At 39.8% G+C, this 144,179-nt stretch overlaps 1 protein-coding gene and 1 pseudogene across 2 annotated transcripts; one reads left to right on the top strand and one right to left on the bottom strand.

Moving 5' to 3' along the window:
- The first annotated feature begins 46,314 nt into the window (after window positions 1-46,314).
- RYK (receptor like tyrosine kinase) lies at window positions 46,315-140,358 on the top strand. Of its 2 annotated transcripts, none has more exons than XM_054482083.2 (15): window positions 46,315-46,777; window positions 74,915-75,036; window positions 85,792-85,891; window positions 87,561-87,695; window positions 89,862-89,915; window positions 95,501-95,645; window positions 103,218-103,318; window positions 106,441-106,566; window positions 108,476-108,562; window positions 114,376-114,445; window positions 119,487-119,619; window positions 121,512-121,621; window positions 121,782-121,941; window positions 138,133-138,269; window positions 139,231-140,358. In XM_054482083.2, the coding sequence occupies exons 1-15, from the start codon at window positions 46,540-46,542 to the stop codon at window positions 139,340-139,342; spliced, it is 1,830 nt and encodes a 609-aa protein (XP_054338058.1). In that variant the 5' UTR covers window positions 46,315-46,539; the 3' UTR covers window positions 139,343-140,358. The 2 variants fall into 2 exon arrangements, with proteins under 2 accessions (XP_054338058.1, XP_054338057.1); XM_054482082.2 differs by having other exon boundaries at window positions 103,218-103,319; window positions 106,433-106,566.
- LOC134739216 (high mobility group protein B3-like) lies at window positions 126,463-127,084 on the bottom strand (annotated as a pseudogene).
- Window positions 140,359-144,179: the final 3,821 nt, after the last annotated feature.

Here is a 144,179-nt window from a genome sequence, read left to right as displayed (position 1 = left end):
GTCCCCATATGTGTATAATCTAATTGGTCTACCCAGTCCTCTAGTGATAGACACTTGGGCTTTCTGTTTTTGTTTTCATTTTTTTAAAATTGCATCGGCTGGGCACGGTGGCTCACGCCTGTAATCCCAGCACTTTGGGAGGCCAAGGCGGGCGGATCACAAGGTCAGAAGTTCGAGACCCATGTGGTGAAATGCCGTTTTTACTACAAATACAAAAAATTAGCCGGGTGGGGTGGCCCATGCCTGTAATCCCAGGTACTCGGAAGGCTGAGACAGGAGAATAGCTTGAACCTAGGAGGCGGAGACTGCAGTGAGCCGAGATCACGCCACTGCACTCCAGCCTAGGCTACAGAGCAAGACTCCGTCTCAAAAAAATAAATAAATAAAATAAAATAAAATTGCATATTAGCAAAGTCATTTTTTCTATTTTCATTTGGTTATGATTTTTTTGAGAGACAGATATATATATATATATAACTTTTTCTTTATCCATTCATCTGTTGATGGACACTTAGGTTGCTTCCAAATTTTGCCTGTTGTGAATAGTGCTGCAATAAACATGGGAGTCCAGATATCTCTCCAGCATACTGATTTCATTTCCTTTGGATATATACCCAGTAGTGGGATTGCTGGATCAGATAGTAGTTATATTTTTAAGTTTTGAGGAAACTCCATACTGTTTTCCATAATGGCGACATTAATTTACATTCCCACCATTTGTGAGCAAGTGTTCCCTTTACCCCACATCCTCCCCAACCCTTGTTATCTTTTGTCCTTTTGATAATAGCCAGTTTAACTGGTGTGAAGTGATATCTCATTGTGGTGGTTTTAATTTACATTTCTCTGATGATTAGTGATGTTGAGCATTTTTTCATATACATATTGGTCATTTGTATGTCTTCTTTTGAGAAATGTCTATTCAAATCCCTTGCTCTTTGTTTTCTTACTAAGTTATTTGAGTTCCTTACACGTTTTGGACATTAACCTCTTATTAGATGTATGGTTTGCAAATATTGTCTCCCATTCTGTAGATTGTTTCTTCACTCTGCTGGTTGTTTCCTTGGCTGTACAGAAGTTTTTCAGTTTGATGTGATCCCATGTGTATATTCTTGCTGTTGTTGCCTATGCTTTGGAGTTATATCCAAAAAATCATCACCCAGACCAATGTCATGAAGCTCCTCCTGTATGTTTTCTTCAGTAGTTTTGCTGTTTCAGGTCTTATATTTAAGTCTTTAATCCATTTTGAGTTGATTTTTGCATATGGTGTGAGATTCTTCTCTTTGTAGATACGCAGTTGCCCTAACACTATTTACTAAAGAGACTGTCCTTTCCCCATTGTTTGATCTTTGTCAAAAATCAATTAATCACAAATGTGTAGATTTGTTTTCAGGTTCTCTAATCTGTTCCATTGGTCTATGTGTCTGTGTGTATGCCAATACCATGCTGTTTTGATTACTATAGCTTTGTAGTATATTTTGAAGTCAGGTAGTGTAATGCTTCCAGCCTTGTTCTTTTAGCTCAAGATTACTTTGGCTATTTGGGGTCTTTTGTGATTCTATACAAATTTTAGAAATTTTTTTCTATTTCTGTGAAAAATGTCATTGGAATTTTTGTAGGGATTGCATTGAATCTATAGATCATTTTGGACATTTTAACAATATTAATTCTTCCAATCCAGGAACACAAGATATCTTTACATTTATTTGTGTCTTCAATTTCTTTCATTGTTTTATAGCTTTTGGTGTACAAGTGTTTTATCTCCTTTGTTAAATTGATTCCTAAATATTTTTTGTACCTATTGTAAATGAGATTGTTTTCTTGATATCTCTTTTTTTTGGATAGTTTATTGTTAGTGTATTAAAATAATACTGATTTTCGTATGTTGCTTTTATATCCTGCAACTTTACTGAATTTAGTTATTAGTTCTAACAGTTTTTTTGGTGGAATCGTTAGGGTTTTCTATATAAGATATTTGGATTTTATCTTTTCAAAATGTATATCTGGTCCTGTCATAGTCTTACTTAAAGTATTTCCACAGCATCCCCTTGCACTTGGGATGAAAATTAAAATCCTTAATATGACCTGCCAGACACTCTCACATAGCTTTCTGGCATCTGCATGTCTCCCTTCTGTTCTCTATTCATCCCCTGGTATCATCTACCCTCCCTCCTGCCACAGGACATTTGCACAAGCTTTCCTTCTGGAACATCTTCCTCATCCCTCATCCTTAACCTGGTTACCTCTTTCTTCCAACCTCGACTTTACAGTCCATCTTTTGCTCACCAGTGTATCCTTGGCCTAGTCTAGAACCTGCTATATAAAAGGTGCTCAATACATTTTTGCTAAACAATTGAATGAATGAGGCAGGAGGCATACAGAGAGGGAAGTCAGCTGGTAAGGATTATGTTTTTGTGGGTCTCTTTTGACCAAACACTTGGTTTTAAACTCTTCATAGAATAAAAACTGTACAGCTGTCTTATCTTCTCCTTTCAGGTTCTCAGGTCTTTAGCACTCAAGGAATGTTTGTGTGACTTAGACAAGTGATAATGATGGGAAATCAAACAAGTTCTCCAAAGTAACCCTGAGAAGGTTGCCAGAACTTTCTGCACCAACCTCTCATCCTTGAAAAAGGGGTGATAATGTCTAAATCTGGCTTGTGAGCAACACACCTGCTGGCACTTAGCACATTCCTACAGGAGCTCCTATCTCTCTTCAATTCCAGCAACCTATAAGATGTTGATTCTGCCCTCTAAGAATTTTCGGCACATTGGCTCAGAACAAAAGATCTAAATGCAAAGGTCAAGTCACAAGTCAACATGCCCTCAACAGGCTCTCTCCTGCTCTTCCTCCATCCAGGAGATGTCTGCTGGCATCCAGCTAAAGGGGAAGACACCAAAAAGAAAGTGTCACAGTCAAAGTTTTTACTGCTACATCCCAGAGTCTGATCCCCATGTCCCCGAGTGAGTAGAAGAGGAGCTCTGTCTGCACTGTCACCTGACCTTGGGCTTTTTTCTACCTTTGAGTGACTAATTCTATTCTCAAGTATTCTCTAACACGATGTGAAACTTGTGGTGTAACCCACATCCTTCTCATATGCCAGAAAGCCTACACCCACATCCTCCCCATTGACCACCACCCCTTTCCTCTATTTTTGGTGGTAAAATGAATCAAACTGGCTCACACAAAAGGCTTGAGAGAGAGAGAGAGGGATTACACACTTGATCTCATATATCCAAAATTCAACCATTTCTTGCCACCTTCCGTCTACCTCCCTGGTCTGAACTGTCTTCATCTCTCACCTGGTTTATTGCAATATCCCCAGCTGATCTTCCTGCTTTCACCTTTATTCCCTCAATCTTTCTCCAGGTACAGATTGCCAATAAAATACAGAACACTCAGTTAAATTTGCATTTTAGATAAACAATGAATATTTTTTAGTATAAATATGTCACAAACATTGCATGGGCTATACTTATACCAAAAAAAAGTATGCATTTATCTGAAATTCAAATTTCACTCAACACCATGTAGTTTTATTTGCTGGCTCTGGCAACCCTATTCTTCAGCAACCAGAGTTATTCTTTTAAAATACAAATTAGGTCAGGCGTGGTGGCTCACGTCTGTAATCCCAGCACTTTGGGAGGCCAAGGTGGGTGGATCATCTGAGGTCAGGAGTTCGAGACCAGCCTGGCCAACATGTTGAAACCCCATCTCTACTAAAAATACAAAAATTAGCCGGGCATGGTGGTGGGTGCCTGTAATCCCAGCTACTTGAGAGGCTGAGGCAGGAGAATTGCTTGAACCCAGGAGGCAGAGATTGTAGTGAGCCGAGATTGCGCCACTGCACTCCAGCCTGGGCAATAGAGCGAAACTCAGTCTCAATAAATAAATAAATAAAATACAAATTAGCTCATATCACTCCTCTGCTCAAAATCTGCCAATAGCTTCCCATCTTTGCTCAAAGTGCTGATAAAGTCAAAGTCGTTCCAGAGATCTGCCTTCCTCAGTGCCTCTAGGCTCTCATCTCCTACTATGCTCTCCCTTGTCCACTCAATCCAGCAACCCTGGCTTCCTGTCACTCCTGGCACTGTTCCCAGAGAACCACATTACTAGGTCCTTCTCCTTCTGCAGGTCTTGCTCAGACAATATTACTTTCTCAGGAAGGCCTTCTCTGAAAGCTTTTTAAAAACTGCAGTTACCCTATCTTCTATCTTCTATCCCCTCTCCCTGCTTTTACTCCATAACATGTGTGCCACCTTCTAGCATAACACATTATACATACAGATTGGTTTGCTCTCTGTCTCTCCACTAAAAAGTATGGTCCATGAGGGCAGGTATTATGTTTTGTTCAAGCCAAATCTCCAGCATCAGACCCTGCTTGGCACATAGCAGATGCTCAATAGATATTTGTTGAGGCCAGGTGCAGTGGCTCATGCCTGTAATCCCAGCACTTTGGGAGGCCAAGGCAGGTGGATCATGAGGTCAGGAGTTCAAGACCAGCCTGACTAACATAGTGAAACCCCATCTCTACTAAAAATACAAAAATTAGCCAGGTGTGGTGGCACATGCCTGTAGTCCCAGCTACTTGGGAGGCTGAGGCAGGATAATCACTTGTACCTGGGAGGCGGAGGTTGCAGTGAGCTGAGACCATGCCATTGCACTCCATCCTGGGTAGCAGAGTGAGACTCCATCTCAAATATATATATTATATATATTATATATATAAAATATATATATTATATATTATATATATTATATATATAAAATATATATATTATATATTATATATATTATACATATAAAATATATATATTATATAATATATATATAAAATATATATTACTCTTTTATTTAAAAAAGTTAAAACACTAGTAGAAAAAGATAGGGAGAGAGGGAGGAAGAGAAAAAAGGTGGAGAGAGATACATATATATTATATATGTATATATACACTATATATACACGTATATATACATACATATATATACATATATACACACATATATATACACACACATATATATACACACACATATATATATATACACATATACATATTTGTTGAAATATTTTTTGAACCAATGATGAAACCCAGGACAGGAAGGACAGCCAGGGAAGTTCAGAAACAAGGGCGTGTTTTGCTTTTGTTTTTCTTCCTTGGCAGCCTTGCTCTGATCTTTCTCCACTTACTCTTCTTGCTCAAGGCCCCATTTGGCCACCATCCCAGGCCTCACTAGGGCTTTTCAGAGGTGCTTTCAAAGACAGTGGTAATCTGATTGGCTCAGCTCCACCTCTTTCCCATCTCTCCCTACCTTTTTTCTCTTCCTTCCTCTCTCCCCATCTCTTTTTCTACTGGTGTTTTAAATTTTTTAAATAAAAGAGTAATATTTCTAAAAATATAACTTTATTTTCTGAATAGGCCAAGACTGAAGGAGGGGTAATTTGGGAGGACTCTGACAGCCGAGAGCAAATGCCACAAAACGTCTCCCTTCTGTCCGTTTACAGGCTCATGTTCCCTGCAGAGAATCACCAGTTCAATAGCGTGTATTAGCCAGGAGAAGAGAGGATAGGCTTTGCTTTGGTAGCAGACAGCCCCCAAATCTGTCACATAAAACAGAACTTTACTTCTTGCTCATGCCACATTTCCAAAATGAATTGGGAGGGGCTCTGCAATTCAGTGTCTCAGAGATCCAGGCTGATGGAGGCTTTTCTGAAGTGTGATTGCATCATCTGGTCACCCCTTCAGAGCAGGAAAAGAGAAAGATGAAGGGACATACTGGTTCTTAAAGGCATCAGGCCAGAAGTGAAGGCCATCACTTTCACTCACAGTTCATTGACCAGAATCAGTCACATGGCTTCACACAGTTTCCAGAGGCCTAGGAGAGGTGGAGGGCATACAGTTATTCTGTAAAAACTTAATGTCTCTTCCCAGGCACAATTTTGGGGAAGGAGTGAGGAGACATATCTTCCCCAAAGGTGAGGGATCTGTGCAGAGATAGATGATTATCTACTCACCCGTTCCACCTGCCAGAGCTTGCAGAACTCAAATGAGGCCTGGCTTACACAAGACGAAGAGATCAAATATAAGCCAGCTCCAAGCACCTGAACAAGGCCAAATGGCAGGATGATTTCTTGGGGAAGGCAAGCACCAATTTTGCCTCCCTCTCCACTCCCTGATCCCAGACCTGCTAGAAGCATTGCGGACCTACAGCCAGACTATTAAGAACCCTCTGAGATATCAGTAACACTCAATGACATCACCAAGAAGAATTTCTTCCTTCTTTTAGATTATTTCCCTAGGATAAATTCCCAGATGTGGAATAACTGGCTCAAAGTACAACAATATTTGTGTGGCTGTTAAGTCAATTGACAAAGTGCTTTCCAAGATTTGCATGGTGAATAAGCACTGTCTATTATTATCTGTCCCTTGCATTGTCACCAAGATTAGGAGTGATTATTTTAGATTTTGCCATTCTGATGAGCAAAAATCATATTTTTTCTTTGTTTTAATTTGTATTTATATGATTATAGCAGGCCTTAATCTTTTGCCACATTTGTTTATAACAATGTTTCCACTTGTGTAATTTGTGAGCACATATGCTGGCTTACTTACTTACTCAAGCCTTCATTTCTTAAACCAATTTTTATAAATTCTTTATGTAACAAAGATGTTAGTTTTCTATCTGTGGTAACAGCAGCCTTGTGTCTCCACCTCACCATCATCATTCTGGTCTCTTTGCTTTTTCATTTTGGTTATTTTATTTCCATCGTTTTTGTTGTAGTGAAGAATTTTTAAATTTGTATTTACTCAAATTCATTGGTCTTTTGTGGTTTCTTCCTTTTTTCTTTTGTTTTTCTTTCTTTTCGGTTTTCACTTCAAAGCTTACAAATATATTTCCTGTCCTGAAATTCGATTAATATTTGCTTCTATTTTCTTCCCTTTGTCTTCCGTAGTTTGTTTTTTTGACACTTAAATCTGCAATCCAAATAAAACTTAGTTTAGAATTATGGCATTTATTTTTCCAAAAAGTAGGAAGTATAAGACTTCCTGCAATTCCTTAAGCCTAATAAATAAACAAATAAAAGTGAAGTTTGTCCAAAAGTATCTTGGGGCATGTGAGGACTGGGGTGGGCCTGAAATAGAATTTTTGTTTAGTTCTCTTGAACCCTTAGTGTTTCTAAAGTATAGACAGGGTTGGAAATGGCCCATCTGAATAACCTCTTTTCCATCAGGTCCTCTTCAGAGGACACAGAATGAAGTCCAACTGCTAAAATCCTTATTTTATTTTTGAGACAGGGTCTCATGCTGTTATCCGGGCTGGAGTGCAGTGGCACAATCTCAGCTCACTGCAACCTCTGCTTCCTGGGTTCAAGGAATTCTTGTACCTCAGCCTCCCAAGTAGCTGGGAGTACAGGCGTGCATCACCACGCCTGGCTAATTTTTATATTTTTAGTAGAGACAGGGTTTTGCCATGTTGCCCAGGCCGGTCTTGAACTCCTGACCTCATGATCCACCAGCCTAGGCCTCCCAAAATGATGGGATTATAGGCGTGAGCCACCACACTGGCCCTTCTTTTTTTGTTTGTTTTTTTGAGTGTGACATCTACAGGGTTGACAGCTGTTGGAGGGTATGGGGGTGGTTAGGGCAGGGGCCTTTGTTTCTGGATTCATGAGGTTTTCTTTTTCTTGAGCTGTCTATAACAGTGAATGGCAGTTTATGTTACAGACTAATACTGTGATTTGCATCATCAGGTACATTCAGTTTTCTGCATTGAGAACGCTATATAGCTGCAGTCCACAGGAAATCCTTTTAAAATGAAGATTGAGTAGGGAATGGACCCAAGAGGTGTATAGGCCAGATAGTTCATTACAAAGAACAAACACTCACTTTGATTTTTTTTTTTTTTTTTTTTTTGTCTGTTTGGGTTTTTTTGTTTGTTTGGTTTTTGGTTTTTTTTTTTTTTTTTTTTTTTGAGGCAGAGTCTCGCACTGTCACCCAGGCTAGAGTGCGGTGGCATGGTCTCAGCTCACTGCAACCTCCACCTCCCAGTTTCAAGCTATTCTCTTGCCTCAGCCTCCCAAGTATCTGGAATTACAGGTATGTGCCACCATGTCCAGCTAATTTTTGTATTTTTAGTAGAGACGGGGTTTCACCATGTTGGCCAGGCTGGTCTCAAACTCCTGACCTCGTGATCCACCTGCCTCAGCCTCTCAAAGTTCTGGGACTACAGGTGTGAGCCACTGCACCTGGTCTGTCTGTTTAAGTGAAGGTGGAGAGATGGCTTACTGCTAACATATAAAGAATGCTAATACATATTTTTAGTCACCAATACAAATTTTACTCTAAAAGTAGTCATGAGATATAGGGATAAATAAAATCTAGTAAATCTCAGAGAATTCAATCGTGGTGGCACAAGCCTATAGTCCCAGTTACTTGGGAGGCTGAGGTGGGAGAAAAAGGAAAATGAATTAAAAGTAAAATGATATTCAGGAATTATACTGATTTCATTAGATGTAATAATGGAATTGTGGTTGCTTTTTTGTTGTTCTTATCTGTAGAGATATATACTGAAGAATGTATGAATAAAATAAAACCAAGTGATCTTAGAATTTGGTTTGCTCATCAGGAAGTTTTTTGCACTTTGACTTTTTAGTATATTGTATTAAAATATTGCTTATCTTGATTACTGAGTATTTTTGGAGCCCCCTTAAGTTTTACATCTGAGATAAGTGCCATTCTCAACTCACCCTAGTCCTGGCCTTTGGGAGAGGGAACGTCAACAAGTCAGTCAAGAGGTAGATAATGCAATTACAGAATGGTATGAATGCTATAAAGGCGATGTGGTGGAGAATCATGAGGGAGTGAGGAGAGAGACTGGGAGAAGGTGTGTGCATGACTGTATATGTCTGTGCATGTTGTTAGGTGGTGTGCAGTGGGAGTCAGGGGCAAGCACTCCACAGAGAGGATGGAGTTGGAGAAGTGGGGGAGTGGGAGGGATTAAGGATATGTTTTCTGGATAGAAAAGATGGGACTTGCTAATGGATTAGAAAAAGAAGGAGAGCAAAAGGGAAGAGACTGAATGTGGCTATAGTAATGGCAAACAGTACATTTATCAAAGTGAGGAATAGTAAGGAGAAACGGGATTCAAGGGAAACCAAGTTTGACTTTGAACCATATTAAGCTTGAGCTACTTATTGAGGACACAAGTAGAGTTGTCATAAAGGCATTCCTGAAGGCAAATCTGGAGCTTGGTTAGAAGGAGTTGAGCAACAGATACAAATTTGGATGAGGTCACTTATGGAGACAATATAGACAGAAAAATGGAGAGGGCACAGAGCTGAGCTCTGGGGCTAATCAATACTTATAGGTCAGGAAAGAAGGAGAAAGCAGCAAATGAGGCTGAGGAGCAGCCATCATTGAGGTAGGAGGAACACCAGAAGAATTCTAGAAGAACTGTATGGAATGCTGCTGAGAAGTGAGGTAAGCCGAAAAAAGAGAAGTAACCATTAGATATGGTAGCAGGCAGGTTCTTGGTGACTGAGACATGGTCAGTGCTATGATTGGAACCTGTCCCCCAAAGGCCATGTGTTGGAAACTTGATCCCCAATGGAGCAGTGTTGAGAGGTGGGATTTTTAAGAGGTGATAAAGGTATGAGAGCAAAGTTCTCATGAATGAATGAATTAATGTCATTATCCCAGGAGTGGGCTTGTTATAAAAGCAGGTTTGGTTCTCTCTTGCCTCTCTCTTGTTCTTGTTCTCACCCTCTGTTCACCCTTTACCTTCCACCGTGGGATGTGCGGCAAGAAGGCCCAGATGCAGGCCCCTGAACCCTGGACTTCCCAGCCTCCAGAACTGTAAAAATAAATCTCTCTTCTTTATAAATTACCCAGTTCATGTATTCTGTTATAGCAACACAAAACAAACTAAGACAGGCAGTGCAATGAGCAGGGGGATGGAAGCCAGATTGGAATGGATTAGCAAATGAATATGAGAGGCAAGGAAATGAAAACAGTGAATTTGATAATGCATTTGAGAAATTATTCGAGGATGTAGAATAAAGAGATGGCTGGGAAGAATCCACACCCCTCATCTCCCCTATCTACGTACAATATTTTTAATTGAGTCTAGCTGTGGTTCAGTAAGCTGTGAAAATTTGTGAAAATTGAGTTCATGAGCACAGGTTACTTTGTGTGAAGACTACAAAGAAGGAAGTAATTTGTCTTACATTTTTCATATTTTAAAACTGTATTACCTTTTAACCAGCTAAACAATGGCAGAGGAGAGCATTAGCTAAAAATGTTAAGTCTAAATTAGGGGTTGAGTTTTTTTTGTTTGTTGGCTTTTTTATAATTTTTTTTTTTTTTTTTTAGATGGAGTCTCGCTCTGTCGCCCAGGCTGGAGTGCAGTGGCGCTATCTCCGCTCACTGCAAGCTCCGCCTCCCAGGTTGACGCCATTGTCCTGCCTCAGCCTCCCGAGTAGCTGGTACTATAGGCGCCCGCCACCACGCCCGGCTAATTTTTTGTATTTTTAGTAGAGACGGGGTTTCACCGTGTTAGCCAGGATAGTGTCGGTCTCCTGACCTCGTGATCCAACCGCCTTGACCTCCCAAAGTGCTGGGATTACAGGCATTGAGCCACCACGCCTGGCCTATTTTTAATTTTTGTGGGTACAAAATAGGCATATATATTTATTGGGTACATGAAATATTTTGATACAGGATGGAAATATTTTGATATAGGATGGATGGATATTACTCATACAATGAGTTATAATAACACCAGAGTAAATGGGGTATCCATCACCTCAAGCATTTGTCATTTCTTTATGTTACAAACATTCCAATTATACTCTTTTAGTTATTTTAAAATGTACAATAAATTATTGTTGACTGTAGTCACTCTTTTGTGCTATCAAATACTAGATCTTATTCATTCTATCTAACTATATTTTTGTACTCATTAATCATTTCCACTTAGACCAACTTCCCCTCCCCCCGCCTCCCACTGCCAAAACTGCCCTCCCTGGCCTCTGGTATCCATCATTCTGTTTTCTATCTCCATGAGTTCAATTGTTTTAATTATTAGATCCCACAAATGACTGAGAACAGACAAAGTTCTTCTTTCTGTGTCTAGCTTATTTCACTTAACATAATGTCTTCCAGTTCCATCTGTGTTGTTGTAAATGACAGGATCTCATTCTGTTTATGACTGAATAGTACTTCATTGTATATATGCACAACATTTTCTTTATCCATTTGTTTGCCAATGGGCACTTAGGTTGCTTCCAAATCTAGGCTATTGTGAATAGTGCTACAATAAACATGAGAGTACAGATATCTCTCTGACATACTGATTTCATTTCCTCTGGGCAAATACCCAGTAGTGGAATTGCTGTATCATGTAGCAGTTTTGCCTTTAGTTTTTTGAGGAACCCCCATTCTGTTCTCCATGGTGGCTGTACTAATTTACATCCCCACCAACAGTGTACAAGGGTTCCCTTCTCTCCACATCCTCACTAGCATTTGTTATTGCCTATCTTTTGGATAAAAGCCATTTTTACTGGGGTGAGATGATATCTCACTGTAGTTTTGATTTGCATTTCTCTGATAATCAATGATATTAAGCACCTCTTCATATACATGTTTCCCATTTGTATGTTTTCTTTTGAGCAATAATGTCTATTCAGATCTTTTGCCCATTTTCAAACTAGATTATTAGATTTTTTTTATTGAGTTGTTTGAGCTCCTTATATATTCTGGTTTTTAATCTCTTGTCAGATGGATAATTTGCAAATATTTTCTCCCATTTTGTGGGTTGTCTCTTCATTTTGCCAATTGTTTCCTTGGCTGTGTAGAAGCTTTTCAGCTTCATGGGATCCTATTTGTCCATATTTTGCTTTGGTTGCCTGTGCTTTTGGGGTGTTACTTAATAAATCTTTCCCCAGACCAATGACCTGGAGAGTTTCCCAATGTTTTCTTTCAGTAGTTTCATAGTTTGAAGTCTTAGGTTTAAGTCTTTAATTTATTTTGATTTGATTTAATTTACAGTGGCTCACGCCTGTAATTTCTGATTTTTGTATATGGCGAGAGAGAGGGGTCTTGTTTCATTCTTCTGCATGTGGATATCCAGTTTTCCCAGTATCATTTATTGAAGACTGTCTTTTCCCCAGTGTATGTTCTTGACATCTTTGTGGAAAATTCTTTCACTGTAGATGTATGGATTTATTTCTGGGTTCTCTATTCTGTTCCACTGGTCTGTTTTTATACCAGTATCATGCTGTTTTGGTTACAATAGCGCTGTAATATAATGTGAAGTCAGGTAATGTGTTTCCTCTAGTTTTGTTCTTTTTGCTCAGGATAGCTTTGGCTATTCTGGGGCTTTCGTGGTTCTATATAACTTTTAGGATTGTTTTGAGCTTTTTAAAAGTAATAATCATCTCTAAACGCAGGGGACGCTAAGCATAGAAAAATGAGGGGTGATGGAAATCGAGCTCCATCTCATGCAGAGCATCTGACATCTGAGACTGAGGGTCTGCCTACCACCTAACTGAGTGGACAAGCCCTTGAAGCAGGCTGCCCTGAGATGGAGCAGCCTCGGGAACACTTGCCACCTCAGCATTTTGTGAGCAGTGCCTTGTTTTCCCCTCATCAAGAACAAAGCCAGAACTGTCCCCAGTAGCTGCAATCCTCCATTCTGGGTGAGGGTGATCTTCTGTCACTAACAGTGGGGAAACTGAGAAGCAGAAACAGCATCACTTCTCCCCTGCCCCACCCCCGCTCCACCCTGTGTTCTTCAGTAAAGACAGGTAAAGAGCAGAGGGAATAATAAACATTCATTTTAAAAGCCACCAACTTGGGCCAGGCTCACATCTGTAATCCTGGCATTTTGGGAGGCTGAGGCAGGAGGATCACTTGAGACCAGGAGTTCAAGACCAGCCTGGGCAACATAGCAAGATCCCAGTCTCTGCAAAAAAAAAAATTTCTGTTTTTGAGATGGAGTCTCACTCTGTCACCCAGGCTGAAGTGCAGTGGCTCGGCCTCAGCTCATTGCAACCTCTGCCTTTCAGGTTAAAGTGATTCTCCTGCCTCAGTCTCCTGAGTAGCTGGGCATGTGCCACTATGCTTGGCTAATTTGTTGTAGTTTTACTAGAGGCAGGCTTTCACCATGTTGGCCAGGCTGGTCTCAAAGTCTTGACCTCAGGTGATCCACCCGCCTCGGCCTCCCAAAGTGCTGAGATTAGAGGTGTGAGCCACCATGCCTGGTCTTACAAAAAAAAAAAATATATATATATATATACATATATATTTTAATAGCCAGGCATGGTGGCATGCACCTATAGTCCTAGCTACTCGGGAGGCTGAGGGAGGAAGATCGCTTAAGCCGAGGGGTTTGAGGCTGTAGTGAGCTGTGATTGCACCGCTGCACTCCAGCCTGAGTGACAGGGAGAGACCCTGTCTAAAAAAAAAAAAAAGCCACCAACATCATCTTTTTAATCAGCCTTGGTAGGGGAAACCGTTCTGAGAGGCAAAGAAACTTATTTTGGGTTTTGAATTCTAAACCCAAGGCACCAAGTATTAAGTTCTTGGAAATTGTTGGTTTGAGGAATGAGGGATAACTCCGCTCCTTATTTCAAGCAAACTGAACTGTGCAGCATGACCACTTCTCTGATTCCTCTTTACCCACCTGCTTGCTCTGTCCCTCTGGCTTTCTAAATTTCCTGCTTAGACTTTGGGCAGGGACTGCTCAGACAGGCCTTAGCAGCTATTCTTTTTTTTTTTTTTTTTTTTTTGGAGACAGAGTTTCACTTTTGTTGCCCAGGCTGGAGTGCAATGGCGCAATCTTGGCTCACTGCAAGCTCCGCCTCCTAGGTTCAAGCGGTTCTCCTGCCTCAGCCTCCTGAGTAGCTGGGACTACAGGTGCCCGCCACCATGCCTGGCTGATTTTTTATATTTTTAGAAGAGACAGGGTTTCACCATGTTGGCCCGGCTGGTTTCGAACTCTTGAGCTCAGGTGACTTACCCGCCTCAGCCTCCCAAAGTGCTGGGATTACAGGCGTGAGCCACTGCACCTGCCCTAATATCTATTCTTTAGTCAAGGAAATGAGACATTTATTAAATCAGCTACTTTGGCAGCTCTGAGGCCATACTTGGCCCAGCAGACCATTCAGAACAAACAAATCCATCTCCAAAAGTTTGTAGAGTTAAGGCAGCTTTCACTGGATGTTTTACTAAAAGGTGCAATAAAGAAAAATTTATGCCACCCAACATAGCAGTTTCTCCCAGCCCCGCCTCTTGTGGAGAGGGGAAGTCTTCTGCTTCATAAAACACACTCAATTCCCTCCTCTGGCCACTGGCGGTCTCTCTCCACATTCCTCTCCTCTCTTCTGTGCTTTCCTAGGCAGAACAGCCTGGCCTGCTGTCAGCTTCTGCTCCTCTGCCTTTCATTCCAGCCATCCTGACTGGTACTGACAACATATTTCCTGCACTTGAAAGTTATCTGTCAAAACAGATCTGAGGGGCCTGGCACGGTGGCTCACGCATGTAATCCCAGCACTTTGGGAGGCCAAGGCGGGTGGATCACATGACCTAGGAGTTTAAGACCATCCTGGGCAACACAGTGAAACCCCATTTCTACAGAAAACACAAAAAATTAGCCAGGCATGGTGGTACATGCCTGTAGTCCCAGCTACTACAGTCCCAGGCTGAGGTGGAAGGGTTGCTTGAGCCCAGGAGGCAGAGGCTGCAATGAGTCATGAAACTGTGATTGTGATCATGACACTGCACTCCAGCCTGGGAGAGAGAAAAACAAAAGCAAAACAAACAAACAAAAAAAGATGTGAGGGCCCACTCTCCCCAGTGATGGGACTCCCATTTTATTTACTGAAGTCCTTTGGGTTTGTATTAGTTTCCTATTGCTCCTGTAACAAATTATTACAAATTGAGCAACTTAAAATAATATAAATGTAGTATCTTACAGATCTGTAGTTCAGAAGTTCAAAATAGGTCTCATTGGGCTGAAATCAAGGTGTGGGGAAGTCTGCATTCCTTTCTGGAGGCTCAAGAGGAAAATCTGTTTTCTTGCAGTTTTTCCAGTTTCTAGAACTGCATTCTTTGGTTCATGACCCCCTGCCATCTTCAAAGGCTAGCAATTGCATCACTGCAGCCCTGCTTTCATAGTCAATCTTTTTATCTGACTCTGGCTCTTCTTCTACTTTTCTCTCTCACATTTAAGGAACCTTTTGATTATATCAGCTTGCCCTGAAAATCCAGAATAGTCTCCCTATTTTAAAGTTGGCTTGTTAGTGACCTTAATGCCATCTGCAAAATTAATTCCTATTTGCCATGTAACAACATAGTCACAGTTTCTGCAGATTAATACATAGACACCTTGTGGGGGGCATTATCCAGTCTACCACAGGGTTCAAAGGCCAATGTGGCTAGCAGTAGCTTGTAGAAGAATGGTCTCCTCTTCCTGTAGTCACAGACAACACAGGAGAGAGGTCATTCTGGGTCCTAAGCCTGACTCCAATAGGTGGCAAAGTGGCTAAGGAAAATCTTTCTCCAAGTTTAGCATGATGCCGTCCTTTCTCAATTTTAGCTCTGCTCCAATTCTTGACCTTAACCTCCACATTCGGTGGGCAAAGATGGGTGGTGAGTGATTGTCAGAAGAAACAAAGATAAGCAGACACCTTTATCCCCAGTTAAGAGATATTTGCTTTCCATGACCTCTTTCATCCTCTCCTGGTCCTCTTGGCTCACAAACATTGAGTCATTCAGATTTTGGTGGACATCTTGGCATGTGATGTCTCTCCCATCCCCAGAATAACACTGACGTGTTCTCACTGACACAGGGAGGAGGAAAAGCATCATCTCCCTGGATCTCTGATTTGTAGATGAAGAAATGCAAGATGGTCACCTACTTTGATTTGGGACCAATCATAACTCCAGATCCTCATGCTTATGTGGTATAGTGAGATAGTCTCCAAAGATGGCTGTTGCCAATTCCTTTTTTTTTTTTTTTTTTTTTTTGAGACGGAGTCTCGCTGTGTAGCCCAGGCTGGAGTGCAGTAGCATGATCTCGGCTCACTGCAACCTCCACCTCCCAGGTCCCCGGTTCAAGCAATTCTTCTGCCTCAGCCTCCCAAGTAACTGGGATTACAGGCACACTCCACCGTGCTCAGCTAATTTTTTTGTATTTCTAGTAGAGACGGGGTTTCACCATGTTGGCCAGGCTGGTCTTGAACTCGTGAACTCGTGATCCGCCCGCCTCAGCCTCAGCCTCCCAAAGTGCTGGGATTACAGGTGTGAGCCACCGCGCCTGGCAGGCTGTTGCCAATCCCTTATGTCCCTGAATCCACTGCTGCTCCTCACATTGAGATGTAGCGTCTAATTCCTCTCCCTGGGCTAACCTTAGTAACTTGTTTAACCACTAAATGTAATGGAAGTGAGGTTCTAGGTCTTTTGAGGTGAAGTCACAAAGTTTTGCAGGGTCCTCTTGGGCATTCATTCTTGGAATCCAGCCATAACTCTGTGAGAAGCCCGAGCCACATGGGGAGGCCAACCATAGGCCTTCTTCTCATCTGGTTGATAAGACCAGATGAGCTCCCAGCCAACAGCAGTATCCACTGCTAGCCATATGAGTGGGCCATCTTGAATAGTTAGCCCAGTCAAGCCTTCAGACAGAAACTAGGAATGAGAGAGTTTGTATCTGAAAGAAGTAACATGGACAAAAATGGCAAACCAAAACAATAATGAGTAGATGAGAAATATGAATAGAGCTAATTGAGAACACTCATCTTTCAAGATTCAGTTCAAGTACCCTCTGCCAGGCAGCTACCTCCTCTTCCATTTTCCTAACTTCTGCCTTGCTTAAACTGTTTTTTTTTTCACTTTAATTGTAGCACCAGGAATATTTTGGGATGCTATTTTTTAAGTTAAATATTCCTGTTATGGTTAGGGTAAAGGTAAGTGTCTACTTTCTCAAAATGCAATTGCTTAAATTATGTAGATGTTCCTTTTTCTCTCCCATAAAAAAAGTCAGGAGGTGAGACCTGTTCCTCATGGTCATTCAGGGACCCTGATCCTTCCAAGTCATTGTTCCACTATCCTCCTTGGTAAATTCATCAACTGCTTTATAGAAACTTGGTCACCACCAGATCTGGGTTCCAGCCAGTTTGGAAGAGGGAAGACAGGCGGAGGAGGCAGGCCTGATGCCCTAGGCCTAGAAGTGGCCATATCACCTCCTTCACAGGTTTTTGTCAAGAACTTGGTTACATCACTGCACTGAAGCCAAGGGAGACTTGCTGGTCCTTAAGAATGAGCCTGTCTCCTGACCCAGAGTGGAGCTTAATCTGAACCTGCTGAAGGTATGAGTCTGTTGCAGCTAGCTAGGCTGGAAGTGATAAAGGTGAAAGCCGATGCGGGGATCTGGGAAAGAAGAGAGGGAAGACAGATGTGGAAGAATTTAACAGGGAAAATGAACAGGGCTTGATGAATCTTGCCAGAACAGAGAGCTTTGAATGTTATGATCCTTTGTGATCTAAGTTGACAGATCTTTGGCACAAGTTTAAAGAACTTGAGCTGAATACTTCACTTAACAGAAATTTGTTAAACACATTCCAAAGTTAGAAAATTCCTCAACTGTTTCAAAATCACATGAAAAAGCATGCCTTGAGCTTGAAGGCTTTCAGGGTTCTCTGGTTTAATACTGCTACTGTTAACAGATTTGAGCACCAAATTGCACATAAGGGCTTCCACCTGGCTGCCATTCCATAGCACTGACCATACCTTCCTGGCTTCAACAGCATCATTCTGGATTGCTAACAAATGCTCCAGAAAGCAAATGTGTGTACTCATTCCCTGATGTCCAGACACTTGCTGTTTTCTAGGGAACCAGGCTCTGTGGCTAAGCAGTGTTTGGACACATCATTCTTTATAGTCAGCACAGGTTTTAGAATCAGTGCAGACTGAGTCTGAATTCTGGCTTGGCTACTTACTACCTACTTTAGCCACGTTGTTTCACCTAAGCTTCTGTTAGTCTGTTAACTTACATGCTTAAGCTCTAGTTCCTTCACCTATAAAATGGAGACTGTATTGCACCTACCTCACTGGGTGTATGAGAAGCGTATTAGTCCATTTTCACACTGCTGTAAAGGCATACCCAAAACTGGGTAGTTTATAAAGAAAAGAGGTTTAATTGACTCACTCATATGCATGGCTGGAGAGGCCTCAGGAAACTTACAATCGTGGCAGAAGGCAAATGGGAAGCAACGACCTTCTTCACGTGGCGGCAGGAGAGAGAGAGCGAGTGTGAAGGAGGAACTGTCAAACACTTATAAAACCATCAGATCTCCTGAGAACTCACTCACTACCACAAGACCATCATAGGGGAAACTGCCCCCATGATCCAATCATGAATCAGGTCCCTTCCTCGACGTGTGAGGATTACAATTCAGATTACAATTTGAGATGAGATTTGGGTGGGGACACAGCCAAACCATATTATGAAGTAAATGAGGTTCTGGGTATGAAGTACTTAGCCCTTAGTAAATGACAGTGAACAATAACCAATAGCTCTTAAACTATTACAACAACTAGGTTTTCAGGCCTCTGTGACCTCTCAAGTCAAAAGGTATTACAAGTATAAAATAAATAATAGCCAGTTACAGCCATTTACGAAACTCAAGTGTGCAAAATGGAACCTTATTAATTTGTTCAGCTTGTCTTAATTTCCAACTCGGTGACTTCAGCGTGGCCCCTGGAAGATAACCTGACTCTGGTGCATGCAGTCCCATGTCTTGACTTCTCAGCAAAATTTGGGATGACAAATTGGACTTGGAACTCCGTCTTCACTTCCTCTTGCTCTCTCTTGTTTGGTATAATCTGAGAATTTTGCTCATTGCATAGTCACCTCAAGGAGAGACAAGTGGGTCCCTTTTTAGGTCTCCTATGCTTTAGGGACCCAAGCTGTTGTTTGCTACTGATGTCCTGCAGCCCATGGTGCTCTCTCAGAGGTGACAGCTGTGACAGCTCTTGTCAGTGGCACATTCTGTTCCATCCTACAGTCTTCAGTCTTGTCCTCCCCTCACTTCTAGGGGTCAGGCTCGTTCCTCCCTTACTTCTGGGGACAGGCTAAGCTCATCCTCCCAGTGGGTAGGTGTCTCTCCCCTAACCTGGACCATGTTGGCTCTCACTACCAGCCAACCAGTGGCTCACTATGAGCTACGGAAGCCCTCTAAGCCACATTTGGACCTGTAAAAACTGGGACCTGTTCATATCTAAATGCACCATGCCACCATTCCTCTTGCTTCCCCTTACCAGAAGGTTATCCCAATAAAAGATATTTGCTCTCCCTGACCTCTTCCATCCTCTCCTGGACCTCTTGGCTCACAAACATTGAGTCATTCAGATTTTGGTGGACATCTTGGCATTTGATGTCTCTCCCATCCCCAGATGCAGGACCCATCTGAGCAACTACAGCGGGGAAACTGAGACTGCAAGTCTTCCTTTCTCTTAGGTACCCCTCATCTCCCTTGGGAAAGTTTCCTTTTTTCCTCCTTCCCTTTCTCTTCACATCAGAGCTCATGTTGTGGGGGGAGTGTTCCAATACTTGTCATTCTATTCTTCTTCTATAATTCTGTCTCCTCTTTCTCCTCCCCAGCACAAAGCTCTTTTTATGTAGGTGAAAGGGATATGTGTGCCTGTGCGCATGCGTGCACACATGAACACACACACACACACACACACACACACACACACAGGGTGAAAACCAGTTCTCCAAGTTTATGCATACTTTGCAGGCTATTTTGTCTCCCATCCACCAGAGAACAAAACTTCTTTGAATTGAGAAGCTAAGAAAGTGTGCCATTCTTGTTAGTAGCAGGCCATTTGTGAATGCTGAGAAGTTGAATGTGTTTTTTAGGTCTCAGCTATTAGTCTGCCATAAATGAATACTTCATGTTGCATCTGTCTTACAAGTTACGTGGGTGTTTACCAAGTTAGTGCATAGGAAAGAGGTCAGCCAGGCTGCTCAGTGCATGGAGTGGGCAGAGGCCCCTTCATGGTGCTCCAGTGGACCCTTCTATTTACCATTCCAATCTTTGCACGTCACTTTTATTTTTGTCAAAGTTATACATACACATATAGCTTAAGAAGTGAAATTACTATCTGAAATGCTAGAAAGACAGCAGTCTTCTGGTCTCCTCTCCTGCCCTCCCCTCCAATTCTCACTGTATTCCTTTAGTTGACTCTTTTGATCTTTTCATCTACGTTGCTGATTAATGGGATTATATTGCTGCTTGATTCTCCATTTTAGGCAATATCTATCGATAATGAGCATTTTACATCTTTTAGATTATTTTGGCAAATATCCATGACCTATAGCTATTAAAGTCTCTTCCCATACTTTGCTTGGCGATCAGTGTTAAATTCTGCCAAATGTTCACATGTTTATTAGCAAAAAGGCACAAAAAGAGTCATGGCAATTATTCTTGCAGCCGAGGGGTGTCCTCCCTTTCTATCTATGGGCATGTCCTCCAGTTGAAAGACTTCTGCTTTATCCTTTCCAGATCATAAACTTCATGTTTTATGCTTGGGCTGGGGAGAGAAGCTGGGCATCTGTATGCTTCTCAAAGAGACAATTATGTCTTCTATTCTTAGTCCTTCCTGCATTCCTCCTTTCAGAGATACCTGGTGTCTCTAACTCCTGACTTATGTTTTTGCTAAGTCAGTCAGTTGACACTGGTCTTCTGCTTTCAGCTTCCAAAATGTAGTTACTGTTGTCTCTGCTCCCATTCCCTTTGTCACTTGGCTTATGCCCTTTAAAAAATCCCTTTCCTGCCAATTGAGTAGAGTTTAGGGAAATTGCAGAGATAAGAGTTGTGTTTAATCGGCCATCTTTAAGCAAAAATGTCTCATTCTATTTTAGCCCCTTCTGGTTTCATTTGGGAACTATCCAGGCTAGATGCCGTAATGTGTCACTTTAAACATCCTCTACAAGCTTGTTCCTTTTTCCTTCCACTGCTCTGGATTTGCATGCAAATATGAATTATTCCACAGGCCATCTTCTTTACTTTTGCAAACAAACTGCTCAACACATAGGTTGGTGTTACCTCGGAGACTTCACTTATCAGTTTTGGCTTCACTCCCAACAACGCCCAGAACTTGAAGAGCCCTGGTCAATACCATCTTCTGTCCACCTCACCAACAATTACATATGTTCAACCCCGTTATCCAGTCTCCAACTCTACACTACTACTCTGTGCTTTCACCCAGAAATGACCTTTGTTGATATTTCAGAGAGAATAGAAGCAACAAAATGTGGATTTCCTTAACTTCTTTCTCCTCCTTCCCTACCCCATGTCTACATCTGAACCCATCCTGACTGCCCTCTTCAGCAATCTCTGGCCCCAGCACTGTAACAGACTCTGTTTCTGAAGCTGCCTGAGATGTTTCTCCCACATGCAGACCACACTGTGCTTTGCAGTCCCAGTCCTTCCTGCCTCTTTGGGACATTGCTCCATCAGCTATCCCTCTTATTTTTATAATCTTATATTATATTCTTTTTTTTTAACTTTTATTTTAGGTTCCGGGGTACATGTGCAGATTTGCTACATAGGTAAACTCATGTCATGGAGGTTTGTTGTACAGATTGTTTCATCACCAAGATACCAAACCTAGTACCCAAAATTATTTTTGCTGCTCCTTTCCTTTCTCCCGCCCTCCACTTCAAGGAGGCCCCAGTGTCTGTTGTTCCCTTCTTTGTGTTCATGAGTCCTCATGATTTAGCTCCCACTTATAAGTCAGAACATGTGGTATTTGGTTTCCTGTTGCTGTATTAGTTTGCTAAGGGTAATGGCCTCCAGTTCCACCCATGTTCCCACAAAAGACATGATCTCATTCTTTTTATGGCTGCATAGTATTCCGTGGTGTACATGTACCACATTTTCTTTATCAAATCTGTCTTTGATGGGCAGATAGGTTGACTCCATATCTTTACTATTGTGAATAGTGCTGCAATAAACATTTGCATGCATATGTCTTTACGGTAGAATGATTTATATTCCTCTGGGCATATGCCCAGTAATGGGATTACTGGGTTGAATGGTAGTTCTGCTTTGAACTCTTTGAGAAATTGCCATACCGCTTTCCACAATGGTTGAACTAATTTACACTCCCACCAACAGTGTATAAGTGTTCCCTTTTCTCTGCAACCTCACCAGCATCTGTTATTTTTTTTACTTTTTAGTAATAGCCATGACTAAATAGTGTGTGAGATGGTATCTTATTGTGGTTTTGATTTACGTATTTCTAATGATCAATGATATTGAGCTTTTTAAAATATTCTTCTTGGCTGCATGTATGTCTTCTTTAGAAAACTGTCCATATTCTTATATTCTATAAGAGCAGCCTCATTTTGGACCTGGCCACTTTGGCACATTCCTTTTGGCTTAGGAAGAGCTTAGATTTTTTTCATCTTAAAAGAATCCCTCTAAATCCCTATGGAGATATTGCTCCATCTCTCCCTACTCTTACATCAAGTTTCTTGAAAACATTGTATTTACTCCATTTTCATACTGCTGATAAAGACATACCCAAGACTGGGTAATTTATGAAGAAAAAGAGGTTTAATGGACTCACAGTTCCACGTGTCTGGGAAGACCTCATGATCATGGTGGAAGGCAAAAGGCATGTCTTACATGGCAGCAGACAAGAGAGAAAAAATGAGGGCCAAGCAAAAAGGGAAACCCCTTATAAAAACATCAGATCTCATGAGACGTATTCACTCCCAGGAGAACAGTATGGGGGAAACTGCCCCCGTGATTCAGTTATCTCCCACAAGATCCACCCCACAATATATGAGAGTCATGGGAGCTACAATTCAAGCTAAGATTTGAGTGGGGACACAGCCAAACTATATCAAACATCTTCTGAAGTCATGGTCTCCACTTCCTTGCCTCTCCTTCCTTCTGTGACCTTTGCAGTCAGCTTTCTGCTTCCCACGGAGTCTCCCTCACCAATGCCCATTTTGTCAGCAGAGGCATTGAGCATGCCTCCATTCATGGCTTACCTCATTCCATTTAGCACAATTGACCACCGCCTCCCTAATACACTTCTTTTTCTGGACACCATGACTACTCTCATGCTTCTCCTAACTCTCTGGTTACTCCTTCTCTGTAGTTTCTTATAGGATTACGTGACCTTATTAGATCTCATAATGCATGTTACTATGGTTTAAATGTGTCCCTGAAGTTCATATGTTGGGAACTTGATCCCCAATGCAGCAGTGATGGAAGATGGGGCCTAATGAGAAGTGTTTGGGTCATGGGGGCACCATTCTCATGAATCGATTAGTGCCATTATCTCAGTAGTGGGTTCCTTATAAAAGGACAAGTTTGGCCACATCTTGTCTCTTTCTTGCCCTCTCTTTGCCCTTCCATTATGGGATGACATAGCAAGAAGATCCTGCCAGATGTTAGCTCCTCAATCTTCAACTTCCCAGCCTCCAGACCATAAGCCAATACATTTTTGTTCATTATAACTTACACAGTCTATGGTATTCTGTTATAACAGCATAAAATGAACTAAGACATACGTCAAGCATGCATTAGAGTGTCTGACATCTGTCCATGTTCAAGAAATGTCCCCAATCATTAGTAGTCGCAGCAGGAGGAAGAGGAGGGGGAGGAAGGTTAGCATTAATATTGCTACTAATCTCTATCCATCAGAATGGCACCACTATCACCTATTTCCAGTCCAAATACTTGGGATTCATCCTTGGCCCTTGCCACTCACTTCCTACTTCCCCAAACTTTATTTAACGTATCGTCAAGCTATTGATCCTATTCCATAAATATCCCTCAGATCAGACCCTCTCTACCTGTTTCCCTGCCCTCATTTCCACCCTTACTGCCCTGCCCTGTTCAGTCCCCATTCTCTGTTACCCAGTCTATTTGAAAGTCAGAAAGCCATACTGCCTGGTGTCCCAGCCTCTGGCCTTACCATTTCCCCTCCAGTCCATTCCCTACATCTTCTCCAAAATGATCCTCTAACATGCTTGTCTGAGCAGATCACATTTCAGTAACAATTATAATTGGAACAGAGAGGAGAAAAACTAATATTTAAAATCATAACAGACTGCAGCTGCATCATCCCCAAAGGCTTGCATGCCTCCGAGCACAAAGCTCTTTGTTTCAAAACACCTGGGTGGGGCCGGCCTTGGTGGCTCATGCCTGTAATCCCAGCACTTTGGGAGGCCAAGGCGGGTGGATCACCTGAGGTCGGGAGTTCAAGACCAGCCTGCCAGCATGGCGAAACCCCATCTCTACTAAAAATACAAAAATTAACCAGATGTGGTGATGTGCGTAGTAACCCCAGCTACTTGGAAGGCTGAGACAGGAGAATCGCTTGAATCTGGGAGGCGGAGGCTGCAGTGAGCCGAGATCACGCCACTGTACTCCAGCCTGGGCAACAGAGCTAGACTCCATCTCAAAAAACAAACAAAGAAACAAAATAAACAAACAAAAAACACCTGGGTGGACACAGAAGGTGAACAGTTGGGAATTTAAAACAAAGAGATAGCTAAACTCCTCTGCTGGAAATAAATCGGGATTTGGGGGCTGGCAGGCATCTAGAGAGGGAAGAGAATTGAGGAAAGCCCTAGGAGGGATGCTACCTCACCATCTCAGTGGGAGGCTGGAGGCATGCCCTCAACCCCACTGCCCTTTGCCCTACATCTTTAATAAAGTTTAGTATATAAACACTGCCCCTCATGATCCTGTAAGTGGAGGAAAGGGGTGATGTTCTATGAGGATCTGCTAGGAACACAGAACTGAGAGCAGAGGTGGGAGCGCGTCCCTGTGACTCTGGAAATTCCAGGTAGGATGAAATTGGAGCCTGCAGACCCTAGGAACAAAGGGCTTGGACGGGGAGGACCTGATGTAAACAAAGGTGGGTGTTCAAGTCAATTATACCTAAATTTCAAAAAGTGTCACCAGGCTCTTTGGCATGATCTCATCACTATGGCAATAATGTGGCAGATGTTTTCTCTGGGTCAAGCAATGGGTTGGCTGCTTTGAATGCACAATCTCATGCCATCCTCTCCTAAGGCCTGCTACAGAGTTGACATTATTGGATCCATTTACAACTTAGGACCTACCACTTACAGCTCTGGAGTTACAGAGCTGGAAGGGGTCAGGGAATTGGGGTCTGAAACCAGATCTATGTATTCTTGCTGTTATTCAGAGCTGACTCCTTTCTCTTAGATAAACTCTCAGCATTTCCCCATTGGCTCCAATTTTCTAATTGTGGTCAAATAAAATGTCAGATCCAGTCACAGGTCTGAATGAAAACATCAGGTCTATTCACTCGTTTTGCAAATTGGAAGAGGTTGCTCCAAGGAAGGGCAGGGAACTGGGACATCAAGGGAGCCAAGTGAACAAGGACGTTTCTTTTCATTGTGAGTCTAATGTTCCTTCCACTGCACCCATTTCCCAAACTGGGCCTGCAGAACTGGTGATGCCAATAAGTGTGCCATGAGAAAAGCATCCTGCAGTTAAATAAATCTGGACATTATTGAGTTAAAGTTAAATAGAGCTTCTCAGAAACTTCAATATATTACTGTGCATTTGATTTTCCAAAAGCAGGTGTTGGTATGCTTGTTTCCCAAACTTATTGGACAAAGAGTTTGGTGGAACAATGATGAGCCTCTTATCAAGCTGGTGTATTGTGGAACAGAGTTTGGGAACTCTGGCTTCCTTTGCGGAAAAATCCTTGCTCTGAGGAAATACAGGCATTACATTCAGCAAGGGTTTCAAGTAATGCAAACTGACCACCCATAAAGATGATATTTCCTGCAGGAAGGATGAGGAAATCCTGAAGTCCTGCAGGAGCTCACGTTTTTCCTGGTAGATATGAGTAGAGACAGACTCCATGTAGAAGGGATATTCTGAGTAAAGGAAGGAACTCCACAGAACAGGCTTTGGGAGAAAGGACAAGATCTAGCTGAAGGATTCAGAGAATGAGGCCAGATATAAAAGAAAATGTAGTAAACAGATAAGATAAAGATAAGGCTGCTTTACAGTACTCAAAGCACAAGGATGATATACCTTTATTTTTCTCAAATAGATCTGGCTTTGAGGCCCACCCACTGTGATTGGCAAGAAGGCTTATACCAGACATTTTTTATTTTTGGTGACTCCTTTTTTTTTTCTTTTTTTTTTGAGACAAAGTCTCACTCTGTCACCCAGGCTGGAGTGCAATGGTGCAATCGTGTCTCACTGCAACCTCCATCTCCCAAGTGATTCTTATGCCTCAGCCTCCCAAGTAGCTAGGATTACCAGGGCACACCACCATGGCAGGCTAATTTTTTGTATTTTTAGTAGAGACAGGGTTTCACTGTGTTGGCCAGGCTGGTCTCAAACTCCTGACCTCAAGTGATCCGCCCACCTTGACCTCCCAAAGTGCTGGGATTACAGGCCTGAGCTACCCCGCCCGGCCATTTTCAGTGATTCTTACCCCTTCCTTCAGGTCCAGCATCTGGAGCTTGTCTAGGCCAGAACAACTGGGGAAGAGCCAACTCTGGTCATGGTGGATCCCCAAGAGAACCACTAGTGTAACTCCTGTGCAAATTTGGACTCCAGCTTGGACCAGCACTGCCATTCCAGGCAGGACGCCAAAATGGCCCTCCCAGGGGTTTCATCACAGACAAGCATCAGCTACAGAGACCCCTGTGGTAACCAGGGCCACTACTTGGTGTCCACAGACATCCAGCCTTCTTACAGTATCTGAGATACTCCTCTTCCCAGTCTCAGTGAAGTTTTCTTGGCAGCTGGATACATCCCTCCTTCCCTGGAAGCCCAAACTTCAGGCCCACTCCCACTCCCAATTCATCCAATTTAGCTTCTTTAACCAAGCTCTGAGAGCATGGGTCTGATAATGATCTTCTGGGATTTGGGGAGCCAGGTTGACCTTACACATTTAAGGAGAGCATGAGCTAAATATCCCCTTGAATCGGGAGGAAAAATGCCTCATCTTTCTTTGGCTAATGAATCCACAGCAGGCACTCCTAACAGTTCCATTAAAAAAAAAAAAAAAAAAAAAAAGCTGGGCACAGCAGCTCACACCTGTAATCCCAGCACTTTGGGAGGCTGAGGTGGGTGGATCACTGAAGTCAGCAGTTCCAGACCAGCCTGGCCAACCTGGTGAAACCCCATCTCTACTAAAAATACAAAAATTATCCAGGTGTGGCAGCGTGCACCTGTAGTCCCAGCTACTCAGGAGGCTGAGGCATGAGAATCGTTTGAACCTGGGAGACAGAGGTTGTGGTGAGCCGAGATCATGCCACTGGACTCCAGCTTGGGCAACAGAGTGAGACTTGGTCTCAAAAAAATAAATAAATAAATAAAAGATTTTTCTCAAGAATGTATCATGTTACAAATACACCAAATACACAAGCAAGGCCATTATATTTGCTATGATTATATTTGCAGTAAAAGATAGGAAAATGTTAGAGACAAATTTGGTAAAGCAATGAAGTCAGGGAAGGGAAACTCACTCCAATAAGACCCTTCTCCCTGTGGAGCTTCTCTCCACATGGAGTTGAAAAAACCTTGGAGTGATTCCGACACATGAGTAAGAATGACTCTAATGTGATCACTATTATAGCACAGGTGCCTGGGAAGTATTGTGTAGCTGAGCACAGGAGTCAACATGCTGTAAACTCACTTGACATCCACAACAATAAATAACATAAATAATCACGACCAGTAAAAAGGAAAAGAACAGAAAGACTGGCTGTGATGGTTAATTATTATTATTATTTAATTTTTATTTTTGAGACGGAGTCTCCTGCTGTCATCCAGGCTAGAGTACAGTGGCACAATCTCAGCTCACTGCAACCTCTGCCTCCTGGGTTCAAGTGATTCTCCTGCCTCAGCCTCCCTAGTAGCTGAGATTACAGGCACCCACCACCATGCCCTGCTAATTTTTATATTTTTAATAGAGATGGGGTTTCACCATGTTGGCCAGGCTGGTCTCAAACTCCTGACATCAAGTGATCTGCCCGCCTCTGCCTCCCAAAATGCTGGGATTACAGGCATGAGCTACTGCGCCTGGCCCATGTGATGGTTAATTATATGTGCTGACTTGGCGAGGCTAGGGTGCCCAATTGTTTTGTCAAACACCAGTCTAGATGTTGCTGTTGAAGTATTTTAAAGATGTGATTAACATTTAAATCTGCAGACTTTGAGTAAAGCAGATTACTTTTGATAATGTGGGTGGGCCTCAATCTAATCAACCGAAGACCTTAACAGCAAAAACTGGGGTTTCCAAAAGAAGAACGAATTCTGTCTCAAAACTGCAAGACAGAAACTCTGCCTGAACTTATAGCCTGCAGACTCAGACTCAAGACAGCAACATCAACTATTCTCTGAATTTCTAGCCTGCAAGCCTGCCCTACACATTTTGCCCTTGCCAGTTCCCACAACTGCATGAGCCAATTCCTTGAAATGAATCTCTATCTCCTATTGATCTGTTTCAGGGGAGAATCGTCACTAATGAAAAAGGCTTATGCTATTTTGAATATTATACTGTCCACTAGAGATTAAGAATTAAAGACATGAGAATGGAACCAGGTAGCAAACTAGGTGCCCATATCTACTTTTCCTCCCCTCAGCACCAAATTCTACAAAGTGGACAACATTTAAAAGAAAGGGGAGAATGGAGAAGAGGTATAGAAGGAAAAGAAGGAGGAGGAGGAAGAGGCAGTGCATTTCTTCATACAGCACAGTGCTTTGACTGTGACAAGAATTGCAAAGATTTTTCTCTCAGTTTGCCTCTTGTTTTTTGACTTTGTTTACGGTCGTTTTGTCATGCAGGAGTATTTTATTTCCTATAAATGAATTAGAAAAATGAAGACATCCTCTAAAAGACAGAAAACAGATGGTATCAAATTAATAGAGAAGCAAGATTAGAGAAAACCACAGCCTAAAATACTCTCAGTCCTGCTTTTGGAATGGAAGTTGTTCTGGAACAGCTCCTAGTTGAGTCAATGGACCCAAAAAAAGGGATGGTACCCTGGGGCAACCACTGGGATATGCAATTTGGAGCAACAGGCCACGTGAAACCCTTTTCTCTCCTCCTCTTGTGCTGAGCAGGGGTTAGCAGCAGTGTTGTCTCCAGGGTAAAGCAGTGACTTGGATACTGAGGCCAGAGATGCAGAGTGATGTCCTGGCAACAAGTCACCCCCAGGATAGACAAGAAAAACCTCATGGCAAAAGATAAGCTAGCAGAGGTTCCCACACTCAGCAGAGGCACACTCTCACCATCATCCACAAAAACCAATATGGCGTTATAAAAACAAGGATGAGCAGATGATCAATAGTCAGGAAGTATCTGAGGAAAACCAATACCCTAAAAGAGAACAGCAGACTAACAAGCAGAAAGATTGATGTCTGAGGAAAGAAATAAGAGCAAAGAGAAGAGTTCAAATACCTCTAATCAATTGCTTCAGAATGGTTAAGAACATAGGCTCAGGAAACAAACTGCCTGAAATCAATTTTGATTTCTATCCTGCTCTAAGATGTATGGATAGCACTGGGGAAAGTTGTGCCTCAGTTTTCTAATCTGTAAAGTGGGAATTTGAATAACACCAATCTCATAGGGTTATTTTAAAACTTAAATGAGACAATCATGAAAAAACAAACCTCAGTAATGAGCCAATAATAAGTACTCAATACATGTTCGATACTGTATTATTGTTTTTAAAAAGCAAGAACTGGCTGCAGTAGAGAAGCAAAAATTTGAGAATATAGAAATGAAAATCAATGTATGGCAAATTTATAAATGAGAAAGATGAATGAACCATATAATAGATTAAAAAGTGGGCTGGGTGCAGTGGCTCATGCCTGTAATCCCAGCACTTTGGGAGGCTGAGGCATGTGGATCATTAAGTCAAGAGATCGAGACCATCCTGGCCAACATGGTGAAACCCTGTCTCTACTAAAAATACAAAAATTAGCTGGGCGTGGTGGCGCGCACCTGTAGTCCCAGCTACCCGGGAAGCTAAGGCAGGAGAATTGCTTGAACTGGGAAGGTGGAGGTTGTGGTAAGCCAAGATCTCACCATCGCACTCTAGCCTGGGCGACAAGAGTGAAACACCGTCTCAAAAAAAAAAGTGAATTAGCCACTGAGATTTTAGCTAATGTGCCCAGGAGGTGGGGGTTGGTGTATGAGGGGCCAAGTTTCTAACTGGCCTTTCCTTCTTTCCTTTTTCCCTTCATGGAGGCAGAGCTTTTGACTGACATGACTGCAGGTGAAAGTGGGGGTAGAGATTGGTGTGCCTGGGGCTGAACTTTCAGTAGGTAGGGCCAGAAGTTTGTTTACCTATGGAAGGATCAAGCAAATAAGCCGATCCATTGAGGATAATGGGAGCCAGGTTTTTGAGTTACAAATAGGAAATGATGAAGGAATTGTGTGGCACTGGAATCAGAAGTACTGACGTGAACTCATGGATGTTACAGATGTATGTATGTATATGTGTACATACATACGCAGACATATACATACATAAATACATTTGTTTCCCTGTTTTGTCTCCTGAAAGGACCTGCAAACAATATACAATGAGCACACCTAGTTCCCAAATCTTGGTTTCTAAAGACCATTCTCTATGAAAAGGAACTAGGGCTGCTAAGAAAAAATGACTCCAGGGCTGGGGCAGAAAAGTGCAAGAGGAGATAAAAATATTTTGTTTTTCTAGAAAGTAAGAAAATGCTCAGTGAATGCTAGAGACATATCAAAAGGACCCAGGAATCAGCTGCAAGGGGACCCACTGGCCAAATCTGAGACAATTCAAACATAAAAATATATATAATGATAGTAATGGATTACAATCCACCAAATAAAATAATCCATGAATTCAGTTGATATAAATATATCAATCAATAAATGGAAGAAAAGGGAAAGTTCTCCCTTATGGTTAAATGCCAACTAAATATGGAAGAAATTAGAAAGTTAAAAAATCATCAGTAGGTAATCAAACTAGTAGATAAAAGTTTGATGAGGAACAGGAGATTTATATAATCTCAAAGTATCTCCCCCCAAATTTCTTGTTAATTACAAGGGAAAATAACTTTACAGTGAGGAAATGTATCGGAGAACACCTTAAACAAGTATTTAAAGTTAACATCACAGTAATGGACCAAGCCAATAACGCATGATTCACTGAGAAGAAAATAGCAATTCTACAATATTCCTGCCAAAATGTATAACCTGAATCTAATCATAAGGAAACATGAGGTAACACGGATTGAGCAACATTCTATACAATAACTGGTCAAGGGCAAGAAATTCAAGTAAAAGAAAGGCTAAGAAACTCTTTCAGATTAAAGGCAACTAAAAAGATATGACAAATAAATGCAATTTATGATCCTGGATTGGATCCTGGACCAGGAAAAAAACAGCTATAAAAACTTTCTTGGGACAATTAATGAAATCTGAATGTGAACCGTGGATTAGAAAATAGTATTATATCAATGTTAACTGTCTTAATTTTGATAATGGCACTAGGGTTATAAAAGAGAATGTCCTTGTTCTTATGAAATACACAATGAAGTATTTAGGCTTGATGTATGCAACCTATTCTCAAATAGTTCAGAATAATGTCTTCCTTCCTCCCTTCCTTCCTCCCTTCCTTCCTTCCTTCCTTCCCTCCCTTCTTCTCTCTTTCTTTCTCGCTCTCTCTTTCTTTCTTTCTCTCTTTCTTTCTTCCTTTCTTTCTCTCCTTGATTTTACAAATGAAACTGAGAATTTCCTGGAATTTTTGAAAGACACCAGTTCCGGGAATCTCAATAACTCCACTTTCATACATGCCAGAGAAACTGTAGACATCAGTTTAAAAAACCTTTTAAAAACCCATAAGGAAGCCAGGCATGGTGTGTCACGCCTGTAATCCCAGCACTTTGGGAGGCTGAGGTGGGCGGATCACTTGAGGTCACAAGTTTGAGACCAGGCTGGCCAACATGGAGAAACCCCGTCTCTACTTAAAATATAAAAAATTAGTTGGGCATGGTGGTGGGTGCCTGTAATCCCAGCTACTAGGGAGGCTGAGCCAGGAGAATCAGTTGAACCCAGGAGGTGGAGGCTGCAGTGAGCTGAGATCATGCCACTGCACTCCAGCCTGGTGACAGAGCAAGACTCTGTCTCAAAAAAAGAAAAACAAAAAACAAAAAACAAGAGGCAGATAATGTATCAAGGTGATCAAAGTGGCAGTTAGAGTTACAATTAATTTTTCAAAAGGAATAATGGAAACCAGAAGACAGTGAAATATCATCAATGTTCTAACAACCCTGAATCCTGTAATGAGCAAAACTATTTTTTCTTTAGAATAAGATGAGGCATTTCTACTCAAATAAAAGCGGAGAGATTTTACCACAAAAGATCACCATAAAGGAAAATTTAAAAGATGAACTTCAGGCAAAAGGTAAATGATTCCAGATGGAAGGTCTGAGATACGAAAAGGAATGGTTGTAAGTGTAACTAAGCAAGCACCGACAAAATCAAGTAATAATAATAGCATTAAACTTTTGTACATGTAGGTATAGGCTAGAACTAAAATTGTTGACAATAAGAGCAAATGAGTGGGGGTGGTGGTGATCATAAAGTGTTTTAATGTTCTCATGTTCTTCAGGAGGAGGGTAAATATATGGATTAAATTTAGACCTTGTTAAGTATGAGTTTAATATAACTAGAACAATCATTAAAAGAATAGCCATAAAGCATATGACTTCCAAAAAAAGTAGAGACAAAAAAGTAAAATGAGAAGGAAAATCAATCCAAAAAAAGGCAAAAATTGGTTGGGGGCATGGGAGGAGAATAGCATAAGAAAGAAAATAGAAAATTTGTAATGAAATAGTTGAAATAAATCCAAATATACCTGTAGCTCCAGTAATGTAGTGAACTAAATTCTCAAGTTAAAGACAAATATTGTCATATATAATAAAACAAAATCCACACTTAACATATTGGAACACAGAAATGTTGAAGCTGACAGGATGTAAAATGATATACAGGCAAATGCTAACAAGAAGAAAGCTGGCAAGCTGGTATGGCTTTATTAATTTTGGAGAAAATAGACTCTAGGCAAAAAGCATCAATGGAGATAAAATGAGTCATACATAAGAATAAACAGCTCAAATTTTCCAGAAGACATATCACTTTAAAATTTCCGTGTCACTAATAATATAGTTCCAAAATATATAAAGCTCAAACTGACAGAACTACAGGAAGAAATAGATAAATCTATTATCTTAAGGAGAAATTTGCATACAGTTCTCACAGTAAGAGCCAGGCAAAAACAGAAGAGTAAAAAGAAAGAACATTTGATCAACACAATAAAAAGGTTGATGGGTTGACGTAATGCACATTACACAGAACTTTGCTCGCAACTATTGTAGAGCATATATACTTTTCACATGAAACATTTATGAGAATTAAACGACATGCTACACCATTAATCAGCTTTAACAAATTTCTTTTTTTTTTTTTTTTTTTTCTGAGACGGAGTCTCGCTCTGTCGCCCAGGCTGGAGTGCAGTGGCGCGATCTCGGCTCACTGCAAGTTCTGCCTCCCGGGTTCACGCCATTCTCCTGCCTCAGCCTCCTGAGTAGCTGGGACTATAGGCGCCCACCACTACGCCCGGCTAATTTTTTTGTTTTGTTTTGTTTTGTTTTTGAGATGGAGTCTCGCACTGTTGCCCAGGCTGGAGTGCAGTGGGGGGATCTCGGCTCACTGCAAGCTCCGCCTCCTGGGTTCACGCCATTCTCCTGCCTCAGCCTCCCAAGAAGCTGGGACTACAGGCGCCCACCACCACACCCGGCTAATTTTTTTGTATTTTTAGTAGAGACGGGGTTTCACTGTGTTAGCCAGGATGGTCTTGATCTCCTGACCTCGTGATCTGCCTGCCTCGCCTCCCAAAGTGCTGGGATTACAGGTGTGAGCCACCATGCTGGGCTAACTTTCTAAAGATTAATATCTGAGCCCAAAGCTAATATCTGTGAAGCTTTTAGAATTTTTTTTTTTTTTTTTTTTTTTTTTAAGATGGAGTCTTGGTCTGTCGCCCAGGCTGGAGTGTACTGGCGTGATCTCGGCTCACTGCAAACTCTGCCTCCTGGGTTCAAGCGATTCTCCTGCCTCAGCCTCCCGAGTAGCTGGGATTACAGATGCCCACCATCACGCCTGGCTAATTTTTGTATTTTTAGTAAAGACGGGTTTTCACCATGTTGGCCAGGTTGGTTTCAAACTCCTGACCTCAGGTGATCCGCCCGCCTCGGCCTCCCAAAGTGCTGGGATTACAGGCATGAGCCACCATGCCCAGCCTTAGAATTTGACCTAGAGACAAAAACAGAACCACCATGTCTCAGAGCTGTGGAAAGTTCAGTAGTTTCAACTAAAGAATTCCTAGAAAGGTGTACTGATCTGTTCTAAAATGAATTGTGATGGTGGTTGCACAGCTCTATAAGTATACTAAAACTCATCGAATTGTTAACTTTAGGTGAATTGTGGCATGCAAATTATATATCAATAAAGTTTACGTATGTATCAACTTAAGAAGCTAGAAATCTATGGAAACCTGTCTGTTTCTATGAGGAATTTTAAAAACTTTCAGAAAGAAAATATGAGCTAATGAAGCTAAAGTATTTGGGGGAAAAAAAAGAAGTCTGACTTCCAATACCTCAAAGAAAACATTAGACTTAAGAGTACTGAACACTTACTATAGAAACCAGGAGACATGACAAAGTGACATACTGCACTCAGTGAATTAATCATGTAATAGCTGAAATCCTATAGGCTTAGAAGAAGAGAATGAAATTGAAATATGGACTAATTGTATTCCACAATTAGAAGAACTGGAGGATCCCCAGAGTAAAAAAAATTAACAACTCAAAGTTGATGGACAAACAAACAAACTCCATTAACTCTAACAGAAAGTGATTAGAAACCTTTTCCAATGCTAACTGAATAATGAGATGTCAGCTAGGTACAAGAGGAAGAACAAATTGAAAAGTTGCAATATGAACCTCTTTGCTATATTCACCAGAAAGTTATAATGGAAAGTGTAATGGACTGAATTATGTCCCTCCAAAATTCATTTGTTGAAGCTCTAACTCCCAATGTGACTATGTGCTTGGAGGCAGAGCTTTTTAGGGAAGTGATTAAGGTTAAATAAGATCAGAATAGTGGGGGCCCTAATCTAACTGAACTTCTATTCTTATAAGAAAAGGAAGTGGCACCAGAGATTTCTCTTTTTCTGTGGGGACACAGAGTAGAGGTCATGTGAGGGTAGAGCAAGAAGGTGGCTGTCTACAAGCCAGGAAGAGAGGCCTCACCAGAAACCCATCTTGGCAGCACCTTGATCTTGGACTTCTAGCCTCCAGAACTGTGAGAAAATAAATTTCTGTTGTTTAAGTCACCTAGTCTATAGTCTTCTGTTATGGCAGCCTGAGCTGACTAACACAGAAAGCAAATACGGAAGCTTCTGATTAAAGATAGTAGAGCAAGAACATGCATTAATCTACAATCCCTTCTAAAATCCCTTTAAAACCACCATTAAGAGATTTTTTAAAGGCATAAACAAACAAGGACAAAAAATATGGCAGAGGAGACAATAGCAGGAAGATGTTCAAAGCTGGAAAGCAGGACATGTAGTAACTTATTTCGCTGATCTGAGAAAGAGGAATTCTAAGGCAGAAATAGGGAAAGCAGAGAATCAATCCAAAAGACTCAGGAATTGGTGGAACCAGTCAACTTTGCAAGTGAGAATGAAGATGGTATTGAAAATAAAAGAGTTGTTTAAATAGATTAAAGAGCTAAAAGGCTGTTAAACCTCCAGATACCTTCCTGCTATAGTTTGGGTGTTTGTCCCCTACAAACCTCATGTTGAAATTTGACTCCTGATGTTGCAAGGTTGGGTAGTGGCACCTGGTGAGAGGCATTTGGGTCATGGGGGCAGATCCCTCATGAATAGATTGATGCCCTCCCTGGGGGTGAATTCTTTCTCTGTTAGTTCCTTCAAGTTCTGGTTGCTAAAAAGAGTCTGGCACCTACCCCCACTTGCTTCCTCTCTTGCCATGTGACCCTATTGCACTTGCTGGCTCCTCTTCTACTTTCCACTGTTGAAGCAACTTCAGGTCCTCACCAGATGCAGATGCCCAATCTTGAACTTTCCAGCCACCAGAATAATGAGCCAAATAAACCTCTTTTCTTTATAAACTATCCAGTGTCAGATATTCTGTTACAGCAACACTAAATGGACTAAGACACCTCCCCAACTCAGCACAGCAAGATGTCTCACACCACCTCCCCAAATCTGGCAAAGTACTGGAGTTTTAAATATTGGAGAGGATAAAACTAAGGGCTAAGTTGAAGGCAAGGACACCATATTAAAAATAGGAAGATTTTGAGACATTCTATCTACATATTGATTTTAGGATTATGGGTCCTTCTTTTCCCTTGGCTGCTGGAATGCTGTTAGTTGGGCCTCTACCCTTTGGTCAAGAGATGGGGAAAATATTCCGTGGGAAATTAGACCAGCCCAAAAGATATGTGGAAAGATATGGACATTGGGGATTCCTAAATAAGTGGCCAGATGAGCCACTGAGAACTTCATAGTCAACAGATTCCATCCATATCTATACAGTTTCCAATTCAATTTTTAGTGCTCCTCTCTTCAATGAGCAACCAGGCAAGGATGATTTCAGGAACTGGTCTAACAATAAAGACTAAGATTAAAAACAAAGAACTTAAAAGAAAACAGAAAATTAAAACTATACAGAGAAATAAAATTTTTTCAAAAGTTTTTAAAAAGTGTTTTAAAAATATATTATTACTATCAGAGCTGTAAGAGAAGATAATTATTATGAAGCAAGAATATACCATTAGGCCTGGCGCAGTGGCTTACGCGTGTAATCCCCGCACTTTGGGAGGCCGAGGTGAGTGGATCACGAGGTCAAGAGATCAAGACCATCCTGGCCAACATGGTGAAACCCCGTCTCTACTAATACAAAAATTAGCCGGGCATGGTGGCGGGCACCTGTTGTCCCAGCTACTCGGGAGGCTGAGGCAGGAGAATCAATTGAACCCGGAGGTGGAGGGTGCAGTGAGCTGAGATTGTGCCACTGCACTCCAGCCTGGTGACAGAGCAAGACTCCATCTCAAAAAAAAAAAAAAAAAATATATATATGTATACATATATACATACACACCATTAAAAAGGACATTTAAGAGAAGAAACAAGCTCTGGGAAATTAAAAATGAAAGCAGAAATGAAAAACTCGAGAAGAGTTATAAGATAAAATTAAAGAAATTAGTTAGAAAGATTAGCAAAGAGAGGCTTTAACAGCCGGAATATAGGAATTTTAGAAAGAAGATGGAAAACAGAGTGTGGATATCTTCAAGGATATAATTCAAGAAAACATCCTAGAACTGACACAAAATACTCTAGACAACTGATTAAAATAGAAACACATCAAGGTGCACATTAAAAACTTTCAGAATATCAGGAATAAAGTATTCCAAAATTTTCCAGAGGGCAGAGGGCAAGGGGAGGAAAAGGAGAGAGGGAGAGAAGGTTTTATACAAAGAGTCAAGAATCATAATGGCATCTGACTTTCCAAAAGTTAGACTGAAAGGCAGAAGACAGTGTAAAAATACCTTTGAAATTCTAAGGAAATGTTATTTTTAACATAGAATTCTATGCGTAGTCAGTATTATGAATAAAGTGTTCATAAAGATGTTTGGAATAAAGACTTTCAAATATGCAAACTCTCAAAATACTTATCTTCCATGTACACTTTCTTAGGGAAATGCTGGAAGAAGTGCCCACTATATAAAGAAGGCAAATCAAGAAAAAGGATGGTATCCAGGAAACAGGGAATCTAAAGAGTTACACAGGGAGGTCCCTGCATGATGGAACATTGCAAGATGATTACTTTGCAGCATCTAGGGAATAATTAATCCAAATGTCCAAGATGATGAAACTGACGGATCAGCTGATGTGTTTGAATACATTGAGAGAAGGTTTAAACAACCGAGGGATGAGTTGGGCATGAATTATTGATGAATACATAGAAACCTAAGCAAGTGAAGTACATGCTAACTTTAGTGGGGAAAAGGGCTGTGCAAGAAAGGAAAAATTATTGTCACATGGCTCAGCTATGAATAGCATTTACACAGTCATAACTATACAAACAGTGTTTATGGTATGACGGTAGTGAGAACAGGCAGTTACGTGTGTGGTATTTTGGAGGGTATAAAAGAGAGCAAAATATACATAGTTTTCTGCAGGAGCAAATCATTTTAATACATAATGCCCAAAATAGAAAAATCAACAGGTCGGTCATATAAACATATTATTTCAAGTGATAGAAGTGAATAAACAGCTAAAGGGGTTTAAAGCAGCTGCCAGGTGAGAATGGAGAACAAGTGGTAATGTTGTTTCTTGGTAATATGCCTTGTGGAACGGTGGCTCACACCTGTAATCCAAGCACTTTGGGAGGCCGAGGCAGGCATATCACTTGAGGTCAGGAGTTTGAGACCAGCCTGACCAACATACTGAAACCCTGTCTCTTCGGGGCCGGGCGCGGTGGCTCACGCCTGTAATCCCAGCACTTTGGGAGGCCGAGGCAGGCGGATCATGAAGTCAGGAGCTCGAAATCATCGTGGCTAAAACGGTGAAACCCCGCCTCTACTAAAAATACAAAAAAAAAAATGCAAAAAATTAGCCAAGCGTGTTGGCGGGCGCCTGTAGTCCCAGCTACTCCGGAGGCTGAGGCAGGAGAATGGCGTGAACCCGGGAGGCGGAGCTTGCAGTGAGCCGAGATCTCGCCACTGCACTCCAGCTTGGGCAACAGAGCAGGACTCCGTCTCAAAAAAAAAAAAAAAAAAGAAACCCCAACTCTTCTAAAAAAGCTGGGCATGGTGATACACGCCTGTAATCCCAGCTACTTGGGAGGTTGAGGCATGAGAATCGCTTGAACCGGAGAGGCAGAGATTGCAGTGAGCTGAGATCACACCATTGCACGCCAGCCTGGGCAACAAGAGCAAAACTCCATCTCAAAAAATAAATAAATAAATAAATAAACCAACAACAAAAAAACTATTTATTTGACTCTTTAAACTATATTTGTATATAATTTTGTTAAAAATAAAAATTAACGAGCCAGGCACGGTGGCTCACGCCTGTAATCCCAGCATTTTGGGAGGCTGAGGTGGGTGGACCACAAGGTCAGGAGTTCAAGACCAGCCTGGCCAAGATGGTAAAACCCTGTCTCTACTAAAAATACAAAAATTAATCGGGCTTGGGGGCAGGCACCTGTAAACCTAGCTACTCAGCAGGGTGAGGCAGATAACTGCTTGAACCCGGGAGGCAGAGGTTGCAGTGAGCTGAGATGGCGCCACTGCACTCCAGCCTGGGCGACAGAGTGAGGTGCTGCCTCAAAAACAAACAAACAAAAACACAAACAACAACAACAACAACAACAACAAAGCCCTCATTTTTTAAACAAAGAAAATGCCTGGGCCAGGTGCAGTGGCTCACGCCTGTAATCCCAGCACTTTGGGAGGCCCAGGCGGGCGGATCACGAGGTCAGGAGATGGAGACCATCCTGGCTAACACGGTGAAACCCCGTCTCTACTAAAAATACAGAAAATTAGCCAGGTGTGGTGGCAGGCACCTGTAGTCCCAGCTACTCAGGAGGCTGAGGCAGGAGAATGGCATGAATCCGGGAGGTGGAGCTTGCAGTGAGCCGAGATCACGCCACTGCACTCCAGCCTGGGTGACAGAGCGAGACCGTCTCAAAACAAAAAACAAAAAACAAAAACAAAAACAACAAAAAAGAAAATGCCTGAAACGTATTATAGCATAAAATAGAAACATTTAATGTTCTCTAAGCAGAAAGACATGACTCTGCAAATGTAGGTGACTTGAAACCAATATGAGAATGAAATGAAGAGAAATTATCAGTTGTGGAAGACCTAAAAGCTTCTGAGCAGAAATTGCAAAAGTAAATAGATAAATACACAAAATAAATTAGAGAAAAAAGAGAAATATGCTGTCACGATAAGAAGGTTGGCGAAATCTGGCTTACTGCTTGTGTTAGAATAAGCTCTTACTTATTACCATGAGGACTGTAGTAATTTGTTACAGCAGCAACAAAAAACCAATGATGGTGTCGCCCTCGATCAGTTGTACCTTTTCCTCAACTGTGGAGACCTCCTCACAATTTAAAAGAACATCACCTAGGTTTTCTCCGGGAATAAGGTCCTGTCTTCTGAGAGGCCAGACTAAATACATTAAATTAGGTTAAGACAAAGCCATTGTAACAAAGAGACCTCCCAATGGATTTAATAAGATAAAAGTTTATTTCTCTGTCACGTAAGAGTCTGGCCAGTCTCAGCTGACAGTAGGTTGTGCTCATGTGGCCCCGGAGGCTTCTGAGTTCGTCCACCATGTTGCTCTTCTCCCTCGAGGCACCTTGCTTACCTCCGCAATCACGGTGAACCATCACCACTCACACAGAAAGTGAGGAAGCAGAAGCTGCGCATATCACTTTTGCTCACATTCTACTCGAAAGAATTTAGTGAAGTACAGGGAAGGCTGTGAAACTAGCACAGCAAAAATTCTATGAGTATGGACAAAGGAGAGAACAGATTTCAGGGGACAATTTGTGTCCATCACCTGCATGACCCATTCTTTAGATTCTTAAGTCCCCTCAGCCCAAGGAAGTCTCTTCACTTTGGCCCCACTTTGTGCATCCCTGTTACAAGGTTCTGGTGGCCACCCACCTGATTCTTTTGTGAGATGCTCACTTTCTTCCAACTTAGCAAAGATCCCTGGCTCCCTTGTGGGATAATAAAGAGGCTTCTCCAGGCTTTCAGCCCAAAACACTGAACAAGGAATGTTTCTCATATTTCACATGCCAATATAAAATTTACTTTGATGATAGACATAATTTTTGCAAAATTTCTTTTTCACCTTGGGGAGAATGAAATTCTGCACATTTGAGCTAAACAATTCAACGTTGAGGTTTGTGGTTAAAAAAATGCTTATGACAAGTGAAGATCCCCTATAATACTGTGACTTTTCATATGATCACTTGCCTATTTTAGTTTCAGTTACTGCAGCTAATGCCATTTGTCAATTGTTTAAAGTGCTATGAAAAATGTAATTTTTAAAATGAAATGCTGAACAACCTGGAACTAATATCTAGATCAGCACTGCCCAATAGAAATGTCAGGCCATAAACATAATTTTCTAGTAGTTAAGTCAAAAAAGGTAAAAGAAACATACAAAATAAATTTTAATAATATATTTTAACACAATATATCTAAAATATTACCACTCTAACATTCAACCAATATAAAAATTATCAATGAAATATTTTCATTCTTTTTTTTTTAATACCAACTCTTCAATATCTGGTGTGTACTTTGCACTTACAGCACATCTCAATTCCTACCAGCCACATTTGAAGTACTTTATAGCCACATGTGGCTAGTGCCTGCTATACTGGCCAGTGTAGAACTAGATGATCTCAATGTGAAAGGTATGTGAAGAAAGAGGGAAGTGAAAGAAGGCTGAAATTCCTGTTTTGTTTAAAGTTAGATATGGCCACTAAGGAACATTCAGTAAATGTAATAACTAGTGTTTGGTACAAATGGTTAACCATATGGAAAAAATAAAATTGTATCATGTGCCATACATAAACATAAATTCCAGATAGATTAAGGAGCTATTTTTTTAAGAGAAAAAAGTACAAAATACAAAAAGTATTAATTGGGGGCCCTTTGTAAGACACAAAATGCGGAAGCCATAAAGGAAAAGATTGTCAGATTTATCTAAAATAGAAATCCAAAATTTAAGAAAAGTTAAATGACAAGGGATACAGTAAAAGAAAACATCCATAAATCAATAAGAAGACAAATAAGCTAACTAAAAAATAGAATAGGTGGGTAGATATTTCAAAGAGTAATTTGAATATGCAATAAGTATATGAGATGCTTAACCGCACTAGTGATGAGGGCAATGCAGATTAAACAACAATAAGCTATTTTTCCTTTGCTAGACTGTCAAAAGCAAAATGAAAAACAGTGGCCTATTACCTTGTGTCTCTCATTTATGCCAAATTTGAAAATGTATATTTGTAAAATCTTTTGGAAGGCAATTCAGCAGAATCTATCAAAATTAAAACATAACTCCTTTGGACTTAAAGATTCCATTTCAGAGACTCTGTTCTTCTAAATATTTATACATATGCACAAAGATGTATGTGCAAGGATTTGATGTGTATTACCAGAACTGGTAAAATCCATCAGTTCATCCCAACCAAAAGAACACCATAGGGGTGCCACTGTATGCCCTGTCATGAGAACATCCTCGAGATCTCAACTTACTTAGATCAGTCAAAAAAGCAAATCCTGTAGATTACAACTTTTTGTTGTGTTGTCCGTTTCTATAAGATTGAAAAAGAGCACACACATACAATTGTGTGTTTAAACCCATATATGTGTGAGTAACTGCCTAGAGAAAGGACTCTCAGAACATACACCAAACTGGGCAGTGGGTAAGAGAGATGAGTGTGTGTGTGGAGGGACATATTTATATTTTACTTCACATACTTCTGTGCTGCTTGACTCTTTTACAGTGCAAATGGTTTAATATATTACTTGTGGAAGGAGAAGGTTTACAGAGAGAGCCACATTCCCAACTGCTCCTGGCAAAAAAAGAGGCTGATTTCAGGACTTGGAGCTACTCCTTCTCCAACCACCCACCCCCACCCAGCTGAGTGATCGGGTCAGGTCCATGTTGCTAAGTTGTCTCTGGGTGTCTGTCCTTGCATGCACCAGGCATTCTCAGCCCACACCAGAGGTCAAACATGGAACACCTGTCATCTCTGTGTAGCCTTGAACCCACGCTCCCACCTAACCATCTACCCCATGGCATCTCAAGCCCAAGACTGGCTTTTTAAAGTACAAGTCCTGCTGATGGTATTTCCTGGCCATGCTGAAATCTGTCTCCTGGAGGAGGAGAATAAGGTCAACCACTGTGACAAACAAAACCAAGAGTGGAGGGCCAGTGTGTGGATTGTGTTGATGACTGTGGCTTTCATTTCCCCAAGGCAAAGAAACCTCAGGAGGCTGTGGTCAGGGTTTCTCATTTTCATGCTGAGGCTTTTTGGGAAATTTCAGAAGTTGCCACCCACACCTTGTTAGGGGAGGGAGAGGAAACTTCCTCTTCAGGATGGGTTGGGGATTGTGGGAAGACCTTTGTGTGAGACCAAGCGTCATGCAGAGACAGCAAGAGAGAGACTGGGAATCAATTCCTTCTCCAAGGGTTTAATTAAAGTGTGGGGAAGTTTGCAATCTTATTCAGAAGTTAACATCTGAGTATAGATTTGAAGGAGGTAAGAGATGAAGCCATGTGGGTGTCAGACAGAAGCATTCCAGAGACAAGGAACAGCAGTGCAAAGGCCCTGAGGTAGGATTGCGTCTGGTTTGTTGGAAGAACAGAAAGGAAGCCTTTGTGGTGTGGCAGGAACTAATGGAGTAGGCGGTGAGCAGAAGATAAGGTCAGAGGGAAGGGAGAAAGGTGGAGAGTGAGAACTACCTTGACATCTTGGAAAGACTTTGCCTTTTATTCTAGGTGAGTTGGGGAACCACTGGTGGTCTGAAAGCCAGAGAGTACATGATCAGGCTGACGTTTAGCAGAATGCCTCTGTCTGCTATGTTGGGAACAGACTGGGCGAGTAAGGGAGAAAGCAGGCAACTGCAGCTGACCAAAAGAGAGACAGGAGAGCTGGGAGATATTAATGGAGTTACCAGCAGCATCAGAAGCACCAGGAGGCTTGGGAAAACAGATTGTTGGGCCCCAGCCCTGGAGCTGCTACCTGTTAGTATGGGCGGTGTCCAAGGAATTTACAAGTTCCCAGGTGATGATACTGCTGGTCTGGGGGCCACACTTTGAGAACTTGTCTTTGTAGAATTGATGAAAACATTTGTTTATCAAAGTTCTCAAGGAAGCACATTGCTCGCTCCTGTGTCCCCAGTGTCTAGCGTGATGCCTGGCACGAGTCTTCATCGAGCTCAGGCTCTGGGCCAGGCATGGTGCTACTGAATGAGGTTCATGAGGGTCCCAGGTTTGAACTGTTTGGAGGTAACTGGTGATGAAACTTTCACAGGAAGTGGTCATTAAAGGGAAAGGATTCCTTGTAATTACAATAACAACAGGTGTGACGCCTACCCAGTGTCTGCCTAGATGTTTTACTTGTATCTCTCTCCAATTAAATCCTGTAAAAGCCCTGGGAGTCGGGCATTATCCCGGGATTTTTATGAATGAGAGAACCAAGGCTTGGAGAGTTTAATTTTCCCAAGACCACAGGATTAACAAGTACCAGAACCCAGCCAGGCCTGAGTGAGAGCTCTCTGCTGTTTACATCATAAGCCGCCTCGAGAAGTCACTGACAAGACCTAGTAATTAAAGAACCTCGAGAAGCTAGAAGTTTCTTTCTTTGCGGACTGTGAGCTTTTTTAAAAGTGCAAAGAATATGCCATCCTTTAAAAAAATGCTTCCCATCTGAATTGAGATTCCTGTTCACACAACATGTTTCGAGCCTCAAGCCCTTCCTGGCAGAACCCTGGTAGCAGTGGCTGTCCCAACAGAAGTATTTTTGCTGACTTTTGTGGCTTAAAAGCCTTCTCTGATGGAGCACTCCTCCTTCCCTCTCCCTCTTCTCAGCCTCCTCCGGTAGGATGAAGGGTGTAAGATTTTGTGCTGAGGCGCTGAAGCTTGACAAATTGAGGCCAGCCTATCTCTAAATGGAATCCGTGTATCTTGCTAGGGAGGGAGAAAATCAAGTTCCAGCACTTCCCTCGTTATCAGCCTCTCTTTTTCCCTACCCTTCCCTGAGGATAAAAATAGCCGCTTCCCAGGGCCTCACTGCGATGGAGCAACTGTGCGCCAAGGCCTAGCGTGAGAGCAGCTGCTTCCCGAGGCACGGCCCCGCCAGAGCCTTGGGGTCAGGACAGGGGCCTGTCCGCAGGGACGAGGTGTCCCCGGACAGGGCAGGGGCCCTTGGAGCCTCACCAAGAGAGGGGGCACTGGTGCAAGTTTGACCGCGATGGTGGGCGGCTCACAAAAATACATCAGGAGGCCCGGAAGTCCATGCACTGGCTGGCTCCACCGCCTTTAAGTACACGAGGTCTATCTGCAGTTCTTAACCTCTTTGAGGGGACAAGGACTCCCTAGAACAAATGATGACATACCACCTCTCTGTGCGCACTCAAGCATACACACAACACACAGAAACATGGACGTGGACACAAATACACATGGAGACACATACACTTTTGCACACAGTTTCATATTATTGGAAGGCTGTCGAAGCCTGGTATGGACCACAGATTAACAACCCCAAAGGCAGGTTGATTATAGTGATGCAGAACGATTATAAAAAACTAACAATTTGGCAGGGCGCGGTGGCTTACGCCTGTAATCCCAGCACTTTGGGAGGCCGAGGTCGGTGGATCACGTGAGGTCACAAGTTCGAGACCAGCCCAGCCAACATGGTGAAACCCCGTCTCTACTAAAAATACAAAAAATTAGTCGGGCATGGTTGCGGGCGCCTGTAATCCCAGCTACTCGGGAGGCTGAGGCAGGAGAATGGCTTGAACCTAGGAGGCAGAGGTTGCAGTGAGCCGAGATCGTGCCAGTGCACTCCAGCTTAGGTGACGTAGCAAGACTTCGTCTCAAAATAAATAAATAAAAATATAAAAATAAATACAATTTTGTAACGTAAAAATAGAGTTACTAAAGCGTGCTAAGATCTTTCTGGAAAACAAATATATGTAGTATAAATTCTAATAATAGATACGGAAATGCTAAAGTTGATCACTGATGGTAAGATAAAGGATGATTTCTATTTATTTGAGTTTTCCCACTAACAGGAAAGCATGCTGCTCTTTCGCAACCAGAACGGCCGCATCCAGGCGTTTCCGGGGACCTGGGGCGCCCACTGAGCTGCAGGCGCGGCTGGTGGCTCCAGCCTGGCCCGTCCGTCGGGAAAGGAGGGTTACAGACAATAGACAAGCAAACATTAGACGCAGTGACCGCGTGGAGCGGGGACCGGCTCTTGGGGAGAGGGTGACCCGAGCCCTTCGCCCGCCGAGGCATTTTAAAACCCCAGCGCGCTGCCCAGCCCGGCCCGCCCAGCCCAGAGCGAAAGGTGCGTGCGCGCTCCCGGGGAGGCGGCGGCGGCGCGCACGGGCGCGACTCCGCGGGCAGCCCCCTACTCCGGACGATGCCGCCGAGGAGGCGGCGGCGGCGGCGGCGCGCTCTGGAGGTCTGAAGCCACTGCTGGCTGCCACGGGCCGGCAGCGCGATGAGCTGGGCAGCCGCCCCCGGCTCGGGGCTGTGAGCGGCTCGGGGCCGGGGGTGGGCGGCGGTGCGGCGGCCGGCCGACGCTCCTCTTCGGCGGCGGCGGCGGCGGCCATGCGCGGGGCGGCGCGGCAGGGGCGGCCGGGCCGGAGTTGCCTCCCGGGGGCCCGCGGCCTGAGGGCCCCGCCGCCGCCGCCGCTGCTGCTTCTGCTGGCGCTGTTGCCGCTGCTGCCTGCGCCTGGCGCTGGCGCTGCCGCCGCCCCCGCCCCGCGGCCCCCGGAGCTGCAGTCGGCTTCCGCGGGGCCCAGCGTGAGTCTCTACCTGAGCGAGGACGAGGTGCGCCGGCTGATTGGTGAGTGGGGCCGCCGAGGCCGAGGCGGGCAGGTCGGGCAGGCTAGGGTAGCTTCCGGCCGCCGGCGGATCAGTCTGCGCGCCGTGGACCGCGGGCGAGTACCCTCCCCGCCCCCAGCGCCCGGATTCGCCTCGCGGCCAGGTCTCTGCCTGCCTTGCTGGCTGGGAGGTGTGGTCCCTGCCCGGTCCCCAGCTCCGGGTCAGCCTTCGTGCCGCCCTCGCTGTCCCGCCGCGACAGACCCAGATTCACCCCATCCCATCCTCCTCACTGCCTCTTTAGCCCTTCTCCCTAGAAGAGTCAGTCGCCGTTACAACTTTTTTTCCTTGCTGCACGAAGTTTTTTTGACCCTTTCTGTGTGTCACTCTAGGGCCCTCGATTTGGAATATCTCGAAATTCACGTTTTAGACTGAACTTGCAAACCGTTTGCTGTGGTTTTGATGCCCCAGTAGAGGCCACGCTCTGTGCTTACCCTTTTACAAAAAAAAAAAAAAAAAAAAAAAAAAGAGAAAGAGGGGGAGGTTATAAGGGCACCAAATGTTCGTGGCAGCCTCCAAATCTTGGGACGTAGATTTGGAGCATATGCTTAGATTCTAAGCATATTTTTAGTGAATGAATCGCCAGGTAGCAGACCTTTTTAGTTTCAATGCCTTTTTGGTTTTTGCATTGGGTGTGTTGGGAGTTTGGACTGATTCTGTACTTCTGGGCCACTCTCCTATTTTGAGTATCTTGAAGGGAAACAAGAACTTAGTCTTGGGTCGGTTTGTGGTTCCATTTACTTGCTTAGCTTTGTTGTTTGGGGAATTAATTTGAAAAATTGCTGGGGTCTTATGTTAGGATTTTGTGGATTCTGGAAATGACCCCTTGGAGGAAGGTCTGACAGGAACGACCCCCAAAAAGGAAGTCCTTGGTACCTAGACATTTGCGTTCTTTTGTTATTATGGCAGTATCTTTATTTCATCTCAAGGTGGTGCTTCTGAGTGTTTTGAGGGGAAAAATTATTCTCTATTGCATCCATTGTCAGTATTCTGTTTTTTTTTTTTTTTAAGTAATAAGACTTTGTTGAGGTGTGTTGAGATTGACTCAATGTAGAAATGGAATTACTTAAAGCAGACTCTTTAGACATTACGTGTACGGATTTGTAGTTTTTAGCCAAAGAAGAATGCTGTTTTTATGAAGTCGTGCTCATTCTTAATCCTTCTTAGTCTAGCTGAGTTAGCTGAATGTCGTTTAGCTGAATTAACACTGCTACTTGGGGTAGTACTTGGAACACAAGACTAAGACTTAGGAAAAATAATACAAGACGACTCATATCACATTAATTTTAGAAATATTAACGTATTATGCGTAGTTTTGTAAAGGCTTTTTGGTTAAAAGCACTTATATAGCTTGTGAGTTTGTTTACATGGGTAAACAAAGTCAGAGGTGTAGGTAGGAGACAGAAGACAACCAGGGACTGACATTGAATTCCTGCCATATACCTGCTCCTACATGCTTTATACACATAATTTCTTCTAATTTTCTCGGGGCCCAGTGAGGTAGGTGGCATTATTCCCATTGTAGAGATGAGGAAAGTGGGGTTTTAAAGTAACTTGCTCAAGGTCACACAGTTCATTTTTTTTAGACAGAGTCTCGCTCTTGTCACCCAGGCTGGAGTGCAGTGGCGCGATCTCGGCTCACTGCAACCTCTGCTTCCCGGGTTCAGGTGATTCTCCTGCCTCAGCCTCCCAAGTAGCGACCACTCCCGGCTATTTTTTGTATTTTTAGTAGAGACAGGGTTTCACCATGTTGGTCAGGCTGGTCTTGAACTCCTGAGCTCGTGATCCGCCCGCCTCGGCCTCCCAAAGTGCTGGGATTACAGGTGTGAGCCACCGCACCTGGCCTAGTTCATATTTTTGAAAAAAATGAAACAGTGTTGACATAGGCTGCACAGTTTTATCGAATGAAATGAAGATTTTGTCTGTAGAAGTTTGATTATGGCATGGTGGAAAATAAATCATTGCTAATTAGCACTTGAGTTATATATTTGTTACCTTATTCAAAGGTTGGCCTGGAACTAATTTTCTTAGCAATATTTGCAGCAGAGGAAGCTCCTGATTGATGAGCATCCAATTTATGCCCAGAAATGCTGTTGCTGGGAGGGTAGGAAGCATTGTTTCAATTAACTCCCTTGTCTACCCCCGGGGGCGAAAGAGACTTCTAGTAGTATTTTCTCTAGTGCAAATAGGGTTGACCTGTTACAGAGCATCTCTAGTCACTCCATCCTGCCAGATTCAGTTTCGTTCTTTCCATCCCTTCCCATCTCCCTCATACATTCTACCTTTGAAATAATTCCTTGGCTCCTCCAGGTAGGGAAGAGCCAAGTGGGTAGGACTGAGATGTGTACAAGGCACTCTGAGTTCTCAGAATGCAGTCTCTCACAGAAGCTGTTATGGTACTTAAGGCTTCTTGGAGTAGTAGCTTTGCACTGTATTTTAGAATCACTATAGATTTTGTGCCTTCTGAACACTGGCATGGGAAACGAACCATTATTTTATAATATTTTTAAGACAGTTTAGAGTTCCAAGTAAGAAACTTATAAGTGAAGTTGCTAGTGACAACTTTATAAATTGAACTAATTACCCTTGATGTGAGAATACATTGTTTTAATCCACTTAATATATGCACATAGTTTTAAGAGAACTAAAAGGCTTTTTTTTTTTTTTTTGAGACGGAGTTTCGCTCTTGTTGCCCAGGCTGGAGTCCAATGGTATGATCTTAGCTCACCGCAACCTCTGCCTCCCAGGTTCAAGTGATTCTCCTGCCTCAGCCTCCCCAGTAGTTGGGATTACAGTCACACATCACCACGCCCAGCTAATTTTGTATTTTTAGTAGACAAGGTTTCTCCATGTTGGTCAGGCTGGTCTCGAACTACCAACCTCAGGTGATCACCCACCTCAGCCTCCCAAAGTGCTGGGATTACAGGTGTGAGCCACCGCATCCGGCTTAAAAGGCTTTTGGCAAACACAGCAGGCTCTTGCCTTTGTCCTTTTTATCCCCCAGGCTCTACTTTCCAGGGGTAGCTACTACCTCAACTAGGTCTGTTTATTTTTTCTTCCTCTTTTTTTACTTTCGTAATTCTAAATCAATGTAGAATAAGTCTTTGATTTTCTAGTATCATAACTGAGCTCTTTCTCATTTCTCTCTTAAATCCTCCAATGTATTTACATAACTTTTTTGTAAAAATAGCAGTATTTACATTATTGTGTACACAGGTATTGCCAAATAGTGACTTATGATTATGTTTTTTTCTATACATTTTTGTTTTTCCCACAGCAAATAATTGCATTTTATCAAAATTGCGTTTTGATTCGTTACCTATTTATCTTTGGCTGTGTTCCCTCAACTACTCCAAGAAGTATGTTAAATGCCTTTTGATTTTTTTTTTTTTTTTTCCAGGTAGCACATTAAATCATCTATCAGTGCCACTTGGTTTCCTCTTAGAGACTTCTTGGTCTGGAGCATTCCATCCTCTTTCTCCAATCTAGATAGTACGATTATTTTTTCTGGGACTTCCTGTTACTTCTTTCCTGTCTTGGAACCTCTGTTTCTTGGATCTCCTGTCTTCCTTTTTCTTGGTTTGCTTCATTTTGCTACTATGTATGTATCCTCAGTAGCTTCTTAAGAAGGAATGATGGGAGATAAATTACTTGAGGCCTTGAATGCCTGAATGTGTCTATCCTGTCCTCATACTTTATAGATGGTTTGGCTGAATTTAAAATATTAAGTAGAAATACATTTTTTCATAATTTTGATGGCATGTTCACAGTTTTCTGTCTTAAGGGTTTTTGATGAAAAATCCAAAGCCATTCTGATGCCTCTTTTTTTCTCTGTTTTTTTGAAGCTCAGGTTCTTTTCCTCTGGCATTCTGAAGTTTTATAAGTTTTTGTGTGGTTGGTTGGTTGGTTCTTTCCTTCCTTTCTTCCTTTTGTTTCTTGTATTACCTTAGTGGGTCCTTTCATTCTAGAGACTCCTTTTAGTTTCAGAAATGCTTTTTTTTAAAATAATTCCCACCCTTTATTTTCTCTGTGTGTGTGTGTGTGTGTGTGTGTGTGTGTGTGTATGTGTTTCTTTCTGAGATGTCTGTTGGTTTGGTTGTTGAACCCCCTACAAGTGATCTTCAAATTTTCTTAACTAATCTCACCTCTTACGTATTTCTTTGTACTGGAAAGAGTGGGAGGGGGGGAATGGTTCTCAATTTTAATGATCATGTTTTTAAATTTTAGAATCTTTTTCTGTTTCCATTTCATTGCATCTTATTTTATGGATGTATTATCTTCACTTATCTCTGATGTGTGTATCTTTATTTTTTCTTTGTGTTTAATATATTTTTAATATTTCTTCTGTTTCCTCCAGTGTGGTTATTCATTTCAGGGATCTTTTCTTTGTTTGTTTAAGTCATAAATATCTGGTGATCCTTGACTGTCTATAATGAAGAGAAAGATCCTGAGGAGCTGATTGCAGAGGAGAGAACATGTGTGTATTGGTGGTCTAGTGACTTGTGAGTTCAGGTGGACTTTTCATTGGGAGTCTGCCCCGAATATCAACACCTTTACATCTCGTTTGGGGCCAGTGTTCACAATGAAGAAACCGTCATCTCCTTCCTCTGGTATGCTTGGTGATATGCCAGCTGCCAGGGTTTGGATTACCTGGCTGAGGGAGGGATGGAGGCTGTAGCCTTTGACTTCTGGCTACAGTTCTCCTGTCACTGTGATTCAGTTTCTTCCGAAAAAACTTTGGGTCTCCTGCTGGAACTGGGGGTCCAAAAGCTTTGAACACCTCTTTCAGTGGCTCCCCCCTTGTCTAGGCTGAGCCTCACATCAGCCTTTGGCATCTCCTTGGTGCCTCAAGACCTGAGCCTCTTGGAGGTCCTGAGGGGCAGTGACCATTCCTTCGAGTACTTTGCCATCTTGCAAAAGTTTGTTTAAAAAGGCATGTTGTCTTTCCTTTTCTGTTTGTCCTTGTGGTTTGATGTCTTTGTGATTTTTTTTTTTAAACTATCATTTTAGAGGAATTTTGGAAGGAAATGGAGGTAAGGGATTATGGTCATTCCACAATGTGTAAATGGCAGTTAGGGTTTGGGTTTAACTATTAAAGATGACGTGTGGCAGTTTTTTTGTATGAACAGTATTACGAGTAGTTAGTGGTGGTTGTAGTAGTAGTTGACACTTTTAAAAGTGCTGTCTTTTGTCTGTGTGGGGCGTAGAGGTCATCCCTGTGTTATGTACTGTCATTTCCATTTTATAGATGAGTGTTAGTCTGCTCAGGCTGCTGTAACAAAGTACCATAAATTGGGTGGATTGTAAACAACAGAGATTTATTTCTCACAGTTTTGGAGGCTGGGAAGTCCAGGATCAAGGCTTTGGTAGATTCGATATCTGCTGAGAGCCATCTTCCTGGTTTATGGATACTGCTTTCTCCCTGTGTTCTCAAGTGGTGGAAGGGGCAAACGAGCTCCCCTAGGTCTTTTTATAAGGGCTCTAATCCCATTCATGAGGACTGCTCCTATGAGCTAATCACCTCCCAAAGGGCCCTACCTGCTAATACCATTCCTTAGGGGTTAGGATTTCAACACAGAAATTTTGGGGTGACACAGAGAAATGAGAAAACAATAATCTTAGAGTAGGTGTGTATTAATGACTAGCCTGGTTTTTTGGTAGTAGTAGGGCACGCAGTCCTGGTGGAAGTGTATCTGTTCTGAAACACCAGAAGCTTCAGGAGCTTTTAAACTCTGGTTGGCCTTCCTGTGTTCCTGGGCCCTGGTTCATCGCTTGCATTTACAAGCCTGTTACTTGCATAACAGGCTGCAATGTAGGCATTCATTTCTGCATTTTACTGATGAGGACCCTGATTCAGGGCCTTTTGACAGTTAGTAGAAGGCCAGGTCTTGACTCAGTCCTGCCTGAGACCTGAATTCATACTGTCTCTTTATCAGCTCTGGAGGAGTGCAATTAACCAAACACTCAAAAGAGTAGAACTGCAAGCCTGCTGCCACAGGTGCTTGTTTGTGGTCTTTATTATTATGCTAATTATTCTTGCATCCTCCCATGTTCTTTAATTGATAATTTTCATAGTAGTGAGCTCTGTGGAATTCTGGAGCCTGTGAAGGTGGCATATGGCTGGGCAGTGCCAGAGGCTTGGGAAGAACATGCTGGTGGGTGGGGGGAATGGTATAAACTGGTTATGCCAACTGTGGTGGTGGTGATAGGGGTCAGGGGGACTTTTGGGAAGAGACCCCATCTCCCACCAGTTAGAAATTCACTTTGGATAACTTGCTTCTCCTTTTAAAATAAATATCTTCTGGAAAAGTTAAGCATGTTCACATTTTATTTAAAATCAAGTCAATACTAGTCGAGATCACTGTGTCCCAAATCAGTCGAGAAAATTTTTTTAAAGCTAAACCAAGTACCGTATATTGTGGTAGAAAATGACAATTCAAAATTATTACATTCCTTTCCCTGAAGATCTCAGAATTTTGTAGGGGAGACTTGCATTTATGACTGTAACAGAGATAAGAGTTATATTGCTGATTGACATAAGTTATTGTAGGAGCACTTACTTTTGACTGTGGAAAGGGCGGAGGGGAGAGAGGCTTAGAGAGTTTAGGAAAGTTGTCCCAGGGAAGAAAAAGACATTTGAGCCTCATCTTGAAGGATGAATTTGATAGGCAGAAAAGAGCAGTTCATACCAGGCAGAGAAAGTAGTGTGAACAAAGGCATAGAGGGTGGAAGCAGCTGTGTGAAATTGTGGGGTAGGAAAAATCTAATGTGGCTGAGGTGAAAAAATTAGCAAAGCCATGGAGCGCCACAGGATAAAGCTGGAAGGTAGGCTGAGGTTAGAGTAGGAATTTGAACTCTTATAGGTGAATTCTTCAGTGAGCTGCTAAAGAATGCAGACTAGGAGAGTGTGCAGTCAGGTCTGGGTTATAGGGAAGATAGCTTTGGCCCCAGTGAAAAGGATGGCTTTGGAGAATGAAATGCTGGATCTGGGAAATGGGATAGAGCCAACCTTGTGATGATAAGAGGGATCAACTAAGGCAGTTGAAGGGGTGGGATGGATTTGTGAGGAATTTGGTGAGTTTGGAGAAGACTTAGTAGAAAAGACTTTAGGGCTAAAGAAAGGGGAGGAGTCACAGAGGAATCTAGGGTTTCAGATTTGGGCAACTGAACCAAAGGACCCTTTCCTTTTGGGAGAAGTGGTTGGTCAAGGGAAAGAAAAAGGAGATGAACCATGTATTCCTCTCCTCTCAGCACCCCTCTCTCCTAAATCTCAGAGCCCATGCTTGGTGGGGAGGAGAGGTGGAGGGTTGAAGGCGTCCTCTGCCCATGAGTCTGGCATAACCCGCCAGAGGGCCCAGATCCTGGGTGGATTTTTGGGAGGTTAGCGCTCTGCAGCAAACCCTTAACCCTAGGCGTTTTGGTGGAGTTGGTATTTATTTGAATCCATGTGTTTTTCGTTGGGAGACAGGCAGAGACATTGTGCAATTGTGGGTTTGAGGGTTGTTTTTTTTCCCTCATGCTACACATGTGAGAGAACTCTATCCAATTACGGCTAAACCTGTCCCCTGTGAGTCACATCCTGAGTTGACTGGTCAATTCCAAAGGTGCTGCCTAAAATGCTGTTTGGATTTTAAGGATCACTTTTGGGACAAATCAAACATGTGAGTATTTATTCAAGCACCTGAGTTGAGAAGTTCCATAGCATTACTTTTGGTGTTTTGATGCAGTTATGCCAGTGTTCTGAAAAATCTTGCCAGCTACACATCCTAAAGCAAAACAAAAACTTGTACATGAAACAGAACCATTAGCTACTCTAAAATTGTGTCACACTTAAAAGTATACATTTTTGTGCATTGTTGATGTGAATCAAGTACAATATTTTCTAATAAAAATTTTATTAAACAGCATTCATTTGTGAAGGTCCTCTTAAAATGTGCCAAAATAAACGCATGTGTATTGCTCAGTTACATAATAAACAGTTGTTGAATAATTCTTTTTGTGTGTTCAGCAGTGATAGTGCTGAGTGGATTCATAGGTCTCATTCTTACCTTTTTTTTTTTGAGACGGAGTTTTGCTCTTGTCACCCAGGCTGGAGTGTAATGGCATGATCTCGGCTCACTGCAACCTCTGCCTCCTGGGTTCAAGCAGTTCTCCTGCCTCAGCCTCCTGGGTTCAAGCAGTTCTCCTGCCTCAGCCTCCTGAGTAGCTGGGATTACAGGCGTCCACCACCACTCCCAGCTAATTTTTGTATTTTTGGTAGAGACGGGGTTTCACCATGTTGGCCAGTCCAATCTTGAACTCCTGATGTCAGGTGATCCACCTGCCTTGGCCTCCTTTCAGAGTGCTGGGATTACAGGCGTGAGCCACCTCGTCCAGCCTCATTCTCATTCTTATATAAATGTTAAGCTGGAATAGACAGCACACAAGTCTCTAGTTAGGGATCACCTGTAATTTAGGGAGGAGGAGGAAGAGCATATCTTGCTGTATGCCAGGTACTTTACATGTGTTCTCTTTTATCAACCATAGGAAGTCGGTGGCATTGACTGTTTTTTGTTTGTTTGTTTTTAAACAGATAAAGCTGAGATGCTGAGGTTGTGGGCAATTGCAGAATTTGCTGTAGGTCACAGATGTGTGGGGCTATGTGACTCCAAAGTGCGTGCTTTCTCTACTGTGCTGTCTTTGAAGGTTAACAGTTTACTTAGTCTTTAACCAAAATCATCTGAGAAGCTTTAACAAACTACAGATTCCTTGACCTACCCTGAGCAATTTGTTGAATTGATCTGAGATGGGGCTCAGGTAAATTAACGTTTTGAATGCCATGTTTAATTGATTACAGGATGTACAGTTTTTCCACATTTGAACATCTCTGAAATCAGAACCATGTTATAAATCAGTGGAGAGTCATCAGTTAATAGCTTTTTTCTTTCTTAGTGGCATAAAAAATAAGGATGTACTTTAGATTAAATGAAATATGATATTATAAAAAGGTGATACTGTAAAGGGAACTTAAATACATAGTTTGTCACCTTTCTTTTTTTTTTGAGATGGAGTCTTGCTCTTTCTCTCAGGCTGGAGTACAGTGGTGCAATCTCAGCTCACTGCTCTGCCTCCCAGGTTCAAGCGATTGTTGTGCCTGAGGCTCCTAAGTAGCTTGGGTCTACAGGTGTGCACCACCATGCCTGGCTAATTTTTGTATCTTTTTTTTTTTTTTTTTGGTAGAGATGGCGTTTCACCATGTTGGCCAGGCTGGTCTCGAACTCCTGACTTCAAGTGATTCCCCCCCCACCAACCCTGTCTGGGCTTCCCAAAGTGCTGGGATTACAGGTGTGAGCCACCATACCAGGTCTCCACCTTTTTTGTGTGTGTATGCATGTGTTTGTCACAACTTTCAGAATTGTAAAATTCACTGGTGGTATTTATTATTTGCTTATGGCAATAGCTGTGTAGTAATGCCCTTGCAGGGAAACCATAAAATGAATGAGATATTGTCATTAGATTAAGAGCAATAGCAAGGTTACTTTTCAGCCAAGAAGCTGCAGGCAAGGAGAAATGTCAGTGGTTCTCAACCTTTTTTTGTGAAAGCCTTAGGCCCTTTCCCTGGAAAAAGGCACGAATGTCCACACATACTAAAATTTGTATACTGTGCTAGGACCTCTAGACTTTTGGGGCCTTTGAGGGACTCCTGATGAAAAGCTTAATGGGTACACCTGAGTGTCACAAAAGCTGGTATATGTCATATTCTGTTTTACATCCTAAGATCTGACCTCCTACATGAATTTTTTTGAAAATTTGCATATATTAAGATTCACTCTGTTGTAAAGTTATGTAGGTTTCGACAAATGCATAGTGTCCTATGTCCACTACAGTATCATAGAGAGTAGTTTGCACCTTTAAAAAGTCCCCTGTGAATGGGGCATTTGTATTTATAAATACTCCCTCCCTTATATTTTAAATAAGATGCTTTAAAAATGTATTTATTATGGAAAATTTCAAAAATTCAAAATAAGGCGTAATAATATAATGAATCTCTATATACCCGTCATCCAGCTTCAGCAATTCTCAACTCATAGCCAATTCTGTTTCATCTCTACCACCTCACCCCTACGTCACTCATTTGCCCTCACTCTCCTTATCCTCTACTTAGATTATTTTGAAGCAAATCTGGACATAATTTCATAAAAAATATTCCAATATGTATATCTGAAAGAAATTCTTAAAAAATCTAAAATAACCATTATTGCACATTATTAAGAAACTAAGAATTTATAAATATCAAATATCTAAGCTGTTGAGCTTTTCCTGATTTATAAATATGTAAATGTGTATGTAGAGACTCTTGCCTACCACCTGGATCCACTCTTATACCTGCCCCTCCCTCCACCACTCAGTTCCCTTAGTGCCAGACTCCTTCTCACCCTGGAGTCTACATTAGATGGCACCTCGGTCTTGCGTTCTTTCCCCAAATCTTTACATGGCTGATACTTTCTACTTAAAATGTCAATTCCCCAGAGAGGCTTGTCTTCCTAGGGTTGATCCCCAGTGCCTCTCTGTGCTATCACACTGTTTTAAGCATCTGATACTTTTTTGGTTGTTTCCATCTCCTTTAGTGAAAGTTCTGTTTGAATAGAGACTTTTTAGGTTGTTCCACTTTATATTTTTAGCACCTAAAACAGTACCTGACATGTAGTAGGTTTTCATTAAAAGTGGAACAAATGAGTAAACGAGTGAATCATACTTACAAAAAAATTCACTATCCTGTGCCTTACTGGAGTCATCATTCTGTTGATCATTTCCCATGGCCTGCTAAGTTATTATCCAAAAGGGAAATTAGACTGAAGCTATATTTACTAATGGAAGTTTACATATGTTAATTTTTTATAGCTGCTTTTCTTTTCTTTTCTTTTCTTTTCTTTTTTTTGAGACGGAGTCTGGCTCTGTCGCCCAGGCTGGAGTGCAGTGGCGCAGTCTCGGCTCACTGCAAGCTCCGCCTTCCGTGTTCACGCCATTCTCCTGCCTCAGCCTCCCGAGTAGCTGGGACTACAGGCGCCCGCCACTACGCCTGGCTAATTTTTTTTTGTATTTTTAGTAGAGAGGGGGTTTCACCATGTTAGCCAGGATGGTCTTGATCTCCTGACCTCGTGATCCACCCGCCTCGGCCTCCCAAAGTGCTGGGATTACAGGCGTGAGCCACCGCGCCGGGCCCTTTTCTTTTCTTTTTTTCCCTTTTTGAGACAGGGTCTCACTTTGTTGCCCAGGCTGGAGTGCAGTGATGCAGTTATGGCTCACTGCAGCTTTGATCTCCCAGACTCAAGTGATCCTTCTGTCTCAGCCTCTAAATAGCTGGGACTACAGGTGTGAGCTACCATACCCCACTAAGTAAAAGAATTTTTTTTGTATAGATGAGGGCTCCCTGTGCTGCCCAGGATGGTCTGAAACTTCTGGGCTCAAGGGATCCTCCCACCTTGGCCTCCCTAAGTGCTCGGTTTACAGGTGTGAGACACTATGCCTGGTCTTGATAACTTAACTTTCTTTGGAGTTGCCTAATTTGCCTCTCCTATTCCCTTGCTGTCTCTGGGTAAGGTGCCTCCCATGTCGACTTCCATAGCTCCATACACTGCATAAGCAGACCTGTATCACTGCACCCATCATATTTTGTCTCTCCCCTACTGCACCGAGGCTACCTCATGGCTTGGCACAGAGCAGTCTCTCAATAGACTGTTGGCCCACACTACAATTGGAGGATGTGAAGTATTCAAGAGAGATTCTGGCAAAAGCCTTTATCAGTAATGAAAAGCTAGGAAATACAATTTCTAATTTTTTTTTCCCCAAAATGTGTAACCTGCTGTCCTATCCAGTCTGTTTTCCATCTTATATACAGTATAGTTTTCAGCCCTAGCAATTTGACTTGGGTCTTTTTGTATTTTCCATAATTCTACTTAACTTTTTGACCATGTGGAGTACAGGTATAATAGTTGTTTCAGTGTCCTTGCTTGTATTCTAACATTTGTGCCTGTTCTGTGTTGATTTTGACGACATATCATGTTTACTTCCTGAAGTGGCACAGTTAGGAAAAGTTAGTGCCTGCAGATTCCTGGCTTTTCCTTGGGAGGAACAGGAGATTCCCTTCCATGTCTTCTTAAAGCTGATTTCTAAACCACCTATCGGGACCAAAAGGGTGGGCCTACCTGCTTTTCTTTAGGCAGAAAGAAGGCAGTCTGAAGGAAGGAGGGGAAGAAGGGGTATATTTATGTTGTCTGCTATTGTTGATCATGCATATGTTCTTTCTCTGGAAAGGTCTGTTTAATCCTCCTTTCTGTGTATGAACATACACTCTCAAGACAGTTCTATCAAGACACTTAGGGTTGCAGGACAAATATATGAGGAAATGCTGAAGAATGTGGCAGAGAATTACATGAAAAATCATATTTAATCCACAGATTATTGCTTGAACAGCTATGGGATTGAAGATTTACATGCTTATTCAATTATGAGGAAAAGATGCCCCTGTTCTACAGTCTAATATTTTAATTCCTTGTCTTATAATGTAGTTAAACATTAGGTCTCAGCTAATTTTCTAGGTATAATATGACCACAGCTAGATTTATTACATTCTGATGAACAAACTGTTATTTTATCGATTTCAGCTTGTTACTTTCCATAACCTAAGAGTATTTGAAATAAGAGCTCCTTGTTTACTTTCCTTTTAGCATTCATTAAAGTGTATTCAGTGGTTTAATACATGTTAACTGATATTGGTTTTTTCTCTGATTAATGGCTCATATTACCACTGTCCTCAGAATCTAGAAGATTATCTTGACTAAATGAATTTTTACTTAAGGTTTAAATGGCATATGTAAACTGTGGATGATATAATAAAATAATAGTGTTTTGGCTGACACTAGGAAACCATGGATGATATCATAGAGTAATAGAATTTTGCGGCTGAGGAGGGACATTAACATCATCTGGTTTAACTTTTTTGTTTTGTAGTTGAGAAAATTGTTGCCTAGAGAGGGCGGTTAAAGAATTGGTTGCCAAAGGTCATTCAGCCACCTACTAGTGAAGCCAGGGAAAGGGAAGCAAGAACTGTGAACTCTGCTTTAGTTCTCTTTCTGCGACATCACTTTTGTTTTTTTGCCTTAACTAATGGTTCTTGACATTTTCTTTAAAGTATCATTTTCTTTAAAACCCATTTTCTTTAAAACCCATCTTTGATGTAGTTGACTTTTATCGACAGCCAGCCATTCATGCATCTAATATTTAAGTAGTTACAAGTAAACTAAGACCCCAGCCTTGTTTGTGAGATGTGCAAGGTAATAGGAAGATGGACATTTGAAACAACTCCCTGAAATATGTTATTGTTAAGTGCTATAAAGGTGGCTTTTAAAATAAAGAGAGATGGTTTGCTGATTTAGCACGAATGAACCATATGTGCAGCTTTGAGAAACCAGTAGTCAACTTTTAAAATCATTTGGAAAAAATTTTTGAACTGTTGAATTATTAGAACTTGAGTTAGACAGGCCAGTTCATGTGGATCACAGACCTTGAGATAAGTTTGAACTTAAAATCGTCTAGGGAAAAATGAATTTTTTTTGATGAGCCTTAAGAGTTTTGCAAAAATAACTTTGGTTTTTTAGCTTTGAATTTGCGTTGTTTAAAAATAAAATTATGAAAAAATGCCATGCTTTCTAACAAGAGAGCAACGTTTTTACTTTGCTGGAATTGCCAATGGGAAATTTAAGTCTGGTTAATGTAACTGAACAGCTGAAGTATTTTCATCCTAAATCAGAATTTAAAAATTCTATGCATTCTAATGACAAAATGCTACCTCTTTAGTCCGTGGCTGTCCATTCTTGTTCTTGTCTGCTTTCCAGCAGAGCCCCCTTGTCTCTTCGCATCCTTGTCAAAAATTAATCAGCCCAAAATATATAACTTTATTTCTGGACTCTCAGTTCTCTTCTGTTGGTCTACATGTCTGTCATGCCAGTACTACACTGTTTTGATTAAAGTAGCTTCTTGGTGAGCTTTGAAACGAGGAAGTGTGAGTCCTCCAACTATGTTCTTTTTAAAAATTGTTTTGGCTATTTTGGCCTGCTCACAATTTCATATTAATTTGAGGATCTGCTTTTCCTCTTGTGCAAAAATGGGAGTCAGAATTTTGATAGGGATTTTACTGAGTCTGTGGCTCATTTGGGTAGTATTGTTATATTAACAATGTTAAGTCTTCTGGTCCATGAACATGGGTGTTTTTCCATTTATTTAGGTCTTTAATTCTTTCAGCAATGTTTGTAGTTTTCAGTGTACAGTTATTCCTAAGTATTTTATTCTTTTGGATGCTATTGTAAATGGAATTGTTTTCCAATTTCCTTTTTGGATTGTTCATTGAGGGACCAGCTCTTATTATGCATTATACCTCCCCTTTCCTACTTGGATTGTTTTGCCCGTGACAGTGTCTCAGCATTCTCTTTCCTTTTGATTTCTATGATCTTTACTTACATAACCTTTGACTCATTAGGATTGTTGGAGTCACCAGACCTCTACAAAATGATACTCAGTGACTTTATTTCCCTGACTGTAATTTTCATTTATTCCCTCCCTTTATCCCAAAGGGATATTAGAACCTACCCTGATTTTTTTTTCCTTTGACCATGCTGGTGTCCCAGTTCCCAGTTTTCTTTTTTTTCCCAAATAAGGCACTCATTGGAATGACCACCTTAGAAGTGATCTGTCTCAGCCCTTGGAATTTCCTAACTATAGCACACCTACCTTCCTTCTCAGTCACTCCCTTCTACTGGAACCAGGCTCTGTTTCCTAGTCTCATGAAGAGTTACCCTGCTCCTGGCTTGCCGCAGAACTGGTTCCTTAAAGCATTACTGAATAAATTGTTTCCCTCACTGCCTCTCTAATCATTTCTCACTACTCACTTAACCTCTGTGATGCTTAACACTCCCTGACAGTAATAACCCCTGCTGTCCACTGTCCCTGCTTTTAGACTGCATTTGATTGCTGTTGTCGTATTTGAAACACTAATAATTAATAGTAATTAGAAACAACTAGGTTATCTAGCCCCTGTCTTTATGTGTCTTTTGCTTTTCTCTTTTAATTTTTTTCAAGCATATGATGGGGAAGGAAAGAAAAAGGAGTTAAAATTGAGAGATAAAGTATGATATTCTGTATAGATTTCATCTTTTTCTAAAAGTAAATTTGTTTAAAATTCTTCTATTTCATTAATTTTATTTCCTGATTATTAGGGTAAAATATACTCATTTATAGACTATTTGGAAAATATACAAGAAAAGATATAGACTAGAAAATATACTCATTATAGACTATTTGGAAAATATTTGTAAAGAAGAAAAATACCGTATATTATTTAACCATGCATTGACAATTTTTGATAAATGTATTTTCAATGTTTTTTTTCATGTTCTTGTTTTTTCTTTATGTAGTTGAAACCATTTGTGATGGTTAAGAATATAGGTAACTCTTTGAGATAGATGGTACTTAAAAATGTGTATGTTCAGTTTTTCCTCACTCCCTGCCTTCTTACCATTGCCCGGTGGTCATATTGTGGCCTATACATTTTCTCCTTTAAGAAATTGAGTATGCTTTTCCTTATAGCTGATCACATTTTGTAAATATCTGACAGATGATTTGAAGTAAGTCACATTTCCTATAGAGTACCATCTTGATGGATGTATTAATTATGGCTATACCTATAAACTATATCTTTTATATACTATTATCAGTCATAGACTGATAGTTTTGTACCATGGTCATACTTATATTTGGTTCTCTTCATATTTCTACTATTTTGGTTTTTAAAATTCTTTATAGTTTGATACAGAGCAGTGATGATTCATGATTATTATACCTTCATCCTGAAGCATACCTCTTCTCAGTATAAAACAGTTCTCTATCCCCTATTAAAAACAAAAGTTTTATTAATCTCTCAGTATGTTTTAGAGAAACTTTTTGGGAAGAATACATAATTGCAGTGTTTCCTGAGGCCTTCTGAGTACTATTTTTGCATATGATGAGAGTTTGTCTAGAAATAGAATTCCTTGCCTGCTTCCTCTTCTCCTGAAAATTAAAGCTTTGTTCCGTTCCCTATCATCTTCAGGGTTTTCCATGTTATTCTCATTCAGATAGCATGAGTAACCCAATAATTTTATTTCAGTCCCATTGTCAAATGTTGCACGTGGAAATTTTTTCCAAGTTTTGGTCTTCTCTTTTGGTCTCTCTCTTCAGTTTATAGTACTTTGCCAAATTTTGCTATTTGGTTTGACTGGGTATTTTAAGGGAAAGTTGGAGGAAGTTGTTTTAATCATTAATAATTTATCATTACTAGTGTTAACATTAATATACCAAAGATAATGTCTTTACAAATGTGATTTTTTTAATTGAATTTTATTTTTGAGGGCCTTTTCTCTATCTCTTATCAACCTTCATGGGTTATTTTAGACAGTAGTTGGTCGTATTTTTGTATTAATGAGTTGTTGCAGCTGTATGCATATTTCTTTAAACATGTTTTTGAACACTTTTGTTTTTCCAGTTTAACTTTCATAGAAAATTTAAGAGAAGAAAAAGAGTAAAACCATATAATAAAAATCATCCATAATCCACCATTTATATTCAACCGCTGTTAACATATTTTGCTATTTTCCTTTTTTTTAAAAAGTGGAACACAACATGCATATGAATATATATTTAACTTTGATTCACCGGATGTTTATTGAATACCTGTTACATGCATGAACTATTCTAGGTGCCAGACATTGTTGAAAATTCGCTGTATACAGTTTGTATGTTGTAATTTGCATTTACTGTTATATTCTAAGCAAAACTCATTTTACTACAGTATTTATAACAGTTTTGTTCATGGCTTCATAGTCTTTTTTCAGTGTTTTTTAGTCACTTATTTGGTCATTAAAACCTGTCTTCAAAGAAGAAGCCCAATATGTTAGAGAGATGAACAGGGAGCGGTTTAGTTGAGAGGATATTATGACTTGGGGTATCACCTCTCTCCTCCAAAGAAAGATAAACTGTTGAAAACTGTTGTTCTCTCTTGTGGATGTATTACAGCTTATTAATTATTGCTCTGTTGCTGGTACTTTATATTATTACTTTTCTTCAGTTTTAATTTTTATTAATATATTTGTACATAAAAATTTGTGTCTGTCTTTCGTTTCCTTAAGATGGATTTTAGTAATGGAATTATTGAGTCAAAGAGTATAAATATTTATAAAACTTTGTATAGAGTCACAAATTACGTGTCATAACCTGTGTAACAGTCAGTATTATTTTTAAATAATATAAACATTTTTGTTATAACATCAAATGCATTCCATAAAAACCCTTCAAGTTTACCTATTCACTAAAAATAACAGGATTTATGAGAAAAATAAGGTTAAGGGCCAGCCACTCAAGACTTCTGCAATTTTCAAAGCAGAGCACCAACAAAAGCATGACTGGTACCTTGTGAGATCACTTGGGCAGCCCAGTCAAACCACTTAGCATGGCTTATGTTGCCTCAGAAGAGAGTGAGAGAAATTAACATATAGGGTGTGGTCTTGAGCAGTACAGATGAAAGTCATTTTCTTAGCCAATGTGGTTGCCATAAAGGTGGGCACCAGAAGAAGTGCAGCTTGCTGTGCAAAGGATGGGAATGCTCCTTTGAGCAGGGAGTCCTGGGTACAGGTGCTCATTTTAAATATTCTTGAAATAGAGCTGAGAGGACTCCTGCTTGGCAGCAGCTGAGCTAAATGAGGATCTTTTTCTTTCTCACTGAAAGTTATAATTCTATTCCTGCTATTCCAGATCCCCTTGCCTAGGAAAATTAATATGTGAACCCACTTGTTATACTGGAATGATCTTACTTAGAAACCACTTAAAAGCTGGTGTTACAGAAACATGTTTCACAATATAACAGACTGTATTTGCTAATTTGATGCGTGAAAATTTGAACAGAATTTTATTGGTTTCTTTCAAACCTTTTCAAACTGGAAATAACTACCTTAGCTAATAAAGAATGGAGTATCTGTTTCAAAACAAGTGTTTTCAAAACCTTGTCAGAAAACAGCAACTGTGTTTAATGATTATATTGCAATTTCAACACCTCAGTCTATGGTAGTGAATTTTAAATTTACAATTTATTTTGGTGGTCGTTAGGTGTTCATAGAGATTTGGATCACAGGGCTTTAAATTGTCAGCAGCTTATAAATATTTATTTGTTGAGGGTACAGGCATCATCTTGTAGTGAGTCATTTGTGGCAATGGCTTAATCCAGGATTATGCAGCATTTAATTATAGCACCAGAGAGGACAGGAAGTAGAGGAGTGAGTTCAAGATTGGGTGTTTTTTTCTGAGCGGATTGTGTATGTCTGACGTAGGCTGTGGTGGGAGAAAGTGGAAACCTCCACTGGTAAGAAAGTAATTGAAGTAATTGAGGTTGAGGCCTGTAAGAAGAAACTGAGGAAATGATTGGTACAATAGAATGGGAGAAACAAGAGGATTATAGATACTGGAGATAGAATGACCCTGGGAGCAGCTGTTGTAATAGTAAAGGAAAGAGCTGAAGAACTACTAGCTGTTGAGATACTATAGTTCAAGATTTTAGAGGCAGACTAATTCGCATATTGCTGCTGTCCATAGAAATGAGTTTCTTTGGTATGGATGAAGGTTGTTGGAGTTGAGGAATAAAAGAGACATTGAAGGGCAGATTGAAAGTGGGTTAGTCTCAGGGACATTGGGAGTCTGCCCTAATGAGACATAGAAGAGGGATGTATAGAACTTGTATAAACTGGTCCCAGAATCCTCAGTGAATGAGGTAGCTGAGATACTGAGAAGGATAGAGGGTGGCATAGTTTGATGGCATGATTCTAAAGAAACAGAACTTTTGGTAAGGATGCTCAAGCAGTCATCTGAAGTGGCCATTGGCGACCCAGGGCAGTGTCCACTGAGGGTAAGAGAATGGGCCCTTTGGGCTCCACAGGGCCAGGGGAAAGTTGTACTTCAGAAGGATAAGGAGGTTGGTGGAAGTCAGAGGGGTATTAGTGGGTGACAGTATAGAAGCAGATCATTGAAGGGGGATAAGGGGTGGACGGCCAGGGTGCTAAGCTACTAGCACAAGTTGAAGTCCAACTAGGTTTTAGAAGCCTGAGAAAGTTGGCTGACTGCAGTCTTCGCCCTGTCTTCAGTTGAAATGTTGTGAAGTTGCTCTGTTATGTTCAAAAAGAATATTCTCTACTTAGGAGGCATGGTTTCTGTTGAAGTTGGTAGTTTCTGTTTGGGCTGGTAAAACTAGAGAGACCTTGAGCAATTTGGGGAGAACAGATGTTCCCAGGAGATTGGGAAGGAATTGGCTATATCCACCAGTCTCCTTGACAGATAAGATAAAATTTCTAGTAGAACAAAACCATGAATTATCAAATGACTGCATGTATGACTTGAGGACGTGCCTGCATTTTGTTCTTCTTTTTTTTTTTTTTGTCTTGTCTGGCTGCTTACAGGTACTTTTTATCTAGCTTAACATGGAGTTGAATTTACAGAACTCCTAGATGCCCTTGATACTTTGAACTGTGTCTGGAAAACTTAACTTACACATTATTTTTTATTATTATTACCAGTAATAACAATAAATTGTTATTAGGAACAGAGTTCTTTATTTTCCTGGGAAAGGTGTTTTGAAGTTTAAATATGGAAGTTGGTGATCACTTAAGATTAATTTTTTCTAAAACTTTTTATGTTAGTACAAATACTGTGCTATGATTTTGCAAGCTTCTTGAGATAAGCAGAGAGGTAAAAACCATTGAGTGTTAATTCCTTTTTTCCATCTTTTAAAAAATTTAGGTAAACTACGTATAATGAAATACACAGATTTTAAATGTTCTGTTGGTTGAGTTTTGAAAAATGCATACACCTATGTAACCACCACTCCAACAAAGATATAGGACATTTCCATCACCCCAGAAATTCCCTGATGCCTCTTTGTAATCAATTCAACAGTTTCCCTTCCACTCCCCTTTCCAGGGTCACCACTGACCTGATTTCTATCACCATAAATTACTTTTGCCTATTCTATAACTTTATATAAGTGGAAATATTAGTATATGCTCTCTTGTGTAGTTTCTTTCACTCATACAGTCTATGAAATTCATCCCTATTGTTACAAAGTCTCTTATTTTCATTGCTGATTAGCATTCCATTTATATATATGCCACAGTTGGTTATCCGTTCATCTGTTGATGGACGTTTGTGTTGTTTCCAGTTTTGGCTATTGTGGATAAAAGGGCTGTGAACATGGCCAGGCATGGTGACTCACGCTTGTAATCCCAGTACTTTGGGAGGCCGAGGCAGATGGATCACTTGAGGTCAGGAGACCAGTCTGGCCAACATAGTGAAACCACGTTTTTATGAAAAATACAAAAATTAGCCGGGCGTGGTGGCAGGTGCCCGTAATCCCAGCTACTCAGGAGGCTGAAGCAGGAGAATAGCTTGTACCTGGGAGGCAGAGGTTGCAGTGAGCTGAGATCCTGCCTGGGCAACAGAGTGAGACTCTGTCTCAAAAATAAAAACGTTGGGGGGAGGGATATGAATATTTGTGCATAAGTCTTTTTGTGGACATATGTTTTCTTTTCTTTTGGATAATTACTCAGAAATGGAATTCTTGGATCATAGAATAGGTGTATGTTTAACTTTATAAGAAACTGTGTTTTCCAAAGTAGTTGAACATTTTTTACACTCTTAGCAATGTGTAAGAGTTGTATAATAGTTACTCCACCTCCTTGCCAACGTTCAATGTTATTCTCTTGGGTGCTAATGGCTCTCACTGTGGTGTTCATTTGTAGTTCTCTGATGATTAAGGATGTTTAGCACCTCTTCATATGCTTATTGGGTATGTATATAATTATGAAATGTCCGCTCACATCTTTTGTCCATTTTATTTAATTTGGTTAAAAATTTTGGTTCTTTATATATTCTAGAAACAAATCATTAAAAAAAATTAACCAACATCTCTCCCTTCCCCCAGCTGAGTTCTTTCTTAGATATATGTGTTGTGACTATTTTCTCCTAGTTTGTGACTTCAATTTCATTTTCTTAATGTTTTTTGAGGGACAGAAGTTTTTAATTTTGATGAACTTCAGTTTTTAATTTTGATGATTTTTAAATTTTGATAAGGTTTTAAAATTTTGATAATTTTCAGTTTTTTCTGGTTGCTTTATGTTCTGTGTCACCTGTCCAGGAAATCTTTGCTCACCCCAGGTTGTGAAAATTTTCTATCCTGCGTTTTTTTTTTTTTCAGCTCAAAGGAGAGCAAGGGAGAGAGGGAAGGAGAGACAGAAGGGAATGGGGGAAAAAGAGAGAGAGAGAAGGCAATAGAGAGAGTGCGAGGTGGAGGGGGAAGAAGAAAAAGAGAGAGGGCGAGGGAGCCAGAGAGCAAGAGCGACAGAGCCCCAGAGAGGGAGCGCTCCGCTCTGGCAGACAGGGCCTCTTCTATCCTATGTTTTCTTTTAGAAGCTTTATAGTTTTGGCTTTTACATTTAGGTTTATATCTCAGATTGGATTTTGTATGATATGTAAGATGGGGTCAAGGTTTATTTATTTTTTTAACTTATAACCCTAGGAAGAGTTTTTTAAACATTTATTTTATTTTTTAAATTTTTATTTATTTTTTATTTACACATTATTATTGTACATATTTATAGGGTACAGTTTGGTGTTTTGATACATATCTCTGCTGTATAATGATCCAGTCAGGGTAGTTAGTGTATTCATCACGTCATACATTTATCATTTCTTTGTGATAATAACCTTGAAAAGCCTCTCTTCTAGCTATTTTGTGATATACAGTGTTTTACTGTTAACTAGTCACTCTACTGTGCGTTAGAACATCAGAATTTATTCCTCTTATCTAACTGTAAGTTTGTACCCACTGACTAACCTTTCCCCATCCTCCACTTTCCCCTCTCCTCCTCAGTCTCTGGTAATAATTGCTGTGCTCTATTCCTATGATATCAACTTTTTTTTTTTTTAAAGATTCCACATATGAGTGATGTCATGCGGTATTTGTCTTTCTGTGTCTGGCTTATTTCACTTAACATGATGTCTTCCAGGTTCGTTCATGTTGTAGCAAATGACAGAATGTCCATTTTTTTTAAAGTTGAATAATATTACATTGTGTACATTTACCATATTTTATTTATCCATTCATTCCTTGTTGGACAGTTAGGTTGATCTCATATCTTGGCTATTGTAAATAGTGCTACAATAAGCATGGGAATGCAGATACCTCTTTGACATACTAATTTCATTTTCTTTGGATATATACCCAGTAGTGCGATTGCTGGATCATATGGTAGTTCTTTTTTTTTCCCCCTACACACAGAGTCTTGTTCTGTCTTCCAGGCTGGGGTGCAGTGACACGATCATAGCTCACTGCCGCCTCGAACTCCTGGGCTCAAGCCAACCTCCCATCTTAGCCACCCAAGTAGTGAGGACTACAGGCATACACCACCATGCTTGGCTAATTGTAAACATTTTTTGTAGAGACAGTGTCTCACTAATGTTGCCCAGACTGGTCTCATACTTCTGGGCCTAAGTGATCCTCTGGTCATGGCCTCCCACACACTGGGATTACTGGCATGAGCCACTGTACCTGGCCTTAACTTTTAATTTTTTAAAGAACCTCCAAAGTCAGGCCAGGCACGGTGGCTCACGCCTGTAATCCCAGCACTTTGGGAGGCCGAGGCAGGCAGATCACGAGGTCAGGAGATTGAGACCATCCTGGCTAACACGGTGAAACCCTGTCTCTACTAAAAATACAAAAACAAAATTAGCCGGGCATGGTGGCGGGCACCTTTAGTCCCAGCTACTTGGGAGGCTGAGGCAGGAGAATGGCGTGAACCCAGGAGGCGGAGCTTGCAGTGAGCTGAGATTGCGCCACTGCACTCCAGCCTGGGCGACAGAGCAAGACTCGTCTTAAAAAAAAAAAAAAGAACCTCCAAAGTCTTTTTCATAATGGTGTACTAGTTTATAATCCTACCAGCAGTATAATAGCCATCCTAACTGGAATGAGGTGGTATCTCATTGTGGTTTTAATTTTCATTTTAAGGTTTTTTTTTTCTCTGTATATTTATGCATCTAGTTGATTTACATCGCTTGTCAAAAATACTAAAGTTGAATTGCCTTGTTACTCTTCCAAGGCATTTTCATTTTCAAAATTGTTGTTGGCATGTAAATTTTATGATTAATTTATTTTTTCAAAAAATCTATTGAGATTTTGATTAAGATTACTTTGAATCTGCAGATCAATATGAGAGACTTGACATCTTAACAGTATTGAGGCTTATCTAAGGAGAATGGTACAGTATGTCTCTCCACTTTTTAAGGTCTTCTCTAATTTTTCTTAGCCATGTTTTATAGTTTTCAGTGTAGAGATCTTGTAGCTTTAGAGTTATTCCTAGGTCCCTGGTGTTTTTTAATGTTATAGTATTGATTTTTTAAGTTTATTTTCTAGTTGTTGCTAATATAGAAATACAATTGATGTTAAAGTATTGGCTTTGTATTCTGAGACCTTGCTAAATTCACTAGTTGGTTTTAGTAGTATTTTAGTAGATTTCACAGTGTTTTCTATACATACAATTATGTCATCTGTGAACAAGGACAGTTTTACTTCATCCTTGTGCTTTTTATGTCTTAATACGTTGGCTAGGACCTCCAGTACAAGGTTGAATGGAAGTTGTGGAAGTGGACATCTTTGCCTTGTTTCTGATCTTAGGAATAAGGATTTAATAATTTACCATTGAGTATGATATTAGCTGTAGGGGTTTTTTAATGTTCTTTACCAGACTGAGAAAGTTTCTGTCTATTCCTAGTTTGTTGACAGTTTTTATCATTAATAGGCTTTGAATTTTGTCAAATGTTTTTTCTGTATCTATTGAGATGATACGGGTTTTTATTTTGTTAATGTGGTAAATTATACTGATTTTTAAAAAGTTAACCTTTCATATATACTTGGTCATGATGTGTTAATCCTTTTATGTATTCTTGTATTGAATTTGCTAGTATTTTGTGGAGAATGTTTGAATCTATGTTCATAAGGGATGTTGTTCTGTAATTTTCTTTTCTCATAATGTTTTAGTAAGTTTTTTGTATCAATATGATGCTGCTGGCCTCATCAGATGAGTTAGGAAGTATTCTCTTCAACTATTTTCTGATAGAGTTTATGTAAGATTGGTGTTGTGTTTTCCCTTAAATGTTTGGTAGAGTTCACTAATGAAGCCATCTGAACCTGGAGCTTTCTTTTGGGATAGGTTTTTAATTGTTTGAAATTTTTATTTCTTTTAGTTTGGTAAATTATATTTTTACAGGGTTCTTCTGTTTCATCTAATTTGTTGATTTTATTGTCAAAGTTGTTTACAATAATCTTTTTATCTTTTTAACATCTATAGGATTTGTAGTAATATTTCATTTTCATTCCTAGTATTGGTAATTTGTGTTTGGTGTTTTTTCTCTTTTTTCCTTGATCAGTCTTGTGAAGAGTTTAACTATTTTATTAATCTTTTCAAATAATACTCTTTTGGCTTCATCCTTATAGTTGATATCTTTATCATATGGTATTTGATCAGGGAAGGTAGCCTGTATGATTTTGGTTTGAATCTGTTTTTATATTAAAAAAAATTTTAAATGCATGTGGTCTAATTCATGATTAATCCCCCTCACTTTTTCATGTCCCATAATTATATGTTCAAATCATCTATGTCCACACTTAATTTGTATCTGTTTTGATCTTTTTATTTTTTAAAGAGAGAGGGTCTTGTGTTACATAGACGGGAGTACAGTGGTGTGATCATAGCTCATGGTAACCTCAAATTCCTGAGCTCAAGCCATCTCACGCCTCATCCTCCTGAGTAGTTAGTACTACAGGTGTGTACCACCACTCCCAGCTAATTAAAAAAAAGTTTTTTATAGAGATGGGTTGTTGCTGTGTTGCCCAGGCTGGTCTCGAACTCCTAGCCTCAACTGATCCTCTTGTTTCGGCCTCCCAAAGAGCTGGGATTACAGGTGTAACACCATGCCCAACTGTTTTGATCTTTTGATTTCTGAGAGGATGTTAGTTTCCAATTGTGATTGTGGATTTGTATGTTTCTTTTTGCCTTTTTGTCCTGTTGGTTTTTGCTTTCTATATTTGAAGCCCTTTTTTTTCAGTTGTACTACTGTATCTTCTTGTGTTTTTTATTAATATGAACTCATTGATAAATTTTATATGAATACATTTAGTTTGAAATCCTTTCAACTTGAGTTCTAGTTTGTCTCATGTCAATACTGCCTCATGTAATTTTCTTCTTTTTATTTATCTGACATATATTTCTAAGTAAACAGCAGCTATCTAGACTAGACTAAGACCCAGACGTAAGAAAAAAGGCAAATTTAAATTATTTACAATTTTTCCTCTAACCCCTTTCTCCAACACCACCAATCCTCCATTCCTGGATATTTGCTAACACTTCTGCCAGCAGGGAGAGGCTTTTGCAGAAGGGTCTACATTTCTGTCTCTGCTTTCAGTATCTTTTTTAGGATAAACAAAAGTACTGCTACCCAGCTAGTGCTGTGGATGGCAAGCCACCCAGGTGCTCGGGCAAGAGACTGAAGGCACAAGCTGTTCCAGTATAATAAAGAAAATATAGAGAACAAGAATAGTTATACTAGAAATAGAATATAGATAAGATTATATATGAATATGATTAATCATTAGTTTTTAACACTACTCTTTATTCCAATATTATAATAATCTCTGTTCTACAATTTAACCTAGGAAAAACCAGGCCATACAGAGATAGGAGCTGAAGGGACATGGTGAGAAGTGACCAGAAGACAAGAGTGTGAGCCCTCTGTCACGCCCGGATAGGGCCACTAGAGGGCTCCTTGGTCTAGCGGTAACGCCAATGCCTGGGAAGGCACCCGTTAACTTAGCAGACCTTGGTCTAGTGGTAGCGCCAGTGCCTGGGAAGGCACCTGTTACTTAGCAGACCGGGAAAGGGAGTCTCCCTTTCCCCGGGGGAGTTAGAGAAGACTCTGCTCCACCACCTCTTGTGGAAGGCCTGACCCGCAGCCATCTGGAGGCCTAAACGTCTCCCTGCGATGCTATGCTTTAGCGGTCACGCTCCTGGTCCACTTTCATGTTCCACCCTGTACACCTGGCTCTGCCTTCTAGGTAGCAGTAGCAGAATTAGTTAAAGTATTAAAATCTTTGATCTCTCCGAGAAATGCATAGAAGAAATAACAACGTAAGCTGTCCCCTCTCTCTCTCAGCCTCAGCTACCAAATAGGGAAGGACACCCTTGTCCGTTGGACACGTGACTCGTGTGACCTTACCTATCATTGGAGATGACTCACACTCCTTACCCTGCCCCCTTGCCTTGTATGCAATAAATAACAGCACAGCCAGGCATTCAGGGCCACTACTGGTCTCCACATCTTGGTGGTAGCGGTCCCCTGGGCCCAGCTACCTTTTTTCTATTTCTTTGTCTTGTGTCTTTATTTCTACGATCTCTGGGCTCTGCACATGAGGAGAAAAACCCACAGGCCCCGTAGGGCTGGACCCTACAAGTGCAGCAGCTTTCCCCTATGTAGCGTGCCTTAAATTTCATTTCTGCATTAATGATTTTATTACATCTAGTTCAGAAACGAGAAAACTAATTTTACAGGATAAATACCTATAGGAGTGTGGTTTGTTTCTAGGTCTATATTCTTAGGAGGTATGAGATCTCCATCTTGACCTCTCTGCATACTGTGAGGTTTCAGACCCCATAGTGCCGGCTCAGTAAATGTGAAATTTGCATTTTGGCTGTTCTCCTCAGTATCTTTCCCCCTCTAACTTGTGGAATATATATGTCATGTATTACTAGAAGGACACCTGGATAGAATTTTAAATAACAGTAAATCAATTCAAGAGAAAGTTACTCCCTGCTTTTAGTCTTTCAGTTCCTTGGATGATCATGGAGAAATCCTCTGTGTGATTTTTTTTTTTTTTTTACATTTCTCAAACACTTGATTATACCTCCCTCCTCCCTTTTTATAAACAATGAGCTAGGCTCAAGTTCACTGCCTTCTTGGTAGGCACCAGAATTGAGCTAGAATTTAGTACATTTGTTTTTCTTTTGTTTTTTGATAACTTTTTTTTTAACAGTAACTGTTGATTTGCCACTGAAAAGTAGTGATTAAATTTTGCCTTACAAATTTTTATTTTAACAAATTAAATGAGTTTTAAAGAAAAATATTAAATACAGGTAGGATAAAAGGGTGTGACAAAATTGAGATCCTGATACGTATGGAAGATTGTATGTGCCCTGGTTGAGAAGGTGGTATAGGAGTGAGTGAAACTTCGGAGGTACTTCTCCGGCATTCCAGGCTTTTCATTTATTTTTGTTTTGTCTATAGTACTGACCTCTTTGTTAACAAGCATTTGTGTTTTGTGCAGAGAGCTGTGTCCTGCAGATACCGTGAAAAACATAGTGTTCTTCCCTTTGTAGTCTTGGTAGGGAAGACAGGATGTGCCTGCAAAACACCTGGTGCAAGTGTGTACCATGGTAAATGCTATCAGAACAGCAAGGACCTTGTGTTGTCAGAGGAGGCGGAGGTCATCTCTGGCTGGGGGCTTGAGGCTTGGCTCAGGCTTATGTTTTATCCGAGGCGCCTTTCTCCCTTTCATTTTGAATCTCCCTTCCTAAGTCTACGTAAATTTTTTGGGGAAGGGGCATTTCTTTGTAGCTGTTCCTCTAAGAAGCACTGTGTCCAGAAGAAAGAGCATCACACTGGCCCTCAGAAGACAGAGTGGCTGCCAGAGTTCTAGTTCTAGCACACCTGTTTTCAGCTGGATAACTGCTTAATTGTTTCAAGTCTCAATTTCTTCATCTTTCTTGGTGATGATAAAACCCCGTGTCTTTCTTGCTTCATAAGGCAGCCCATGTTAGGGCCATTTGTGATGTTCATTTGCTTATCAATATTATCTTCATTCTATTATTTGTATTTGAGATACTGATAGGGATGATTTTGAGGATATTTTAAGTGTTTAATTATTTTTTTTCCTATTTTTTTCTAGGTCTTGATGCAGAACTTTATTATGTGAGAAATGACCTTATTAGTCACTACGCTCTATCCTTTAATCTGTTAGTACCGAGTGAGACAAATTTCCTGCACTTCACCTGGCATGCAAAGTCCAAGGTAAGAGAGTGGCTAACCACAGACATCATGACAGGGTCACCCAGCCACAGAGGCAAGGGCTGTGTTTGAGGACTGGGCTGCTGTCTGTACCGAAGGGTCCGCAGGTGATGTGATATAATAGTACTGAGTCTTTTCAGATTTATATTTCAAATATTTGGCCTATTCCTCTAAAATTTCTCAAATCCTTTAAAACGAAGGTGGCTATCATTTAATTGATTAGCACATGACACAACACTTAACATCCTTTTAGGCTCTTCAAACAGAGATCCAGACCTAGCTTGAAAAGGGTACGGATGGACCCAATAATGCCTGTGCTGCTGTGGTGAAACGATATGGGTGTAGGGGTGGAGATTGGTAAGATAGGCTTTTTAGACATGTTGGACAGAATGGATACAGTTCTCCTACTCATGGAGAAACGGTGTAAGAAAGGTACAGCAGATGCAGCCACCCATGTGTCCTGTGGTGAGGCTTCTTTACCCATAAGGGCTAAACCCAATTACTTAAGAATCTCTTGCCTGGGCTACTTGTTGCTGAATTCTTCACATTTCCTCTGACTGCCTGGGTCCCTCAAACATGGTAAGTTTTCTCCTAAGTCAGAGAGTCGGAGGCTGAGCATGGAGGTGCCATACCCAACCAACTTCAGTTTCTTTTATCAGGTTTGTATGTAGGCTTTTGAATAGGATTTTATTTAGGAAATAAAAATAGTCTTGCTACTATAAATAAGAATACCTATTGTAGAGGTTTTTTTAAAAGTATTATAGAGTAGTGTCTGTCATAATATTTGCTGCAAGTTATTTAGATTGGCCATTTTAATATAGATTTTAAAAAATATTCATTTTTTTCTACTTAGAAAACAACAGTGATTATTGGGAAAATTCAAATATTACAGAAATGTTTTAAGAACTGTAAGACTAGGCCTGGCGTGGTAGCTCACACCTGTAATCCCAGCACTTTGGGAGGTTGAGACGGGTGGATCACGAGGTCAGGAGATCGAGACCATCCTGGCCAACATGGTGAAACCCCGTCTCTACTAAAAATACGAAAATTAGCGAGGTGTGGTGGCACGCACCTGTATTCCCAGCTACTCAGGAGGCTGAGGCAGGAGAATCACTTGAACCCGGGAGGCAGAGGTTGCAGTGAGCCGAGATCGCACCACTGCACTCCATCCTGGGCGACAGAGTGAGACTCCGTCTCAAAAAAAAAAAAAAAGAAAAAGAACTGTTAAGACTTTGTAGTTCTGTACTCAGAAGTAATTGTTTATAGTGTGGTATAACTTCTTCAAGGTCCCCTTTTTTCCCTGTTTAAACAAAAAAGGGATTTTTAGACATGTATGTTGAACAGTACTTTTTCCCCTACAGAATAACTTATCTAGGCATCTTTGTTTTTCTCTCACTCATTCTCTTTAGTGGTTTTATAATATGATATTGTATGGATGTATGCTATATTGCTATCTGTAAAGTACCTCGTTGATGGGACACATGGATTTTTAATAGCATTTTATTATTTCAAACAGTGCTTCCCTTCACCATTACACAGTTTCCCTCATTTCATTTTATACGCAAAATCCAGGTAATGCGATGATGAAAACAATTGATAGTTCATCTTTTATTGATGTTTCTACCTTTGCTATTTCTTTTATTTAAAAATTTTTCAATCTTTGCTTTTGATAAATATAGAAACACAGAAAAAAATGTGTTAATGTGTATCCCTGTGTGTATACATGTACATATATATGTGTGTGTATGTATATAAATATGTTAAGAACATCTTTGTTCAGAAGTTTTTATGCACTTGTGGCCTTATTTCTGAATAGTAAATTACTTCTGAGAAGTCAAGTGGCTAGGCCAATGTGTGTGCGTCTTTAAAACTTTGAAAGATACTGCCAAATGTACCAGTGAATAAGTGCTTATTTTTGATCTTCATTTCCTAATACCAACTTTTAAGTATACTTGTTTGCCTTCCAATCTCCCCCTCCCTCCCCCTCCCCATATGTCAGTGTGTATTTTCTAAGAAAAAGGGCATTCTTTATACAACCAAAATACAATGATCAAAACCAGGAAATTTGACATTATTATGTTATTATCTAATCCACAGTAGTCACATTTTATCAATTATCACAACAATGTTCTTCATAGCTAATTTTTTACTAGTTGATATCTCTTAGTTCCCTATCAGTCTGGAACAGTTCCATAGCCTTTCTTTGTGTTTTTTGACCTTAACATTTTTGAAACTTACGGGCCAGTTATTTTGTAGAATGCCCCTCAGTTTGCGTTGTCTGAGGTTTCCTCATGATTAGACTCAGGAATACCTCTTTGGCAGTGATACCACAAAGGTGCTGTCCTTCCCAGTGCACAAGGTGCCAATTTGGCCCATGACTGGTGGTGGTAACTCTGAACACTCTCATGACTAGATTTCTCCCGTCAAGTTTTTCATTTTATAGTTAGTAAGCAATTTGTGGGGAGATAATTTGAAACTATCTTTTAAAAAAATCTCATTCCTCATCATCCTTTCAACCACTACTTTTTGCATCTGTTTTTGGAACTAGTTTCGTATTTCAGCCTGTCAGGTGTGGTGAGGGTAGTGTGTTTCCTCTCACTGGAAGAGGTCAGACCTACACTGGATAACCATTCAATAAGGCTGTTACAGAAGGAATTCAAGTATTTGTGGAGTGGTTGTTACTGAATTTTAAGTTCCCTTGCAACTCTGAGGTCCAGTGTTTCTGTGAACATCTTTCAGGCAGAGAAGCTTCTTACATTCTCCAAAAAGTTGATAGCTAATTCTTTGTTATTATTCTTATCTTTGATGTTGATACATATAAAAACAAATAATAAATGTATTTCAAAAGGTGAAAGGTTTATTAGAGAATTCTGTTCTAGGTACTTCTATTGACTTTGAACAGAGTGTGAATATTTCTGGGCACACTTAGGAAAAAAGAATGCTGATATGAGAAGGTTTCCTGGGCAAGTGTATGGGTAGTGATTTGTGAGTACAAAGGCAATGTGGGAAGTGGCAGTCAGGACTGAACAAAATAAAACCTTCTTTTACTGATTCCTTTAAAACAGTTAAAATACACTGTTTGTTATTTGGAGTGAGCTCAGGGCCCTGATGTTGCTGGTAATGGGTGTCTGAGTCTTAGGAGCCTGTTACAGGGGTATGTTGGAGTGAGAGAGAGCAGGTAGGAGGGACTCAGGTGAATATGCATGTTTGAAGGGGAAGCAGTGTTAGCATGGTACATTTTGGGTCAGGAGAAGCCTTGGTATAGCTGTAACTGTACTCCCATATCATTCACATTATTTTATAGAGCATAATTTCTAAGTTACCTCTCTGGCAGGTATAAATATCATTAGTGCACATTTGGGCTGCCACTGCTGGTAAGATACTCTTTGTGAGGCAGAAGTTTCCTGATTTTTTTGGAGGGTATGACCATTTATTTTCATGTCCAGGCCAGAAATGTAGAAGGGATCCTAGTTTCCTTCTCCTGCACTTTCTAAATCTAGTTGATTCTCTGTAATAATTACATCTTGAATTCGTTTCCGACCTCTCTTGTGACCCAATGCCTCACCCTTAGTTTGGGCCTTCATTGTTTCTTGCTGGATTCAGAAGTGGTCTTCTAACTGGTCTCCTTTCCTCTGGACTGACCTCTTGTTGCACCCTCCACAAAGCCACCTTAGGCTTCTCTGTTGCTACTGGAATAAAGCTCTCGATTTCATAGGAGGCCTTTATGATCTGGTCTCAGCCTTTCTTTTCTGCCTCCTATCTAGCCAGTCATTTAGTGTCATTTTTGTCTGTCTTGGAATTTCATGAATGCCCTGTGATCTGTCACAGTGCTGCTGTTGCCACAAATGCTGTTTCTTCATTCTTTACCTGAATAACTCCTGTTTATCTCATAAAGCTGTGACCTGGTGTCTCCTCTCCTCCAGCTGTGTCAGGTGCCCTTTTCTGTCTGCACAGTGCCCTTCTCTCTCATAGCCCTGGTTATACTTTAAGAATATTGTAATAGTTGATTTTCTTTTCTTTCTCCCTCCTACTTGCTGAGCACCTTAAAGGGTATCCTCTGTGCTTGGTATAGCATGTGGTACTAACTGCAGAAGAGATGTGCAGGTAGAAGCCACAGGGCCCAGCTCAACAAATGGGGAACTTCTGAGCAGTTAGGGCTTTTCAGAGTTAGGATGTGCGGCTTTAGGAGTGGTGACTTTCCTATTTCTGGAAGTGTGAAAACATATAGGCTAGGTACACTCGACAGTAGTTGCACAAATGGGATTTTTCAGATATTTTACTGGTAATAGAGTGAGGTTATAAGTTTGGAAAAATGAGTGGGTTGAATATAAACCTAAACTGATTTCACAGGTTCATCTGTAACAGGTATAAAATTTAGAGGAAAGTAACCATCTATGTTTTTTTAGTAAAAAACTAAGGAAATACGTCTGTGTTAATCTAGTTTCAGGCTTCAGCCACTATTGCGGTTCCCAATTCTAGGTAATAATCTCTGGTGATTTTAGCACATTTGATTACGTTTATTTATTTTAAAAATTAATCTTATGAGTAGATAATATATGCACGTAGTAAAAATTAAAAAAGCATAAAGGTTATACAGTGAAAAATAAGTCCCCTGCACCTTCTAGTACCATCCCTGAGCAATCCAGCCACTTATTTCCCCTTGCCTGAGTCAGCCACTGTTGCCTGATTCTTGTCTTTCCTTTAGAAGTAGTTTGTGTGTATATAAGCATCCATGCATATATGTATATATACATCTTTCAACAACTAACATACCACATACTTTTCTGCAGTTTGCAGAGCACTGAACAATATCCTGGTCAAGGATCTCTGTCACTTGATACAGAGTTGTACTTTTTCCCCCTTCAAATGGCTGTATTACTTACTATTATATGGTTGTACTTTGGTTATTGATCAGTTCCTGTGAGGAAATTAAGACCCAGATTTGGAAAGGGACTTGCTTAAAGTAGGAGAAGTAGGGTTAGAGGAAGCAGAAGGTAGAGATGACCTGAAATGGGAAAGTCACACGTGAGGGCAGGGGAGGCTTGATGAAGGGTTTGTCACCTGATCATTTAACCCTGAGGTGTAATCATGAACTTTCAGAAGGAAGGCCATGACTCTAATACTTTATCAGAAACCGTCGGTTCTTGCTTTTTAAGGTTTTGCCAGAAGATGAAATATTTGCTTCCAGAGATCTGCAGGCTCCCTGGTATATGTCAGTTCAACATCGTAGATATTTTAACATTAGTTTCACATATCACAGCTTCTGGTAATAGTGTTTCTCAGTGTTTACACTGTTTTGTCTTGCCGCACAGATTGTGGTCTCTTCAGAGGCTTGAAGCTGTCTTACTCTTAGCACATAGGTCACACATGCCTTAGTGAGTGCTCAGGAAAGACCATTGTGTTAATTGCATTTTGAGTTGGGAGTAGAACTCTGGTATTGCTTCTTTTTCACAAGACTACACGCTTAAAAGCAGGCTACTGAGAGGCTTTAACAGATAATTAGTTTCTTCTGTATTCCAGAACATTCCCCGATATCCAGGAAAAACATGTAACTGTGTCTGTTAAGTGTCAGTAGCTTTTTTTTTTTTTTTTTTTGAGACAGAGTCTCGCTCTGTCACCCAGGCTGGAGTGCAGTGGCGCTCTCTCTGCTCACTGCAACCTCCACCTCCTGGGTTCACGCCATTCTCCTGCCTCAGCCTCCTGAATAGCTGGGTCAACAGGCGCCCGCTACCATGCCCAGCTAAGTTTTTTGTATTTTTAGTAGAGATGGGGTTTCACTGTGTTAGCCAGGATGGTCTCGATTTCCTGACCTCGTGATCCACCTGCCTTAGCCTCCCAAAGTGCTGGCATTACAGGCATGAGCCACCACGCCTGGCCGTCAGTAGCTGTTCTAGATATCTGAAAAGCAAACATTTGCCAGAATGTAGCAGCGTATTCCCACTACCCACCCTTACCCCATGGCTGTTCTCTGCTTTCAGGAATTCGTCATCATTTTCTAAGAGTTGCAGGGAACTTGTCCAGAGTTCCAGCAGGCACTGCTGGAGGCCAGCGGCTGTGTCCTTTGCAGAGTGAGGTTTCTATGAGAAAGGCATTACTTCTAGTAAGTTCAGAGAAATTAAAAGGCTATTTGGCTGTAGACAAGTGTATTCACTTTAAATCTGTACTCTCTGTGTTCCAGAAGGAAATGGCTTTACTTACCAACTTCCTATTTGTAATTGCCATTTGTTTCCAAGTAAGGGAACATAAGCAAAAATGTTTATTTTTCAGTTTATTCAAATGTTTATATTTTTGGTAATTTCTGTTTCTTTTTTTTTTTCTTTCCTTTTTTTTTTTTTGAGACTGAGTCTCACTCTGTCACCCATGCTGGCGTGCAGTGGTGTGATCTTGGCTCACTATATCCTCCGCCTCCCGGGTTCAAGTGATTCTCCTGCCTCAGCCTCCGAGTAGCTGAGTAGCATGTGCCCACCACCATGCCCGCCTAATTTTTGTATTTTTAGTAGAGACGGGATTTACCATGTTGGCCAGGCTGGTCTTGAACTCCTGGCCTCAAGTGATCCACCTACATTGACCTCCCAGAATGCTGGGATTACAGGTGTGAGCCACCACGCCTGGCCTGTAGTTTCTTTTCTGAAGTATTTTGGCTCACTCTACATTCTGATAAACCACTGCTGTTCAAATTTCTTTGTCCCAGTAGACTGTACATTTAACTTTTGAGCAGATCTGTTTCTTTAAAGGATGATTGGCAAGTGAGAGTCCTTACAGATTGATACATGCCAAACTAGAAAAAATTGGACTTCAATAATTGGCAATTTATTCTCTAATCCCAGAAACTGCAGTTTTAAAATTTATATCCTAAAGACTGCAGAGGGAAAAGAGGACTACCTTGTGAATGCCTCCCATTTTTAGACAGTTCCTCAAAAAAGGAGCCAGCAAGCAAGCTTCCACAGTTTCATGCTTCATGTGCCTCTAAGCTGCTGATAGGACCAAAGGGGCTGCCTTCTCAAATCTCCTCCTCAGCCCTTTGCACCTCTCCCTGTGCCCTCACTGGCCAGCTACACTCACAGCCTCATTTCCTTCCCTTCTCTCCTCCTTTTCACCTTGACACACTGAGATGCTCAGGTGCCAGTCTTAGCCGCTTTTTTAACTGCATTTAGGGCCCTGGACCCCTTTGCCAGACCCTCTCTGCTTACTTTGGGGTTCTGGTCTCTGCTCTGCTGCTTCTCTCCTTGTGATAACTGAGACCTAGAATAAAGGAGACAGCAAGTTTCTGGGGAAATAGTAAGTGTGGCTTTGAATTTGTTAAGTTGGAAGGCTGTAGGATAATTCGGTAGATTTGCCTAGTAGGTAATTGGACACTTGAGAGGGATTGAAGGTAAAAGAGAGTGAGAGAAATTGACGATTAAGATATCCCATCAGTGGTGAAATGGGCTAGAACCTAGTGTACTAGGAGAGAAGGATTTACATTTGGAGAGGAAAATGAACCTTTCCTTGGGACTAGAATGAAAAGAATAGATGCCCTAATAGATCTGCCAGGGTGTTGAAAAGAAAGGCAGAAATGGGGTTCCTCTGTGCTAGTGGAAAGGGACAAGAACATTGAGTGTGAGGAGGTGGGGAAGGCCTGTAAGGTTGGAATAAGACTAGGGAATAGAGGGTCAGTGAGGAAGGGATTGCTGAGTGGAACTAAGGGCCTCCCCTGAGACTGGAGGTCATTGTTGTGTAAGAGCTCCTTCTCTGTAGGATGGATTTCCTTCAGCAGTGCTGAGCGGCAGGAGTAGAGTAAGGGGTGGTCATGATGCTAGAGCTGCCCTTTGAGGGTTTGGAAGGAGTGAACCAGCTGAAGGTGCCAATATGACCGTCAGTAATGTTGCCTTCTTTAGGGCTTGGGCTGTGGAGAACATGAAACTAGGTGTTCATGGCTATACTGGAGAGAAGGGAAGTGGCTTTAACTGGCTGCTGCATCCTGCTACGAACACAGCCCCTGGCTTATGAATGTGCCTCATAAATGTTGGCTGACTTGGAGTGATGGAATCAGAGAACTGGTTTTGTAGGAATCAGAGGTGGTGATGGGATCTTTGATAGAATGGCATTTTTGCATTTGTTTTGGTTATGAAGTAATTCTTTAGTGTGTCAGGATATTGAATACTGAATATTGAAGCCAGGGAGAACATGGCAGGAGACCAAGGCCTCTGCAAGTCCTGTGTGGGTCATTGGTGTTGATGGCATGAAAAGTAGCCATTATGAGTAGAAGCTGTGAGCTTTGGCCGGGCGCAGTGGCTCACACCTGTAATCTCACCAGTGTGGGAGGCCAAGACAGGTGGATCACTTGGGGCCAGGAGTTCGAGACCATCCTGGCCAACATGGCGAAATCTCGTCTCTACTAAAAATAGAAAAGTTAGCTGGGCATAGTGATGTGTGCCTGTAGTCCCACCAGCTACTCGGGAGGCTGAGGCAGGAGAATCGCTTGAACCCAGGAGGTGGAGGTTGCAGCGAGCCGGTATCACGCCACTGCACTCCAGCCTGGGTGACAGAGTGAGAATCGGTCTCAAAAAAAGAAGTTATGAGCTTCAAAGTAGAGGGGATTTGCATGAGTGCATGAGGAAGGGAGGTCTGGGAAGGACCTAGTGATCCTAAAGAGTGCTGACCCTACTGTCTAGGCCCTGAGGGTCAGGTGTTGTAGGAACTGAATGATAGGCAGGGGAACAGATGACTTCTGAGGAAAGCCAGGTTGTGGGAGAAGGTGGTAAGACATTTGTGAAGAGGTAGAGAGTGTAGGAGGCTGTTCTGAATAGGGAGGTTCTCAGAATGGGGAAAAAACAGAAGGCCTGCAACAATGTTCTTGACAGACCCAGGAGGGTTTGTGTCAGAATCCCTGGGGCCAGCAGTGGGCTGATGATTATGGAGAAGTGCAGCATGGCAATAAGGTGGCTGTTCTGGAATGACTGCTGATGCCGCTGATGTCAGAGGAGACTTGTGCCAGGCTAACAGTTAGGTGTATTGCATTAATGATCTTATTTGATCTTCATAACATGTATTACCCTCATTTTACAAAATATGGAAACTCAGAGAAGTTACTAATTTACCTAAGAGTCACATGGTCTCATGGTTCCAAACCCAGTTGCTGGCGGTGCTGATTTCTTTTGTGCACCTACCCTTCATGTATGGTCCTGTTCAGAGATAGCATCGGTGTAGGGATGTATAATGCATTCTTTGATGTTGCTGGAAAGCTTGCTCATTCCCTGCCCAAACTTGCTTGGCTGTGGCTCGCTAGCACCCCCTGGTGGCAGCAATGGTATTGTGATATGCTAAGGTGAGTGTGAACACTTCCTAGCCAAGGTACCTCGAAGTCACTGATGTGCTGCAGCAAGAACATTTCCTTTGTTGGGAATGTGGCACTTATCAAACACAGCCTTTGACAGTTGTTTATGTACCTATCTTAACTGCAAAGGAAGAGTTTAATGTTTGCATACCCCTACAGTGTTTAGCTAAGAGACTTTAAATAGAGTGTGAAAGGAGAAACCCCAAGGGGAATCAAATTCTGGACTGAGCCCGTCTTATTCATGGGTAACAACGCCTTCCACCTTAGCCCAAGCATAAGGGCCATCCCTTCCCTTATATCTGGGATGATACTCTTTCCCTCTTTTCTTTCATCTTTATTATGTACCATTTCATTAGCTTTTTTCACTAGCATATATACATATTTGAATATCTCATCTAAAAACAAAGAAAGAAAAGCTTTGGAACACCCCCCACTTCACCATCTGTCTCCCATTCTTCTATTTAAGTTTCTTGAATAATGGTTTATCAAACGTCTTTCTTCTCACTCTTTTCCCAACCTGCTGCCTCATGGCTCTGCAAATCTCAGTCTGCCACCAATGATACCTTTTATGACCACTGAATGAGAGAGGGATACCATAGTTATCAAGAACCTGTGGGCAGGGCAGAGAGTGATGTGAACTGTAGGGCTTCATTGAAGGTCTTGATGCTGGCAGCCATTCTGAATTTCAGTTATTGCTTTGCAGTTTGAGCTGCTTCTTTTGTGAACTCTCCATAGCAACAGAGCCATAATTATTGATGCTGATTGGTTCTGTTAAGCCACATTGGGTAGGCCAAGTATTGATAGATAATATTGGTGTTTTAGAGACATCTCATGGGTTGCCTGTCTTCCCTTCTGGATTCTGAATCACTTGAGAAGTAGATCCAGAGGACAAATGGGGATCTAAACATGAACTTTCTTTTTGGTGAGAGCAAGACTAGAGGATGTGACTTAGATATTCTATGAGAAATCTACCTTGGAATCTGCTTGTTGTGTGAGTGGGTCTGCAGAGCAGACCTTCTTCCACCAGCCACAAGGAGGCCCTCCGAGCTTGGCTTTCATTTATCAACCAGAGAAGGCATTGGTAGCTATTTATGGTCTGTCAGTTACATATCTCACCGCTTTGGTTCTTCATATCTGGCTGTCCATGGCCTCTGTCAGTGCTGCATAGTCCTCAGCAGGATTTCTGACACTAGATGGCAGGTTTTATGGAAGAGTGGTGGTCCTGTTCTGGACTTAAAATGGAGGGTGGCTTACTAGGTTGAATTTTTATCCAATTGAAAATTCTTAGGACTGTTTCTGACAATTTGGATTTTTTTATAGCTAGATTATTTGTACATATGAAAGTCTCATCCATTGATTAATGAGCTAATTAATGAAGTCAAGCTGATAGTATCCTTCTTGTTATCACACGTCCATTTTGTTTATTTTTGTCTATTTTACAGGTTGAATATAAGCTGGGATTCCAAGTGGACAATGTTTTGGCAATGGACATGCCCCAGGTCAACATTTCTGTTCAGGGGGAAGTTCCACGCACTTTATCAGGTAAGAAAGATTCTTTAAAGACAGAGTTAACATACTTTTTCAACTGCATCCCCTATGGCCCCAAAACAGAAGTTTACTGATGTGTAGTGTGTATTACTTGATAGGCATAAGATGTATGAGTACTGTGAAAAGTAATTTTTGTAAATATTTGCACTGTGTTCTTAAACCATTCTCTCTTTTCTGTCCTTCTGGAACTCTCTGTGCTCCGCCCTCCCTGTCTCCTTTTCTGCATTGCTGGTACTTAACCTCCACATGAGTCCCTGTGCCTGATCTTGTTTCGCTTTGATTAGGCACCGCATTTCACCCTGTGGCCCAGATGATCTTTGCACGGTCATATTTGACCCTGTGACGTGAAGCCCATCAGTGCCCTCCACTCCCATCAACTGAACATTCCAGACTCACCACCTTGTGTCCTGGATCCTTTACCATCTGCCGCTGCCTGCCTGTCTAGCCTTGTTGCTGCATTTGCCCCGGAGTTCTAGCAGTTCCAGACTACATGCAGTTCTGATCTTCAGGCCTTTCCATGTGCTGGTCTCAGTATTTGGGATCATCTTTTCCTCTTTCTGCTTGTGAACTCCTTTCTATTCATCCTGCTCATTCTGCAAGACTCAGGATCTGCACTTTTTCCTGCCACCTTCTCTTCTTTCATTTGTTAACTTCTATTCTTCCTACCCCTTAGAACCTTATATTTAACTGTTTTTGCACTGATTACATTATCTAGCAATTCCCTTGATGCTTAGCATAGAGTATGGTGCAGGATAGGCACTCAGTACAGAGTAAATGAATAAGTGTCTTATTTACACCAATTTAACTGCTTTTGAGCTAACTTCTTAGGCTGTTGAAGTTGTGGTATTTGTAAGAAATGGAAATTTTTAAAAATTGAAAGTATCAGCCACAGTAGTGTTGTGAAACTTTTTCTGGCAGTCATATTCATGTTATCAGTGACATACATTAAGCTTAAAGAAAGCACAGGAAGGCTGCTTAAATTTTTATGGGCAGTAAAGGCATTTAGAAATGCCCATATCTTTAATGCACTCATACAGATGGTAGAATGATATGTTTTAAATTTGTAGGAAAAGAATCTTAAAGATTGGGGAAAAAAATTATATGCACTGAAGTCTGTTATCCCATTGTTACAATTATGGATTAAAATCAATTTCTGTTGAGAAAGGTGATAACTGACAATTTATCAGATTCATTTACAGGTTTATGTTTAATCTTGTTATTAAGAGCAGATATACTTGCATTTTGGTAATGAGTTGTCTTTCCATTTGATCATGTAATTTCTGTTGTTACTATTGCTGATGTGTCTGTTAAGGTTTGCCTTATGATCCTTCAGCTTTAGTGTACTGGAATAGCAGGACTTATTAGACAGTGGTATATTAAAAACAATGAGCAAAAGTTGAAAACAGTTATCTCTTCATTGATGTCTTGGTTTGTTCTTTAATACTAACTTTTATATCCATAATGAATTAAATGCTTAATGTCTAGAGGTGTGGTAGTCTGAAGATCTCTAAAAACTTTTGTTTAGTTACTTTATTTAAATGTATTACTTTTAGTTTTCTTGCAGCAAAAATAAGTAATTCTAAAATGTTTAAAAGAATCATTTTGGGGCATTAATGTTGATTTTTAGAAAATGTAAAATATTTTTCTTATCTTTTTTAAACAGTGTTTCGGGTAGAGCTTTCCTGTACTGGCAAAGTAGATTCTGAAGTTATGATACTAATGCAGCTCAACTTGACAGTAAATTCTTCAAAAAATTTTACCGTCTTAAATTTTAAACGAAGGAAAATGTGCTACAAAAGTAAGGAATTTATTTACCAAAATATGTTTTACGTGTTGTGAGAAGGTGAAAAATAGAGTTTGTTGTTTTTTCACAGATTTAAGTATGACCAACTCGTGATTATAGTTGCAAGTGAGAAAAGAGCACTGGCAGGTGAAGTTTTGTGATAACCCCAGATAGTTGGTAGCCAAGAATCTCACTCAGGCCTCATTCAGTCCATGCTGTCTCAAATCTTTTGTCAGAATTGCTAAGATGTTTTCCATTAGGAATAGTGCTAAAATGGTTGAAGAGGTAAAGAAATAAGAAAAATCTATTGGGACTTCTGAGTAACTATGTTAACTGTGTTTCCCTTATCGAGTTACTTTTATGCAGAAGCATTGCTCTCGGGTGAGATAGACCTGGGTTGGAATGACAGCTCTGCTCTTTTCAGGATATTGATACAAGTTACTTAACCTCTCTGAGGCTCAGTTTTTTCATCTGTAAAATGGGCATAATACCTGTTTCACGGGTTTGTTGTTTTTTACGATTCATTAAATCTAGCCTAAAACTTAGAATACCTGTGGGTACTTACCAAAGTTAGTTCTTTTTGGTTTTGAATTATCTGTTACTGAAGAAATTGAGTGGATATGAAAGAGTTCCAGCATGCTAGGTCATAAATCAAAAGAATTTTAGAGTTCTCCTTACAAGTTTAGTCCAACCCACTCACTGTAAGTTCCACAAAGCTACAGTGACCCAAATTTACAAGGTCACGTAGGTAGAATTGGTTAGTATCTAAGATGGGGGGGAAACATCCTTAAAAAAAAACCTCCCAAACCCTGAGTGCTTACTGTGTTCTAAGTGCTTGACAGGTATTACACCTGTTTAATCCCTACAGCAACCCTAGGCAATGGGTTCTCTCATTGTCTTCATTTTCCGAAAAGGAAGCTGAGCTTCAGAGAATCTAGCTTGCCAAGATCAGATAGCTAAGTGGTGCAGCTAGGATGCAGACCTGTTCTCTCAGCCTCTTTGTTAAACTGTCTTTTAATAAATTTCTCAGTTGAAATCAGTGCTGAGTGTTATGAAAACACCTAAGGCCAACAAGTGAGTTGTAATGGCTAATGTCTGGGTACATGCCAATAAAAAAGCTGCACTACATTTGAATAGACATTTTAAGAAAGAAAAGTTAGCATCTTTCAGCTTTAGTGTTTTGGTACAATTTTCAATTCTACTATATTCAGTTATGTACCAACTTCCATGTAATGTTAAAGACAAAGGAGATTTCAGAGACTCTACTCCAATGTAGTCATTATATATTTGATATAAGGAGATTGGACCCTAGGCCACCTAGGCTACCACAGCTAGCCAGTGAGGAGTGTAAAACATTCAATTCCTTATCCTCAGAGAGATGGGCATGACTGTACCATGGTGCTTCATCTGTTACTCTTAAATAAGGCAGAATGATAACCAGACATGGTGTGTCCTCTGGATCCCACCAGTGCTAATATCTGCTAAGGTTAATGATCAGCTGATACTCAAAATGGTCACATACTTTCTCCATTTTCTTTAATATGTGTGTGAAATTAACATTAAAATTCTGTGTTGGAGTAATTTTCTATTCTGTTTTAGACTTAAGTTTTTCTCTGGCCCTCTGTATTTGTTGGTCATGGTTTTGGCCACCCTAGTCACCCAGTTCAGGCTCATGACTCTTACTTTATTATGTAATCCTAATGTATTTACTTATCTGGTTTTCCAGCCTACTATATTTCAAAAACTGTCTGCAACAGAAAACATATCTGTACTATATGGAATGTTAGTAGGTGTTACTAGCAAGAAAAGTTTCCTTTATCATATGAGGATGGGAATTATGGGTTAGACAAGTTTTGTGACCCATAACTCCTTTTAGTCTTTACATTCTAATGTTCACTGTGAAGCTCCAAAGAGACACCTATAGTATGTGGCTTTTCCCGAACTTCTTGATCATAGGAACATTTTCATTGAGCATCTAGAAGTAACACCCTTTGGCTAACAGTGGTATAGATTATTGATTGGTGACTGTAGTGGTGATTATCAGAATAGTAATGTAGCTTTCATTATCTTGCAACAAATACCTGTTGTTGAGTTCCAGCAATATTCTGATAATTATAGTAATTAAAGATTTTCATGGAAAAGAGAATTTCTAAAGCATCATTTATCTCCTTTTAAATTCAGAACTTGAAGAAGTAAAAACTTCAGCCTTGGACAAAAACACTAGCAGAACTATTTGTAAGTGTTACTGTATTATCTTTATCCATTATTAGAAATGAAAAATGGTTGTCTGCATATAAACATGATTGCATGAAGCTTGGAGGCCTCATGGTTTCCAGTTTGTCAGATGATAATGACACCATGCTGTTACTTTGCTGGTGCTTTGTAGACTGGTGGATAGGTCATGAAACTGTTAGAATATTGAATATTTTGAGAACTAAAATTTATACGTATTTTGTAACGAGTAAGCTAAAAAGTTTTATAAGCAAGAATATCATATATTTTTGAGTAGTCATAATTAAAGTATGACCATGAAATATGTGTAAGATCTTTATTAGCAGAGGGTTAGAAAATCTGACTTGCAGTGTGGACCTAATCTTAAGCTAATTTCATCCAGGTGAAGGTGTAAGCTTAAAGATATTATGTTACTTAAACCTACAGAGCAGATATGCAAAGTAGATATTTATTTTTTGGTATTGGTTGTGTTTAGATATTATTACAAACTTCTTTTTTTTTCTGACATGAAGACATTGTTGGGTCTTACTCTTCTTGTGGTAGTGTTAATAGCAGTATCTTAAAAGGATACTAGATTCTCTTCATGCAAGTAGACTTTAAAAAATTGGTTTTGAAAACTTCAAGTATATAAAAGTTCAGAGTACGCTTTGGTGAACTCCCGTGCGCCCATCCCCCAGCCTCAGTAATGATCAACAGTTTGCCATTGTTCTTCCATTGATTCCCTCCTTTTGTGGTTGGTTAGGGGTGGAGGAGAGTATTTTCAGGCACATCCCAGGCATCAGATTATTTCACCCATAAATATTTCAGGGTGGATCTCTTTTAAAAGGGCCTTTTAAAAAAACCCCACAATCACCTAATACCTATTCATTTTGATTTATCACATATAACAAAATTAACAGCAGTTGCTTAGTATCTCCAATAGATAGTCCATGTTCAAATTAACCCGATTGTCTTTAAAATGTCTTTTTTTTCCGCCTGAATCAAGATCCAAATGAAGCCTACACAACTGTTGGGGTGATATATGTTTTGTATTAATCAGAAACCACCAACCCTTTTATTAATATTATTTATTTATTGAAGAAATTATGTCATTTGTCCCATAGAATTTCCCACATTCTGCATCTTCCTGAAATCATTGAACATGTTTGTTTGTTTGTTTTTTTCTGTAAACTGGCAGGTAGATTTCGTACTTGATTAGATTTAGAACCAACTCTTTTGGTAAGAATAGTCCATAGATAGTACTCTGTGCTGCCTATTTTGTCTGTTCATCACCTTGGGAGGCACAGAGTATCTGGATGTCCCAAGGGGGAATTTTTTTGCCTGTAAAATAATGTGACATATTGTCTACTTGCTGGAATATTTCTGAAAAGAAAGAAAAAAACATTTTAAAAAAGTCACTGTTGCCAAAGTTTACTTTTAAAATTCTGGTGACTTTGCCCATTTCTTTTATGGTAGTAGGATATTACTTCTCACAAAGAGCAGTATTGCATATTCTTGGCCTCTGTCTGTGTCTTCCTTGCTCCCTCTCATCTTCCCACCCTTTCTATTTATTCATCCACCCAGTACCTATGGAGAGTCTGTGGTGTGTTAGGTGGTATGACTGAAGCAGAGGACTAAACTGTGAGCAAATAGATCCTGTCCTCGGGGGTTTATAATGTAGTGGGAGAAATAAGACAAGGCAATATAGGCAGTGATAACAACATAGCATGGCAAGCTATGATAAGGCAAGCACAGGGGATTTGGGAACCCAAGGATAGCTTCCTGAGAACAGTGACGGCTCTCCTGAGAGCTGAAGGGTGACCAGGTGGTGGCAGATGAAGGGTGAATGAGGGAATGGGAAAAATGCATAGGAAAGCCTGGAATTTGGAGGTAATTGAGCAGGGCGCATCTAGAGGGATCTGCCCAGCATAGCCGTATCCTCGGCTCTGCTCTGGAAAGTGCTTGGGACAGCACTGCTAACATATGCCTCCAGAATTCAGAATTTTTTTCTGCCCCTCCCAAGATTGAATGGCTTTCCCATGGCATAAGGTAATTCTTGATGAAAGTCATGTCTTCATTCAGGCTATAGCCAAGTCTAGCTGCCCTAGAAGTCATTTGGTCTCTACGTTAATCTGTTCTGATTTATTGTTTGTTGATTGACAGTTTAAATTTTAGAAAAGCTTTGTTTCTTCTTATTTCCATGTGTTTTTGAAAGCTGTAAGTTTTATCTTTTATCCTGACCTATCCCCAGAACTCCCAACTTGTATATCTGTCAGTTTAACATCTATGCATGGAGATATGAGGTACCTAGTTAGTAGACTAGGTACTCCAAATTTAACTTGGACAAAACTCTTGATTTTCACATCCCCAACCTGCTTATTTTTATCTTTGTAAAGTTACCCTTATCCAAATTATCACTTAAGCCAAAACTTTTCATTCTTCTTTTTCTTTCTACTTTGGTACAATCCATTAGTAAGGTCTGTTGACTGTGTCCCCAAATCCATTTACTTCTCATCTTCACTGTGACACTCTTGTCCAAGCCAGTGCTGTCTCTCTGAATTACTCTGGTAACCTTCTAACTTGTTCCCTGCTTCTGCTCTTGCTCCCCTACACGGCATTCTTCACACATCATGCAGTCATTTTTTGTTAAGTGACCGTGTGAAATTGCTTTGCTTGAAACCTTGCAATGATCCCCCATCTCACTTAGGATAAACACCAAATGCCTCAAGTTTTGTGCAGTAGGGTTATGATGTGAGTACTCGTGATCAAATCTTTCATGAATCTCCAGTCACCCCAGTTCTGCTTGTTTGTATCTTCCACTCTGCCTGCTTATGTCATCTGTATCTTTCTGTGTGTTTTTTCTCAGTTTGCTTCTGTGTGTGTGTATGTGTGTGTGTGTGGCTGTGGCTGTGTCATTGGGTTATTTTCCCTGTTGCTGAGGCTTTCTTTTTGTTTGTCTCTCTTATTTATTTGTTAATTATTTTTTAGATGGAGTCTTGCTTTGTTGCCCAGGCTGGAGTGCAATGGTGTGATTTTGGCTCACTGCAACCTCTGCCTCCCGGGTTCAAGTGATTCTCCTGCCTCAGCCTCTCGAGTAGCTGGGACTACAGGTGCGCACCACCACACATGGCTACTTTTTGTATTTTTTTTCAGTAGAGATGGGGTTTCACTATGTTGGTCAGGCTAGTCTCAAACTCCTGACCTCAAGGGATCACCCGCCTTGGCCTCCCAAAGCGCTGGAATTACAGGTGTGAGCCACGGCACCCAGCTTGCCTCTCTTTTTAAAATAATATAAAGCTTTTTAATGATTGCCATTCTAACTGGTCTGAGATGGTATCTCATTGTGGTTTTGATTTGCATTTCTCTGATAGCCAGTGATGATGAGCATTTTTTCATGTGTCTTTTGGCTGCATAAATGTCTTCTTTTGAGAAGTGTCTGTTCATATCCTTTGCCCACTTTTTGATAGGGTTGTTTTTTTCTTGTAAGTTTGTTTGAGTTCATTGTAGATTCTGGATATTAGCCCTTTGTCAGATGAGTAGGTTGTGAAAATTTTCTCCCATTATGTAGGTTGCCTGTTCACTAAAAAGTCAGGAAACAACAGGTGCTGGAGAGGATGTGGAGAAATAGGAGCACTTCTACACTGTTGGTGGGACTGTAAACTAGTTCAACCATTGTGGAAGTCAGTGTGGCGATTCCTCAGGGATCTAGAACTAGAAATACCATTTGACCCAGCCATCCCATTACTGGGTATATACCCAAAGGACTATAAATCATGCTGCTATAAAGACACATGCACACGTATGTTTATTGTGGCACTATTCACAATAGCAAAGACTTGGAACCAACCCAAATGTCCAACAATGATAGACTGGATTAAGAAAATGTGGCATATATACACCATGGAATACTATGCAGCCATAAAAAATGATGAGTTCATGTCCTTTGTAGGGACATGGATGAAACTGGAAATCATCATTCTCAGTAAACTATCACAAGGACAAAAAACCAAACACCACATGTTCTCACTCATAGATGGGAATTGAACAATGAGAACACATGGACACAGGAAGGGGAACATCACACTCTGGGGACTGTTGTGGGGTGGGGGGAGGGGGGAGGGATAACATTAGGAGATATACCTAATGCTAAATGATGAGTTAATGGGTGCAGCACACCAGCATGGCACATGTATACATATGTAACTAACCTGCACATTGTGTACATGTACCCTAAAACTTAAAGTATAATAATAAAAGAATAATAATAATAATAATATAAAGCTGAGCATCATTTTATTTAATGAATAGAGCCTTTAAAAACAGAAAAACAAAACAATTTCTGTTCCTCTCAAAAAAGAATAAATGTTTGTTTTTATAAACTTGTGGACCCTTCTGTCACTCAGTCTTCTGTGAGTCAGTGGTCCCTGGCAACAAAATGATGTCTGATTCCTCTAACCCAAACATCGTTGTTGAAGAAATATGAAGAATATATAGATCTGCACTGTCTAGTATGGTAACTGCTAGCCACATGTGGCTTTTTAACTTTAAATTAATTACAGTGAAGTAAAATGAAAACATCACTTCCTCAGTTTTACTAACTACATTTCAGTAGCTTTAGTTGTACTTATATTTGAATGCTTAATAGCCACAGGTGACCAGTGGCTACTGTATTGGACAGTACTCTAGAGAACATTTTCGTCACTGCAGAAAGTTCTGTTGGACAGCACTGCTGCAGTATATTTTATGCACTGGTATGTTTTATGTATACCACTTGTGAGTGACTATTATACTCATTAGCCAAAAATTCTATTTAAAATCTTTTTTTCTTTCTTTTTTTTTTTAATCTTTGTAAAGGTACCCTTATCCAAGTTATCGCTTAAGCCAAAGCTTTTCATTCTTCTTTTTCTTTCTGCTTTGGTACAATCCATTAGTAAGGTCTGTTGACTTTTGTATTAATCAGAAACCACCAACCCTTTTATTAAAATTATTTATTTATTGAAGAAATTATATCATTTGTCCCATAGAATTTCCCACATTCTGCATCTTCCTGAAATCATTGAACATTTTTTTTTTTTTCTAAACTGGCAGGTAGATTTCGTACTTGATTAGATTTAGAACCAACTCTTTTGGTAAGAATAGTCCATAGATGGTCTGTCGCCCACGCTGGAGTACAGTGGAGCGATCTTGACTCACTGCAACCTCTGCCTCCCAGGTGCAAGCGATTCTCATGCCTCAGCCTCCCAAGTAGCTGGGACTATAGGTGCCTGCCACCATGCCCGGCTAATTTTTGTATTTTTAGTAGAGGCGGGGTTTCACCATATTGGCCAGGGTGGTCTCAAACTCCTGACCTCAAGGTGATCCACCTGCCTTGGCCTCCCGAAGTGCTGGGATTACAGGCGTGAGCCATAACACCTGGCCTAAAATATTTTTTTAAAACTACAACAAAAACATCAAAAAAATTATGTGAACTTCCACCAATATGCTACTGGTAACTGATCTTACCAAAGAATGGGCACATGGAAAGAACAGAATAGTTATTTGTGTATATTGGGTCACAAAGCAGTCATATTTGTTTAAAAAGCTAAATGTGCTTTTTGTTTTTATTTCAGATGATCCTGTACATGCAGCTCCAACCACTTCTACGCGTGTGTTTTATATTAGTGTAGGGGTTTGTTGTGCAGTAATATTTCTTGTAGCAATAATATTAGCTGTTTTGCACCTTCATAGTATGAAAAGGATTGAACTGGATGACAGGTATTGTACATATTTTGGGAAAGAAAAAAATGAAAGCAGTTATTTGTATATATGTGGGAGCCCATACACATCGGTGCGCAGTGGTGCAGGGGAAGGAGGGAGGATGACTAAGCCCCAGCCAAAGGAAAAATAAGATGACCTAATCACTGTCTCTGGTTTCTCTGATTTTATTTTTATTTTTTAAAAATTAAGAAGTCAGAAATTGGTTTTTTGTTGTTGGGGAAGAAGTGGAGAACAAGTATGTTTTTTCTATTCCCTTTGACATGACTCTACCTCAGACCATTGCCTTTTCAAAATAGCCCTGTTTCTTCCTTCTAGCACTTGCCTTCATCATTCTCCCTTCCTCTCTTCCTCCCTCCATCCATCAAGTAAACATGTATTGAGCACCTGCTCTGATTTAAACCATTGGTTCTCAACCTGGTTACACATTAGAGTCAAGGAGAAGCTTTTAAAACATACTAGTATTTGGGTCCACCTTCCAGAGATTTCGATGCAGTTGGTTTGTGGTAGTATTTGGGGATCAGTATTTTTCATAAAGCTTCCTGGATGATTCTAATGTACAGCCAGTTTGAGATATACTGGGTTATATACTATGCTAAGTGCTGGGAACAGAAAGAAATAATGATATACTTCATAGTTTCAAGATTTTAATCTTTTACATTAACCTGTAATTATAAAAGTATGTAATTTGATGACTGTGATATGTATAGTAAAATGTGTGAATACAAAAGGTGCTTGTCCAGCCTCAGTGAGTCAGAGATGACAAGGAGGACATTATAGTCAAGTTAGGGTGAGAGGTACAGATGGAATGATAGGTTTATTTTCATAACAAACACTTCTTACTTCCCTCCTCTGTGATTCCCAGTTGCTGACTGAAGATATGCCCCAGCTTTGTGACGTCTTTGAAAGCCCTCCTTTATGTGGAGATGTATCATCCATACTCTTTGAACCTTTTCTCCTCTTATTGCTGTATCCTTACTTGCGCTCCAGTCAAATGATTACTTATTCCTCACTTTTGTCCCACACTTTCCCCTTCAGGACTTCTGTTCATGCTTTCTTCTTCCCCCAGGCCTCCATGCATTTTCCACCAGTCCAAACTTGGTCTGTTCTTCAAATTCCAGCTCCATTGCTGTCTCTTTCATGAAGTCTTTTCTAAGCCTCCCAAACACCCCTTTCTCTTTGTCTCTGTCTCTGTCTCTCATGTAGCAGTTATTGCACTTGTTATTCTATAATTTTTTGTGTAATTGTCTTACCTTTAGAATGTAAGCTTTTTCCAGTTAGGGAGCAGTGTGTCTTACTCATTGTTGAGTCACCAGTCCTAATTAGTCTTAACATGCAGCTGGGAAGCATATTTGTGGCATAAGAATATGAAGGGGAAGGGAGCTGGTTGGATTCAGTACCTGCCCCCTTAGTACTCTGTCCCCACTGTTTTATTTTCTATTTCTGTGTGGAGAAAGAAGAGAAAAGGGATACGAATGAAAAGGAAGTACATATATGATTTGTTTCAGAATATGTTTTGTGTACATGGTGGTGGTGAAGTTAGGTTCAAGATTTTACAGGGGAAGAAATGGCATTGGAAGCAATTGAGGGAACATTTTGATAGGACTTTGAGAGAGGATACAGGTAGAGAGGTGACTGAAGAGCATGACATTTGGAAGTCAGTCTTAATACACCCAGAGAGTTGCATTTTCCTTGAATGCTTGCATGTGTGCTGGGGCTGTGAGCCCACATAGGCCAGAATTTTGCAATAACTTTCAGATTCCATGGGGCGTCTACCTCTGCCTGCTGAAATAATTAGTTACCATCCATGAATTGGTGTTCCAGTTCTCTGTAGTTTTCGGGCAAAAGTTTCCAGACATTACCTGAGTAAAACCAGCTTATATTATCACATGTTTTCAGAGCATAGTCTAGTGGTCTAGAGCCAGACCATCTCTGTTTGAAGCCTGGCTATTGTGTTTACTAGTTTTATAGGCTACATGGAGTAAGTTATATAGCCTAGTGTGTCTCAGTTCTCCTCTGTAAAGCAGAAACACACACCTAGTAGGTATGTTGTGAGGTTTTAATGAAATACAGTAAGCTCTTAAAACAGCCCTACATATAGTAAATGGCATTTTATGAAGTTTTTAATAAAGTTGCAGTATGCTAGTATGTCCAGAATTGGTTCCTCCTGGTGGGTTCTTGGTCTCGCTGACTTCAAGAATGAAGCTGCGGACTCTCGTGGTGAGTGTTACAGTTCTTAAAGATAGTGTGTCTGGAGTTTGTTCCTTCAGATGTTCAGATGTGTCCGGAGTTTCTTCCCTTCTGGTGGGTTCATGGTCTCACTGACTTCAGGAGTGAAGCCGAAGACCTTCGCAGTGAGTGTAATATCTCTTAAAGGTGGTGCATCCGGAGTTGTTCATTCCTCCTGGTGGGTTCGTGGTCTCGCTGGCTTTAGGAGTGAAGCTGCAGACCTTCGCGGTGTTACAGCTCATAAAGATAGTGCAGACCCAAAGAGTGAGCAGCAGCAAGATTTATTGTGAAGAGCGAAAGAACAAAGCTTCCACAGCGTGGAAGGGGACCCAAGCGGGGTGCCGCTGCTGGCTTGGGTGGCCTGCTTTTTTTCCCTTATTTGGCCCCACCCACATCCTACTGATTGGTCCATTTTACAGAGAGTTGATTGGCCCATTTTACACAGTGCTGATTGGTCCATTTTACAGAGTGCTGATTGGTCTGTTTTACAGAGTGCTGATTGGTCTGTTTTTACAGAGTGCTGATTGGTGCATTTACAAACCTTTAGCTAGACACAGAGTGCTGATTGGTGCATTTACAATCCTTTAGCTAGGCAGAAAAGTTCTCCAAGTCCCCTACCCGATTAGCTAGACACAGAGCACTGATTGGTGTGTTTACAAACCTTTAACTAGACACAGAGTGCTGATTGGTGCATTTACAATCCTTTAGCTAGACAGAAGAGTTCGCCAAGTCCCCACCCGGCCCAGAAGCCCTGCCGGCTTCACCTCTCACTAGTAGTGATGGACAAAGTTCTTCTGCCCTTTCCTGTCCTATAAATAATTATTTATTACTTGCCAAGCAAGCTAACAGTGGTGACCAGAAAGCTCCCATCCAGTTATCCAACAGCATTTAAGAGACATTTGCTGCTTCTCTCTCTGCATAGGGGCCACTGGGATTACCATTTATTGAGTGTTTTCTGTTTACCAGTACTGTACCAGGTACTTTATATGTATTATCTTAACACAGCCACCTAGAAATAGGCTTGAAGAGATTAAATAACTTTTTCAGGATTGCTCTTCTAGGAGCAGGGCAGAGCAGGTGGGACTCAGTGTTGTAATAACTATGTGTTAATAATCCACTATTGTCATTGTATAAAGCACTTGCTGTGTGCCAGGCACTGTTCCCTGTGCTTTACGTTCATGAACTCCGTTAATCCTCACACAGTCTGGTGAGGTTGGATGGAGCCCATGGCTCCGTGGAATTCGTTAGAAAGGGATGATAGTGTTCTTCCATTCCAGGCACTTAGGAGCCACTGCTTGTTATAAACAGATCTCCTTAGAGGCAGAGAATTAACACTGCCTGAGATGTGCTCATGCCAGGGCAGTTGGAGCTCATGTGTGTGGCTTTCCCTCTCCCAACACTGCAAATTGATCTTTTCAGTCTCTGTGTTATGCCTGATGAGTCTGTCCTGGATAGGCAGAGCTTCTCTTTACATTCACCCTGAAGTCCTGCAGAGGGGTTGGTCTGCAGCGTGTCTCTACTGTAGTCTTTCCCTATTAGTTTGTGACTGTGGGAAAGTTTATTACTCCTTTGTGGGATGCTTGAACTTGTTATCTGGCAGCATCTTCATTTTTCTCTTCCAGTTTCCATTATCCCCACCACCGCCCCCATGCCATTACTGGTGACAGAGTTTCCCTTTAAAATCTTTGATTTTATATCTAATGCCTAACTGTCTGACACATAGTAAAATACTCAGTAACTATTTGGTTGAATAACCAATGAATAGAGGGAGGAAAAAAACCATTTTGTTTTACCAATCATTCTTTGCTTTTTTCACAACAGTTTGTGTCAAAAATGACCATTCTGTCTGGTTTATGTTTTCTGTCCCAGGGAAGTGTGGTTTTCTCTGTTCGTTGATTGACTCAGTGTTAATTGAGCTGTCACTGGGGCTCACTCTGGCCCACTTGCAGCTTATTGTGCCAGGTACTGGCTTAAGTGCTGGGGAAGGAGAGGTGAATAAACAGGCACTTGTCCTGCCTTTGTGGAGTTTATAGTCTGGTTGGGTGAGACAGATATTAAACAAAAAAAATCCCTACTGGAATGTAGAGGTCACAATCTTTGTCTGTTGCATTCATTGCTGTATCTCTAGCACCCAGTACAGTACCTGACATGTAGTAGATACTTAATAAATATTTGTGGAATGAATGGATGAAGTGGAGTTACAGAGAAAAATAGAAAAGTACAAATTGTAATAAGTGTTTTGAAGGAAAATTATGATCTTTCCCAAAGTTCTGACTTCATTCTAAGACAGGGTTAGTATCTCCATACATAATTTTACTTGCTTTTGAAAATCAAATGAGATAATCTATTTAGATTGATAATTTATTTAGACTGGCTATAAGCTATTAAGTGCTAGCAAATATACATTTTAATCTCATTTTCCACCTCTTGTGATACAGCTATGTAGGTGTTGACCTTAATGGATGTCAGGGATAGGTCCCTAATTGCTTCTTGCTTCTCTCATAACAGTAAGTTGTGGATTCAAAAAAAATTTCATTCTGACCACTTAGCATAGTGCTTTGCTTATTTTAGGGACCCACTTAATATCTGTTGAGGGAATGAAAAATTGACATAGATGTCCCTGTAACACCTTTGTGTGTCTACAGTCTTTTCAAAAATTCTGAGGTAGCACAAGAGTGCCACCTACTGTTCAGTTAATGGAGAGACTGTGTCTGTGCGCTTAGTCATCAGTGATGTTGGTTGCAGATAATAGTTAAGAAGTACTTTCACATATCTCATACAATTTGAGCCTCACAAAAATCCTGTGAGGTAGATTATCTTAATCCCATTTATTTCCTTCCCTTTTGAGGATGGTAATGCTCCTCTTCCCTCCCCATTATTGAAGTCTGGACTTCTAACAGCTTTGATATCTGGTTTGATTTTTGAGTGGTACTCAACTGTAAAAGAGAGTCCTGTAATTCCTTTTTGTTCTAACGACTGGAGATGCATAATATTCACATAATTAATATAACTATAGTAGTATACTATAAATTAGTAACAATAATTTTTGAAGATATGTTTGAGGGCCAGGCAATAAATGCTTTACTTATTTATTTTTCATGTAATTGTTTTAGCAATCTTATCAGAGGATAGTGTTATGCACACTCTGTCCACAGGGAATTTGAGGTTCCAGAGGATTAAATAGTTTGTCCTAGGCCATACAGCTAGTAATCGATGATACTGGCAGTTCTGACTTCACGGTTTATGCTCTTCATCTCTTTTCTATATTGACCTATACCCACTGCATTATAAACTCATATAGATCAATTCTGTAATAACGTTGAGCCAAAGAAGCTCTTCCAGCACTCTGACCAGATGATAGCCTAATGAATCTTTATTATAGTCTCTTTGAGTTGCAAAGTATCTTTGCAGAGTTGCTGGGGAAACAGGGCTAACTGCAACATCACAAGAAGTATCAGGTTGGTGCAGTAATTGCAGTTTTTGTCATTAAAAGCAATGGCGAAAACTGCAATTTGCAATTACTTTTGCACCAATCTAATAGATAACCTAAAATGATGGACATCAGGGAAGGCATGCTGGGGGGGCATTTCATTAGGCAAACATGTATCTTGAGATCTATGGTTGTGCTGAGCAGAATGGCTTGCATATTATAAGTGCTCTCCAAATGTTTATTGCAGGACATTTCTATCTTAATTTTTGCTATGACTTTCTACAGGTGTTTGGTTACAATAGCAGATAGTAGTATATTGTATTATTGGCCATAGAAAGGCTACATAAAGACTTACAGTCCTCATTGCCTGGATGTTATATATTTACATTTTTCAGATTTGTGTATGGGCTCTTGAAATTGATAAACATTCTTATATAAATGTTATAGATTACATAGCAGCCCTTTGTCATTGTGTGTGTGTGTGTGTGTGTGTGTGTGTGTGTGTGTGTGTGTGTGTTTTGTTTCAGAGAGAGGGTCTCACTGTGTTGCCCAGGCTGGCCTCAAACTCCTGGACTCAAGTGATCTGCCTAACTCAGCCTTCCAAATAGCTGCAGCTACAGGCTTCACACCACACTCAGCTTTATTATGTATTTTTTAAAATCACCAGTTTTTGAAAATACAGAATTATTATGTGGGAAGTGGTCAGTTAAAAGATTTTGCATATTAAGGAAAGTTGGAGACTCGATTGGGCACTGCTGATCCTGTAGCTAAGAGAGGCATTGAAAGACCTATCCTGCCATCTAGTTTCACCCTTCATGCTGAATTTCTGTTTCACGTCTCCACTGCTGCAAAATTATAAGAACTAAGGCAGTGAGACTGAAATGTACCCAAGAGACAAGGTTTCTCCCCACTGAAAAGACAAAACTACGTGCTTGAGCAGCATTACTTTGCAGTAATCTTGAACACAAGGTTTACAATTATTTGAACCTATCATCTTCTTAGTGTCCTGTATTATTTAGAGAATATGGTGTAATGTTTCAAGTACTAGAGATTTCCCAGAAGTTGGATAAAAAGGAGGGATTGGGGAAGTAGAAGAAGCAAAATGTATTGTGATTAAATAAACTTGAACCAAATTTGATACTTTTTTTTTTTTTTTTTGAGATAGAGTCTCACTTTATCACCCAGGCTGGAGTGCAGTGGCATAATCTTGACTCACTGCAAACTCCATCTCCCAGATTCAAGCGATTCTCCTGCCTCAGCCTCCCGAGTAACTGCGACTACAGGCATGCGTCACCATGCCCGGCTAATTTTGTACTTTTAGTAGAGACAGGGTTTCGCCATGTAGGCCATACTGGTGTCGAACTCCTGACCTCCGGTCATCTGTCCGCCTTGGCCTCCCAAAGTGTTGGGATTACAGGCATGAGCCACCGCACCTGGCCAATACTCCTTTCTAAGCTCCGAGCATGTTGGCACATTTGATTTGGTTTGCTTTTTCTTTATCTGTAGGCCATTTTATATTGGGCCATCATTGAAAGAGGCCTGTCCTTCTTCTTTTCTAAAAAGCAATCTAATTGAATGACATGGGCTCTTTTTTTGAGAGATGATGCATAGTTCCCTAACATATCTTTGTGTGAAGTTTAGGACAATTAGCTGAGGTGTCTGAGCACTAGTACCTACATTTCTGAATAATTTTGATAAGATGAACTCGCTTAATGATTTTGGAGATAGAAATGAAAGAAAAAATAGAGCTCTATAGGAGTTAGATTAAAATTTCAGTATGGAACATCATGAATTATTGTGATCTCCGTCAGGATTTTAGGCTGGTTATAATGGCTATGTGCATTTTGTATGTATGGAAAAAGGAAATTTCTCATTGAAACTGACTTGTCAAATATTTCTCTCAAAAATTGCAGCATTAGTGCCAGCAGTAGTTCCCAAGGGCTGTCTCAGCCATCCACCCAGACGACTCAGTATCTGAGAGCTGACACGCCCAACAATGCAACTCCTATCACCAGTAAGAGTTAATTTAATTCTAAAGCCAGTTTACTGAAGTTGTCTATGCTGCTTGCCAGTGGTCTTGCGTGGTTAGTGTACTTGTGGGACATGTTGTGTAAATCGTATCTAAAGTATGCAAAATTAGGTATGCTCTTCAACTTTGGCTTTCTAGAGCATTGAATGAAACATTCTAAAATTGAGGTATCAAAAATGAAATTTAAGTTTGCTAGAATTGGTGTGGCTTTGGGGAGATTTCCGTAGATTTATTATACTAAAAGGGCTACTAAGTCACTTCTATAGAAATTCAAAAGGAAGATTTTTCAGGTAACTATATGGAGTTAACTATTGAGCTGCATAAAGACAGAGACTTTACACTGTAGGAATTGTTTGATGGTCTTATGGGCCATGGTGAAGACTTTACATTGTTTTTTTTTATCATAATAGGAAATTAGCTACCACTGGAGAGTTGAGAATGTCGGATCTGATTTCCTTTTTTGGACTGGCATTTATTCTTTAGTAAAATAAGATTAAGAATATCTGTCCTTTACCCAGTGCCCTATTGTGGTTTTCCAGTACTGTCTCCCATGAAAAAGAACCAGGATTTTTTGGAGAAATGGCTGATTCCGGGTCTGGGTTAGGAAGTGAACAAGATAAGCCTGGGACATGTTACTGAGTCAGATATCAAGGAAATAGCTAAGACTTGAAGAGCTTCCACTGGCTAAAGATGGGACCATTTGGTCATCAAAATGAATAATGACTATAATGAATTAAAACGTAAAATGTGTAAAAATCCACAAATTTGTAATAATACCTTATTTAACAAAATTGTTCATTATGAGAGGTGACTAAGGCTCCAATGAATACCTTACTCTACCAACTGACTACATGAACTGTATTTCAGGGTAACCAGATGGTGGTGGTGGATGAGAGAAAATTTTTCTTTACAGATGATTCTCAGCTAATAAATGTGGAAGAAATTATATAATTATCACATGTGCAACTCCTGATAAAATAGTTGATTCAGAAAAAGACCATCAGTGATTAAAAGGAAAATGGGGAACTCTGCCATTGAGGGATCAGGCTGTTACCACCTGAATACACTGATGAACTCAGCATTACTAAAAGTAGGGGACCTAGGTATTTCGTACCCAAGGATATGATGTACCATTCATGGAGCATTCTTTTCTCTCCCTGCTGCACCCCCTACAAGTTAACCTGGATCTGATCAAGGTTATAGACCTGACTTACAGTTTATGGGAAATACTACTTGAAGAAGTAGAGGCCAAACATTTTCCAGGGTAGCCGACCCAGTTTCTTCAATAAGACAGTGGCAAGAAAAAAGGAGAGGAGAAGGCATTATACAGTAAACAAAATTTAAGGGAAATAATAATAGCAGCTACTCTTCCCACTAATGAAGAAAGAAATATATGCTTTTTAGGAAATACGATAGATGTGAAAGTAGTTTAAGCCACTCAGAAGAGGCACATCATTGCTTTTAATGTTTAAATATCAATCTTTGCTCATTAGAATGGATTCTTAATTGTTATATGTGACCTCAAAGAGGTAGGGAATTGTTGTTATATATGCTAAAATACTTTCTTAAAAAAGTCAAAGTGGCCGGGTGCGGTGGCTCACGCCAGTAATCCCACCACTTTGGGAGGCCGAGGCGGGCGGATCATGAGGTCAGGAGATCAAGACCATCCTGGCTAACAGTGAAACCCCATCTCTACTAAAAATACAAAAAATTAGCTGGGCGTGGTGGCTCATGCCTGTAGTCCCAGCTACTCGGGAGGCTGAGGCAGGAGAATAGTGTGAACCCAGGAGGTGGAGCTTGCAGTGAGCTGAGATCACGCCACTGCACTCCAGCCTAGGCAACAGAGTGAGACTCCGTCTCAAAAAAAAAAAAAAAAAAAAAAAGTCAAGGGAAATAAATTTATTTATCTTTTAAAAATTGTTGTCATCAATAAGAAATTTACTTGTTTGAAATTGTGGCCGTTACCTTAAGGCACTAGGTAATTTACTTACTACATATATATATACTAAAAACAAACACTTTTTAAAAAGGTCAATAGCAATACTTTTGTTTACAGATAGAAAAAGAGGAAGAAAAAAATATTTGAAGACATAGTAGCCAAGAATTTTCTAAGATAACAACACAACAGATTCACAGATCCAGGAAACTAAGAGAACTCCAGGTAGAATTAAACATAAACATTCACATGTACTCACACACCTAGACAGTCTGTCATAGTCAAACTGCTGCCAATCAGTGGTTTCAGGTGGTGTCAGTCTACATCCATTGTAAAGTTGCCCAAAACTTTTCATGTGGTTCTCCTGGCAACCATTGATGATCATTGCATAGGTCCACTAATTTTGGGGGGAGGTTTCTTCCCAATATCTGGAGATGCCATTCCAACTTCTACTTGCTAACACCAGATTTTCCTTTTATTCTAACATTTTTTTTCTTGAAGTGAAAACTAATTTGTGGCTGTAAATTCTGTTTTTACTGTCATTGAATTAAGAATGAGTGGGAATTAAGGGAACTTATTAAATTTGTATCTCACAATGGTTTTACTAGGATGTGGTAATACCAGAATAATTACATTGATTGTGTATTTTGTTTGAAAAAAGCCTTTTCAAACAAAATAACTTTTTGTTTGAAACTTTTTGTTTGTTTGTTCAAACAAAACAACTTTTCAAATGAAGAGATGTTTGAAAAAAATACTTTCAAACATCTCTTCATTTGAAAAGTTGGTTTGTTATGAGACTATATTAGAAAATCTTTTGGGAGAAAAACTGTCCATAAGAGGGATTAAATGAAATTTCCCAGATCAAAGCTTGTTTCATTTGGCTAAAAGGCAATTGAAGTGGTGGTCCTGGTAATACTATTTTTAGGATTTCTTGTTGCAGTTCAGAATTTTAACATTTTGGAGTAGCATTGTGGTGGGTGAGGAGACATTTCTTTTAACATTTAGTGTGGCCTTCAAATAACTCCCCTAGTTCATGTATATGCTTGTTTCCTTTTATGGTTCTTACACTCATTCCTGTGAATTGAGTCCTGAGGTTCTAACTGAACTAGTTGACCCCAATACCATAATAAGGGTATTTATATTGCTTGGTTTGGCTTTGTTGGCTCCTTAGGTTATCCTACCTTGCGGATAGAGAAGAACGACTTGAGAAGTGTCACTCTTTTGGAGGCCAAAGCCAAAGTGAAGGATATAGCAATATCCAGAGAGAGGATAACTCTAAAAGATGTACTCCAAGAAGGTATTTATTATCTCAAAGTCAGTTTTTTAAGTATGATTTAATGTTACCACTATAGACACTTTTTTCAAAAATTTAAAAAATTTCATCTCATTTTGTGTCTAAGATAAGGATAGGAAGCAGTGTATGGTTTTTCTTTTATAAAAATTATTTTCATTTGCTCCTATACTTGAATGGGCCTTGTACAACTTTGGTGCAGTTCTTGATTTTCAAGTATATTAAAGCATGTATATTATTGTTGGCTATATTTAAGGTGTATTCTCTGTTTAGTTTTTATTTAAAATGACCACTACCTGGCAGGTCTCTCTGAGATATTCTAAGTTACTTTCTCTCTGACGGATAACTTGGGGGTTGTAGCGGAAGGAATGGACATGGGCTTTGGTTTTGGTCCTAAGTTCCAATCCCACATTTTATTCTCTGTGTGACTTTGGAGAAATCACGTAATGTCTTCAGTCTCCAGTTCCCTCTTCTATAAATTTGGACTGCGTTGTCATCTCTTAGACTAGTTATAAAGATGAGATGAAATTAGGTACAGTAAATGAATGAACACATAATAGTGTTTGCCAGGTATTAGTATGCCTACCTTCCCCCTCCCTGGGCCTTGCTTTCCTTTTTGAATTGGAGGGTATTGATTAGGGAGATGCTGAAAGAAGAGGACAGAAATTAATAATAAAATACTGCACTGAGCTCTTCATGTTGTTAAATAGAGAATTACTTTTTTACCTCTGCTGTAATTCAGTTTGGAATGCTTTGGATACTTATGAGTCCTCCTTATGTATTCCTTTGCTGGTTGGGACACATTTAGGTCAATCACAGCTAAGTCAGGTACTTAAACTGTCCCCAGTAGCAAATGGTAATTAATGGAAGCAGATTTTCTGGTATGTCTTAAAATGCATGATTGCCACTTGTTAATAGTTGACTGTTTTCTAAGCATAACTAGTTTGCAGATCTTTTTGCAATCTGAAGAGAGTAAGTAGACCAGGTAACATTTTCTAAAGAATAAAAAAAAGAGAGATCAATTAATAATGTTATATTTGCAGTTTCTTTTGGTCTCTGAATGGGATAGAATAGGCAACCTGTTGTAGTGGTGTGATTTGAGAAGAAGGAATTCTGAACCAGGTAGAGTTTTTCTTTATTGGTCTTTTCAGGCCCATAGTAGTTTATTTTTAAATTCTTTTGATTTCAGAAAAGAAAATATGGTGGCTGATTAACATTTAAAAAGGTGGTCAGGTTCACTGGAAATCTGATAAATGCAAAGAAAACAATAGTTACATGCGATTTTTTTTTTTTACGTTAGTTTGTGAAAAAGTAAAAAGATAATTTCTAGGTTGATGGGTATGGAGGAACACACGTTCTTTTACATTGCTGGTAGGAATGTGAATTGCTGTAACATTGTGGTAAAGTAATATGTACATACATATTTTTGTGTATGTTCCTTACTTCCATTGTTTTTAAGTATATGTAAATCTGTGTTTGGGAGTAATATTTAAAAATGGGACTAGGTACTGGGAAGAGGAGACAGGAGGTTTTGCAGTGCTGCAGTGCAAGAGAGTTAAGAAGCTCAGTCAACAAGGTGAACTTGGGTGGAGAGAGAAGGGAAAACCTTTGTGAGGAAGACAGGTCAGGATGTGTAGCTCTATGTATTGACTAGAGTGTTTGAAGATATTTACTCAGCTTCAAGCAAAATGTCTTAAATGAAGATTATCCAAAGTCTTTTCTGCCTTGAGCATACAAGTTACTCTGTCTCTAGGCCACAGTGAAACCTGATACATGGATACTCTAGGGCTACAGTAATGTTATTGATCACATATGCCCTTGTTATTTTTGTTTTATGTCATATTGTGCCAGAAAGTTTGGTACTATAATTTTATGAAGGTTGTATGATCTCATTAATTATTACTTCTCCTTTTAGGTACTTTTGGGCGTATTTTCCATGGGATTTTAATAGATGAAAAAGATCCAAATAAAGAAAAACAAGCATTTGTCAAAACAGTTAAAGGTAGGATCTTTTTTCCATAGTATTTCCATGATGCTCTTCTGTCTCAGGTGGCTCATGCCAGCAAAATTCTGTCTTAGTTTCCCAGTGTGTGCCAGACCTTTAAAATCAGTCCATGTTAATTTAGCTGAAAACAATAATTGTCTTATATGAGCCTAATTGTTTTGGAAATTTGGGTTGTTCTCATTAAGTATAGAGAAACAGAAGTCTGTTAAATTAAGACATGAGACATCTATTAGATATTACTCAGTTAATTGCAAGTCAAACTGCATCCACTTGATTTCATTGTTACTATGTTTAATGTTGGTATACTTTTGCAGGTATAGCCATAGTTGGAATTGCTGGCCTAAGGGTGTGTACATTTAAAATTTTAATAGAGCCCAGGTGCAATGGCTCACGCCTGTAATCCCAGCACTTTGGGAGGCCGAGGTGGCCAGATCACCTGAAGTCAGGAGTTCGAGACCAGCCTGGCCAGCATGGTGAAACCCCCGTCTCTGCTAAGACTACAAAAATTAGCCGGGCGTGGTGGCTCACGCCTGTAATCCCAGCTACTCAGAAGGCTGAGGCGTGAGAATTGCTCGAACCCGGGAGGCGGAGGATGCAATGAGCCGAGATCATGCCACTGCACTCCAGCCTGGGCGACAGAGACTCTGTCTCAAAAAAAAAAAAAAAAAAAAAAAAAAAATATTGTTAGATTGTTCTCTAAAAGATAGCACTGGTTTATATTGTCATGAATGGAATAACTGTTTTCACATATTCTTCTTTTGGGCCAGCATTTGAAATGTGATGCCTAATTTTTAATTTATTGATGTGTATAAGTTATTTAATTAAAGATTCCCTATCAAGATACTACAGTGTTATTTATGCAGGCATATGGCTTATTTCCTATTACTGGTAGATTAGCAAGACTTTAAAAAATACTAGAATTTTAATTACTTACAACAGATACTTGTGAAAGCTTAAATAGTTCTGAATTAACAGCTGGGTGCAGTGGCTTATAATTGTAATCCCAATGCTTTGAGAGGCTAAGGCAGGAGGATTGCTTGAGCCCATAAGTTCAAGATCAGCCTGGGCAATATAGCAAGACCCCCGTCTCTACAAAAAATAATAAAAAAAATTAGCTGGGTGTGATAGCATATGCCTGTAGTCCCAGCTACTCAGGAAGATGAGGCAGGAGGATTGCTTGAGCCCAGGAATTCAAGGCTGCAGTGACCCCTGATCATACCACTGTACTCCAGCCTAGGTGACAGAGCAAGATCCTGTTTTAATTTTTAAAAATGATAATAATAATTCTGAGGTAAGTCTTATAATTATCTAGAGAGAAAGAAAAATGTGATAATTTATAGGGTGCTTAATGTCTATCAGGTCTGATGTAAATTGAGAAGACATGGTAATAATATCTAAAAACAAATTTAGCACTTTCCCTTCAGAAACTGAAGGGAAGATTAAATTGAGTTTTATGAGTAGAAAGTGATAAAATTTTACACAGTTTATGAAGTTAATTTATAAGAACTGTTTCTAAATTTACTTAAAGGAATACATGGAAAGTATGAAGGGTTTATGTTTATTGGTTGTGAAAAGTTGGGTTGTACCAATCTAACAAAAAATCTTTGGAATTGCTTTTAATTGAACAAAATTGTTTGTTTAAGGCCGCTACAAATACATCCATACACACACACCTCTTTAATACTTTCTAAACAAGTGGTTTAAGTTACTGTATCATTCAATATTTATTTTATTCATTCACCCCTTCCCAGCACCAAAAACACTTTTAAAGGGTAATATTTATGTGTTAGGTCCATCCTTTCTTGTCCTTTTGGCTAAGACCAAGTGTAAGTTAGGTCCCAGTAGGTTTTCTGACTAGGAGAGTTTACATATTACTTTTTGTAAATGTAAAATTTGAACCATAAGGTTATTAAACAACAGCCTTTTGTTACTCTTTTCTCATTTTTTTTTTTTTAAGGAAACTCCTTAATTCAAATATTTCTTCCAGGGTTTGTAAGTATTCTATAGACTGTGTGGAACTGGGCTATTATTGACTTGTTCTGAATTAAGGAAGGAGGTTTTTATACAAAATTGGTTTGATTTAGGGTTGGAAGGGGAGATAAAAGGAAATAATAGTGATAAGAAAACACAATGAGTATACTTGGACTGTTTCACAAGATAAGGCTTCTCTTTCCGTATGTGCTTGACTTGTAGTCACTGGTTGTTTCTCTGCTTTACCACTGTAATTATAATGTTCTCTGTGAGCTGTGCGGAAATAAGAGAAAGCACAGTGAGTCCTTACCGGGGACAGAGGGGAAGTGCATTGACCAGGATACTTGCCTCAAATTTGTTAGAGAGAGAGCGCCACATGACTGTCTCTGAGATTGATTATTTTGGAATGCTGTTTTTATGGTTTTAGTTGTAGCCACATAGAGCTGACCAAGGTCTTTCACAAATCTGTATGCTTTGTTACATGTTGCACAATTAGAAGTGTAGCATAAAATTAAAAAAAAGTGTTTTAGAAAGCACTGACCTTTGCCTTTAGGCATAAGCAGAAAATTGGAGTTTGGCTTTTAAAAATTTTCATAATTTTATACAGAGACTTCATAGATACTCCAGTATAAATTTCCAGAGATTGAAATTAGCAACCCGAATCTTACACAGTAAATATTGTGAAATTGAATTCCATAAAAGAAATGAATCAGTTTGGATTTACTGGTATTAAGTTCTTATTTTCTTTATTATAGCTACTAAATTTTTATAGTTTTGTAAATAAGCAAGTGTTTGTTTTTAAAAATCATTTTATGCATCCTTGTAACTTTTAGAATATATTTAATAGTACCCTTTTCAAATGTGTACATCTTGAAGATAGACCTTTCATTATGTAAAATTAAAAGACTAGGATGAGACTGGGAAAGGAATCCAAGAAAATGAGTTTTTCTTACTAAATGGATAAAGTTATTTTATCTTTAATTGAGTTTTCTTAGATCATCATTCAAGTGTCCTTTGCTTTAATAGAACATGCTTATCAAAATTAAAAACTTCAAAAAAGTAAGTACAAAATGACACATTCTGAAATTACCGTTTGTTGTACTTAGATCTCCTTACCAGTTGAGGGAATGGTAAAAGTCTTTTTAACTGGGCAGGGACCTCCAACTATTACTAGTTTTCAGTCTTGCAAAGATCCTGCTAGCCTCCAGTAGTCCTGGCCATAATTTCATTAGAAATTATTTAGGTTGTAGAAAGAGTGATAAAGGCACATTCTGCCATTTACTAAGAAATCCCACATTTTAAGCAGTTTGTAGACACTTAAGAGTTTATTCCGGCAGACATTGGTATGAAGCACCTTTTCCAAAGAAGTACCGAATGTTTCAGATCCTTGGCTTTTTGTCTACCCATTTTACATTCCTACAAAAGTCTTAACTAAGAGAAGTTACTTGGAAAGGGGACACTTAGTAGCAAGTAATGGAAGTGAAGCAAGAGGAAGTGAAGCAGGAATGAGATCCCAGTGGGTAGATGTGGAAGTAAATGAAATTTGAGATTTCTCAGCTTTGACAGTTCCACATTTAAAGACCAAATGTGATAATCATAGTATCTGAATTCAGTGGGGTGGGTTTTATTGTTGGTTCAGCATTTTCCTAGATGGGTCTAGAATATGAATCTTGGCTTTGCTAGTCTTTTACATTTCTCTCTTCCTCTTATTGCATTGGTCCGAAGCTTTATAAATTATTATTTAATTAATTAATTAATTTATTTATAGACACGGTCTCACTCTGTCGCCCAGGCTGGAGTACAGTGGCACAATCATAGCTCACTGCAGCCTCAACCTCCTGGGCTCAAGCAATCCCCCTACCTCAGCCACCTGAGTAGCTAGGAGTACAGGTGTGCAACACCACACCCTGCTAATTTTTTTTTTTTTTTTTTTTTTTTTTTTTTGTGGAGATGGGGTTTCACCATGTTGCCAGCCTGAGCTTTACAAATTATTATTGCTGTTTTTACTACTGATGTAAAAATTCGTTATGGGTTTCTTTGAAAGGGTTTTTAAGAATATACTATTAAGTTTGTTTTAACATTTAAAAACTATTTTTTAAAATTCAAACTCACTTCTTATTTGTTTATTATGATTATTTTGGGAGACAGGGTCTTGCTCTGTTGCCCAGGCTGGAGTGCAGTGGTGCAATCATGGCTCATTGCAACCTTGGCCTCCTTGGCTCCAGCAATCCTCCAGCCTCAACCCCCTCAGTGGCTGGGACTGCCAGTGTGCACCACCAGGTCCAACTAATTAAAAACACTTTTTGAAATAGAGATGGGGTCTTGTTGTATTGCTCAGGCTGGTCTTGAGCTCCTGGCTTTAAGTGATCCCCCTGCTTCAGCCTCCCAAAGTGGTGGTATTACAGGTGTGAACCGCTGTACCTGGCTGCATTTTCAATTTTATAATAGAAATATTCTTTTCAAGCAGTGGAGAAATTCCTCTATACTGTTAAGGTCGTGGTCCCTATAAGATGAGGAATCCTTGTGGATTTGTGCAAATATTTGAAGGCTTAAAAATTCCTTTGGAGATGTAGACTTAAAGATATTGGTAAATTGCATTATCATGTTTTTGTTTCAAAAACATTGACCTAAAAGTTCATTTGTTCTGTTTTGCTACTTTGGACCAAAAACCATGAGTTTAGAAACTAAAACTAAAATGGCATAATTCTAATTTTGGTTATCATATGAAAGTTAAGTATATTTTTACTACTGTATTATTAGTTCTTTTTGTTTGTTTTTAACCACAGAGAAGTAAAAAGAAGAAAGCAACAGAATAGGCCATAATCTCCAGTCATAACTTTTGTAGTCATTTTATACCTGTAATGTTTGTTAGGTTAGGAAGTATAAATAGAACAGAAAGGTACAAAACCTAAATTCTCCCATCTTGAAAAGTAGCCATCATATGTAAACAATTCCTTAATATGTAAGAAATATTAGGATATGTAAACACAAGTTGTACCTTGTTTTTTGAAATTTAATATACCTTAGAGATCTTCCTCTGTCAGTACATATCTCATTTTTCAAAAGTAGCCACATATTATCCCATTGTGTCAATTTAATTCGTTCTTTGTTAGTGGGTACTTTGGTGGTTGAGTTTTTTGCCATTGAACAGTGCTGTTATTACATTGTACCTAGATGAGCTTTTGTGACTATATCTGTAACAGAGACTCTTAGCAGTGGGATTGATGATGCAAGGTATATCTGCATTTCAAAATTTTGTTACATATTGCTTTCTCCATCTATCCAAGCTACTATTGATGAACCTGTTTTCTCACACTCTTGCCCAAACTCTTAATAGTAGGTAGTGGAATTTTTTATGTCTCAATTTGATAGGGGAAATGGCATCTACTGGTTTAATTTGCATTTCTTTACTTAGGACTGAGGCTGTGAGTCGTTTTGTAATCTTGTGTGTCATTTGTTTTTTATTTTCTCAGTAAACTGTGTGTTTATATCCTCTGCCTCTTTTTCTTATTGATTTATATGAGCTATTTAAATAGGAAAAAAGGAAGTTAGCAGTATATATGCCTTATGTGTTGCATATATTTTTCCAGTCTGTTATTGCATTTTCTGCTTTGTTTATGGAAACTTAATTGATTTTAATATAAAAATTCCTGGGAAAATTGACCTATTTAATGAGACTGCAGTAGAATTTTTATCTAGATCTATTTAGATTTACCTGTAACTTATAATGAAAACCTATGTACCTTATAGTTCAAGATAATTATTTACTAATAGCAGAAAATGTTAATGCCATATATGTAGTATTATTATTCAAGACATTTTCTTTTCTTTATTTATAGATCAAGCTTCTGAAATTCAGGTGACAATGATGCTCACTGAAAGTTGTAAGCTGCGAGGTCTTCATCACAGGTGAGAGGAGAAACCAGCAGCATTTCAGTGTTGAGCATGGCAACACTTGATGCCGCATTTTTATGTGCAGAACATTGTGATGACTTCTGAATTGAAAGCTTTTGTGGAATAGCTTAATTTTTTTTTCTGAATATAAAAGTGAAGTGCATTCTCATTGCACAAAACTTAAAAACACAGTAAAGTATAAAAGAAAACAAAGAATAGTATGTAAGCCCACATCTGGATAATCATAGCTAATCTAGCTAATCTTTCCAGAAATAATTTATACATATTTATGTGCACATTTCCCTTTAAAAAATAGGATGATGGTTTACATATGTTAAAAAATATTTGTTATGAGATTTTTGAACGTATAGGACCTCAAAGTCAAGTATAATAAACATGAATAAATCTTCCTTCTAGATTCAGTGATAGTTAACATTTTGCCATATTTTCTGTGTTGTGTATGTTTATGTATTTATCCATCTGTATCTAGAGACATCTCTAGATACAGGTATCTATATATTTGTGTATATAAATATTTTATAATAAATTAGACATCTCAGTACTTTGAGTGCATGTCCAGCATGTATTTTCAATAAAAAGAAGATATTTTTCTTTGTAATCATAATATCACTGTTGTCTTTGACAAAGTTAACATGCTTCTTAATTTAAGAAAACAATGTATCTGACTTCTGATGTTGGCAACTGTAAATCCATGTAGCCATTTAAAAAGGCTACATAACAGTCCACTGAATGGATGTACCACATTTTATTTAACTAATTTCTGGTATACAATCATTATGCCATAGCATGATTTTTAAAAACTACTTATAGTTCTATATGAAGGCCTTTTTTTTTTTTTTTTGAGACAGAGTCTCGCTCTGTCACGCAGGCTAGAGTGCAGTCGCCTGATCTCGGCTCACTGCAAGCTCCGTCTCCCTGGTTCACGCCATTCTCCTGCCTCAGCCTCCTAAGTAGCTGGGACTACAGGCACCCCCCACCATGCCCAGCTAATTTTTTCTATTTTTAGTAGAGACAGGGTTTCACCGTGTTAGCCACGATGGTCTCGATCTCCTGACCTCGTGATCTGCCCACCTCGGCCTCCCAAAGTGCTGGGATTACAGGCATGAGCCACTGTGCCCGGCCATGAAGACCTTTTTTAAAAGCTTGGTATTGGTCCTGTTCACAGAACTATAACAAAAACTTCTACCTTTTGAGACAGAAAAGCAACTTAAATATAACATCATAATGTGTGACAGTATCAACATTAGAGCAAATTTTTTTTAAAGCACTATATAGAGTCAACATAATTTGTATGTCTACTGAAAATTTGATCACATATGTTTAAAAAAAGAACTGGTCATCTCTGTTGGAAGATGTTTATGGGCTTCTGAAAAAATATAGTTTCTGTGTACTTTAGACAGTTCCTTGAGTTCTGCTGAAGAATAAGGTGACTACCGAGAGCCTTACTTTTAAATTTAGTTATATTTTGGTTCATATTCAGAAGGATTTGAGGACCTAAAAAGAAGGCAGCCACAGTAAGATAAATAAAATGGTAATGAAAAAGAAACTGAGTTTTTTGGCATTGTGGTGGTAGAAGAGAAAACAAATGAGCCAGCAGTAAGGAGAACAAATATTTTTACTGTGACTGAACATAAAACACCTCCTAGCTTCTGGGCAACCAAGGGTGAAGGAAACGCTAAAAGTTGATAATCTCAGTAGCAGAAGGGACAGAAACAGTTGGAATATTGTCCTTTTTGGCAGTGTTGAAAGTGCTTAATGGTCTATTACACTGACTCTAGGGAGAAGGGCCAAAGGTGTTTAATCCTAGTATATAATGTTAACCTATTACTTAGATACCTAGCCAATGTTCTTACCCCAGTGAAAGGTTTGCATCACTTCAGCACAGAAGTGAGTAGCAGGGATAAATGTAGACAAAGCCAGGATTTTCCCAAGAAACGGTTTTATATTCACTGTAGCCTTAAAGATGTCTTGGCTGAAAAATGCTCAGAGCAAGCATTTGCAGTATTGTGTCTCATGCAGTTTTAGATTGTAAGGTTTTGCAGCATCCCACCAGGATGAATTAGCAGTCTCAGGAGGTCCTTAGGGAATTGAATGACATGACATACTAAATTGGGGTTATTTGATACTGGGCATTCAGTCCTTTTGAGGAAAGTCTTGTAAATGTAGGTTATAGCTTGATTATGCTTAATTGTTCTTCCTTCTATGAGGTGATAGCAGGAGTCCTAGTTACAGTGAATAAAACACATTGTCAGCATGTAGAAAGTATATTATTCTTTCCATTCACTGTAGCAGTTCATTTCATTTTTAAGGTGACCAGGGCCTATCACACATTTCGTTTTGATCCCTGATATGCGTAGACTGTTCATAGCTATACTTATGTATTTGTTTGTTCATTCTTTAATTCATTCAGTACCCATTTTGCACTTGGAACTGTGTTAGGCAGAAAGAATGAAAATGAAATGATCTTCAGAGATCATATTATAGAATTTATCAAGCAATAGAATATAGAATTTATTCAGCAAGAAAAAACACCTGTTTTTAGATTTTGCCTTTTTAGCTGGTTGTGGCATGTAATACAGCATGTTTGCTTCATGTTTTAACATCCATGGTTACGGATTGTACACGTATTGAAGTGTTTTAAAGCATTTTGAAATCCTTTCTTTTCACACATTTTTCCACTGGAATTTATGAAAATAATTTTATTATAAGTTAAAATAGCTGTATACATAAAAGATATTTACCTATTTTAATTTCATTAGAAGTGCTTCATATCAAAGTATTCTTGAGCTATTTCTGCTTATAGTTTGGCCCCTTCATTGGCCCAAGGATGCCTGATGGTGAACACTTCTTATGCCAAATGGCTCACAGCTCTCCCTCTGTAAGCGCCCTCAACAAGACTGAGAATTAGAGGCAGTTCTTGTGCCAAGCCCCACAGAACCTACCCTTCCTCTACCTTCTTTCTTCTCTATAGCATCTCCTGCTTTCATTCACTCTTCTTAGAGATCCAGACCTTCCCCTTTCTCCTCCTTTTCGTTACAAAATGGGCAGAATGAAAAACAGCCATTTGTACTTTGAAACATTTTCATGAAGTTTGTTAGCTCTACCAGTGGATTTTTAATCCTGTGGTAGTGGAATAAAAGATGTGACTTCACCCAGCAAACCTAATGGATAAAATGTCTTTAACTCTGCTAAATGAATTTCAGTCACAAAGAAAGAAACAGAAGTAATCTTTGGTGGGTTAAATAGATTAGGCAACAGTTATGGTATGCCCAAGTTAATCCTGAGTGTAAACCTGTAGTCATTTTAGTGTTCATGGGAGTTGGTGGAAAGGAGGCTCTGTAATCTCCCGTGTGATCTCCCTTGCTCCTCTGGAGAGAAAGTCTAGTGGTCCAGGGGAATGCAGAGTATTAAATCAGATGAAGATTTGATATTTTTCTCCGTGTACTTGCTCTTTGTCCTTGGCAGGTTACCTAAACTTTCTCTCCCAGCATGGATTTCCTTGCATATAAAGTGGAACTCCTAATCGCTGCCACTCGAGCAGTTATAGAGAGGTTGCCTCTTACAGGTTTACTCATCTTTAAGTCCTCATTTTCCCACCTCCTCAGGGTCAGTGCTTTCCATGTTAGTAACTCCTGCAAATATGAGGGGAGTGCACAGCTTTGCCACTTGTGCACTGGTGATTGTGCCACGCTTTTATAACTGGGGTTTAAAATGTGATACATGCTCAATTAAGACAATTTTTAGGAAATACAGAAAACAAAGCTGAAATTATCTATAGTCTTACAACTTAAAGACAACTCTTAACTCTTTGCATATTTCCACGCAGACCTGTATTATTATTATTTTTCTCCATTTTTATAATTATCTTGCAAATGTGAATTTTGTATCTTACTTTCTTGTAAGATAAGCTTTTACTCATATTCTCATATTGTAACCAATTGTGACTTATTATCCTGTTATTCTTTCATTACTTTTGAACATTCAAGCTGTTTGCTACTTTTTACTAATATTGCACTATCTTTGTTCATTAACTAGCTTTTTGATGTTTGATGTATTTCCTTATTAAACATCCTTAGAAGCAAGATTTGCTAAGTTAAGGAATAGGAATGTTTTAAGGCTATTTGTTACTGTTATTTGTTATTAAATGTTTTATATAGCATAGAATACAAAGTGTTGGGTGTAAAAATTGCGTGTACCTTAGTTTTTGTCTTCTAGCAGTTTTTAGCTTAGTGGGGAAGATGATATAATTATGTAAAAAGTTACATAACCTTGGGAAAAATTAGCAGTTATTTCAAGATGTCAGTGGAGGAGGTGTTATTAGACAATAGGATGAAATGTATGTATGTATGTATGCCATAGAAATTAAAATAGGAACGGGATTGTCCACTACATGCTTGGTTTTATTTTGCACATCACAGCAACCTTTTATGGTTGGTGGGGTCCCTATGTTATAAGAATGGAAACCAAAGCCAAGAGACAGATGGTCACTCTGATAGTAATTGGTAAATCTAGGATTCAAAAATCTGATTCTAAATCCAGTGTGACCAGCTAAGGACTTTTTGGCTTTTGTGGCAGTTTCAGCCTTTTAGAGACCTTTTTTGGTGATCATATTCTTGACCACAGTCTGGATTGGGCCTTTTTTTTTTCATGTGTGATAATGGAGTAAGTGGGATATTATTATCATAATACACTCATGGGCAAGTCAGTTTTTAGATGTCACTGATTAATTGCCCTTTGGAGTAAAGATATAGTGTGGTTAGAGTGTGCCTTCAGAGAATCCAGCCCAGAGGAAGCAACTCTGAGTTTATGACTTTTCCCTACCAAGAATGTGCATATATGGGGATATATGCACATATATGGGGAACACTTAAGTCTGGTTTAAAATGCAGAACACTTATAATTTTACATTTTTAATGGTAATCATGTTTTTAAGTATTTTGGGGATTTTGTTTTGTTTTAGATTATTTTTATTAGCAGTAAGCCCCTAACATTTTGGATTCCTTTGTCTTTCTCCCAATTTTTTATTATTTTATAGAAATCTTCTTCCTATTACTCATGTGTGTATAGAAGAAGGAGAAAAGCCCATGGTGATATTGCCTTACATGAATTGGGGGAATCTTAAATTGTTTTTACGACAGTGCAAGTTAGTAGAGGCCAATAATCCACAGGTGAGAAAAATTTGCCCAAATACCAATTATTTACCAGTAGTTTCTGATAATGTCTTTGAAAGTAGATATTAACATTCTTAAATATAAACTGTTTAGAGGCCTGCAACAAAGAACCTCAAAATGAACTACAAGGTATTTATAACCTGTTGATTTAAAGGAAAATGTTGGCTTATGTTCCTGCCTTGAGGCTTACACTGTGCTGATGCTGAAGTTTTCCTTATATTTTCATTGTGTACTTATTCATAACCAACTCAAACCCTTTGTAATACCATCTTAGGTGTTTTCCTGATAACTCAGGGTACTAGATCTTCCTGTTAGGAATGGAAACAGACTTTCTAGAGCCATTTGGTTCATACTATACCAAAGGCTGGTGATGAGTGGAGGTCTAGATTGTGGGAGATAATTGGATGTATTGTTAATATGCTTGGCTGTAAGATGGCAGTCGTCTAAGAGTGTTTCTCTTCCCTGCTTGTGTTTATAACTGTAAAGCAAAGGTCAGATACCAAGCATATTATGATGGTAGTGGTAGTAAAGCCTAGTGGGTTTTTTTGCTGTCAGCTGTATCTTGTTGTCCCATTAAGTTGCTTTAGGATTTATAATAGTATACTTACTATAGTTGCCAGGAGAAAGTGGGTTCAAAGGCTGCATTGAGTATTTGGCTTAATATGTATGATATGCTTTGTAAATTGACAAGACTAAAGCTGGGATTCTCAACAAGTGGTTAGAGGCTGTGGCTCATGTGCATTACCTGGGGAAGGATTTTATTCCTCAGCCCCAAGTGCTGTCATACACCTAGAAGAACCCGTCAGCAGAAAAAGCTAGGAGCTTATACTTTGGGTTTGTGTGTGTTTTTTGTTTGTTTGTTTGTTTTTTTGAGATGGAGTCTCGCTCTGTCGCCCAGGCTAGAGTGCCGTGGCATGATCTCAGCTCACTGCCAGCTCCGCCTCCCAGGTTCACGCCATTCTCCTGCCTCAGCCTCCCGAGTAGCTGGGACTACAGGCTCCTGCCACCACGCCCGGCTAATTTTTTGTATTTTTAGTAGACGGGGTTTCACCGTGTTAGCCAGGATGGTCTCAATCTCCTGACCTCGTGATCCACCCGCCTCGGCCTCCCAAAGTGCTGGGATTACAGGTGTGAGCCACCGCGCCCAGCCGCAGGGTTTTTTTGTTTTTTGTTTCGTTAGACAGGATCTCAGACACCAAGGGTAGAGGGCAGTGGTGTGATCACAGCTCACTGAAGCCTCAACCTCCCATGCTTAAGCAAATCCTCCCACTTCAGCCTCCTGAGTAGCTGAGACCACAGGAACATGCCACCATACCTGGCTAATTTGAAAAAAAAAAATCATTTTGTGTAGAGACAGGGCCTCAATATGTTGTCCAGGTTGGTCTCGAACTCCTGGGCTCAAGTGATCCTCCCACCTCAGCCTTCCGAAGTGCTGGGATTATAGGCATGAGCCACTGCACCAGGCTTAGACTTGTTAATTTGAAAATAATCCCAAGGAGAGAATCTCCTAATAAAAACTACTGTTTTGGGGAAAAAAAAAGATTACTGAATTATAAACATTTGAAATATTACCTTGCGAACTCAGCATTCACTGAACAGATGTATTGAGCAGCTGCTCTGTGTGCTGGATATTGGGGAGATACATCTAACAGATGAAAGGAGACAGAGAGTAAATGGTAGATTACAGAATAATAAGGACTATAGTTGATGTAAGTATAGGGATATATGGGAACATAGTCTTGGTCAAGAAATAGCTTTTAAAAATTCTGTGTGTAGGTTTAAAGCAGTATTTTTGGATGGAGTAGGATTGTGGAATAAAATAAGAAAGTAAGAAAGTGCCATCATATTTGTGTGCTATTTGCAAACCATGTTATTTTTTGTTACCACAGGCAATTTCTCAGCAAGACCTGGTACACATGGCTATTCAGATTGCCTGTGGAATGAGCTACCTGGCCAGAAGGGAAGTCATCCACAAAGACCTGGCTGCCAGGAACTGTGTGTAGGTGCCATGAGCTTGACGCTGCACTTGATGTAGAGTGCTTCCTGGATTTGGGGTTCTCTGCGAGTCACAGTGGGACTTGTGTTGTATTTAAGGGTGGTGGTGATCTCTACTTTTTAATACTCTGATTGCATTTGATGTTCATGTCTTTACTTTTCAGCATTGATGACACACTTCAAGTTAAGATCACAGACAATGCCCTCTCCAGAGACTTGTTCCCCATGGACTATCACTGTCTGGGGGACAATGAAAACAGGCCAGTTCGTTGGATGGCTCTTGAAAGTCTGGTTAATAACGAGTTCTCTAGCGCTAGTGATGTGGTAAGTGCCGGGACCCCCAGATAGAAAAGAATAGAGAAACAGCTTTCTGTTTTTAAATGTTTTACTATTTTTGTCTTTTGGGTTTTTAAAAAATCTGCTAGCTGTTCCCAGAAATTTTTATCCAGAAAGCAAGTGTAATTAGCTGCCAGTCAACCAGTTTATGGAGAGGAGCTGTGACCCAGACCATAGGCCAGCACTGTGTGTAATCTCATTTCATCCTCAGTACTGCTCTGACAGAAACACTTTTTTTTTTTTTTTATAGAGACAGAGTTCCACTCTTGTAGCCCAGGCTGGAGTGCAGTGGCACAATCCCGGCTCACTGCAACCTCTGCCTCCCAGGTTCAAGCGATTCTCCGGCCTCAGCCTCCCAGGTAGCTGGGACTACAGGCGTGTGCCACCACAGGCACATGCCCAGCTAATTTTGTATTTTTAGTAGAGACGGGGTTTTACCATGTTGGCCAGGCTGGTCTTGAACTCCTGACCTCAGTTGATCCACCTGCCTCTGCCTCCCAAAGTGCTGGGATTACAGGTGTGAGCCACCACGTCCATTGACAGAAGCACTATTAACACTAGGAGGTAGGCTGTGGTATCCCAGTTTTAAAGGTGAGGATTTTGAGACTCAGGTTCCAGTAATTTCATTATTATTTCTTTCTTATATAAGAGGCAGACCAAATCGTTGCCAGATCATAAAGATGTTTTCTTTTTTTCAGATGACCTCTTCTGAGTGTTATGGCCTGTAAAATTTGTAATTCCCCCCGTCATCCTCTTCCTTTTGTCAAGTTTCTGGGTGGTTTTGCCACTTAGCCAGATCATAGTTGGGCCCTTTGTGATGTATAGTTTCAGAAGCCACGTTCACTTGTTCATATTTTACAGCCATTTAAAATTTCTGTCACTTGATTTCTTAGTCTTATTTGGAAGACTAAGCGTAATTTACTTTCCTGTCTCTTGCCTGTTAGACTTTATTATTGTTGCAGAATATTTAGGGATTAGGTAAAACTTCTGCTTATAGGGTCCCACATATGTTCACTCAGTGATAATCTGTTTGTGTTATATGTAAAATCCTATAGAATAATTTGCTTCTAAGCTTCAACTGTAAGAATTGGGCTTACTGTATCATTGTATTTTGTGTGTCTATATTTTATAATTTAGGGCTACTCTTGTTTCAAAGTATGTTTTAAGGATTAATCTTTTAATCATGTATTACTGTACGCTAATTAATTATATTAATTGGTATATACTCATTTCCTCAGTGTATGAGTTTTCTGTGGCTGCTGTAGCAAATTACTACAAACTTGGTGGCTTAGAACAATAGAAATATAGTCCCTCATGGTTCACTTCTGAAGCCAAATGTCTGAAATCAAGGTGTAGGCATGGCTGGACTCCCTCCAGAGGCTCTAGTGGAGAAGCAGTCCTTGCCTCTTTCAGCTCTGGTGGCTGTTGGCATTCTTTGGCTTGTGGTTCCATCTCTCTGTTCCAAGTTCATACCACTTTCTCCTTCACATACGTCTTTCAAACTCTCTCTGCCTCCCTCTTAAAGGGATACATATGATTTAGAACCCACCTACATAATCCAGAATAAACTTTTCCTCTCAAGGTCCTTAATCACATGTTTTGTCATATAAGGTAATTACAAGTTTCAGGGAGTAGGACATGGGCATATCTTTGGGGCTACCATTCAGTTCACTGCAGTCAATAATTGAAATGATCTAAGATTTCTTTACTGAAAAACTGATATTCTAATTTAAAATCCTTAAAATGAGAATAATTTGAGAAAGGGGAAAAATGCTTTCATTAACTGTAACTACTAAATAAATTTTTTTTCCTTTTTAGAAACTATGTGCTATTTGATATTGATATGGTTTGGCTATGTCCCCACCCAAAATCTCATCTTGAACTGTAATTCCCATAATCCCCACATGTCAAGGGCGGGACCAAGGGTGGAGATAATTGGATCATGGGGGACAGGTTCCCCCATGCTGTTTAGTGAGTCTCACGAGATCTGATGGTTTTATCAGCGTCTGGCATTTCCCCTGCTCACACTCACTCCATCCTGCCACCCTGTGAGGAAGGTGCCTGCTTCTTCTTTTCCTTCCGTCATGATTGTAAGTTTCCTGAGGCCTCTCCATCAATGCAGAAATAAGTCAATTCAACCTCTCTCCTTTATAAATTACTCAGTCTTGGCTATTTATTCATAGCAGTGTGAGAAGGGACTAATACAGATATATCACTCCTTTTACATACCAAGTATTTTGATAAAATGTGTTCACTTAATGTGAATGAGCAATCTACTTATATAATTTTTAAACTTTTTTTTTTTTTTTTTTGAGACAGAGTCTCTCTCTGTCACCAGACTGGAGTGCAGTGGCGCGATTGCAGCTCAGTGCAACCTCCGCCTCCTGGGTTCAAGCGATTCTCCTGCCTCAGCCTCCTGAGTAGCTGGGACTATAGGCGTGCACCACCATGCCTAGCTAATTTTGTTAAAATCAAGGTCTTTCATTGTATATATCTTCAAAATACTTTGTTTTAACTCAAGATAAACTATTCTCAAAGAAACAGTTTATCTGACATTTGTGAGATGAACAAAATAAATATGAATGATTATGAGAAGGGATGTGATCTGCTTCACAGAGCAGATCAGAAGCTAACACTGAATGACAACCTGTTTCGTGTTGTCCACAGCCTCTCCTAGCCAGAGAGGCATGGGGCATGGTGGGTGATAGGTGGCAGGATGAGGGAAATAAAGCCAGACTCTTGGATACTGAATCCCAGGGTTCAGCTTATAGAACAGTGCGGTACTAGTCCTGGTCTGTTTTTCCAGAGCTTTGATGATAAAGAAAAAATCTCTCTCTAGCATTAATGTCTAGAAGTTAAACATACCAAGTAAAGCAGTACAAATATGCAAAGCAGGTTATATTCTTTTAACGGCTACCTAAGGAGAACCTGGGCGCTTTTTTAGGGAGAGAAGGGTTACGTTTTTGGTTTTGATTTTTATTTTTTTCAAATGACATACGAAGGGAAAGCAGAGTTTGATTTAGACCAATGCACAGCTGCTGTAGTGAATGACAGTAAGGACTAGTTCTACTCTTTGATACGGTTTTTGGTTTTAGAGTTGCCAAATCTTTATTGAGAAATTCTGAATTGTAGCTGGAGCTGTTTACCAGCCCTACATTAAGCAAAGCTGTTTTCATGGAGTGGGAAAGGGGCAGGAGGAGTTGGTTTGGCTTTGGTTGTAGAACATAATTTTAAACCATAAAATTAGTTGAATTAGAGCAGTGTGATTCTCAAATTTACTCCTTTAGTAAAAGCTCACATCTAAACATTTTTAAATGTAGAAAAGTGAAGTAAACTTCTCTTAGTGTTTACTTTGAAAATTTTATTCCATAGTTGATTTAAAAGATGGATTCACTCGTCTCTTTGGAATGTTAATTTTTTTATTTCCAGTGGTTGATTTAAAATTTTTATTTTGTTATTTATTGAAATATAGTATAGTCGCCTTTGCTGAAATGAGATGTGGTGAACCAAAACTGGTTCGATGGGCAGAAAATGGAAGATAATTCTTAGATGATAATCTATAAGTATTTTGTGTAATTTGAAGAGGTTGGAAATCTTACTATTGTCTTAGAAAAAGGAGCATTGATAGCTTGCATTTCAAAGGGGTATGCAAGATGGCAAGTAGTGCTATTTGCTTGCACAGTGGAGGCCCCCAAAATATGTATTACTTTTTTTTTTTCCTTAGACACAGGGTCTCACTCTATTGCCCAGGTGGGAGTGCAGTGGTACAATCATAGCTCAGTGTAGCCTTGTACTTCTGGGCTCAAGTGGTCCTCCTGCCTCAGCCTCCTGAGTAGCTAGGACTACCAGTGTGTGCCACCACACGTGGCTAATTCTTTTATTTTTTGTAGAGATGGAGGCTTGCTGTGCTGCCCAGGCTGATCTTGTACCCCTAAGCTCAAGCGATCCTCCTGCCTTGACCTCTCAAAGCACTGGGATTACAGGTGGGAGCCACTGCACCCAGCCTGTATTACTTAATTTAACATATTTATTTCTGTGTAGGTATACCAGTGTATAATTAAGCGATGATAGGAATTATTTTTTTGTAATATTTCTGATTAACTATTTTGTAGGACCTACAGAGTGAAAATTAAGTTAGATAATATACTTTCAACAAATGAGGCTATAGCTAATAATAAGTCTCCAAGCAAGATGCTCCAAGAGCATTGAGTCTCTTCAGCTGGGTATTAGGTGGCAAAGTTCATGTTGAGGATACATGGTTTGGTTAGGCAGAACATTTCAAATTATATCAGAAATAGTTATTTTTATGGTTATGACATTTTGCAGGAGTTCACACATTTTATGTAAGAATCTGCCATCATCAGAATGCAGTTATACCAAAACAAATACTTAGTTGCTTGTTCATGTGGCAGCTTTATTTTAAGATATCACCATTAACTTAATGGTGAGCAGATTCACAAGAGAATTACTTTAGTTAGTTATTTAGTTTGTTATTACAGATAACGTTTTTTATTCATTCTCCTCCTCCTCCGCCTCTTCCTCCTCGTCATCTTTGCCTTTCTCTTCCACCTTTGTCCAGACTACTTTAGTGGGACCTTTTGCGCCATCAAGTTTTCCTTTAGACTTGGCAGTTAGCAACATCCTTCTCATACTTCTCCTTCAGCTTTGTTGCCTTTGTGATGCAAAGCTGCTTTTCAGTGTCACTTAAATTACTCCACCTCTCACCTAGCTTTTTTTGCCACATCTCCAATAGAGATGCCAGGGTCTGAATTCTTGGGGCAAAATTCTGAACAGAACAGGAAGAATCTGGACAGTGACCTTCTGGGGACATTGAGGTCCTTTTTGTTTTTTATTTTTTTTGTTTTGCCTCCCTTAGATAGTCCATAATGCTTCATTTCTGAATCATAGCATATTTTATCTACTTTTGCCATTTCATCAGATTTAGACTTCTCTTTCCCAGACATTGTCTTCCACTTCTCAGTGTACTTTTGGACAATTTTGCAAAATTGACAGGGATCTCTGGGTTTTTCTTCTTAGGTTCTCTGTATGCCTGCACAAAGAAGGCATAAGCAAACATCTTGCCTTTTGGTTTTGTAGAGTAGCTTTTAGTCACCCTGACTGAATTGTTCATGAGTCTGGGCAGCACAGGGCATGACACGTAGCTTCGTGATTCCCCAGCCTCACGCTAGCTGCCTCCAAAAGAGGAAGCTCAACAGGAGAATTACTTTAACATCATAATTACTTTCAGTGTGTTTTGGCATAAACTTACTTGAAATAGCTGTGTGACCCAAATTTTCTGAGCTATACTTAGCATGTGATATTAACAATATCCTTTGATTTGCATTTAACGTGGTTAACTCCTAGAAAATGCTCACATTTTTCTTTTGTAGATTATTATAAATTTGTTTCCATATATATGTATGTGTGTATATACAATCCCACACACACATATGTATGTATGTATCGCCTTTGCTTTAGATAATTGGAATTGAAAGGACTAGGAACACCCTTCTGTTTTCCATGACTATGATGTGACTGTTCGTGTAAAAGTCCTGCCTTTTAGTTTTTTGGGATTGAATTTTTTTTAATTCTTAAAATATTTTAAAGCACACATGTTGAAGATCGCTTTTTAACATTTGGGTTGGAAATGTGTACACACAGTCATTATGTTCTGTTACCATTTTTTCTTTATGGGTGAAGTTGGGGGCTTAAAAGTTACATTTAATATTCTATTTTTGGACACTTCCACCAGAGTCTATACACATGTGAAATACATATTTTTTTTAGATGTAAATGTAGCACCCAACAAATGATACTGCTGCCTTGGAGGGAACATTTTCTCGGTCCTTTAAGACATCCTTAACATTTTTGCAATTCTTCATAATTAAAAATTCTACATGATTTATTTAGAAATACATTGATGTTTTCCATCATAAAAATAATACATTGCATCTCTAGGTTGTGTTTTCAGAATTTTTACTGAAAGGATTCAGTATTTCAGTATGTCCAGATTCTTATGTTAACATCAACTTTTAACTGTTGAGCTTAAGAACTATGCACATCAAGATTTGACTAGTTATAAATGTCTAATATTATTCCAAGATATGACATCATTGTAGACATTCTTAAGAATTTCTGGATATTGTTTTTATTGTGTTTTCATCAGATGTGGATACCACCATAAATTTTTTTATGTGACTTTCTTTTCCTTTATTTGAAAATAGAGTTCTTGATTTACATCTTCTTTGAATTACTTAGCTAATTATAGTAGCTAACGTAATTCTGCTCTTAAGAACTACCTTCTATTAGGAGATTACTAAATGTAATCAGGAGTACACAGGAATTTCTTTCTTATTGGTTTTCTTGTCTTTATAGTATTACATTGTGTTTAAGAAGCATTTTCTTAAGAAAAACAAGTCAAGGAAATAACTTCCATGCCAAATATTATCAGCGTGGTTTATGGCAATGAAGTGATCCTTTTAAAAGTATTTGAGTAGTTTTTAGGGGATAGGACACATCAAAATGTGTTGCTTGTGCCTTTACATTATTTATTTTGTGACTGTCAATGTTTACCTCGAAAATAAAAGGAAATGTGAAGTTATCCAGAGACTGCATCTGCAGCACATTGCTACTTATGACTCTTTTAACTCCCTGTTTGCCCAGTGCTGTGGAGGGAGCCCAGTGCTTGTATCCTGAGCGACCTGAGTGGGAGAGTCTGACATTTATTATATACCTATGAAGAGTAGTCTGCTGAACTACTGTGGTATCAAAGAGAAAGCTAGAGTTACGGAGGATGCTTATTATTATTATTATTATTATTATTATTTTATTATTATTATACTTTAAGTTCTAAGGTACATGTGCACAACGTGCAGGTTTGTTACATATGTATACATGTGCTATGTTGGTGTGCTGCACCCATTAACTCATCATTCACATTAGGTATATCTCCTAATGCTATCCCTCTCCCCTCCCCCTACCCTATGACAGGCCTCGGTGTGTGATGTTCTCCTCCCTGTGTCCAAGTGTTCTCATTGTTCAATTCCCACCTATGAGTGAGAACATGCGGTGTTTGGTTTTTTGTCCTTGCGATAGTTTGCTGAGAATGATGGTTTCCAGTTTCGTCCATGTCCCTACAAAGGACATGAACTCATCCTTTTTTATGGCTGCATAGTATTCCATGGTGTATATGTGCCACATTTTCTTAATCCAGTCTATCATTGATGGACATTTGGGTTGGTTCCTAGTCTTTGCTGTCGTGAATAGTGCTGCAGTAAACATGTGTGCATGTGTCTTTATAGCAGCATGATTTATAATCCTTTGGGTATATACCCAGTAATGGGATGGCTGGGTCAAATGGTATTTCTAGTTCTAGATCCTTGAGGAATCACCACACTGTCTTCAACGGTGGTTGAACTAGTTTACAGTCCCACCAACAGTGAAAAGTGTTCCTATTTCTCCACATCCTCTCCAGCACCTGTTGTTTCCTGACTTTTTAATGATTGCCATTCTAACTGGAGTGAGATGGTATCTCATTGTGGTTTTGATTTGCATTTCTCTGATGGCCAGTGATGATGAGCATTTTTTCATGTGTCTGTTGGCTGCATAAATCTCTTCTTTTAAGAAGTGTCTGTTCATATCCTTTGCCCACTTTTTGATGGGGTTGTTTTTTTCTTGTAAATTTGTTTGAGTTCTGTGTAGATTCTGGATATTAGCCCTTTGTCAGATGAGTAGATTACAAAATTTTTCTCCCATTCTGTAGGTTGCCTGTTCACTCTGATGGTAGTTTCTTTTGCTGTGCAGAAGCTCTTTAGTTTAATTAGATCCCATTTGTCAATTTTGGCTTTTGTTGCCATTGCTTTTGGTGTTTTAGACATGAAGTCCTTGCCCATGCCTTTGTCCTGAATGGTATTGCCTAGGTTTTCTTCTAGGGTTTTTATGGTTTTAGGTCTGACATTTAAGTCTTTAATCCATCTTGAATTAATGTTTGTATAAGGTGTAAGGCAGGGATCCAGTTTCAGCTTTCTACATATGGCTAGCCAGTTTTCCCAGCACCATTTATTAAAGAGGGAATCCTTTCCCCATTTCTTGTTTTTGTCAGGTTTGTCAAAGATCAGATGGTTGTAGATGTGTGGTATTATTTCTGAGGGCTCTATTCTGTTCCATTCGTCTGTATCTCTGTTTTGGTCAGTACCATGCTGTTTTGGCTACTATAGCCTTGTAGTATAGTTTGAAGTCAGATAGCATGATACGTCCAGCTTTGTTCTTTTGGCTTAGGATTGTCTTGGCAATGTGGGCTCTTTTTTGGTTCCATATGAACTTTAAAGTAGTTTTTGAATCTGTAAATTACCTTGGGCAGTATGGCCATTTTCACGATATTGATTCTTCCTATCCATGAGCATGGAGTGCTTATTATTTTTTAAAGTATAGAAAACTTTATTCATTATTAATTTTAGAGTAATGCATAGATTCCTAATATTTGTTTCCTTTATAGTTGCAGATTTTATATACAATAATCTTGGAACAATTATTTAAGTATTAAGTTCACATTAAGAGAAATAAATACTAAAGACAAGAAAAATCTAGAGGTGCAAGGATTATTTCAGACTTTAAGAAATAAAAATTTAAAATTTAACATTAAGATATTGTTTAGTTTTATTTAATGGTATTGTTTTATTCATCCTAATATTTCCTTGGAATGAGGAATAAGTGGATTTACTTTAGGAAGAGTTACTGTATTTTCAGAGGTGAGCACTTGCTGTCCTGTGATCAAGTAGTTGGCTTGGGTGTTTTCTGTCGTTGGCTCTCCCTCAGGATAATTTACCGATAAAATCTTGTAAACAACTCTTTACATTCCTTTAAAGAGACTTGTCCTTATTCCGTTTAATATTCCCTTCAGATAGCCCCAGTGTTCTGATGGAGTAATGTCTATGCATCTGATACAGTGGCAAAAAGTGCCATAAATAACAGATAATGTGTAATGGCCTGGTTAGCATCCAATGTTGGCTCCTCTGTCTTTCCTAATCACAGATTGTGGGGCAGATTCATAGCAGAAGTAGTCACTTTTCAATCATGTATAACACTCTGCTTAAAGATTGCTGATGTTTGAAGTTGAGTTGGTGTCTTAGTGTATTGGGGCCACTATAACAAACTGCCGTAGACTGGATAACTTAAATAACAAACACTGAATTCTCATAATTCTGGAGTCTAGGAAGTCCAAAATTAGGTACCAGCAGGTTCAGTGTCTGTTGAGAGCCCCTTTGCTGGTTCATAAATGTCCATCCTCTCTTCTGGGTCCTCATGTGGCGTAAGGGGTGAGGGAGCTCTCTGGTGGTCTCTTTTATAAGAGTACCAATCCCATTTATGAGGGCTGCACTCTCATGACCTGACCACCTTCCAAAGGCCCCAACTCCTAATACCGTCACTTGGGGGTTAAGGTTTCAGCATATGAATGGTGGCAGGGACACACACATTCAGTCCACCACATTCTGCCACTGGCCTTCCAAAATTTATGTCATTTTCACATGCAAAATACATTCATTCCATCCCAACAGCCCTAAAAGTCTTAAGTTGTTCTAGCATCAGCTCCAAAGTGTCATTTAAATATCATCTAAATCTGATATGGATGATCCTCAAGGTACAGTTTATGCTGAGGCAAATTCCTCTCTAGCTCTGAACCTATAAAAGCAAACAAGTTATGTGCTTCAAAAATACAGTGGTGGGACAAGTAATGGATAGACATACTCATTCCAAAGGGAAGAAATAGGAAAGAAGAAAGGAGTAATGCATCTAAAATAAGTTGAAAACCTAACCAAACAAGCAATATTAAACCTTAGGACTCAAGAATAATTAACTTTGGCTTAGTACTCTGCTTTTCAGGTCCACTGGGGTGGGAACATCATCTTTCAGCTAGGTGGGAAGGTACCTCAGTGGCTGTTTGCCAGGGCCCCACCCCAGAGGCACTGAGGTCCTTTTTTGGCACTTGGGGCACACCAGACCTAAAGAGGCATCTAAGAGGAGGCATGTCCCTCTGGACATCTGCTCTAGGCCTGGTAAAGGGCATCTACAGAAAAACCTATAGCTAACATATTTAGTGGTGAAAGGCTGAATTCTTTTTATTTAATACCAGGAACAAGACAAGGTTGCCCACATCACTTCTGTTACTCAGCACTGTCCTTAAGATTATAGCCAGTGCACTAAGGGAAGAAAAGAGTAGATAGAAAAAAGTAACTATTTGCAGAGTAGTATGATCATTTATGTAGAAAATTCAGTATGATATACAAAAAAGCTACTAAAACTAATAAGTGAGTTTAGAAAGATTGCAAGATCAATGTACAAAAATAAATTGTATTTTTGAATACTAACAATGAAAAATAAAGTTTTAAAAAGTTTATAAGAACATCAAAAATAAGAAGTTCTCAGGAATAAGTCTGACAAAAAATGTGGAAGAGCTATACAATACATGGCTGAGAGAAATTAAATAATACATACACAATAGGAGAGGTACACCCTTTTTGCCTTGGTTAGAAAACTCAAGATATTCTCTCCAAGTTTGAAAAATATTATCAATATTATTAGTCATTCTTTAGGGAAATGCAAAATTAAACCACAATGAGATACTTTTGGTTTGGCTAAAATTGAAAAGTCTGACCATACCAAATATTGACAAGGATATGAAAGAACAAGAGCTCTTTTACACTGCTGGCAGGAATGTAAAATGGGATATTTCCAAACTTTGGGAAACAGCTTGGCAATTCCTTAAAATGTTAAATATGTATGTACCATATTCCGTCATTCTGCTCTTAGATAAATGAAAACATGTTCTTACCAACACTACACAGATGTTCATAGCAGCTTTATTTTTAATAGCTAAGGCTGAACGTAATGCAAATGCTCATCAACAGGTAAGTGGGTAAACTGCAGTATTCATATAATGAGCTATACTACTAAATAAAAAGGAATGAACTGTTGGTACATGCTACATCACGGATGAATCTCAATCATTCTGAGTAAAAGAAGCTAGGAAAACAGTATACAGCTTGAATAACTCTATTTATATAATTCTGGAAAACGCCAACTATCTAGTGACAGAAAGCAGATTAGTGGGTACTTGGGGATGGTAGTGCTGGTGGTAGGGAGGGGTGGAAGGAAAGGATCAAAACAGAATCATTTGGAAGTGATAGATACGCTCCTTATCTTGGTTGTGGCAGTGGTTTCAGGAGTGTTTATGTATATCAGAACTTACCCAGTTGAATACTTCATGTGCAGTTTCTTATGTGTCAGCTGTACTACAATAAAAATAAATGAAAACTGTCTTTACTGTCTGATCACTGCTGCTAACAAATCTAAGACTACTTGCTAAATTTGCCTGATCTTAAGACCCACCAAGGACTTTTGTTTAAAGTGATGTGATCCAGGCCTGTCGTGGTGGCTCATGCCTATAATTCCAGCACTTTGGGAGGCCGCGGCTGGTGGATCACTTGAAACCAGGAGTTTGAGACCAGCCTGGCCAACATGGTGAAACCCCATTTCTGCTAAAAATACAAATAAATAATTAATTAAATAAAATAATGTGATCCAGGCTTCAGAATTATTAAGATAGGACAGAGGAACTGTACTTTTTAGCAAGCACCCCAGATAATTCTTCTCCTTCTTATAAAACACTTAACCCAGGTTCATTTAATTGCACTTCAGTAATCTGCAGCCATGTCTTTATGTGAGAAAGTGATATTAGGTTTCTAATATGAACAGAAAGGCCTAGCCATGGAACACCTGATGATGCTTCCACTGTGGTCAGATAAGATAATTTACAATTGAATGGAATTATTTTCCTTTCAGTTTATAGTTTACTGAAGTGAGCCCTGCATTGTAAGTTCCTGAAGTAATGACTGGAAATGTCTTAATTCAGTAGCTCCATCTTTAGTTAATGCTGCACTAAAAGACAAAAGGAATTTTACTTATATACTTTTTGACAAGTCACATTCATATATGTTTTAGTGGAAAAACCATTTTACATCTTACATATAGAAGCTGTAAAATAACACATGTTCTGGGGAGAGGAATAAGATGAATAGAATAGCATTGTAATTATCTAAATGTTCTTTAAATGGAGATAGCCACAGTCTTTCGTAAAGCTCTGGAAAGAACAGCATGACCTTCTTATTGCCCCCTTTCCACCGACGTCAAACAGAAGGAAATTATAGAATAAGTCTGTCTAAATTTTAAATGGTTCAGTTATCAGAAGACTTTAGAGAGCAAGTTTTCCACAAATCATCTCTGTGCCATTTTGTCTTGATTATTTTTTTTAAGGGTTGGTTTGCCAACATGTAATTAATCACTTTTGTTAGTTTTTAAGGAAATGAAACTGCATTGTTCCCTTGGGCTTGACTGTTCTTTTTTATGGCGTCTTTTAGTGTTGTAGTTGTAATATGAAAACCTTAGGTAAATGTTGGGCAATAATGTGAACAAAACAGTGGGAAGGGAGTAATTTTTAAAAGCTTATCTACATTGCCGCTGTAATACTTACATTCAACTCCAGATCTCAAATACCACCAACTTTAATATCAAAGTCCCTTAAAGTCAGAAGGTGTTATATATAATGTCAGTGGATGGGGTTATTCCCTGTGTACAAAGGGTCAGGATGCACTTGTCACCAATTCCCATGGTTTCTTCTTCCAAAATCTAGTTTGAATGGATCATATCATCTCTGGAGGAAGGGATGGGAGCACCCTTCCGACCAGTTTCATTTCTTTGGGCTCTGTTCCATCTGTGCAAGGAACTACCTTCTCTATGGAAGTTGGACATGATTTTAAATATAAAGCATTACACATACTAATGACTGTCAGTATTAAGATTTCATGTAGATCTTGTTGCTTCTCAGAAAAAAGTTTCATATACAGTAAGGTTTTAAAGATAGGCAAATAACTATATGTGAATAGGCACCATCCTTTAACTTTTATTAATTTGAAATCATTTTTCCATTTTTAAGCAGAATAGAATGTCCCAGTGGGTGTAAGGGAAATTTCAGTAGCCTCCAAGACTCTATGGAGATTTTGAAACTATACACACTTCTCCATCTGTCCCCTGCCCCCTCCTCCTCCCAGAGCATAGACTTCAAGGCTGTGCTTTGCTCCATGTTAATGATCACTGTTAATGAAAAAGATAATAGGTTCCAAAAGGCTGAACACCTGGTTTTGTATTTAGGGTAGTGCCGCTGTCAAAGTGATTGAGATATATTCCTTCCTCTGTGTTCTGAAAGTTTATGTAGGGTTGGGTGTGTAATGGGTTGAATTGTGTCCTGCCTCTCCACCAAAAAAAAAAAAAAAATGGTTGAAGCCCTAACCCCCAGTACCTCAGAATGTGACCTTATTTGGAAATAGGGTCATTGCAGATGTAACGTTAAGATGAGGTCATACTCAATTACTATGAGCTCTGATCCACCCTAAGAAAAGAGACACACACATGAGGAGAAAATGTCACGTGAAGATAGAGGCAGGGACTGCAGGGCTGCAGCTGCAAACCAAGGCACACCAGGGGCTGCCGGCAACCACAGGAAGCTGGGAATAGGCAAGGAAAGATTCACCCTACAGATTTCCGGGGAAGCACGGCCACGCTGACACATTGATTTGGACTTCTAGCTATCAGAGCAGTGGGACAATAAATTTCTGTTGTTTAAGCTACTCGTTTGTGGTATGTTATTATGGTAGCCCTAGAAAACTAATACAGATTTATATTTTCTTTCAAGTTTGATAGAATTCACCAAACAATGTTGAGTTTTCTTTGTGGAAAGGTTTTGAATTGTGAATTCAGTATCTTTAATAGATGTAGGGCTATATAGATGTTCTCTTTACTCCTGTGTCTGTTTTGGTAATTTGTATTTTAAGAAATTTGTTTATTTCATTTAAGTTGCTGAATTTATTGGCATAAAATTGGATTGTTCATAATATTTTTTGATGTCTTAAAGGATGGTGTTCCCTCCTTTATTTCTGATATTTTAAATTTTTTGTTGTTGTTCAGTCTAACACAGTGGTTCTTAACTGGGACAGTTTTGCTTTGGTTAAGGACATTTGTCTGTGCCAAGGGACATTTGGCTATGTCCGGAGGCATTTTGGGTTGTCACAGCTTGGAGGATGTGCTACTATCATCTAGTGGGTAGAGCCCAGGGAGAATGCTAAACATCCTACAGTGCACAGGACATCTTCTTACAACAAAGAATCCTCCAGCCCACAATATCAGTAGTGGTGAGGTTAAAAAACCTACTCTAGGCTTTGTATTGTAAACCTTCTATTTTCCAAAAATATTATATCATTTCACGTTTAATATAGTGTTTCCACTCATCCCCTTCCAGTCTTCAAACTGTTTGTGGGCATACCTTTTACCTCTCTGTATATTATAAACCCCACAATATATTGTTAGCTGTTTTTGCTTTAGTCTGTCAAGGAAATTTTAACATCAGAGAATATGTTCAGTTGTTACTAATATATTTTCAGCACTCTTTATTCTTTGTGTTGACTCAGATTTCCATGTGGTATATTTTCTTTCCACATGAAGAACTGCTTTCATACATCTTACAGGTCTGCTGGAAACATAGTCTCTCTGCTTTTATTTGTCTGAAAAACTCTGTATTTATCTTCATTGTTGAAGTATATTTTGGCTCTATATAGAACTTTCCATGACAGTTTTTAATTTTTTTTTCTTTCTTTGAGACAGAGTCTCGCTTTGTTGCCCAGGCCGGAGGGCAGTGGCGCGATCTCGGCTCACCGCAACCTCCGCCTCCCGGGTTTAAGCGATTCTCCTGCCTCAGCCTCCTGAGTAGCTGGGATTACAAGCATGCGCCACCATGCCCAGATAATTTTGTATTTTTAGTAGAGACGGGGTTTCTCCATGTTGGTCATGGCTGGTCTTGAACTCCTGACCTCAGATGATCCTCCCAAAGTGCTGGGATTACAGGTGTGAGCCACTGTGCCTGGCCCTAAAATATTTTAAAATATGTCATTTCATTGTTTTCTCGTTTGCATAGATTCTGGGGGGAAATGTAGCTATTGTTCACTATTATAAGGCTTTTAAAAAAATCTGTGTATTTTACAAAGTAAGTATTTTGGGATTTTGTTGTTATTGAAAAATAATAACCTAAAATTTAAGGCAACATGCTTAGATTTTACAAACAGACTTGTATTTCACTTGCGTTTGGTATTTTTCTTTTTTCCTTTTCTTTTTTTCACTTTTTTCTCTTTTACTCATTAAAATATGTATTTTGGGGCAAGCTATTTCTCTGAGCCTCAGTTTTCTCACCTGTAAAATTGAGCTACCAATGATTCTCACAGGTTTATTGAGGAAATTAAATGTATTGAAGGATGCAAAAATGACTCAAATTTTTAGGTACTGATACTACAGTACACAGGTATCCCCCTCCTCATCCAAGTTCAGTTGTTCTGACCTCAGGGTTCACACTTGGCGGCAGATCAGTGGATGTACCGGATCTGAGTCCTTCCCAGCCATGTGGCAGCAGCTCTGTGTAGACATGTTGCCTGTCCCCCGTCCCCTGCACACTCTCCAGGAGCCAAGTATAGCCAGGAATTGGCCAAAATGGGGAGCCCCGAACGGACCATGAATGGACACTGTTGCCACTGTTTACCATTCCTGTTCCTTTCTGTAGTTTACATGCTGATTTTAAATAAACCTGATTGCTTACTCAAGCAAGGTTAGAAGTTTTTTTAATCCTTTAATTTAAAACTTTAAATACAGTAAAAATCCATGACTTCTTATATTTTCCCTCATTTGCGTATTTCACTTAGGATGCTCTTCCCTTTAATTAAACTAAAATTTTGTTCATTTTCCACTTCTCAATTATGCAGACTAGCTATAATATTTAAAGTTACAAATTCTCATATTAGAAGAATCTTGGACATAATTCATAATACATAGCTTGTAATCAACAGTAAACTATTACTTCCAATGGATCTGATTACTTAGAATTTATAATACTAATATTGGATGCACTCTTTTTTATCTTAGCAAGGGAAACTAACTGTGTATGATAGACTTCTTTTTGTAAATAACATTTCGCTTTTCTGAAGCATGAGTTGAGCTGTTATTTTTTGTCCTGTAGCTGGCTATGGGCACTAGCCCCCTGACTGTTGTTTTAAATGTCCCCTCATTGTGCTCCTGCTCCTTTCCTAGTGGGCCTTTGGAGTGACGCTGTGGGAACTCATGACTCTGGGCCAGACGCCCTACGTGGACATTGACCCCTTCGAGATGGCCGCATACCTGAAAGATGGTTACCGAATAGCCCAGCCAATCAACTGTCCTGATGAATTGTGAGTTTTTTTGAGCTTGAAGGCACGAGTTTTATTCCATTTACTATATTGGAATAAAGGAAAAAGCAGGTTTCCATATTCACACAGAGCCTTCCCTTTTGAGAATAATGACTCTTTGGATTTAAATTAGACTCTTATAAAAAACCACAAAGTCAGGGAGATTCGTTCACTCTTTCATGCATTTGATATTAGAACGTCTTGCATTTTATTTTATAGTGCACAATCTAAGCACTATAAATTAGTCTGAGAGGACGTACTAAGAAAATTGAGTACTATGTCAGTTATTCTATATAGAGTGAATATCTGACTTCTATAGTTATAAAGGACGTAGTAGTTATAAAAAACCTTTCTCATTGTCATTTTGCCTTGTCAGTTAGTATCAGCTGATACAGGGAAGATGATCTGGACTAGTAAGCCAAATAGTTGCTTTCTGTTTCCTGCTTCTATCACATAGCTTATCTTACCATGTAATGAGAATGGGATAAACAGGAGGCTATTCAGGGTGATTGATCGTACAGATGAGTATGTTCTCAGTTCCAGAACCCCCTGAAGGTTTCTGCACCATGACAAGGTGGCAGCTTTTATACTGATTTTACTCTAGATCCAGGGTTCATAGAACTTAGATAAAACTTTCTCTTCCTCCAAGTTCTTTTTCTTAATTTAACTACAGGAAAACACTGCTTCTTTTCTTACTGTGTTTTAGGTTTTTACATGAAATCTCTGTATTTGCTGAAATATTTTGATATGCTCTCTTGAAGAATTGAAATTCACACGTAATCCAAATAATTTCTTTTAGCTTCTTTCTAGAGCTGCCAACAGATAGTAAAATGGATCCATTTTTAATATATCATCCTCTCCATGCCCACCTTTAGACAGGCAACATAACTGGCATCAAACTGACCAAAAGTTTAGGAATACTGTATCCTTACTAGCCCAAATTTTCATTTTTGTCACTCTGCAGATTTGCTGTGATGGCCTGTTGCTGGGCCTTAGATCCGGAGGAGAGGCCCAAGTTTCAGCAGCTGGTACAGTGCCTAACAGAGTTCCATGCAGCCCTGGGGGCCTACGTCTGAGTCCTCTCCAATCCCACAGCATCAGGAGGAAGGTGCCTGTTGGGGCTCACTTGAAGCCTGTCATGGATGCTTTGTATCTAACACAATGCCAACAGAAGCACATTTGTCTTCCAGAACACTGTGCCTTAGAAATGCTTTAGAATCTGAACTTTTTAAGACAGACTTAATAATGTGGCATATTTTCTAGATAAACTTTTATTAGGTTGAACTGAAAGGGTTTTTGTAAAATTTTTGGCCAAAATTTTTTAAAACATAGTTACTTTGGACTAGGAGTACATTCTTACAAAATAAATAAACAGTTTTTAAAATTGTTTAGACACAGATATTTGGAATTAGCTCTCTTAGTGCCAACTGCTTTTTATTTTTTTACTTCATCAAGGTGATGTAAGTGACTCACCTTTAAAGTTTTTTTAATGTTATTTTTTATCACTACTCTGGGAAATGGTTTGTCTTCAAGATGCAATAGTTTTCTTAGTAAAGGAAAAACAGCATAAAAAGATACCTGGTCTGCCTTGTACAAGAAAAGGCAATATTAGAGGAAGAAAATTTAAAGAAAAGCTAGAGGAAAAAAAAATTTTTTTTGAATACTTATTAGAAGCAAACTGCCCTTGCATGGAAAACTTTATTTTTTTCAGTGAAAAGGAATTCTGCTTTCGTGTTTTTGGGAAAGCAGGAACTGAGTTCATTACGTCTTTAATTTGGCAGAAATTAGCCTTTCTGTGAACCAGACGTGGTTTGGGGCAGATCTGTAGTAAACAATGGTGATTTTATTTATTTTTACTCTCTGGAAAAAGAGATAATACGATTCCAGAAAGTGAACTCATATTTCTAAGGTTAAGATTCCCTTTTATTGCACCTAGAATAGTGCTATGCACAGAGCGGGTGCTTGAGTTGTCGTTTTTTTGTTTTTTTTTTTTTAAATGTAAACGGTAAATTTTGTGCTTATCTTCAAGGCTGGCTTAAGTATAAAATTGTTTTTTAAACACTTGAAAAATTAAAGGATTTGTTTTATATTATGACAGTATTGAAATTATTTTTCATAATGAATGATTGGTTATTGTGTCTGGTAAGTCTTTGAACATTCAACAGTTAGACATTTGTGTTTTATTTCATGATGTTCCAGTCAAGTTCCAAAGCCCTAGCACAGTTAAGCTGGCTCAGACTCCAGGTTCTAGTAAAAAGTTGAAATTAATGTTATAAGGAAGTATTAAAACACTGAAACATTTCTCCAGAACCAGCAAGTAAGGGCTATGTATGTATTTATGCTCAGTTTTAGTTGGCCTAAAGCAGAGTTGAATGGGCCTTCTAAATAGCTAGGCCTGCAGGTACCTGCCACTGCTCCCATCTTCACAGGTATATAAGGGAGAATGTGCAGCAGTTGGAGGCTTTTGCTGTTTTTAAAAAAGCTTTATGAATCAGCAGCACATCTGGAAAAATAGCTCACACAGTACCTCGTTTTCCACAAGTAATCCAAGGGCATGATTTTCTGTATACATTTATTAACAGTTCTTTGGTTTTATGAAATACTCATATGAAGCCAGTCCCTGGAGGACTGTTTTTTAAAAAGTCCCTTTGAACCATTTGTAAATTATATTTTCATTCATAACCTGCATTCTTAGAAGGCATTCAGTCAACATTTACAGCACTTACTGTGTATTTTCCACATGGAGTGGTTCAACTCAAGTGTCCCTTCCAGTATTCAGGGCATTCTTATTTCATGTTCAAGTGGGTGCATTGTTTAGAAATCACAGTTTATTAACATGTACATGATCTATTTAAAAAAAAAAAAAGTGCTGACACCTGACTTCTATCCCCAATTAGCAGACAGTAAGAAATGTCCTCAGTTTGGTGGATGGTGTGGTGCCTGTAACCTTATCCTTTTGTGTTTGTGAGCACTTTTATTTTATGTATGTATTTTTATTGTAGTGGATTTTTCTTGCTGAGCTACTTGGAGTCTTTGACATGGGAAGGAAAGAGCAGTTATAAGATTTCCCTGACTCATCTTCTTCCAGTAGTTTTGTTGTAGATTGTGAATGTTACTGAAGTTTTACATTTTACTGATTTTGCAGAAAATATAATTTTTATGGAAAAGAAGCAAATTGACAAAGCACTGTTGTGGTATTATAAGCTGGCTCTGGTGACCTAGAGGTGCATTCTATTCTGTTCTTTCTTGTAATCCTCCTGTTCTAGAAAGTTTTTTTTTTTATTGGTAGAAGGAGGATTGGGTTGCTCATTCAGTATATATTTATTGAGTGCCCACTGTATCCTGGCTCTTGGGATAATGCAGGGAACAAGATAGATGAGGTTCTTCCCTTTCTAGATTTTGCATTCTAGTTAGGAAAAACAGGTAATGAACATAAATAAGATTTTGGTAAGTGCTATGATAGAAATAATAGAGTGATATTAGAGAGTGTAACTTTAGATGTCATAATTTGCCAAGCTAATCTTATTTATGTGGCATTTGAATTGTGATCTGAATGGCAAGAAGCAGCCAGCCATGAGAACACAGAGGCAGAAGGCACATAATTGCAGAAGCCTTAAAGCAGAAGCAAGCTGGCCTCCAATCTCAGCCCTTCCCATTCATTCTCTAGCTGCTGCTGTTGGAAAAAGAGAAAGGTAGCTAGCGTGGCTAGAATATAGTTAGGGAAGGGAGTGGTACAAAGATGCAGGTCTTTGTAAGCTGTGGTATACATTTATCTTTTTTGCTGAATACAGTGGGAATTCATTTGAGGATTTTTCAAGTAAGTAGCGATATGATCTGATTTGTCATTTTGAAAAGGTTGTACCAGCTTCTCTGTGAAGATTGGATTGTGAGAATTCAAAGGAAGAAGTAATGAGACCCTTTAAGAAGCTGTTGCGTAGTTCAGGAAAGAAAAGAGAGTGGTTTGGACCATTTTGAGTAGTGAGGAGATACAGAGAGAAGGGGCAGATTGGAGATATGTTTTGAAGATACACCAGGACCTGGATCCATTGGATGTTGATGGTGGGGTGAAGAAGGAAGCGGGGAGGTCAGGAATGACTAATTGATTTGGTGCTTGAGTATCTGGTTTTATGGCCAAGCTATATACTGAGATGGGGAAAAATCTAAGAGAAACTGAATTTTGCATTGGCCAGAGAAATCCATAATTTGGTGTAGACTGTGTTTGAGATGCCAGTTGATCATCTGTATGGAGATTTTTGATAGATGAGAGTCTGCAGCTCAGGGAAGGTCTCATTGAACATACAAATGTAGGAGTATAGCATATAGACTATTTTTAAAGCCATGGTACTGGATGGAGTTGCTAGGGAGAGAGTGTATAGATGGAGAGGAGGTCCTAGGACTGAGTCTTGAGCACTCTAACCTTCAGTTCCAGCTAGTAAAGGAAGAAGAGATAACAAAGACTGAGGAAAAGCCACTGTAATTGATAAAAGCAATAACAAAAAAGTGAAAATGAGGCGTTGCAGGAGCCCAAGAAAGGTCGTGTTTCAAAATGGAGACGCCTCCATCAGATTTGGCAATATGGAGTTAACTGGCAGGAGCATGGGGACTGGAGCAAGTCAAAGTGTGGACACAGGTGGGGACGTAAAGGCCTACTACTGTCAGCCCTGCTGTGAAGGGAAATGGAGCAATAACTAGAGGAGATCAAAGGGGGTTTTTCGGGAGAAGAGGGACAGGGACAAGAGTGTTTTCCAGATGAAGGTACAGTGCCAGAAAATGTCTCATGGGCTCATGGGAATGATCCAGTAGAGGGAGAAAAAATCCCTCTGGGGTATGGGCCACTGCTCTTCCTTGCCATTTGGTCCACAAGCATAAAAGCCTTTCACTCTGGCCCCGAGCCCTTTTGTTGTGTGAGGGTTGTGTGTTTGTCGGGGGAGAAATGTGAGGGAGGTAAGATAAGGGAGGGGGTACACAAAACTGCCACCGTCCCATTACCCAACAGCCTGCCTCTGTTGAGGGGCTTTCCTGGGACTTCAGACTGGCATCCTCATTGTGCTTGCAGCTGTCATGTTTCCTTGCCCAGATTGCCCCATAGCTGCTTCCCTGGCCTTGGCCTTGAACCCCTCTAGCCAACAACTGCCCAGGTAACACTTTGTAAAACTGAGCCGCTGTCCCTGCTTGGAGCCTTCAGAGCAGACTTCAGACCTAGGCGGAGTATCCACTCAGCTCTGCGGTTTCTCCTGCTCCCCACTTCGGGCCTGCACGCTTCCCACCCTCTGCATGCTCCTTCCCCTTCTCCGAGAATGACGTGCTCCCTGCACTCCCCACACTGCCGCCCGGGGACCAAGAAGGCGCCTCTCACACCTTACTGCTCTCCTGCAGGCTTCGTGGTTGCTTTTCAGCCTTTTTCCCTGGGTTTGAACTTTAACAAAGGTAAGATGGAGGTTTATTTTTCACCACTTGGCTGTGAGCTCCTTGAGGATAGGAACTTGTGTTTTACTCAGATCTGAATCTCCATTGCTTTAGTGGTGTGTTCAATACATGGTAGGGGTGAATATTTAATGAATGAATGAGTGAAAATATCTAAATTTTGCACAGGAGAGCAATTAGGCTTAAACAGAAAGGAAGTCTTCTAATTCCTTAAAAGCATTATCTCATATTTGAAGAGTTCAAGTTTGATGCAACATAAACTGATAAAGTTTGAAATAAAAAGAGACAGGTTGGTAGGAAAGACCATCCATATCCTATCCCCAAACTGGCTTAAGTCCACTCCCACTGCCCCCAGCTACCACCTTTTTACTTTATTCTACCTGCTTTTTCTTTGGCCACCGGAATAATAAGCCTGATGTAAATTCTGTTTCATACTCCCACAGGTCAACTTTTTTTGGAGTTTTACAATAATTATTCCAAGTCAAGTAA

This window comes from Pongo pygmaeus, chromosome 2, assembly GCF_028885625.2.
Source record: "Pongo pygmaeus isolate AG05252 chromosome 2, NHGRI_mPonPyg2-v2.0_pri, whole genome shotgun sequence".
In the NCBI taxonomy this organism is placed as follows: domain Eukaryota; kingdom Metazoa; phylum Chordata; class Mammalia; order Primates; family Hominidae; genus Pongo; species Pongo pygmaeus.
This window is presented reverse-complemented; position numbering and strand designations above follow the sequence as displayed.

What these genes read in the sequence shown, in the direction of transcription:
- RYK (XM_054482082.2), top strand. Translation starts at nt 46,540, where the DNA reads ATGCGCGGGGCGGCGCGGCAGGGGCGGCCGGGCCGGAGTTGCCTCCCG. An exon ending in AGGATTGAACTGGATGACAG is followed by an intron (nt 95,646 to 103,217) that starts GTATTGTACATA and finishes CAAAAATTGCAG; the next exon opens with CATTAGTGCCAGCAGTAGTT. An exon ending in ATCAACTGTCCTGATGAATT is followed by an intron (nt 138,270 to 139,230) that starts GTGAGTTTTTTT and finishes GTCACTCTGCAG; the next exon opens with ATTTGCTGTGATGGCCTGTT.